This window comes from Scomber japonicus, chromosome 20, assembly GCF_027409825.1.
Source record: "Scomber japonicus isolate fScoJap1 chromosome 20, fScoJap1.pri, whole genome shotgun sequence".
Taxonomy (NCBI): Eukaryota; Metazoa; Chordata; class Actinopteri; order Scombriformes; family Scombridae; genus Scomber; species Scomber japonicus.
The window spans coordinates 27903930-28037877 of record NC_070597.1 but is presented as its reverse complement, the minus strand read 5'-3'; the positions used below and the strand labels follow the sequence as shown (position 1 = coordinate 28037877).

General features: G+C 39.4%; 1 protein-coding gene across 1 annotated transcript; it reads right to left on the bottom strand.

Moving 5' to 3' along the window:
- Nucleotides 1–45358: 45358 nt before the first annotated feature.
- Nucleotides 45359–122725, bottom strand: fasn (fatty acid synthase). Its single transcript, XM_053341250.1, has 42 exons — nucleotides 122505–122725; nucleotides 118296–118431; nucleotides 111145–111297; nucleotides 110751–110924; nucleotides 105859–106059; nucleotides 104942–105064; nucleotides 104379–104494; nucleotides 104027–104161; nucleotides 103192–103666; nucleotides 102602–102789; nucleotides 101003–101192; nucleotides 98210–98304; nucleotides 97700–97834; nucleotides 95904–96107; nucleotides 95565–95680; nucleotides 95282–95457; nucleotides 94210–94401; nucleotides 93221–93301; nucleotides 85373–85558; nucleotides 82767–82946; nucleotides 82309–82512; nucleotides 81898–82214; nucleotides 81402–81803; nucleotides 81057–81221; nucleotides 80727–80842; nucleotides 79858–80012; nucleotides 77709–77912; nucleotides 77369–77519; nucleotides 67737–67915; nucleotides 67520–67639; nucleotides 65188–65310; nucleotides 62539–62762; nucleotides 62252–62453; nucleotides 60427–60578; nucleotides 54811–54902; nucleotides 54308–54702; nucleotides 53365–53556; nucleotides 52996–53223; nucleotides 52453–52664; nucleotides 52126–52224; nucleotides 50680–50931; nucleotides 45359–47346 (listed from the first exon to the last, which is right to left on the bottom strand). Exons 2-42 carry the CDS (start codon nucleotides 118420–118422, stop codon nucleotides 47209–47211), a joined length of 7569 nt encoding a protein of 2522 aa, XP_053197225.1. The 5' UTR covers nucleotides 118423–118431; nucleotides 122505–122725; the 3' UTR covers nucleotides 45359–47208.
- Between the last annotated feature and the right edge of the window lie 11223 nt (nucleotides 122726–133948).

The window sequence follows — 133948 nt, the reverse complement described above, 5'->3', positions numbered from 1 at the left end:
CTCATAAATTTTTGTAAATTCACGAATTTGCGTGTAATCCTTGAACCTCCGTCGTGTACGTCTTCTCTGTTCCAATTCCTCACACTTTTGACCAATATCTATCTGCTGTCCGTGATCATGTCGAGCTCAGCCAATCAAGTTGCTGTATCTGCAAATCTGAAACTGAGATTTAGAGTACAGACAAACCCTCATGTTATGTTGTAATCCTTAAGATTTCAGTCCTGGTTAATTTGGCAAGTGCAATTTACTAATACAGCAAACACTTATTAGGCAGCTAAAACAGGCAACTGGGTATCTGTTTGCAGAACAACCAACAAAACTGACTGCATTTTAAGGAAACCGTCCCTGTACCTTTCCCTGAGATAACACGACCCATAAAGGAAACCACCTGTCTGCAGCACTGTCACAGCATCAGGTGGGGGAGCGTACGGATGCAACATGTGCAGCCAGGTTTTCCATTCGGTGTACAGGGAATGCACCCCACCCCCTTTTGACTCTTCAGGCTGCTATCTATCTATCTATCTATCTATCTATCTATCTATCTATCTATCTATCTATCTATCTATCTATCTATCTATCTATCTATCTATCTATCTATCTATCTATCACAGTACTGTAGTGATGCAACCATCATTTAGAAGATCTTTGATTCATTAATATGAACAAATTACTAGAAATTAGAAATGAAAATCATCCGTCTACTGAAACCCTTACATCTATATATTATTATGTTCTCAGGTCAAAGGTCATTATGTGAGTGATGGCACCCAGGTTAATTTTATAAGACTAAATGACTACTAATTCTCTAATTTGTACTTTGAAAGGCATCTGGCAGACACACACACACACACACACACACACACACACACACACACACACACACACACACACACACACACACACACACACACACACACACTCACACACACACACACACACACACACACACACACACACCTGATGAAGCAGGATTATGACTATGTTTCTGTTTGTATTGTGCACGAGTTCTGTTGACAGTAACATGTTCGATCAGTTAAAAAATCAGACATCATTTCAGAATCAATTTAAAATCACAGCAGTTTTATTCAGCAGTGCAAAATCACACTCAGCTCCATTACTCCAACAAGAGCATGTCATAGATGTTCCCGGGTCAAAATAAGAAAGAATAAAGAACAATAGATAAGTACAAATAGTAGAGCATATAATAAAAACCGATTACACAACATTTAACAGGCCAATTCTTCAAGAGATAGTATTTGCAATTCTAAAAGGCAGTTCCTTTTCAGAATGAAAGTCCTGAAAAAATCTCTGTCAGTGATATTTGTGACTCCATTGCACCATAGTTTTCCATTATGGAACAGTTTTTCATGCTTATGGTTTTGGATTGAAGTTCACAGTTTCAAGTTTTGATTTAAGTTTGGTTTAAGTTTGTTTTTGTTGTTGTTCACTTACACTAACCACAATTTCATTTGCAATTCTATAAAGTCAAGAATTAACAAGAGAGCAATCATTAGATAAATACATGGTCAGAATCTCAGCAGAAGATAGGATAAAGATTTCTCTCTTTCAGAGCAAAATCGATAAAAATGATTATTCCACCTTAACCATTATGACTATGGTGTCTGTCACTTTTACCCAAATCAGTGAGGATGACCCTGGAGATTGTCACAACAACTTCTTGAAGCTGTATGATGACCCAGATACCTCCTCACTGCCTTTTGGACAGTGACCTTACTGTATGTAACCCAAAAAGAATCACTACTCTAACTGTAATGTCACAGATATTCACTTAATCTGAAATTGTGTCACTCCAATTTTTTGCTTCAGTTTTCACAACTCAAGATTAATTTGCATGAAGTGTGGTCAGGCTGTTTTGCTACAGTAGATGTTGCACATATCTGAAAAGAAACATGACAATGTTTTCTGCTGTTAAACTAGGATTATTTGATAAAGAAAAATATGCAAGTGTTATTAATTTCACAAGTTTAACTATTGAACACATGTCTCCATTCCACTGAAAACTTTGTGCTCAATGCACTGACGACTTCACATTTTCACATCACACCTGTGTTTATTGCATAATGAACCACCACTCAGTACTAACTCATTTGTGATATCACAAATCTGAAACTGAGATTTAAGGTGGGTACAGACAAACTTTCACCCTTCAGCAAATTAATGTGAAAACAGCCATCTAACCCATACATCATTCTGCACATGAAGTAGCTGGTAGCCATGTGGCTAACGTTATCAATAAGCATTATAAAATAGTAACACAGGAAGGAATAATAATGCTTACGACTAGTGCTGTGTATTTTATGCCCGCATATTCCCGCATATTCTATAGCACAAAGGGAAAGAAGTGAGTATGAAAATATGTATGGCTTGCTTGTGTAATGTTAGTTGGCCAAACAGTAATGCTGTCAGGACAGTACACATAATAGTAACAATAGTGCTACTCCTAACCATGCTTTATTCCTTGCTATTTCAGAAACTTTTGAGTAAATGTATGATTTAGCTATTGGACTGGTGAGGAAATACTCTGACTGTTACTTTGATACATTTTGGTCTTTTCTATAACTAAAGAAGTTTATTGTAATTGACAGCTTAGCAATTCTGAAATGTTTAATGTGTGAATTGTTGGTCATGTTGGGTTTGTTTAGATTAAAGCTCTGAAATATTTTATACACAGGTTACATTTTTTGTCTTGCATCCCTCAGGTAATTATGCCCAATACTGCTGTTACTCCATCATGGCAGACTGGCAGATGCTGTGTGATGGAAGGAATAACACCAGGAGCTACTCTTCATCACGTCCTCATCAGCAGGCCACAAAAGCAGACAAACCATACTGAATTACACTTTGCATGTTGCTACTTTGTCACCACTGATGACATACCTTACATGGTGTCATTATTGTCATTGTTTCTGAATTTGATTTGCTTTTGATCGATTGTCTAATGTGTTTGTTCTAAACTGAAGGGGCAGTAAACCACATTTGAGATGTTAAAACAGAACTATAATACAATCAATCATCAATTGACAACAATCAATGTGTATGACAGTGGAGTTTTGTTTTCATTCCAACTGCCAAGTGTAGATTGCACAGATTTACAATTGATTTTCTTTGTCCAGATGGTTACAGCAAGAAGAGAAAGGTGATGTATACCTCTAAAAAATGTAGTATTTATGATTATTGTTTTCTGGAATTGGCTGTGCAATACTGCTCACCTGTAACTATATAATAAAATATGAACTTGCTGAGAATAGACGAATTAAGGCATAAAAGGTTCTCTTAACATAAGTGATAGAAAAGTTGTGTTCTAAACAGAAGCAGTTCAATGTGATGAATTCTGCAATATCTGGGTGTTTTTGCGTATTTCCAGAAAGAATAAGTGATTCAGTGAGCATTTGCATGAACTTGCTGCGAATAGACAAATTAAGCCATAACAGGTCAGTTGTAATCCATTCTCTTAAATCTCAGTTTCAGATTTGTGATATCACAAATTAGTTAGTACTGAGTGGTGGTCCAGTATGCAATAAACACAGGTGTGATGTGAAAATGTGAAGTCGTCAGTGCATTGAGCACAATGTTTTCAGTGAAATGGAGACATGTGAAATTAATAATACTTTAATAATATATTTATAGATTTAGAATTTTTTTAATCAGGGAGAATAAGTATTTCAGAATTTCTTACGGACAATTTTTGTATGTTTTGAAATATGTCTGGAAGGGACCTTTAACTACTATCTCCTCACATTCAGTCTTCTTCAAGGAGGATAAATGCATACTTGCATTTCCAAAAATGTATTTTCTTTATCAAATGATCCTAGTTTCACCGTAGAAAACAGTGTCTTTTCAATTCCATTTCTTTTCAGATCTTTAATAAACTAATGACAACAGCAAAAAAACAAAAACTACAATAAAACTTCCTAAAAACATGTTTCCTGTCTTTATTATTTCTGTGGATGAAAACACTTTCTGTTTGTGTCTGTATGTGTCAGTAGCAGTACAACAGCCAGTTGGAGGCATTTTAAGCATTTCACAGTCACTTTTCAAATAAAAAATTTCACCTTAACCATTGTGTCCGTTCACTGTTAAGCAGTTCGTGTACAGAGCTGCTTTATTTCAACAGTCTCCACAGACTGTCAAATAAAAACTCAACAATACATCTTTTAATGCGTTACTCTACTTCTCAGATGTTAAAAGACAGTCATTAAACTGAAATATACAACATTAATAACACACACTAACAAGCTCATCTTGCTGCGGACAGTTTAAAAGTTCATAAAAATCAGGAGTGAGCTGAGAACGGTGAAGCTCAGAAGTATAGAAACCAGCTGCAGTTGCTCCAATCCGCCACTGAGTGTCGCTGTCCGGCCACTCTATAGGAGGCATTCAGGGACGCTGCTGAAGCGCCGGAGACCAGAGGTTCTTCTTTCGTTTATTCATTTATTATTATATAAATAATATATAAAGCAGAATATATTGACAAGGACACATACATCTATCTATCTATCTATCACTCCCATCATTTTAGACTCAATTAAAATCACAGCAATTTCTTTTAGCAATGCAAAGTCACACTGAACAAAGATGTTCTCAGGTCAAAGGTCATTATGTGAGTGAGGCACCCAGGTTAATTTTATGAGACTAAATGATTATTAATTCTCAAATCTTTACTTTGAAAGGCACCTGGCAGACCTTGACACACACACAGACACACACAAACATACATGTGTGTCTGTCTATCTATCTATCTATCTATCTATCTATCTATCTATCTATCTATCTATCTATCTATCTATCTATCTATCTATCTATCTATCTATCTATCTATCTATCTATCTATATATCTATCTATCTATCACAGTACTGTAGTGATGGTTGATTTAGAAGATCTTTGACTCAATTAATATGAAAAAATTACTAGAAATTAGAAATGAAAATCATCCGTCTACTGAAACCCTTACATCTATATATTATTATGTTCTCAGGTCAAAGGTCATTATGTGAGTGACGGCACCCAGGTTAATTTTATAAGACTAAATGATTACTAATTCTCAAATCTGTACTTTGAAAGGCATCTGGCAGATACACACACACACACACACACACACACACACACACACACACACACACACACACACACACACACACACACACACACACACACACACACACACACACTCACACACACACACACACACACACACACACACACACACCTGATGAAGCAGGATTATGACTATGTTTCTGTTTGTATTGTGCACATGAGTTCTGTTGACAGTAACATGTTTGATCAGTTAAAAAATCAGACATCATTTTAGAATCAATTTAAAATCACAGCAGTTTTATTCAGCAGTGCAAAATCACACTCAGCTCCATTACTCCAACAAGAGCATGTCATAGATGTTCCCGGGTCAAAATAAGAAAGAATAAAGAACAATAGATAAGTACAAATAGTAGAGCATATAATAAAAACCTATTACACAACATTTAACAGGCCAATTCTTCAAGAGATAGTATTTGCAATTCTAAAAGGCAGTTCCTTTTCAGAATGAAAGTCCTGAAAAAATCTCTGTCAGTGATATTTGTGACTCCATTGCACCATAGTTTTCCATTATGGAACAGTTTTTCATGCTTATGGTTTTGGATTGAAGTTCACAGTTTCAAGTTTTGATTTAAGTTTGGTTTAAGTTTGTTTTTGTTGTTGTTCACTTACACTAACCACAATTTCATTTGCAATTCTATAAAGTCAAGAATTAACAAGAGAGCAATCATTAGATAAATACATGGTCAGAATCTCAGCAGAAGATAGGATAAAGATTTCTCTCTTTCAGAGCAAAATCGATAAAAATGATTATTCCACCTTAACCATTATGACTATGGTGTCTGTCACTTTTACCCAAATCAGTGAGGATGACCCTGGAGATTGTCACAACAACTTCTTGAAGCTGTATGATGACCCAGATACCTCCTCACTGCCTTTTGGACAGTGACCTTACTGTATGTAACCCAAAAAGAATCACTACTCTAACTGTAATGTCGCAGATATTCACTTAATCTGAAATTGTGTCACTCCAATTTTTTGCTTCAGTTTTCACAACTCAAGATTAATTTGCATGAAGTGTGGTCAGGCTGTTTTGCTACAGTAGATGTTGCACATATCTGAAAAGAAACATGACAATGTGTTCTGCTGTTAAACTAGGATTATTTGATAAAGAAAAATATGCAAGTGTTATTAATTTCACAAGTTTAACTATTGAACACATGTCTCCATTCCACTGAAAACTTTGTGCTCAATGCACTGACGACTTCACATTTTCACATCACACCTGTGTTTATTGCATAATGAACCACCACTCAGTACTAACTCATTTGTGATATCACAAATCTGAAACTGAGATTTAAGGTGGGTACAGACAAACTTTCACCCTTCAGCAAATTAATGTGAAAACAGCCATCTAACCCATACATCATTCTGCACATGAAGTAGCTGGTAGCCATGTGGCTAACGTTATCAATAAGCATTATAAAATAGTAACACAGGAAGGAATAATAATGCTTACGACTAGTGCTGTGTGTTTTATGCCCGCATATTCCCGCATATTCTATAGCACAAAGGGAAAGAAGTGAGTATGAAAATATGTATGGCTTGCTTGTGTAATGTTAGTTGGCCAAACAGTAATGCTGTCAGGACAGTACACATAATAGTAACAATAGTGCTACTCCTAACCATGCTTTATTCCTTGCTATTTCAGAAACTTTTGAGTAAATGTATGATTTAGCTATTGGACTGGTGAGGAAATACTCTGACTGTTACTTTGATACATTTTGGTCTTTTCTATAACTAAAGAAGTTTATTGTAATTGACAGCTTAGCAATTCTGAAATGTTTAATGTGTGAATTGTTGGTCATGTTGGGTTTGTTTAGATTAAAGCTCTGAAATATTTTATACACAGTTTACATTTTTTGTCTTGCATCCCTCAGGTAATTATGCCCAATACTGCTGTTACTCCATCATGGCAGACTGGCAGATGCTGTGTGATGGAAGGAATAACACCAGGAGCTACTCTTCATCACGTCCTCATCAGCAGGCCACAAAAGCAGACAAACCATACTGAATTACACTTTGCATGTTGCTACTTTGTCACCACTGATGACATACCTTACATGGTGTCATTATTGTCATTGTTTCTGAATTTGATTTGCTTTTGATCGATTGTCTAATGTGTTTGTTCTAAACTGAAGGGGCAGTAAACCACATTTGAGATGTTAAAACAGAACTATAATACAATCAATCATCAATTGACAACAATCAATGTGTATGACAGTGGAGTTTTGTTTTCATTCCAACTGCCAAGTGTAGATTGCACAGATTTACAATTGATTTTCTTTGTCCAGATGGTTACAGCAAGAAGAGAAAGGTGATGTATACCTCTAAAAATGTAGTATTTATGATTATTGTTTTCTGGAATTGGCTGTGCAATACTGCTCACCTGTAACTATATAATAAAATATGAACTTGCTGAGAATAGACGAATTAAGGCATAAAAGGTTCTCTTAACATAAGTGATAGAAAAGTTGTGTTCTAAACAGAAGCAGTTCAATGTGATGAATTCTGCAATATCTGGGTGTTTTTGCGTATTTCCAGAAAGAATAAGTGATTCAGTGAGCATTTGCATGAACTTGCTGCGAATAGACAAATTAAGCCATAACAGGTCAGTTGTAATCCATTCTCTTAAATCTCAGTTTCAGATTTGTGATATCACAAATTAGTTAGTACTGAGTGGTGGTCCAGTATGCAATAAACACAGGTGTGATGTGAAAATGTGAAGTCGTCAGTGCATTGAGCACAATGTTTTCAGTGAAATGGAGACATGTGAAATTAATAATACTTTAATAATATATTTATAGATTTAGAATTTTTTTAATCAGGGAGAATAAGTATTTCAGAATTTCTTACGGACAATTTTTGTATGTTTTGAAATATGTCTGGAAGGGACCTTTAACTACTATCTCCTCACATTCAGTCTTCTTCAAGGAGGATAAATGCATACTTGCATTTCCAAAAATGTATTTTCTTTATCAAATGATCCTAGTTTCACCGTAGAAAACAGTGTCTTTTCAATTCCATTTCTTTTCAGATCTTTAATAAACTAATGACAACAGCAAAAAAACAAAAACTACAATAAAACTTCCTAAAAACATGTTTCCTGTCTTTATTATTTCTGTGGATGAAAACACTTTCTGTTTGTGTCTGTATGTGTCAGTAGCAGTACAACAGCCAGTTGGAGGCATTTTAAGCATTTCACAGTCACTTTTCAAATAAAAAATTTCACCTTAACCATTGTGTCCGTTCACTGTTAAGCAGTTCGTGTACAGAGCTGCTTTATTTCAACAGTCTCCACAGACTGTCAAATAAAAACTCAACAATACATCTTTTAATGCGTTACTCTACTTCTCAGATGTTAAAAGACAGTCATTAAACTGAAATATACAACATTAATAACACACACTAACAAGCTCATCTTGCTGCGGACAGTTTAAAAGTTCATAAAAATCAGGAGTGAGCTGAGAACGGTGAAACTCAGAAGTATAGAAACCAGCTGCAGTTGCTCCAATCCGCCACTGAGTGTCGCTGTCCGGCCACTCTATAGGAGGCATTCAGGGACGCTGCTGAAGCGCCGGAGACCAGAGGTTCTTCTTTCGTTTATTCATTTATTATTATATAAATAATATATAAAGCAGAATATATTGACAAGGACACATACATCTATCTATCTATCTATCACTCCCATCATTTTAGACTCAATTAAAATCACAGCATTTTCTTTTAGCAATGCAAAGTCACACTGAACAAAGATGTTCTCAGGTCAAAGGTCATTATGTGAGTGAGGCACCCAGGTTAATTTTATGAGACTAAATGATTATTAATTCTCAAATCTTTACTTTGAAAGGCACCTGGCAGACCTTGACACACACACAGACACACACAAACATACATGTGTGTCTATCTATCTATCTATCTATCTATCTATCTATCTATCTATCTATCTATATATCTATCTATCTATCTATCTATCTATCACAGTACTGTAGTGATGGTTGATTTAGAAGATCTTTGACTCAATTAATATGAAAAAATTACTAGAAATTAGAAATGAAAATCATCCGTCTACTGAAACCCTTACATCTATATATTATTATGTTCTCAGGTCAAAGGTCATTATGTGAGTGACGGCACCCAGGTTAATTTTATAAGACTAAATGATTACTAATTCTCAAATCTGTACTTTGAAAGGCATCTGGCAGATACACACACACACACACACACACACACACACACACACACACACACACACACACACACACACACACACACACACACACACTCACACACACACACACACACACACACACCTGATGAAGCAGGATTATGACTATGTTTCTGTTTGTATTGTGCACATGAGTTCTGTTGACAGTAACATGTTTGATCAGTTAAAAAATCAGACATCATTTTAGAATCAATTTAAAATCACAGCAGTTTTATTCAGCAGTGCAAAATCACACTCAGCTCCATTACTCCAACAAGAGCATGTCATAGATGTTCCCGGGTCAAAATAAGAAAGAATAAAGAACAATAGATAAGTACAAATAGTAGAGCATATAATAAAAACCTATTACACAACATTTAACAGGCCAATTCTTCAAGAGATAGTATTTGCAATTCTAAAAGGCAGTTCCTTTTCAGAATGAAAGTCCTGAAAAAATCTCTGTCAGTGATATTTGTGACTCCATTGCACCATAGTTTTCCATTATGGAACAGTTTTTCATGCTTATGGTTTTGGATTGAAGTTCACAGTTTCAAGTTTTGATTTAAGTTTGGTTTAAGTTTGTTTTTGTTGTTGTTCACTTACACTAACCACAATTTCATTTGCAATTCTATAAAGTCAAGAATTAACAAGAGAGCAATCATTAGATAAATACATGGTCAGAATCTCAGCAGAAGATAGGATAAAGATTTCTCTCTTTCAGAGCAAAATCGATAAAAATGATTATTCCACCTTAACCATTATGACTATGGTGTCTGTCACTTTTACCCAAATCAGTGAGGATGACCCTGGAGATTGTCACAACAACTTCTTGAAGCTGTATGATGACCCAGATACCTCCTCACTGCCTTTTGGACAGTGACCTTACTGTATGTAACCCAAAAAGAATCACTACTCTAACTGTAATGTCGCAGATATTCACTTAATCTGAAATTGTGTCACTCCAATTTTTTGCTTCAGTTTTCACAACTCAAGATTAATTTGCATGAAGTGTGGTCAGGCTGTTTTGCTACAGTAGATGTTGCACATATCTGAAAAGAAACATGACAATGTTTTCTGCTGTTAAACTAGGATTATTTGATAAAGAAAAATATGCAAGTGTTATTAATTTCACAAGTTTAACTATTGAACACATGTCTCCATTCCACTGAAAACTTTGTGCTCAATGCACTGACGACTTCACATTTTCACATCACACCTGTGTTTATTGCATAATGAACCACCACTCAGTACTAAGTCATTTGTGATATCACAAATCTGAAACTGAGATTTAAAGACAAACTTTCACCCTTCAGCAAATTAATGTGAAAACAGCCATCTAACCCATACATCATTCTGCACATGAAGTAGCTGGTAGCCATGTGGCTAACGTTATCAATAAGCATTATAAAATAGTAACACAGGAAGGAATAATAATGCTTACGACTAGTGCTGTGTGTTTTATGCCCGCATATTCCCGCATATTCTATAGCACAAAGGGAAAGAAGTGAGTATGAAAATATGTATGGCTTGCTTGTGTAATGTTAGTTGGCCAAACAGTAATGCTGTCAGGACAGTACACATAATAGTAACAATAGTGCTACTCCTAACCATGCTTTATTCCTTGCTATTTCAGAAACTTTTGAGTAAATGTATGATTTAGCTATTGGACTGGTGAGGAAATACTCTGACTGTTACTTTGATACATTTTGGTCTTTTCTATAACTAAAGAAGTTTATTGTAATTGACAGCTTAGCAATTCTGAAATGTTTAATGTGTGAATTGTTGGTCATGTTGGGTTTGTTTAGATTAAAGCTCTGAAATATTTTATACACAGGTTACATTTTTTGTCTTGCATCCCTCAGGTAATTATGCCCAATACTGCTGTTACTCCATCATGGCAGACTGGCAGATGCTGTGTGATGGAAGGAATAACACCAGGAGCTACTCTTCATCACGTCCTCATCAGCAGGCCACAAAAGCAGACAAACCATACTGAATTACACTTTGCATGTTGCTACTTTGTCACCACTGATGACATACCTTACATGGTGTCATTATTGTCATTGTTTCTGAATTTGATTTGCTTTTGATCGATTGTCTAATGTGTTTGTTCTAAACTGAAGGGGCAGTAAACCACATTTGAGATGTTAAAACAGAACTATAATACAATCAATCATCAATTGACAACAATCAATGTGTATGACAGTGGAGTTTTGTTTTCATTCCAACTGCCAAGTGTAGATTGCACAGATTTACAATTGATTTTTTTTGTCCAGATGGTTACAGCAAGAAGAGAAAGGTGATGTATACCTCTAAAAAATGTAGTATTTATGATTATTGTTTTCTGGAATTGGCTGTGCAATACTGCTCACCTGTAACTATATAATAAAATATGAACTTGCTGAGAATAGACGAATTAAGGCATAAAAGGTTCTCTTAACATAAGTGATAGAAAAGTTGTGTTCTAAACAGAAGCAGTTCAATGTGATGAATTCTGCAATATCTGGGTGTTTTTGCGTATTTCCAGAAAGAATAAGTGATTCAGTGAGCATTTGCATGAACTTGCTGCGAATAGACAAATTAAGCCATAACAGGTCAGTTGTAATCCATTCTCTTAAATCTCAGTTTCAGATTTGTGATATCACAAATTAGTTAGTACTGAGTGGTGGTCCAGTATGCAATAAACACAGGTGTGATGTGAAAATGTGAAGTCGTCAGTGCATTGAGCACAATGTTTTCAGTGAAATGGAGACATGTGAAATTAATAATACTTTAATAATATATTTATAGATTTAGAATTTTTTTAATCAGGGAGAATAAGTATTTCAGAATTTCTTACGGACAATTTTTGTATGTTTTGAAATATGTCTGGAAGGGACCTTTAACTACTATCTCCTCACATTCAGTCTTCTTCAAGGAGGATAAATGCATACTTGCATTTCCAAAAATGTATTTTCTTTATCAAATGATCCTAGTTTCACCGTAGAAAACAGTGTCTTTTCAATTCCATTTCTTTTCAGATCTTTAATAAACTAATGACAACAGCAAAAAAACAAAAACTACAATAAAACTTCCTAAAAACATGTTTCCTGTCTTTATTATTTCTGTGGATGAAAACACTTTCTGTTTGTGTCTGTATGTGTCAGTAGCAGTACAACAGCCAGTTGGAGGCATTTTAAGCATTTCACAGTCACTTTTCAAATAAAAAATTTCACCTTAACCATTGTGTCCGTTCACTGTTAAGCAGTTCGTGTACAGAGCTGCTTTATTTCAACAGTCTCCACAGACTGTCAAATAAAAACTCAACAATACATCTTTTAATGCGTTACTCTACTTCTCACATGTTAAAAGACAGTCATTAAACTGAAATATACAACATTAATAACACACACTAACAAGCTCATCTTGCTGCGGACAGTTTAAAAGTTCATAAAAATCAGGAGTGAGCTGAGAACGGTGAAACTCAGAAGTATAGAAACCAGCTGCAGTTGCTCCAATCCGCCACTGAGTGTCGCTGTCCGGCCACTCTATAGGAGGCATTCAGGGACGCTGCTGAAGCGCCGGAGACCAGAGGTTCTTCTTTCGTTTATTCATTTATTATTATATAAATAATATATAAAGCAGAATATATTGACAAGGACACATACATCTATCTATCTATCTATCACTCCCATCATTTTAGACTCAATTAAAATCACAGCATTTTCTTTTAGCAATGCAAAGTCACACTGAACAAAGATGTTCTCAGGTCAAAGGTCATTATGTGAGTGAGGCACCCAGGTTAATTTTATGAGACTAAATGATTATTAATTCTCAAATCTTTACTTTGAAAGGCACCTGGCAGACCTTGACACACACACAGACACACACAAACATACATGTGTGTCTATCTATCTATCTATCTATCTATCTATCTATCTATCTATCTATCTATCTATATATATATATATCTATCTATCTATCTATCTATCACAGTACTGTAGTGATGGTTGATTTAGAAGATCTTTGACTCAATTAATATGAAAAAATGACTAGAAATTAGAAATGAAAATCATCCGTCTACTGAAACCCTTACATCTATATATTATTATGTTCTCAGGTCAAAGGTCATTATGTGAGTGACGGCACCCAGGTTAATTTTATAAGACTAAATGATTACTAATTCTCAAATCTGTACTTTGAAAGGCATCTGGCAGATACACACACACACACACACACACACACACACACACACACACACACACACACACACACACACACACACACACACACACACACACACACACACACACACACACCTGATGAAGCAGGATTATGACTATGTTTCTGTTTGTATTGTGCACATGAGTTCTGTTGACAGTAACATGTTTGATCAGTTAAAAAATCAGACATCATTTTAGAATCAATTTAAAATCACAGCAGTTTTATTCAGCAGTGCAAAATCACACTCAGCTCCATTACTCCAACAAGAGCATGTCATAGATGTTCCCGGGTCAAAATAAGAAAGAATAAAGAACAATAGATAAGTACAAATAGTAGAGCATATAATAAAAACCTATTACACAACATTTAACAGGCCAATTCTTCAAGAGATAGTATTTGCAATTCTAAAAGGCAGTTCCTTTTCAGAATGAAAGTCCTGAAAAAATCTCTGTCAGTGATATTTGTGACTCCATTGCACCATAGTTTTCCATTATGGAACAGTTTTTCATGCTTATGGTTTTGGATTGAAGTTCACAGTTTCAAGTTTTGATTTAAGTTTGGTTTAAGTTTGTTTTTGTTGTTGTTCACTTACACTAACCACAATTTCATTTGCAATTCTATAAAGTCAAGAATTAACAAGAGAGCAATCATTAGATAAATACATGGTCAGAATCTCAGCAGAAGATAGGATAAAGATTTCTCTCTTTCAGAGCAAAATCGATAAAAATGATTATTCCACCTTAACCATTATGACTATGGTGTCTGTCACTTTTACCCAAATCAGTGAGGATGACCCTGGAGATTGTCACAACAACTTCTTGAAGCTGTATGATGACCCAGATACCTCCTCACTGCCTTTTGGACAGTGACCTTACTGTATGTAACCCAAAAAGAATCACTACTCTAACTGTAATGTCGCAGATATTCACTTAATCTGAAATTGTGTCACTCCAATTTTTTGCTTCAGTTTTCACAACTCAAGATTAATTTGCATGAAGTGTGGTCAGGCTGTTTTGCTACAGTAGATGTTGCACATATCTGAAAAGAAACATGACAATGTGTTCTGCTGTTAAACTAGGATTATTTGATAAAGAAAAATATGCAAGTGTTATTAATTTCACAAGTTTAACTATTGAACACATGTCTCCATTCCACTGAAAACTTTGTGCTCAATGCACTGACGACTTCACATTTTCACATCACACCTGTGTTTATTGCATAATGAACCACCACTCAGTACTAACTCATTTGTGATATCACAAATCTGAAACTGAGATTTAAGGTGGGTACAGACAAACTTTCACCCTTCAGCAAATTAATGTGAAAACAGCCATCTAACCCATACATCATTCTGCACATGAAGTAGCTGGTAGCCATGTGGCTAACGTTATCAATAAGCATTATAAAATAGTAACACAGGAAGGAATAATAATGCTTACGACTAGTGCTGTGTGTTTTATGCCCGCATATTCCCGCATATTCTATAGCACAAAGGGAAAGAAGTGAGTATGAAAATATGTATGGCTTGCTTGTGTAATGTTAGTTGGCCAAACAGTAATGCTGTCAGGACAGTACACATAATAGTAACAATAGTGCTACTCCTAACCATGCTTTATTCCTTGCTATTTCAGAAACTTTTGAGTAAATGTATGATTTAGCTATTGGACTGGTGAGGAAATACTCTGACTGTTACTTTGATACATTTTGGTCTTTTCTATAACTAAAGAAGTTTATTGTAATTGACAGCTTAGCAATTCTGAAATGTTTAATGTGTGAATTGTTGGTCATGTTGGGTTTGTTTAGATTAAAGCTCTGAAATATTTTATACACAGTTTACATTTTTTGTCTTGCATCCCTCAGGTAATTATGCCCAATACTGCTGTTACTCCATCATGGCAGACTGGCAGATGCTGTGTGATGGAAGGAATAACACCAGGAGCTACTCTTCATCACGTCCTCATCAGCAGGCCACAAAAGCAGACAAACCATACTGAATTACACTTTGCATGTTGCTACTTTGTCACCACTGATGACATACCTTACATGGTGTCATTATTGTCATTGTTTCTGAATTTGATTTGCTTTTGATCGATTGTCTAATGTGTTTGTTCTAAACTGAAGGGGCAGTAAACCACATTTGAGATGTTAAAACAGAACTATAATACAATCAATCATCAATTGACAACAATCAATGTGTATGACAGTGGAGTTTTGTTTTCATTCCAACTGCCAAGTGTAGATTGCACAGATTTACAATTGATTTTCTTTGTCCAGATGGTTACAGCAAGAAGAGAAAGGTGATGTATACCTCTAAAAATGTAGTATTTATGATTATTGTTTTCTGGAATTGGCTGTGCAATACTGCTCACCTGTAACTATATAATAAAATATGAACTTGCTGAGAATAGACGAATTAAGGCATAAAAGGTTCTCTTAACATAAGTGATAGAAAAGTTGTGTTCTAAACAGAAGCAGTTCAATGTGATGAATTCTGCAATATCTGGGTGTTTTTGCGTATTTCCAGAAAGAATAAGTGATTCAGTGAGCATTTGCATGAACTTGCTGCGAATAGACAAATTAAGCCATAACAGGTCAGTTGTAATCCATTCTCTTAAATCTCAGTTTCAGATTTGTGATATCACAAATTAGTTAGTACTGAGTGGTGGTCCAGTATGCAATAAACACAGGTGTGATGTGAAAATGTGAAGTCGTCAGTGCATTGAGCACAATGTTTTCAGTGAAATGGAGACATGTGAAATTAATAATACTTTAATAATATATTTATAGATTTAGAATTTTTTTAATCAGGGAGAATAAGTATTTCAGAATTTCTTACGGACAATTTTTGTATGTTTTGAAATATGTCTGGAAGGGACCTTTAACTACTATCTCCTCACATTCAGTCTTCTTCAAGGAGGATAAATGCATACTTGCATTTCCAAAAATGTATTTTCTTTATCAAATGATCCTAGTTTCACCGTAGAAAACAGTGTCTTTTCAATTCCATTTCTTTTCAGATCTTTAATAAACTAATGACAACAGCAAAAAAACAAAAACTACAATAAAACTTCCTAAAAACATGTTTCCTGTCTTTATTATTTCTGTGGATGAAAACACTTTCTGTTTGTGTCTGTATGTGTCAGTAGCAGTACAACAGCCAGTTGGAGGCATTTTAAGCATTTCACAGTCACTTTTCAAATAAAAAATTTCACCTTAACCATTGTGTCCGTTCACTGTTAAGCAGTTCGTGTACAGAGCTGCTTTATTTCAACAGTCTCCACAGACTGTCAAATAAAAACTCAACAATACATCTTTTAATGCGTTACTCTACTTCTCACATGTTAAAAGACAGTCATTAAACTGAAATATACAACATTAATAACACACACTAACAAGCTCATCTTGCTGCGGACAGTTTAAAAGTTCATAAAAATCAGGAGTGAGCTGAGAACGGTGAAACTCAGAAGTATAGAAACCAGCTGCAGTTGCTCCAATCCGCCACTGAGTGTCGCTGTCCGGCCACTCTATAGGAGGCATTCAGGGACGCTGCTGAAGCGCCGGAGACCAGAGGTTCTTCTTTCGTTTATTCATTTATTATTATATAAATAATATATAAAGCAGAATATATTGACAAGGACACATACATCTATCTATCTATCTATCACTCCCATCATTTTAGACTCAATTAAAATCACAGCATTTTCTTTTAGCAATGCAAAGTCACACTGAACAAAGATGTTCTCAGGTCAAAGGTCATTATGTGAGTGAGGCACCCAGGTTAATTTTATGAGACTAAATGATTATTAATTCTCAAATCTTTACTTTGAAAGGCACCTGGCAGACCTTGACACACACACAGACACACACAAACATACATGTGTGTCTATCTATCTATCTATCTATCTATCTATCTATCTATCTATCTATCTATCTATATATATATATATCTATCTATCTATCTATCTATCACAGTACTGTAGTGATGGTTGATTTAGAAGATCTTTGACTCAATTAATATGAAAAAATGACTAGAAATTAGAAATGAAAATCATCCGTCTACTGAAACCCTTACATCTATATATTATTATGTTCTCAGGTCAAAGGTCATTATGTGAGTGACGGCACCCAGGTTAATTTTATAAGACTAAATGATTACTAATTCTCAAATCTGTACTTTGAAAGGCATCTGGCAGATACACACACACACACACACACACACACACACACACACACACACACACACACACACACACACACACACACACACACACACACACACACACCTGATGAAGCAGGATTATGACTATGTTTCTGTTTGTATTGTGCACATGAGTTCTGTTGACAGTAACATGTTTGATCAGTTAAAAAATCAGACATCATTTTAGAATCAATTTAAAATCACAGCAGTTTTATTCAGCAGTGCAAAATCACACTCAGCTCCATTACTCCAACAAGAGCATGTCATAGATGTTCCCGGGTCAAAATAAGAAAGAATAAAGAACAATAGATAAGTACAAATAGTAGAGCATATAATAAAAACCTATTACACAACATTTAACAGGCCAATTCTTCAAGAGATAGTATTTGCAATTCTAAAAGGCAGTTCCTTTTCAGAATGAAAGTCCTGAAAAAATCTCTGTCAGTGATATTTGTGACTCCATTGCACCATAGTTTTCCATTATGGAACAGTTTTTCATGCTTATGGTTTTGGATTGAAGTTCACAGTTTCAAGTTTTGATTTAAGTTTGGTTTAAGTTTGTTTTTGTTGTTGTTCACTTACACTAACCACAATTTCATTTGCAATTCTATAAAGTCAAGAATTAACAAGAGAGCAATCATTAGATAAATACATGGTCAGAATCTCAGCAGAAGATAGGATAAAGATTTCTCTCTTTCAGAGCAAAATCGATAAAAATGATTATTCCACCTTAACCATTATGACTATGGTGTCTGTCACTTTTACCCAAATCAGTGAGGATGACCCTGGAGATTGTCACAACAACTTCTTGAAGCTGTATGATGACCCAGATACCTCCTCACTGCCTTTTGGACAGTGACCTTACTGTATGTAACCCAAAAAGAATCACTACTCTAACTGTAATGTCGCAGATATTCACTTAATCTGAAATTGTGTCACTCCAATTTTTTGCTTCAGTTTTCACAACTCAAGATTAATTTGCATGAAGTGTGGTCAGGCTGTTTTGCTACAGTAGATGTTGCACATATCTGAAAAGAAACATGACAATGTTTTCTGCTGTTAAACTAGGATTATTTGATAAAGAAAAATATGCAAGTGTTATTAATTTCACAAGTTTAACTATTGAACACATGTCTCCATTCCACTGAAAACTTTGTGCTCAATGCACTGACGACTTCACATTTTCACATCACACCTGTGTTTATTGCATAATGAACCACCACTCAGTACTAACTCATTTGTGATATCACAAATCTGAAACTGAGATTTAAGGTGGGTACAGACAAACTTTCACCCTTCAGCAAATTAATGTGAAAACAGCCATCTAACCCATACATCATTCTGCACATGAAGTAGCTGGTAGCCATGTGGCTAACGTTATCAATAAGCATTATAAAATAGTAACACAGGAAGGAATAATAATGCTTACGACTAGTGCTGTGTGTTTTATGCCCGCATATTCCCGCATATTCTATAGCACAAAGGGAAAGAAGTGAGTATGAAAATATGTATGGCTTGCTTGTGTAATGTTAGTTGGCCAAACAGTAATGCTGTCAGGACAGTACACATAATAGTAACAATAGTGCTACTCCTAACCATGCTTTATTCCTTGCTATTTCAGAAACTTTTGAGTAAATGTATGATTTAGCTATTGGACTGGTGAGGAAATACTCTGACTGTTACTTTGATACATTTTGGTCTTTTCTATAACTAAAGAAGTTTATTGTAATTGACAGCTTAGCAATTCTGAAATGTTTAATGTGTGAATTGTTGGTCATGTTGGGTTTGTTTAGATTAAAGCTCTGAAATATTTTATACACAGTTTACATTTTTTGTCTTGCATCCCTCAGGTAATTATGCCCAATACTGCTGTTACTCCATCATGGCAGACTGGCAGATGCTGTGTGATGGAAGGAATAACACCAGGAGCTACTCTTCATCACGTCCTCATCAGCAGGCCACAAAAGCAGACAAACCATACTGAATTACACTTTGCATGTTGCTACTTTGTCACCACTGATGACATACCTTACATGGTGTCATTATTGTCATTGTTTCTGAATTTGATTTGCTTTTGATCGATTGTCTAATGTGTTTGTTCTAAACTGAAGGGGCAGTAAACCACATTTGAGATGTTAAAACAGAACTATAATACAATCAATCATCAATTGACAACAATCAATGTGTATGACAGTGGAGTTTTGTTTTCATTCCAACTGCCAAGTGTAGATTGCACAGATTTACAATTGATTTTCTTTGTCCAGATGGTTACAGCAAGAAGAGAAAGGTGATGTATACCTCTAAAAATGTAGTATTTATGATTATTGTTTTCTGGAATTGGCTGTGCAATACTGCTCACCTGTAACTATATAATAAAATATGAACTTGCTGAGAATAGACGAATTAAGGCATAAAAGGTTCTCTTAACATAAGTGATAGAAAAGTTGTGTTCTAAACAGAAGCAGTTCAATGTGATGAATTCTGCAATATCTGGGTGTTTTTGCGTATTTCCAGAAAGAATAAGTGATTCAGTGAGCATTTGCATGAACTTGCTGCGAATAGACAAATTAAGCCATAACAGGTCAGTTGTAATCCATTCTCTTAAATCTCAGTTTCAGATTTGTGATATCACAAATTAGTTAGTACTGAGTGGTGGTCCAGTATGCAATAAACACAGGTGTGATGTGAAAATGTGAAGTCGTCAGTGCATTGAGCACAATGTTTTCAGTGAAATGGAGACATGTGAAATTAATAATACTTTAATAATATATTTATAGATTTAGAATTTTTTTAATCAGGGAGAATAAGTATTTCAGAATTTCTTACGGACAATTTTTGTATGTTTTGAAATATGTCTGGAAGGGACCTTTAACTACTATCTCCTCACATTCAGTCTTCTTCAAGGAGGATAAATGCATACTTGCATTTCCAAAAATGTATTTTCTTTATCAAATGATCCTAGTTTCACCGTAGAAAACAGTGTCTTTTCAATTCCATTTCTTTTCAGATCTTTAATAAACTAATGACAACAGCAAAAAAACAAAAACTACAATAAAACTTCCTAAAAACATGTTTCCTGTCTTTATTATTTCTGTGGATGAAAACACTTTCTGTTTGTGTCTGTATGTGTCAGTAGCAGTACAACAGCCAGTTGGAGGCATTTTAAGCATTTCACAGTCACTTTTCAAATAAAAAATTTCACCTTAACCATTGTGTCCGTTCACTGTTAAGCAGTTCGTGTACAGAGCTGCTTTATTTCAACAGTCTCCACAGACTGTCAAATAAAAACTCAACAATACATCTTTTAATGCGTTACTCTACTTCTCACATGTTAAAAGACAGTCATTAAACTGAAATATACAACATTAATAACACACACTAACAAGCTCATCTTGCTGCGGACAGTTTAAAAGTTCATAAAAATCAGGAGTGAGCTGAGAACGGTGAAACTCAGAAGTATAGAAACCAGCTGCAGTTGCTCCAATCCGCCACTGAGTGTCGCTGTCCGGCCACTCTATAGGAGGCATTCAGGGACGCTGCTGAAGCGCCGGAGACCAGAGGTTCTTCTTTCGTTTATTCATTTATTATTATATAAATAATATATAAAGCAGAATATATTGACAAGGACACATACATCTATCTATCTATCTATCACTCCCATCATTTTAGACTCAATTAAAATCACAGCATTTTCTTTTAGCAATGCAAAGTCACACTGAACAAAGATGTTCTCAGGTCAAAGGTCATTATGTGAGTGAGGCACCCAGGTTAATTTTATGAGACTAAATGATTATTAATTCTCAAATCTTTACTTTGAAAGGCACCTGGCAGACCTTGACACACACACAGACACACACAAACATACATGTGTGTCTATCTATCTATCTATCTATCTATCTATCTATCTATCTATCTATCTATCTATATATATATATATCTATCTATCTATCTATCTATCACAGTACTGTAGTGATGGTTGATTTAGAAGATCTTTGACTCAATTAATATGAAAAAATGACTAGAAATTAGAAATGAAAATCATCCGTCTACTGAAACCCTTACATCTATATATTATTATGTTCTCAGGTCAAAGGTCATTATGTGAGTGACGGCACCCAGGTTAATTTTATAAGACTAAATGATTACTAATTCTCAAATCTGTACTTTGAAAGGCATCTGGCAGATACACACACACACACACACACACACACACACACACACACACACACACACACACACACACACACACACACACACACACACACACACACACACACACACACACACACACACACACACCTGATGAAGCAGGATTATGACTATGTTTCTGTTTGTATTGTGCACATGAGTTCTGTTGACAGTAACATGTTTGATCAGTTAAAAAATCAGACATCATTTTAGAATCAATTTAAAATCACAGCAGTTTTATTCAGCAGTGCAAAATCACACTCAGCTCCATTACTCCAACAAGAGCATGTCATAGATGTTCCCGGGTCAAAATAAGAAAGAATAAAGAACAATAGATAAGTACAAATAGTAGAGCATATAATAAAAACCTATTACACAACATTTAACAGGCCAATTCTTCAAGAGATAGTATTTGCAATTCTAAAAGGCAGTTCCTTTTCAGAATGAAAGTCCTGAAAAAATCTCTGTCAGTGATATTTGTGACTCCATTGCACCATAGTTTTCCATTATGGAACAGTTTTTCATGCTTATGGTTTTGGATTGAAGTTCACAGTTTCAAGTTTTGATTTAAGTTTGGTTTAAGTTTGTTTTTGTTGTTGTTCACTTACACTAACCACAATTTCATTTGCAATTCTATAAAGTCAAGAATTAACAAGAGAGCAATCATTAGATAAATACATGGTCAGAATCTCAGCAGAAGATAGGATAAAGATTTCTCTCTTTCAGAGCAAAATCGATAAAAATGATTATTCCACCTTAACCATTATGACTATGGTGTCTGTCACTTTTACCCAAATCAGTGAGGATGACCCTGGAGATTGTCACAACAACTTCTTGAAGCTGTATGATGACCCAGATACCTCCTCACTGCCTTTTGGACAGTGACCTTACTGTATGTAACCCAAAAAGAATCACTACTCTAACTGTAATGTCGCAGATATTCACTTAATCTGAAATTGTGTCACTCCAATTTTTTGCTTCAGTTTTCACAACTCAAGATTAATTTGCATGAAGTGTGGTCAGGCTGTTTTGCTACAGTAGATGTTGCACATATCTGAAAAGAAACATGACAATGTTTTCTGCTGTTAAACTAGGATTATTTGATAAAGAAAAATATGCAAGTGTTATTAATTTCACAAGTTTAACTATTGAACACATGTCTCCATTCCACTGAAAACTTTGTGCTCAATGCACTGACGACTTCACATTTTCACATCACACCTGTGTTTATTGCATAATGAACCACCACTCAGTACTAACTCATTTGTGATATCACAAATCTGAAACTGAGATTTAAGGTGGGTACAGACAAACTTTCACCCTTCAGCAAATTAATGTGAAAACAGCCATCTAACCCATACATCATTCTGCACATGAAGTAGCTGGTAGCCATGTGGCTAACGTTATCAATAAGCATTATAAAATAGTAACACAGGAAGGAATAATAATGCTTACGACTAGTGCTGTGTGTTTTATGCCCGCATATTCCCGCATATTCTATAGCACAAAGGGAAAGAAGTGAGTATGAAAATATGTATGGCTTGCTTGTGTAATGTTAGTTGGCCAAACAGTAATGCTGTCAGGACAGTACACATAATAGTAACAATAGTGCTACTCCTAACCATGCTTTATTCCTTGCTATTTCAGAAACTTTTGAGTAAATGTATGATTTAGCTATTGGACTGGTGAGGAAATACTCTGACTGTTACTTTGATACATTTTGGTCTTTTCTATAACTAAAGAAGTTTATTGTAATTGACAGCTTAGCAATTCTGAAATGTTTAATGTGTGAATTGTTGGTCATGTTGGGTTTGTTTAGATTAAAGCTCTGAAATATTTTATACACAGTTTACATTTTTTGTCTTGCATCCCTCAGGTAATTATGCCCAATACTGCTGTTACTCCATCATGGCAGACTGGCAGATGCTGTGTGATGGAAGGAATAACACCAGGAGCTACTCTTCATCACGTCCTCATCAGCAGGCCACAAAAGCAGACAAACCATACTGAATTACACTTTGCATGTTGCTACTTTGTCACCACTGATGACATACCTTACATGGTGTCATTATTGTCATTGTTTCTGAATTTGATTTGCTTTTGATCGATTGTCTAATGTGTTTGTTCTAAACTGAAGGGGCAGTAAACCACATTTGAGATGTTAAAACAGAACTATAATACAATCAATCATCAATTGACAACAATCAATGTGTATGACAGTGGAGTTTTGTTTTCATTCCAACTGCCAAGTGTAGATTGCACAGATTTACAATTGATTTTCTTTGTCCAGATGGTTACAGCAAGAAGAGAAAGGTGATGTATACCTCTAAAAATGTAGTATTTATGATTATTGTTTTCTGGAATTGGCTGTGCAATACTGCTCACCTGTAACTATATAATAAAATATGAACTTGCTGAGAATAGACGAATTAAGGCATAAAAGGTTCTCTTAACATAAGTGATAGAAAAGTTGTGTTCTAAACAGAAGCAGTTCAATGTGATGAATTCTGCAATATCTGGGTGTTTTTGCGTATTTCCAGAAAGAATAAGTGATTCAGTGAGCATTTGCATGAACTTGCTGCGAATAGACAAATTAAGCCATAACAGGTCAGTTGTAATCCATTCTCTTAAATCTCAGTTTCAGATTTGTGATATCACAAATTAGTTAGTACTGAGTGGTGGTCCAGTATGCAATAAACACAGGTGTGATGTGAAAATGTGAAGTCGTCAGTGCATTGAGCACAATGTTTTCAGTGAAATGGAGACATGTGAAATTAATAATACTTTAATAATATATTTATAGATTTAGAATTTTTTTAATCAGGGAGAATAAGTATTTCAGAATTTCTTACGGACAATTTTTGTATGTTTTGAAATATGTCTGGAAGGGACCTTTAACTACTATCTCCTCACATTCAGTCTTCTTCAAGGAGGATAAATGCATACTTGCATTTCCAAAAATGTATTTTCTTTATCAAATGATCCTAGTTTCACCGTAGAAAACAGTGTCTTTTCAATTCCATTTCTTTTCAGATCTTTAATAAACTAATGACAACAGCAAAAAAACAAAAACTACAATAAAACTTCCTAAAAACATGTTTCCTGTCTTTATTATTTCTGTGGATGAAAACACTTTCTGTTTGTGTCTGTATGTGTCAGTAGCAGTACAACAGCCAGTTGGAGGCATTTTAAGCATTTCACAGTCACTTTTCAAATAAAAAATTTCACCTTAACCATTGTGTCCGTTCACTGTTAAGCAGTTCGTGTACAGAGCTGCTTTATTTCAACAGTCTCCACAGACTGTCAAATAAAAACTCAACAATACATCTTTTAATGCGTTACTCTACTTCTCACATGTTAAAAGACAGTCATTAAACTGAAATATACAACATTAATAACACACACTAACAAGCTCATCTTGCTGCGGACAGTTTAAAAGTTCATAAAAATCAGGAGTGAGCTGAGAACGGTGAAACTCAGAAGTATAGAAACCAGCTGCAGTTGCTCCAATCCGCCACTGAGTGTCGCTGTCCGGCCACTCTATAGGAGGCATTCAGGGACGCTGCTGAAGCGCCGGAGACCAGAGGTTCTTCTTTCGTTTATTCATTTATTATTATATAAATAATATATAAAGCAGAATATATTGACAAGGACACATACATCTATCTATCTATCTATCACTCCCATCATTTTAGACTCAATTAAAATCACAGCATTTTCTTTTAGCAATGCAAAGTCACACTGAACAAAGATGTTCTCAGGTCAAAGGTCATTATGTGAGTGAGGCACCCAGGTTAATTTTATGAGACTAAATGATTATTAATTCTCAAATCTTTACTTTGAAAGGCACCTGGCAGACCTTGACACACACACAGACACACACAAACATACATGTGTGTCTATCTATCTATCTATCTATCTATCTATCTATCTATCTATCTATCTATCTATCTATCTATCTATCTATCTATCTATCTATCTATCTATCTATCTATCTATATATATATCTATCTATCTATCTATCTATCACAGTACTGTAGTGATGGTTGATTTAGAAGATCTTTGACTCAATTAATATGAAAAAATTACTAGAAATTAGAAATGAAAATCATCCGTCTACTGAAACCCTTACATCTATATATTATTATGTTCTCAGGTCAAAGGTCATTATGTGAGTGACGGCACCCAGGTTAATTTTATAAGACTAAATGATTACTAATTCTCAAATCTGTACTTTGAAAGGCATCTGGCAGATACACACACACACACACACACACACACACACACACACACACACACACACACACACACACACACACACACACACTCACACACACACACACACACACACACACACACACCTGATGAAGCAGGATTATGACTATGTTTCTGTTTGTATTGTGCACATGAGTTCTGTTGACAGTAACATGTTTGATCAGTTAAAAAATCAGACATCATTTTAGAATCAATTTAAAATCACAGCAGTTTTATTCAGCAGTGCAAAATCACACTCAGCTCCATTACTCCAACAAGAGCATGTCATAGATGTTCCCGGGTCAAAATAAGAAAGAATAAAGAACAATAGATAAGTACAAATAGTAGAGCATATAATAAAAACCTATTACACAACATTTAACAGGCCAATTCTTCAAGAGATAGTATTTGCAATTCTAAAAGGCAGTTCCTTTTCAGAATGAAAGTCCTGAAAAAATCTCTGTCAGTGATATTTGTGACTCCATTGCACCATAGTTTTCCATTATGGAACAGTTTTTCATGCTTATGGTTTTGGATTGAAGTTCACAGTTTCAAGTTTTGATTTAAGTTTGGTTTAAGTTTGTTTTTGTTGTTGTTCACTTACACTAACCACAATTTCATTTGCAATTCTATAAAGTCAAGAATTAACAAGAGAGCAATCATTAGATAAATACATGGTCAGAATCTCAGCAGAAGATAGGATAAAGATTTCTCTCTTTCAGAGCAAAATCGATAAAAATGATTATTCCACCTTAACCATTATGACTATGGTGTCTGTCACTTTTACCCAAATCAGTGAGGATGACCCTGGAGATTGTCACAACAACTTCTTGAAGCTGTATGATGACCCAGATACCTCCTCACTGCCTTTTGGACAGTGACCTTACTGTATGTAACCCAAAAAGAATCACTACTCTAACTGTAATGTCGCAGATATTCACTTAATCTGAAATTGTGTCACTCCAATTTTTTGCTTCAGTTTTCACAACTCAAGATTAATTTGCATGAAGTGTGGTCAGGCTGTTTTGCTACAGTAGATGTTGCACATATCTGAAAAGAAACATGACAATGTTTTCTGCTGTTAAACTAGGATTATTTGATAAAGAAAAATATGCAAGTGTTATTAATTTCACAAGTTTAACTATTGAACACATGTCTCCATTCCACTGAAAACTTTGTGCTCAATGCACTGACGACTTCACATTTTCACATCACACCTGTGTTTATTGCATAATGAACCACCACTCAGTACTAACTCATTTGTGATATCACAAATCTGAAACTGAGATTTAAGGTGGGTACAGACAAACTTTCACCCTTCAGCAAATTAATGTGAAAACAGCCATCTAACCCATACATCATTCTGCACATGAAGTAGCTGGTAGCCATGTGGCTAACGTTATCAATAAGCATTATAAAATAGTAACACAGGAAGGAATAATAATGCTTACGACTAGTGCTGTGTGTTTTATGCCCGCATATTCCCGCATATTCTATAGCACAAAGGGAAAGAAGTGAGTATGAAAATATGTATGGCTTGCTTGTGTAATGTTAGTTGGCCAAACAGTAATGCTGTCAGGACAGTACACATAATAGTAACAATAGTGCTACTCCTAACCATGCTTTATTCCTTGCTATTTCAGAAACTTTTGAGTAAATGTATGATTTAGCTATTGGACTGGTGAGGAAATACTCTGACTGTTACTTTGATACATTTTGGTCTTTTCTATAACTAAAGAAGTTTATTGTAATTGACAGCTTAGCAATTCTGAAATGTTTAATGTGTGAATTGTTGGTCATGTTGGGTTTGTTTAGATTAAAGCTCTGAAATATTTTATACACAGGTTACATTTTTTGTCTTGCATCCCTCAGGTAATTATGCCCAATACTGCTGTTACTCCATCATGGCAGACTGGCAGATGCTGTGTGATGGAAGGAATAACACCAGGAGCTACTCTTCATCACGTCCTCATCAGCAGGCCACAAAAGCAGACAAACCATACTGAATTACACTTTGCATGTTGCTACTTTGTCACCACTGATGACATACCTTACATGGTGTCATTATTGTCATTGTTTCTGAATTTGATTTGCTTTTGATCGATTGTCTAATGTGTTTGTTCTAAACTGAAGGGGCAGTAAACCACATTTGAGATGTTAAAACAGAACTATAATACAATCAATCATCAATTGACAACAATCAATGTGTATGACAGTGGAGTTTTGTTTTCATTCCAACTGCCAAGTGTAGATTGCACAGATTTACAATTGATTTTCTTTGTCCAGATGGTTACAGCAAGAAGAGAAAGGTGATGTATACCTCTAAAAAATGTAGTATTTATGATTATTGTTTTCTGGAATTGGCTGTGCAATACTGCTCACCTGTAACTATATAATAAAATATGAACTTGCTGAGAATAGACGAATTAAGGCATAAAAGGTTCTCTTAACATAAGTGATAGAAAAGTTGTGTTCTAAACAGAAGCAGTTCAATGTGATGAATTCTGCAATATCTGGGTGTTTTTGCGTATTTCCAGAAAGAATAAGTGATTCAGTGAGCATTTGCATGAACTTGCTGCGAATAGACAAATTAAGCCATAACAGGTCAGTTGTAATCCATTCTCTTAAATCTCAGTTTCAGATTTGTGATATCACAAATTAGTTAGTACTGAGTGGTGGTCCAGTATGCAATAAACACAGGTGTGATGTGAAAATGTGAAGTCGTCAGTGCATTGAGCACAATGTTTTCAGTGAAATGGAGACATGTGAAATTAATAATACTTTAATAATATATTTATAGATTTAGAATTTTTTTAATCAGGGAGAATAAGTATTTCAGAATTTCTTACGGACAATTTTTGTATGTTTTGAAATATGTCTGGAAGGGACCTTTAACTACTATCTCCTCACATTCAGTCTTCTTCAAGGAGGATAAATGCATACTTGCATTTCCAAAAATGTATTTTCTTTATCAAATGATCCTAGTTTCACCGTAGAAAACAGTGTCTTTTCAATTCCATTTCTTTTCAGATCTTTAATAAACTAATGACAACAGCAAAAAAACAAAAACTACAATAAAACTTCCTAAAAACATGTTTCCTGTCTTTATTATTTCTGTGGATGAAAACACTTTCTGTTTGTGTCTGTATGTGTCAGTAGCAGTACAACAGCCAGTTGGAGGCATTTTAAGCATTTCACAGTCACTTTTCAAATAAAAAATTTCACCTTAACCATTGTGTCCGTTCACTGTTAAGCAGTTCGTGTACAGAGCTGCTTTATTTCAACAGTCTCCACAGACTGTCAAATAAAAACTCAACAATACATCTTTTAATGCGTTGCTCTACTTCTCACATGTTAAAAGACAGTCATTAAACTGAAATATACAACATTAATAACACACACTAACAAGCTCATCTTGCTGCGGACAGTTTAAAAGTTCATAAAAATCAGGAGTGAGCTGAGAACGGTGAAACTCAGAAGTATAGAAACCAGCTGCAGTTGCTCCAATCCGCCACTGAGTGTCGCTGTCCGGCCACTCTATAGGAGGCATTCAGGGACGCTGCTGAAGCGCCGGAGACCAGAGGTTCTTCTTTCGTTTATTCATTTATTATTATATAAATAATATATAAAGCAGAATATATTGACAAGGACACATACATCTATCTATCTATCTATCTATCACTCCCATCATTTTAGACTCAATTAAAATCACAGCATTTTCTTTTAGCAATGCAAAGTCACACTGAACAAAGATGTTCTCAGGTCAAAGGTCATTATGTGAGTGAGGCACCCAGGTTAATTTTATGAGACTAAATGATTATTAATTCTCAAATCTTTACTTTGAAAGGCACCTGGCAGAACACACACACACACACACACATGCACATGATCTATCTATCTATCTAGCAGAGATGTAGTGGGGCGCATGCGCACGCAGCGACCGCCAGTGAGTTTGTTTGTGTTTTGACTGAGAAGTTGACGTCCCTGTGTCAGTGTTTTTATGTTTTTATACTTTTAAGTCGTCGTTTTTACTCATTATTTTTATGCTGCGACTATATTAGAGTGCCCTTGGTGCTGGAAATGGATACCCTCTACCCTGTCGTTTGGTGGATATTCTTTCACCTGTTGCTACTGCTCGCCAAGGCTACCGATCAGAGCAGGTTGCAGTACACCAGAGGGGTATTGCACGAAACCAGGATAAGGGATTAAGCCGGGATATGTTAGTTATCCTGGCTGAATTTAGTCTCAAGTCAGTTGCATGAAAGCAGGTTAAATTTAACCCGGCCCAGTTACTATGGTGATTTATTCTCTGCAGCTCGCCTGCTCCAGACCAGGCTAACAACCAGGCTAAGATTATTCTCAGGGACTTATCTGGCAGTTCTGTCAATCTTGTGACAAATTAATGGGTTTTACAGCATTTCCATGGTCTTTCTAAATATGTTGATATAATAGACTATATTGTCGTTTCATTAAAGTCTGTTGACTGTTTAATTGCAACAGTCATTTTATAGTCATTCATGTGGTATCATTATTGTGTATAATGTACAGTAGATTTACTTTGTACTATTTACTAGCCGATACTCACAATGTTACTTGGCTACTTCTGAGGCTGAGCAGCATCTGGGTCCTGTTACACATTATTTTCTATAAGCACCAAATCACTGACTCCATATCCATTATGGGCTAAATGAGCAAGACATTTCCACAAAATTGACATGATACCTCAAGCCTGGAGTCCAGCAACACTGTCTCCTCATCTGCAGAAGTGCATCCTGCAGCTGCAGATGTGCCTTCCCCCTGCCCTACACCTAATTATAATAATAGTTTGCACTTAATTATATTTCCTAAGTAGCATGTACTTTTACTTGCCACATTTAAATCAAAGTGTTTATTTTAATTTAAATCAAAACTGTTGATTAGTGGGCTTGGACAGTAACCTCTTTAGTCCTTTAATTGTAAGTTTTGACAGTTCTAGTGGAGCACTGTTGTATTAATTGTACTTTTTTTTTAAGTATATTTTTTGGGCTTTTTACCTTTGATGTACAGGTTAGTAGAGAGAGACAGGAAAACTGGAGGCAGAGAGGGGGAATGACATGCAGGATAGGAGTGCTTGGTGCGGGATTTGAACCAGGGTCGCCTGCAGTGAGGACGGTAGCCTCAACACATGGGGCGAGTGCTCTACCCACTGAGCTATGCTTAACCCAATAATTGTATATTAATTGCACTACTTACGCATTGAGCCGGTCCGCGATTGTCTGCCAGGCTTTCTCCTTTGCCTTGATTACAGTGCTTTGTGCTTGTGTTGCTTTTTTTTCTTATAATTTCTTTAACCTCATCATGAAATTCCATCAGGAGCTGTTGTTCAGCGGCCGTGAAGAATGACGCGCAACACCTTTCCATTTTCCAATCTGTGATTCTGTGATCGATGCCATGGGTCTATTTGAGAATGCCGTGAACACGCACTTATCCCAACTATCTACACCTGGCTTGACATAGCCGCGCCTTTTCATCCTGGCTCAGCAAACGTGCAACCGAATAAGCCAAGATGCGCCGGTTAGACTAGATCAAGCTGCGCTTGCTCAGTTATCCTGGATTTCTTTATTCTACTTTTGTGCAATACCCCTCAGGGATGAGCTAATGCAGCTAAACTTGCCACTTGCAGCTTGCATGACAGGTATCACAGAGCTACCAGACTTTATCCGGCAGGACGTTTTTAAGTGTACCCGCGGATCGACGGCTGTGAAGGTGAGGAAGCGGGGTAAACGAGCGGGTGTCAGGCTGCGACTGAAGAAACAACAACTCGACCGGATTCCCCTGCCCTCCATGATGCTGGCGAACATTCAGTCTCTGAAGGGAAAACTGGACGAACTCCAGGGAAACGTACGGTATCAGAAAGACTTCAAAGACTGCGGGGTCCTGGCATTTTCTGAATCGTGGCTTACTGAGAGCGACCGGGACAGTGACCTGGCCCTGGATGGCTTTGGAGCACCATTACGGATGTACAGAGATGCTGAGGTGACGGGGAAATGTCAGGGGGGAGGTGTATGTCTTTATGGTAACAAACGATACTGCAGCAGCAGCTCTGTGACTGTCAGAGAGCGTATTTGCACTAAGGACGTTGATATCCTTTCTGTATCCTTACGTCCTTTTCACCTCCCCCGAGAGTTTCCACAACTTTTCATCACAGTGGTGTACACCCTAAAGCAAACGCTGATTCTGCCTGTGGTTCTATTTTCGAGGTGGTGCAAAAACTGCTGTCAATTTCGCCCGACGCTCCCAATTTTATTTTGGGTGATTTTAACCATGTTTCTCTTAAAAAGACACTTAGGAACTTTTATCAATATGTGTCCTGCCCAACCAGGCAGGACAGGACACTTGACCTTTGCTATGGGTCTGTGAAGGACGCCTACAAATCTCTTCCTTTGGCCCCGCTGGGCAGAGCGGACCATAACTGTGTGCACTTGCTGCCCATATACAAAACTCTCTTAAAGAGAGAGAAGGTCCAGACAAAAGACATAGGGTCTGGACACAGGAAGCTGAAGAACGCCTGCAAGCGTGCTTCGACTGTACAGACTGGGACATGTTTAAACAGTCGAGTGGCGATAACCTGGACATCTTGGTTCATGTTGTTTGCTCTTACATTGTTTTCTGTAGAGATATGATTATTCCTTGTAAGCGGGTGAAAATTTATCCAAATAATAAACCATGGGTAAATAAATCTGTGATGGCCAGTCTACAGAAAAAAGAGCTGCTTTTAAAGAGGGAGCATCCTCCTCTGACTTCCACATAAGTAACAGAGAACTGAAGACAGAAATCTCAAAGGCCAAACAGAAATACAAATCTGTGCTAGAGAATAAGATGGTTACAAATAACCTTGGCTCTGCTTGGTCAAGTATGAAAACCATAGCAGGCCTCCAGAGCTCAAAGAGTAGCCAGATTACTATGGATGGCTTCAACTCAGACACTGAGCTTGCAAATGCTCTTAATGGGTTTTACAATCGTTTTGACGATAAGCATGATTTTAATACAGAGGTCCAGGAGCTGAGGCATGAACTGATGGATGACCAGCATTTTAATATAGACCTCAGTGATGTGGAAAAGACCTTTCTCTCGGTTAAAGTAAACAAGAGCCACGGTCCAGACAACATATGTGGACGCGTACTTAAATCTTGTGCCAGAGAACTGAGCCCTATCTTTCACTTCATTTTTAACAAATCCTTACAGTCACAACATGTCCCTGCAATCTGGAAGGATACAATAGTAGTCCCTGTCCCAAAGGTCAGTTGCCCCAAGGTCCTAAACGATTTAAGACCGGTGGCTGTCTCATCAGTAGTCATGAAATCCTTTGAGAGGCTTGTCAAGACCAAGATCCTGGAAGTAGCAGGACAGGCATTAGATCCAATGCAGTTTGCATACAGACCAAACAGAGGGGTAGAGGATGCTACAGTTACCCTGATCAACCAGATTGTCAAACATGTTGAGCAAGTCGGGTCACACGCCAGACTTTTATTTATTGATTTTTCATCGGCTTTTAACACAATGCAGCCCCTAATCTTAGCAAAGAGGCTCCTAGAACAGTTTGGCCTGAGTAAAAATATTGTGGGTTGGTCCATTGACTTCCTGACTAATAGAACACAGAAAGTGAGGGTTAATGGATCCTTATCTGACCAGGTCTGCTCCTCCACAGGTTCCCCACAGGGTTGTGTTTTGTCCCCTGTATTTTTTTTTGTACACTAACATGTGTCAGAGTGGGTTTGATAGGAGAACCATTATGAAATATGCAGACGACACAGTCATCATCAACCTGTTACAGGCAGGAGAGACAGGTCATGGTCCGGTTGTCAACCATTTTATAGAGTGGTGTGAGGAGTCCTATTTAGAGATTAACACCAAAAAGACCAAGGATATGAAAATCGATTTTAGGAAGCAAGCCCCTCCACATGAAGTCACATACATCAAGGGTCAGAAAGTAGAACTTGTACAATCTTACAAGTATTTGGGTACAATCATAGACACTAAACTTACCTTTGATGAAAATTGTGAAGCTGTGTGTAAGAAGGGACACCAGCGTCTCTTCTGTTTAAGGAAACTGTCTCACTTTCATGTTGACAGATCACTGATGAAACTGTTCTACCGTGCTTTTATTGAATCTGTTGTTTCCTTTTGTATGGTGGCATGGTTTGGCAACCTGTCTTTAAAGAGCAGGAACTCACTGAGCCAGGTCGTCAAATGGGCTAGCAGGACGATCGGCGAGACACAGCTTAGCCCAGAAGCCCTGTATGTAAGACAGCTGCAGCGGCTCACTGGTTCCATCTTAGGGGACAGGTCTCACCCCTTGTACAGTGACTTCCTGCTCCTCCCATCTGGCCGTAGGTACACCGTACCTAGGACCAAAACTAAAAGGCATAGGTCTAGCTTCGTCCCTGCAGCCATCATACACCTTAATAAGAACTTGTGATCCCTTGATGATGGTTGGGGATTTGATGATGATGATGTTGATTTTGACAATGATTGTGTTGTTGATGATGAGTGCACTTATGCACTTATGCACTTTATGCCATGCACTTTTAGGGTAGCCACTTTATGTCGCAGCATGGTATGATGATGGGGATGATGATGAATTGTGTTGCTGTTTTACTGTTTTCATGTTCTTGTATTGTTTTTGTATGAATGTCTCTCACTGCGAGCCAAATTTACCTGCGGGTACAAATAAAGAAATCTAATCTATCTATCTATCTATTTATCTATCTATCCATATCAGACTTCTGTCTGCCAACATATTACTGCCAACAGGACTCACATGCACAATACAGACTTCTCTTTATTGTGCACGTGAGTCCTGTTGGCCTGTATGTTCTTTCAGTTAAAAAAAATCACACTTCACAAAAATCACAGCAGTTTTATCAAATATCACACTCAGCTCCATTACTACAATAAGAGCATGTCATAGATGTTCGTGGTCAAAATAAGATAAGATATTTCGTTATTAGTCCCACAATGGGGAAATTTGCAGTGTTACAGCAGCAAGTGGACAGTAATGGAAGAGCACACATGCATGGGCAACGCATGGGTAACACCCATGCATGTGTGTGCGAGAGAGAGAGAGAAAGATTGACACATAAAGCTGCAAATGCAGACCTGAAAGACGATATGAATTCTCTATCTGTTGCACAAATACATAAATACCACACTCTGACATCCATACCAAACAAACAGGTAATTTTGGACACACTCATATACATTGTATTCACCCTTAGGCAAAATACATGAAAATGACACCATTAGGCAAACAATTGGATAAAACTACAATTTGATGCCACTGCATGAGACACATTTTGCCAAAAAATGCAGTTTTAACACTAACTTGGATGTTAAAAATGTATTCATATGCACAAACACAAAATTATCAAAAATGTCCTTACTTCACATTTGATGCATTTCATCAAGCGCAGGAGTAATGTGCAGCTCAACAGAACAGAAAGGTCTTGTAAAGATAAAGATAAAGAAGATAAAGAAGCTTTATTGTCATTACACATAAGATACAATGAAATTTCGTTCGGCAGCAATCCTTGTAGCAGCTACAATCAGTATAGAAATAAATGTGTATTAAATAAATAACAACGTATCTAAAAATATGTACAAAAATCAAGTAACAACAAGAACAAGAACAAGTGAAAGTGCAGGTAAAATTGCAGTATGTTCATGCAGTTCATTATTATTATTATTATTATTATTATTATTATTATTATTTCAACACACACAGCTGCTCACCTCCTTCCTCATGTGGGGGCACTGGGGCTGGTTCAGGGGCAGGGGAAGTTGGGGGCTGACAGACAGCTGCTGGTGCACTTGACTCTGTTCAGAATGAGGCATCATTTTGACAGAGGGGAGATCAACTATTATTGAATAAGAACAGCTTGATAAATGTTTGACTGGATTGCTTATTTAACTAATATAGCAGTAAAATGTAAAAATCCAGTTTTCTTGTGCTAACATGGTGAGAAAAGTGAGCTAGCTTATAGACCACAGACAGGGACAAAGTAAATATTCCATAACTTTCCGCCACAACTAACAAACCTACCTTTTTTTTGAAATACTGGCTGACATATTGTCGACCCTTCAACTCCTTCTCCTCTCTTAATTTCTTTTCTTTTCTTCTTTGGCTGCCTGATTTCTGAGGTATACTGCCGTCTCCTCCTCCTTGCCCGCTGTGGCTGTGTGACAAACCGCAGGTGTGCTACCTGCAGCTGATCCAGTCGGACTGAACCATTTTACATAAATAGAGGGGGGGGGGGGGGGGCTGCAGGTGTTGATGTTTCCAAAACAAATAAAGTTATTGTTACCAGGACATTGAAAATAAAACATGTGTGATTATATGTTAGTTAATAACTTAGTGTCATTAGGGGCCTCTCTGGGCCCCCTCAATCATGGGCCCCTAGAATCCGTCTCCTTTACCCCCCCTTTTCGGCGCCCCAGTACATGGGGCTTGATGTAGATATGGGGGGGGGGGGGGGGGTGTTTCTCGGAGCCAAAGGTATCTGTGTCACTCTCATCCCTTGATGAAACTGCATTGTAAAAAGAAGCCATAAATTAATACCACGCACAAAATCATCTATTGTTACAAGCTGAATTGAAATTCAAAATAATGCTTAATCTGTCAAAATATCCATTGTTACAATGTCATGTAATTTACTGCCCCTGTGTGCTCTGACCTGGTGGTGATAGAGAAGCTCCTTGTGTCTGACCACACTGGCCAGCTGCTGGTCATCAGGACTGATTCATTTATGTGTAATCTATGCTTCTTTAAAAAAAAGTCTGAAATATCTCCTGTTCTCTTCATTTTTCATCTGTCCCTATACAATAAAAGTTTTTTCTCATTGAGGTAGGTTACTTTAAAATCATCTATGAGCCTGCCTATAAAGGAGAAAGAGGGAAACACTGCCTGATGCTGAGAGAGAAAGAGGGAGAGAAAGAAATATCTGAATAAGATCATGCCAGTTTTTCCATCCCCAAAAGCTTAATGCTTTTTGGAGGATTTTCTCAACAGCGAGCGGTTGAAGATGTTAGTGAATACTGCAGCAAGCTGATAAGCACATGATTTTAGCACCCTCCCTGGTACTCCATCCGGTCCTGGCGCTTTGCTGATGTCGATGCCACGCTGATGTTGTTGGAGAGGGATTTGTGGCGTTGTTTGTAGTCTGTGATGTTCTAGATGCCTTGCCACATGGAGCGGGGGCTGTTTTCTCTGAAGTTGGCCTCTATCTGCTCTTTATACTTTGTTTTAGCAGCCTTGATGCCTCTGTTAAGGCCCACCCTAGCCTTCCTGTAGGCCTCCCTGTCTCAATGCTGAATCCCTGGCCTGGAGCAGTGCTCTGACAGTGGCATTGAACCAGGGTTTTTGGTTGGGGAATGTTTTGACCTGTTTCCTTATTGTTACATTGTCCATGCAGAAGCTGATGTACGACAGTACAGAGGAAGTGTGGAGCTCAATGTCTGGTTGTTCAAAGAACTCCCACATGGTGTCCTCAAAACAGTCCTGTAAGGATAGTGTTGCCTCTTCAGTCCAGCACTGCACTGATTTGTCCTGTGGCTTAGATCTGCAGATGAGAGGCCTGTAAGCTGGTGTCAGGAACAGGGAAAGATGGTCTGAGTGTCCGAGGTGGGGAGAGGGATGGGCTTTATAGAAGTTAAGTTCATTTGTATATTTGGGTTAATTTATAAAACATATGTATTTACAATGTTTACACAGTTATCTATTTACATATTTACACACATTCACACATTTACATATTTGAAATTTTTAAAAGTAAACTCAAAACCTACCTGTTCAGCCTGGCTTTTGATTAAGAATGGTTTATAGACTTCCGGTTAGCGAGCAAATGGAGTAGACGTGTGGTGCGAGTGCTCCCGTGAACATTGAACTTTTTAAACCACTCAGCCCTCCAACTTTCATGCCAAACGGAATCCCCTTTTCTTTTTTACTTTTTCTCTTTTTGTTTCGCCTAAACAAGTCCTGTTATCTCTGAAATGACTGCGAAAGGCGGCAAGTCAAGCAAAAAAGAAGACGCTAGTGCTAGCTCTAAAGTTTTAGCCAAGGTTCTAGCCCATAGATTGGAGAATACCCTCCCCACAATCATATCCAAAGACCAAACAGGCTTTGTTAAAGGCAGGCAGTCCTACTTTAACATAAGACGACTGTTCAACATTGTCTACTCTGCCTCTGAAGATGTCCCTGAATGTGTTGTTTCTCTCGATGCAGAGAAAGCTCGTGTTGAATGGGTCTACTTATTTACTGTGCTGAACAAATTTGGTTTTGGTCCAAACTTTACTTCATGGATTAAATTATTGTATTTGCATCCCACAGCCTCAATTCGTACTAACTCCCAACGGTCAAGACCTTTTAGCTTGCATCGTGGAACCCGTCAGGGGTGTCCCCTCAGTCCCATGCTTTTCGACATGGCTATTGAACCGCTTGCCACAGCACTTCGTTCTTGTGTGTCTAGAGAGGTCACACGGAGCATAAAGTCTCACTTTATGCTGGTGACCTGTTGCTCTTCATCTCTTATCCAACAGCCTCATTGCCCCCTGTTCTGTCTCTGCTTAGTGAGTTCGGTAAACTTTCAGGCTATAAATTAAATCTCAATAAAAGTGAGCTCTTCCCCATCAATACTGAAGCACGTGCAATAGACCCTAGCAGTTTTCCTTTCAAAATTGAGAACAACACATTTTCCTATTTAGGCATATCCGTGACAAGGAATCATAAAGATCTTATCCAGGAGAATCTTATTACATTGTTAAATCAAACTAAACAAATCCTAACACAATGGTCGCCCTTGTCGATGTTGCTTGTGGGTCGCATCAACTCAATCAAAATAACCATACTACCTAAATTTCTGTACCTTTTCCAGGCCTTACCACTCGTTATCCCCGGATCCTTTTTCCAACTTCTCGACTCAGTTATTTCTTCATATTTATGGCGGGGTAAACGACCACGTTTGATCAAGATCCATCTTCAAAAAACCAAGCCGACAGGGGGTCTGGCCCTTCCAAACTTTCGTTTTTATTATTGGGCTGCAAACTTGCGCTGCCTTGCATTTTGGTCCTCCTGTTATGGCCAGCCTGACTGCCCTGACTGGGTGGCTATGGAGTTACAGTCAAACGACAATTTGTCAATTCTTGCACTCCTTGGATCCTCACTCCCACTTCCCTCACTTAGATCAATCAGAAACCCAGTGGTTAAACATTCTCTAAAAATTTGGCCCAACTTAGGAAACATTTTGGTTTTCATAGCTTTTCTCTGCTAAGCCCTATTGCATCAAACTACCTTTTCAAACCATCCTGTCAGGACTCTGCCTTTCAAGAGTGGCACAGGAAAGGGATTGTACGTTTCAAAGATTTGTTCATAGACAACAGTTTGGCATCATTTGAGCAGCTTAGTAGAAAATTCGGCCTCCCTAAGTCAAATTTTTTCAGGTACTTCTTCAGGCAAGACATTTTGTTCTCGCTCAGTCGACCAGATCTGCAACAGCAGCAGATTTGACTATTGTTGACACCGTCCTTTCTATAGATCCACTTAAAAAGAGGCTAATTTCGGTTCTTTATGGCAAGCTGTTGAAGCTTAGGAGTGCCCCCACAGATAAGCTCAAAACTGCATGGGAGGAGGACTTGGGTTTCCATACTAATTCAACCTCCCTCTGTGCACGTCACTGTTTAATTCAGTTTAAAGTGGTACACAGGGCTCATATTTCAAAAGCAAAACTGTCCTCCATATACCCGGATATTAGTCCATACTGTGTAAAATGCAAACATACGGAAGCTTCTCTCATTCACATGTACTGGTCCTGCTCAGGCCTTGGGAAATATTGGAGGGAGGTTTTTCATACACTTTCTCGGGTGTTACAGGTCAAATTAGAACCAAACCCTTTGACTGCTCTGTTCGGGGTCATGGGAGGGGAGAAACAGTTAACCACAGCAAAGCAACGCACTTTATCCTTTGCCTCCCTTCTGGCTCGACGAGCAATTCTGCTCAGGTGGAAAGATACTTTCCCTCCCACTCATGTGCAATGGCTAGAAGATATCACGTCCTGCCTAAAATTGGAGAAAATTAGACACTCTCTTCAGCATTCAAATAAGAAGTTTCAGAAGGTGTGGGGCCCCTTCCTAAAAGAATTCTAGACCCTTTAAAGGCTTGGCCCTTGAGTACAGCTCAGCTATGCTGCTCACTTGTCACATACTCCGCGCTTTTGGTTGAACAGTGATCTTATGCTATGACTAGTAATCTGGCAATGACATGGGAGGGATTATTTTATACATCGTTCAATTTCATTATTTTATTTTTTTTATTATTCTTTGTGTATTTTTTCTACATTTCATTTGTGCATGGTGTGATTGATGTGTACCCACACCCACCTCATGTCTCTGTAATGGCTATCCAGCACTGCACATTTGTTATAAGGAGAAAATGTTAATAAAGAGATCTTGAATTAAAAAATAATGGTTTATAGTCTTTTTTAAATTTCATTATATTTGTTATATTTGTTTTTGTTTAAAATGTATGTATCTACTTTATTTTAATTTTACTATTATCATTCTATGATCTTATTCTAGCTTATTCATGTTTTTATGAATCTCTTTAGCCTAGTTTTAGTCTTAGTTTAGTTTTTATTAAACTTAATCACTTATGTTTCATCTTCATTTTGTTTTGCAAACATTGATGTATGTGGGTGAGTCAAAACCACACAAAATGCAGTTTAAGAATTGCTGTTTTGGTGTATTTTGGTCTGCATTCAGTGAAAAAATGCTATATTAGCCATTATTGAGAAGTATATGTAAACTTATTGTCAAAACTTCACAAAAAGCTATTTTAAGCGTAGAGACAGTGAAAACAGAACAGATATTAATGTTACTGGGTATTATGTTTCTCTCTTTTCAGAATTCCTGTTGTGAATTTTGACATCTGACAGGTAACATTTACCTGGAAGGAAGGAAGGGGGGCCTGGGCATCTCCTCCAAGTCCACTGCAGCAGGTGGTGGTGCCGATGGTGCTGGTATGGAGGGAGCTGGTGACTCTGCGGGCTGGTCCAAGATGAGGGCTGTAAGAGCTTCCGTGGGGTAGTGGTGGTGCTGCTCCTGGGTTGCCTCCAGCAGTTCCTCATCTGTCGGTTCCAGCAGGGCGGAGACACCAGCCCCCTCATGTGGTGCTGCTGTGGTGGTGGTGGTGGCGATGGCAGGAGGTGGATGCGGCCGGAGAGAGAAGGGCCTACTTCCCTAAAGATTCCAAGAACCCTGTGCTAACTACTCCTAATCTAGTGAGGGGTTTAAGGCCACGCCTCGATGGTATGGAGGAAACAAGACCTATGTGTTTACCCTATCTCATTCCATTAGGAAACCTCACACTTTAAAATGTGGTACATACACATACATGTGATTACAGCAATACAGCAAAATACTCATTTCATCCCTGAAAAGGAAAAAGTTAAATCACAATAACAAATTTAATCATTTCACACATTAATTTATCAATTGACGAGTCTTCAACCCATGTACTTAACGTACAGTCAAGGTCACCACCATGGAGAGGTTACAAGCACTTTCGATGCATGGTGGCCTTGAATCCTTAATCAGTTTCATCCTCATAAATCCTCTTCATCAGTTGCAGTTTTTTCATTGCATTCAAATACACATTTATGAAATCCAAATCACAACATTCTCTATAAACCAAAATTCTGGTTACTCAAACTAGAGAAATGTTTAACTGTACCACATTAAACAAAAATGATTAAAGTGATTAATATTTTGAAATTCGGAACACACAATAAAATCTGGAATTATTAAAACAATGAGACCATAAAAGGAAAATAAAACAAGGAGTACATGAACACACAGAAGCTGAGTTTCATCTGCAGACAGCAGGTAATACGCATCTGCCCCTGTCCCACTGTCTGACTCCCTGATTCATTAAACCTCAAAGCCTCGAAAATCATAATATCTCATTGTCACATTATTGTTATTGCGTCAACAGTTGTACACACCTGGTGCAGAGGAGGAGCCAGCAGTGTAATCAAAAACTTGATCAGGCTGGACCCCCATGGCCTGAAGATACCTGAAAAATCTCCAAAATGAACCCATGGTTAACATGTAATTCCTTTATGCTTAAAGCAGTTTCATGTACCATATCCATCACTCAAACTCAGATCATTCCAATTAGACTTTTCATAGTCAGCTTTGGTGAATGGAATTGGGCTAAGCATAGGAGAATGGATTGACGCTGGCATATTTTGACACAGCCAGTAATTACTGAAATTACGATCACATGCATAATCAATCATAAGACTAAGCTGAATTTACTTTTGGCTCAACAGGCTGTTGAGCTTTGCCTTTAGTCAAGTGTTGCACAATCGGTTCAGTTTTAGCATCAGCTTGATTTTTGGCTGACGTGAAAAAAAACATAGGTAGAAGTGGCTACATCTTCATACCATGCATTAGCTTTACAAGATTTAGGTTGTCCTTTTTTCCCTCTGGATAGCTAATATCCCATAGTTTAGAAATCAGGGGAGGAAACCAGTTGTTGTTTAGTGAAACACCATAACTCTAGAGGTATAAATTGAGGAAGTCGGTGTGAATTTTACCTTCATCCTATGGCTTAATTAACTCCATCTCCACCAACCTCTTATCATAGGTTATAACCATATAATCACAACCACCCTTTCTTACATATCTGCAACATGTATTAGTTACTATTCATCATTTTTAATTTAGTGACAATAACATAATCTGACATCAGCTTATGTTATGTTAGTGTTTGGTTTAATGTATATTAAAACTAATGGATCTTGGAGTTTGAAATCAGTAGAATGAAGTCAATATAACCCTTTTTATTATACTAAATGTTGTGTGTTTTGGTAGTGACAATTTTTGGGAAAGGAAAAACATTCTAAAACTTTCTGAAAATACAATATGAGAATTAACTGTGCAATTACAAGAAATGTAAACCTGTGATATTATATAATTTGCATACATCCTACTACTAAAATTGGAGAGCAGGGTGTTTGTCCGTCTGTGAGTTCACCTTTCGCCAACCCCCTCCAAGGTTCAGGGAGACAGCCATTGCATGTCTTTTTTTTTAGCATGTCATTTCACATTTCCCTCTATCATAGCCATCCTTACCAAGATAAAGAAATGATTACATAGATTTTTATTTTTAACATTAGATTGTTTTCATTAGCAACTACATCATATTTCACAATGTGGCTATGCATGTAAAGCCTAACCTAACCTTTTCATATACAGTCAGGTCCATAAATATTTGGACATTGACACAATTTTCAGTATTTCAGCTCTGTACCACACCACAATGAATTTGAAATGAAACAATCAAGTTGTACTTTAAGTGCAGACTTTGAGCTTTAATTTGAGGCTATTTACATCCAAATCAGGTGAACGGTGTAGGAATTACAGCACATTTTATATGTGCCTTCCACCTTTTGAGGGACCAAAAGTAATTGGACAATTGGCTACTCAGCTGTTCCATGGCCAGGTGTGTGTGATCCCCTCGTTATTTCATTTACAAGGAGCAGATAAAAGGCCTAGAGTTCATTTCAAGTGTGGTATATTCATTTGGAATCTGCGGAGGTCATCTCTCAATATGAAGTCCAAAGAGCTGTCACTATCAGTGAAGCGAGCCATCATTAGGCTGAAAAATCAAAACAAACCTATCAGAGAGATAGCAAAAACATTAGGTGTGGCTAAATCAACTGTTTGGTACATAATTAAGAAGAGAGAACGCACTGGTGAGCTCAGCAACACCAAAAGACCTGGAAGACCACGGAAAACAAGTGTGGTGGATGACAGACGAATCCTTTCCCTGGTCAAGAAAGATCCCTTCATAACAGTTGGCCAGATCAAGGAAACTCTCCAGGAGGTAGGTGTGTCGGTGTCCAAGTCAACAATTAAGAGAAGGCTTCACCAGAAGAAATACAGAGGTTTCATCACAAGGTGTAAACCACTAATGAGCCTCAAAAACAGGAAGGCCAGATTAGAGTTTGCCAAGAACCATCTAAAAGAGCCTGTGCAGTTCTGGAACAAGATCTTATGGACAGACGAGACAAAGATCAACTTGTACCAGAGTGATGGAAAGAGAAGAGTATGGAGAAGGGAAGGAACTGCTCAAGATCCAAAGCATACCACCTCATCAATGAAGCATGGTGGTGGTAGTGTGATGGCGTGGGCATGCATGGCTGCTAGTGGAACTGGATCTCTTATATTTATCGATGATGTGACAGCTGACAAAAGCAGCAAGATGAATTCTGAAGTGTTTCGGGCAATATTATCTGCTCATATTCAGCCAAATGCTTCAAAACTCATTGGACGGCACTTCACAGTGCAGATGGACAATGACCCGAAGCATACTGCGAAAGCAACCAAAGAGTTTTTAAAGGCAAAGAAGTGGAATGTTCTGCAATGGCCAAGTCAATCACCTGACCTGAATCCAATTGAGCATGCATTTCACTTGCTGAAGACAAAACTGAAGGGAAAATGCCCAAAGAACAAGCAGGAACTGAAGACCGCTGTAGCAGAGGCCTGGCAGAGCATCACCAGGGATGAAACCCAGCGTCTGGTGATGTCAATGGGTTCCAAACTTCAGGCTGTCATTGACTGCAAATGATTTTCAACAAAGTATTGAAAAGTGGGCAATTTGATTTATGATTATGTTAGTTTGTCCAATTACTTTTGGTCCCTTAAAAAGTGGAAGGCACATATAAAATGTGCTGTAATTCCTACACCGTTCACCTGATTTGGATGTAAATAGCCTCAAATTAAAGCTCAAAGTCTGCACTTAAAGTACAACTTGATTGTTTCATTTCAAATTCATTGTGGTGTGGTACAGAGCTGAAATACTGAAAATTGTGTCAATGTCCAAATATTTATGGACCTGACTGTATGAGCGTGTCTTTTGGCACGTAAACATGCTGCAGTATGGTTCTAGTATATAGAGTTCAAGATTTTTCCAACACCGACTTTCCAACCCTGCACCAATTCAGTATAATGGCCCATATATTTTGCCCTCTTATTAAGCTGTCTTGTACATTATACATAGGGTTTGCCCTATGTATAATGTCCCAGACATTAAATCAAGACATACATATGTTTATTGCTATTTTCATGTTGGATTTTGAGAGAAAAAACACTCATAAAATAATTTGGAGAGGCCTTTATTAGTTGAAACAATGTATACCAGAAATAATACAATATAAGACAGAAACATATACCATCATGCCTCTGCTTTTTCACTGCAATTAATTACCATAACTTGCCTCTAGTCACCTGACCCTTCATAGACCAGATAAGAGGTCTCAGAGGTCAGGCTAGCTGTTGCATTAGGGGACTGGATTGCTTTCAGGAGGGTCATGAAACCTGGTAAGGTTATGTGTGTCAGAGCCTGCCTTTCATCAAGATCTCCTGAGGGGTCTGCTGATCAGGTAAGTTAGTTGATTTAGGACACAATGCAACTTTTAGTGAGACATTTACATAACAGACCAATTCAATACAACACTTCATATATCAAAATAACCTGACAAATGCCCTCAAAACCTTGTGTTTACACAAAAGTCACTAGTCACTGAGCAGACTAAACTATAAACACACCACCATGTTGCCATCAAGAAGTTTTTCAGCTGGAAAAGTTGGCCTGGATTGATCTTTCCACCAAATCAGATATCTAAATTTCCTTCGTATGATCCTATTTCATGAACAGTTGAGTCTGGAGGCAGCCTGTAAAAAAAGGGATCTGTCTAGCAAATGCAACATCTTCATTCCAACACATTTTGTTTTATGTACTGTAGGATCAACCTGTCAATTTTCTGTGAAGACAACAAGTGGGCCTACAGAGGGTTTCAGTGTCAACACAACTTTATCTCAACATTGCATGTTCATGAATCTATGAAACATAACTTGTAGATAAAATAGAAGGTCTGCAACCAAAAGTTAACTGCATTAATTAATCAATTAAATTATTCATTTAAAAGTAATTAATTTGAAAGCATCATATATGCTGTTTGTACAAGAATATCAAAATGAACAAGGGGAGTGCTCATCTCTGTTATTAACATCAGGTCTCCAGCAGTGGAGAGCAGCCTTTCTGCTGCATCATTAGTTCAGAAAGCCACCATTGTCCTAGATGCTGAATGGGCACATGATTTCTGTAGTGAAACAGGCTGAGCACTACACTTTTTTCTTTTCATTTTCTATTCTTTACCTTTTCTCAACTTAGAGTTGGTTTAAAATGTTTGAATTGAAGCTGCAGTACATTACAACCATACGACTGATGTGCACATTCACTGAGTTGCAATGTATGTCAGTGTGCTTGTTCAGTATTACAGCTACCAGAAATAAATCAATTACAATATGACGATATTACATTCTGAAAACACATTTTTTTAATCACACACTGCAGCTGCATTTCCACACCTTAAAAATACGAATATTAATTTTCTGAAACTTTCCTTAATTTGAGTGAGTTTTGGTTTGGAATAGAAAGAATAACAATACAAACAGTATTTTCAACAGAAAGGACATACACATGTGGAAGCATTAAATGTAGAGACATGAAGACATGAGACCTCCTTCATACATTTAAACAAACATTTGTGTACAATGAATTGGCCTTGAGCAGCCAGGCAGGGCTCAGTAGCATAATGAGACATGACAGTGGCATAATGGAAAACAATCATACTATACCAACAGCACATTTTATTTAGCCAATAGGAAAATACCAACTAAGAGCTCTGATAGTTTGGGGAAAGTGGTCATTTGCTTCAATTGTCCAATGAGATTTGAACAGGTATGATGAGAAGGAAAAGCATATGGAATATTAAAGCAAAATGGCACAAAATGTAAACATGCAGTGTTGAAAGACTTACTATATGATTCTCACTCTATAAAACAAAGCTAAACCTACATATCCATAACTAACTTAAGAAAGAGACCCATTCTAGGAATAATGTGGATTTAGTATGAAGGTGGAAGTTGTGGTTGGAATGGGAATGTCTAGCCTTCCCTTGCCGTGACTCTTGGCTCAGCCAGTGAGCTGTGGATGATGCTGCTGATGGACTCCACCCCCTCTCCTTCCAAGAAAGTGTGGTGGTCGCCCTCAATGATGTGGACTGACACCTTGCCATCACATACCTGAAGAAAGACACAGCAGTCAGACCAGGCTTAATTATTTAAATATGTATGTGTGTTGGTTGGGTCAAGCCAACGGCTCAAGTTGGTTCAATCAAGTTTTCATTCCAAGAAAGAGCAACATAGATGCAGTAATGATGAGAAAACAAACCTTGGACTGGATAAAAGCAGGAAATACCCAGAAAACTTGGAAGTCAAATTACCTCAACTCTGTAGGTAAAAGTTCAAATTCTGTGCAGATCAGGAGGCGTAATGACATGTGATACATTAATATGTAGGTTTATTCTTACTATCTGTAAATGGTTTGGTTATTAATTATATAGTGATAGAAGAGGGTGTGTCCAGCATGTGGAAATGCATCTATGTGCACAATAATGCCACACTGGAGTCCAATGCTATGCTTGATTCCAAACAATTTTACTGAATAAACTTAAAATTTCTGTTACAGATTATCTGTGAAAGTCTAAGGCCCTATTTTGGTGGAGGTGCCATGACACTAGCAAAGATGTATGTGATGCCCTCAAGAAGGTCTTCCAAAAGGAAATTCCACGAGATCCCAGAGTGGCATTACTGGGATTGCCTGAAGGCAAAGGCCCTATTGTTATTGTATTGTTTTTATTATTATTCTACCGCCTCTTTGAGCCTCAATTTGACCCCCTAAACCTGCTCCAAAACTCACCAAATTTGGCAGGCACATCAGGTCTGGCGAAAAATTCGATAAAATGGAAAAACAAACATCATACTCTCTAGCACCACCTAGAAACACTAAAACGGCCACTACGCCTGATAGGAATGTTGTAGAAAGATTAAACCAAAACTCATTTTTTTGTCTTATCAAGACCTACAAATCACACCCGACCTAAATCCAACAGGAAGTGCACAATTTGTCGTTACATGTGGGATTTTCAACCTCCTACAAACATTATCTTGTCTGAGGTTGTTCATCGTGGCGGCTTCAAACTTACAGAAGCCCTCCTACTGCTTGCCAAAGGCTTGTCCTCCAGAATGTTAACCAGCCTGCATGCAGTAGCCACTAATTTAAGGATAAGGATAAGGATATATATACACACACACACACATACATATATACATACATACACACATATACACATACATACATACATACATACATACACACACATACATACATACAGTGGGCGATTTGGTTTTTTTTTTAACAAGGGGTCCACCACCACCAATCGCGGTCAGTCACTCATTAAAAACGCTTTGCCTAGATCTTTCTGGCCATGGTGTTTTTGAACTGCCTCCTCTCTCTCCTCCATCTCGTTGCCCTGCTGCTGCTATCTGACTTTGTTCATTCTCTACAAAAGTAATGACGTGAAATTCCGACAAATAGCTTGTTTTCTACACTTGTCTGATCTAAGGATCGACCAATAATCGGCATGGCCGATAATATCGGCCGATATTCGGCATTTTTATGATAATCGGCATCGGCCATTTTTTCCACCGATAACCGATAAAATAAGTTCATTTTAAAACGCGCTCCTTTGGCTCTTATGCAGCCGTCTCTCTCTGCCTGAAGTCACCACTCTTGGCTGTGTAACAATGTCCCGCCTACAGCGCCCACTGATTGGCTGCACGGCACAAGTGACAGCCAATCAACACTACAGCTTCTAGATTTAGCGCCACAGAGAAGAGAGGAGAAGACTGCTCCTAGAAGTAGCAGCGTGGTGTTTGAAGGCAAGGCAACAGAAAATGTCGAAGTTGCAATAAAAATACTCTTTGGTGAAGTTTTAAAGACACAACAACCTTATTATGTTTACCTTATGTTTACCTTATCAGTTTGAATGAAAACATTTGGACCTACCTGCCTGCCTATATTCACATCAAGTGCGACACGATTTTGCAAATAGCTTAAATGATTCCGCTTCTAAAAATAAATAGCACCACGGCAAAAAAAAAAAAAGATCAAGTGAACATGACATGGAGCTTCTTTATTTAATAAAAAGAAGACATAGCACCATATGGGTACAGCAAGTTGCCTACAGATTAAGAGAGCTGAACCTGTTGAACTTTAAAAGATCTCTGCACTTTTTGTTTTTGTATAATAAAACAATTGCTTGAACCATTTCAACCAAGATCAGAGTTTGTGTTATTCTACAAAAGTTTAACGTCTTTTTATCACAGATTTTCAGTGTACAAAAACAAACAAAGAGTATGATGTATTCAGTCTAATCCCAAGTGTGTTATTCTAAGTTTTGACACCAAAATTTAAATTTTTACTGCAAATTAATATTGGTTCTAAATATCGGTTATCGGTTTCCTTGATTACTAATAATCGGTATCGGCCCTTAAAAAACCATATCGGTCGATCCCTAGTCTGAACAATACCAGTGGATTTTGTGCCCACATGCTTAGTTGAACTCAACTCAATGATTAACTTAAAAATGTGTGTACTCTCTGACTGATCCTACTATGTAACTGCTTGCTCTCTCTCCTCCTCCTTCACCTCTTCCTCCTGGCCCTACTCTCTGACTTCGTCCATTCTATACGAAAGTAATGGTATGAACTTCAAGCTTTGTTTCCCACAGGGCTACAGTGTAAATAGTACTGCTAGTGGACTGTATAAAATTATTTGTTTACTCAAGTTTTCCTCTAGATATGTTTAAGATGTAGGCCTATATTAAATCACTCTACTTTGAATCTATGTTTGATATGATTTTTCCACAAAAAATAAATAAATCCACAGTGTCAAACTCTGAGCTTCACTGTACGGAATGTAATGTTATGTGCAAACATTTAAGTGAATGAACAAGAAGAAAGACATATTTTTAGTTGTGGAGACTTTACAGATATTTACTTCATGTAAAACAGTCACCTAAGAAAAGGTATCTGTGTAACACAGGAGTCAAGTCCAATTCACAAAAGTAGACAACATATTTCTGGCGATTTTCAAGGCGCAGTTCACATCTACTGCAGCAAATATTTTTTCTGGAAGTGAGCACTATATAACTGTGACTTTAAAATCTCCAGTAATATGCTGTATATTTGTGAATTTGTGACGAAACTGCTGATGGAAGCGCAACACAGCTGGAGTGAAAACCGCTTCAGTGAGGTCTGAAGAAGTAACGCCACATTTTTGGCAGTAACGGTAACAGCGTTGTAACGCGGGAAACAGTAATTAATTTGATTAACATTTAATAAATTTGCATGACGCAAGCATATGTGCCCACTGCCATGTTGGCAAGAGTATTAAAAACTTTAAAAATATGCCTGAAGGAGATTTTTTTGTCCAACCACCATTTCCATAGTTTTATGCTTCACTTTTGGAAAAACCTTGAAACTTATGCAAATGTGTGCAAGTATATATTTTACCTCACTGAGCTTGTAGTCAGCTCCCAGATTTTGTCCGTATTCGCTGCTGGTTTTGGCACGCAGAAGTGTTACATTGCCATGGTATTTTGTTGCAGGGACATAGCCATCAGCGGCCTTCAGCTTGTAGTAAAAGGTGGTGGCTGCAAAGTGCAGCGATTCTCGGCTGATGTTCTTGTGGCTGGAGGTAATAAGGTCCACTGCCACATTGACACGGGCCTCCAGATCCGACAGCGGGAGAAGAGTCTCCAGAAGCTAGAGAGGTCACAGAGGAGCAATCAGAAAAGAGATTTGGATGGGGACCACTGAAGGAATTTACTTGATAAAGCAATACATAGCTGTCAAAGTCAAATATCATTATCTTTGTTTTGCCATCATAGTGATGTGCTATTGTACACTTAAACACAACGCTGCTGTTACAACTTATCTTCCTTGAAGAAGAGGAACAAGATACAGCACATACAGTATTGAATATCACACCCCTATATGGCTTGACTGAAGACCCCTGTAATCACACTTTGAAGGGTAACTATACATGAATTGTACACATAATCACATATGCTTATGTTGGCATATGACATTAATGCAAGAAACTTTTCCAACAATACTCATTATATAAAAACTACTCTTTCTGCTCAAAATTAGCTTGTATCTGCTTGGATTAAAAAAGACAGTTCAGCAAAATGCTTAGGCTTCACCTTAATCGTGACACAATGGGTAAGGTCAACTTCATATATCACACCATGCCACACCACATATAAATAGTAGAACACTCGCTAAGATGACCTCAGTGTGTGCCTATCACACATACCTGCCCCAGTCATCTGTTGCATTTTTAAAATATTCTGGGAGGGAGCTATCAGAATTTTGAGTATGTTGGTGCCCTTTAAAGGGCTCCATTCTCTAATAGATAGTGTATAAACTTGAGAGAACAATATGTCCATGTTTCAGTGGATGGGAACTAAGGAATTTGAAATTCAACAGATAGAACTCAATGCATCCTCACTGTGGCTGTCTAAATTCAAAACTGTGTAAAACACTGAAAACTGCAGATATCAATCGAGGGGTACTGAAATGCTGAACCATTCAGAGTCGTGTCCAACAAAAAGTAACCAAATTAGGACCCGAGATCATGCAGCTCAGCAAAGAAAAGCAGGGACAGGGGCCATACTAAAGCCTAAGATTGTGTATGTGCAGAGCACAGATCTTTTGGCATGTCGATTCTAAATGGGGAGACAAGCAGCAGTAGATAAATACATTGATAAATGTTCATTATGAATTAACCAGCACTCAGGTCTGTGATTTATTTAAAACATTGTCAAGAGGCACAGTACATCCAAAGTTTTGGTCATCCCTCGTCTACACTATATATACACACGTCTGTCACGACAGTCATCTCAAAGTTTAATAACCCCTCCTAACCGAGCCCAGCTGTGACTGTGGATTTACCTTATTGTATTCGATGCCAGTGAACTGCTGGATGAAGGCACATAGGGCTTCAGTTTCAGCCTCAGATTCTTTGCCTGGTGTAAGCTTGGCCCTGTAGCTCTGGAAACCAAACACTAAGTTAATTTGACATCCAACCCACATTTGCTTTAAACCTTTATATTTCATTTCTTTAAATTGTATTGAAACATTAACTCACATTCATACTCATATTATAGTGTTAGTGACACTATAGATAGTGGATTCACTGGTGTGGCATGTAATGTACACAGTTGGTGGAATCACTAACTATAGTGTGCATGTATGAGTGTATTAGCTCTTTTCTCTAACCTGTGTATATGCTGCCACATAGGAGTGTGATCCATCAAACAGAAACAGGTACTCCACAGGTTGGTTCTGGGTCTGCAGCTGAGAGCACATTTCAAATGCCACACAAGCACCAAAGGAGTAGCCAGCAATTCGATACAGACCATCTGGCTGAACGTGTCTGATACAATCCACATAGTAGGCGGCCAGGGACTGGATGCTATCCAGAGGAGCAGCTGAGGGAGAGGGGATAAACTAATATGAGCCTGATTGTAGGGATCCATCATAAATGTAAAAATCATGGAACTGTAGGTCTGATTAACAAACAAAGCAACAATTCTGATAATTAAAGACTTGGCTGCTTTTTTTGCAAAGCAAGTGCATGACTTGGTGGTCAGAACACACTACTACAATACTTAGGACTTCACATCAGTAATCCAGGGAAGAAGCTGCTCTGAAGGCAAAGGGTAGCTTTGTTTGTTATCAATTGATGAAATACTGACTGTACTTTTGGCTTTACTTTTGGCTGTGTGTGTGCTGGCATGTACATTTGTGAACCCAGAATACCTTTAGTGCACTGCAAGCCATAGCAAGGCACATTAAGCTTGGAGGCAAGTGTCTTAAAGGCAGCGATGGAGCCCTCAATGGGATGAACCAGGAACAGTGGCCTCTCTTGGCTCTGCACCTTGTTGAGTGGTGTCACTGTCGGGCCATTGGGGTTGACTAGCAGCTGGGTCAGATTAGACTCCAACAATGCGCGGACGACATCCCTCTTAACTGTGGCATGATGAGATTCTGAGTAGTTGAAGGTAGCAATGACAAAAAAATATTTATGTTTTGACTGCATATGAAGGTTTTAAAGAGCTACAAGGATTTAAGTTCACTGTAAATCAAATTTCTCAATAGCTATTACATTTTAACAAGTCCTAATAATACCATTTGATCCCCCTGGATTGCCATTGGCAAGGTCTCGCAGCTTGTTGATGGTAAGCTGCCGGATCTCCCTCATGGCCATAATGATGTCATAGTCACGCTCCAAAGTCTGGCGAACCTCCACACCCATCAAGGAATCGAGGCCCAGATCGGCCAGTGAGGCATTGGCATTGAGGCTGTTCACATCCCGCACACCTGAGGATTAAGGGTACAGTGAAAGTTCTGTTAGAACAGCCGGACCAAATTTAGGTCCAAACTGTCTTTGGTATGACGTGTGTCGATGTAAAATGAATTCATGATCTAACTATAATCAGGCAGTGTTCAGAAAAGTTTGCCATTTATTTATGAAAAAATTCCACTTTTGCTTTTTACAATGAAGGTCATAATAAGCAGCTAAAGCTGCTTTGTTTGAGACTGTGATTTTAAAATAGAGTATTAAAAGAATTTATATATTTTGATTGTAATGTTCTTCACTGTCTTTTAGTCAGGTCAGCTGCAGTACAAGCATCAAACTGCATAGTTCTTCTTAAGACTGTGTCATGCGGTTTGTTTTTGATACAATTAATTGGTTTATCATGGAGCCCAGAAATATAATATATATTGTATATATTATTTGTACTACAAGTAATGCAATGGTACAAAGATATTTAACCCGATACCTTCCAGGCTAAAAAGTAAACCACTCATCCACCATCTACAGATTTTTTTGGGAGCAGGCCAAGTTTTACACACATGATATTATACTGGTGCCGTTTGCTAACTGTACTTGCAGCACTTGCAGTGCAAAATAATGTTGTGCAACTTGCCATCACTTTTCCATGAAACATACAACTCCCCCTATGCTTTACATTTTCCATTTCAGACATGTCAACATTCACAATAGATAACAGATGACATTCATAGCTTCTTTATAGGTAGGAGTGGTTTCGCATAGCTCAGCTCTTACCCAGAATATGAGCTACAGCATCCACCAAGTCTCTCTTGCTTCCTGCCTCACTCTTCATCAGCATCCTCTCTGCCAGCACAAAACTGGACATCACTGGCTGCTTTTGGCACAGGAAGAAGTCGAGCACCTCCAGGCAAGAAGCGATGCGCTGTGGTAGGGTGCCACCAATCACTGTGTCATTGCCACCCATGGTCTCCAACACCACACCCACATCACCAATGGCGCCCCACTGGACTGCCAGTCCAGGTAGACCATCATGGCGGCGCTTCTCGCACACACGCTCCATGGCTGAGTTGGCAAAACCATAGTTACTTTGGCCGGCATTGCCACGGCCACAGCTGACTGAGGAGAAAGCTACAAAGTAGCTGAGGTCCGGACACAATTTTCTTGTTATTCTGGAAAAGTAATAAAGTGAATGCATCAAGATCCAGAGAGAAGCAAATAGCATACCTTAATTAATGTTCCCTAATCTAAACAGAAGGATGACTTCTGATGTGTCTTACTTGTCCAGGTTTATGGTGCCATCATATTTAGGTTTGTTAACATCAAGGAAGAGCTGAGGAGTCAGATTCTCCAACATGCCATCTTTCAACACCTGAAAAAGATTAACATGGAATTGCTGTGACTGTAACCAGTAGCACCAGAGAGGTCAGTGTGTGAGTAGGGATACAACAGCAGTGCAACCTTGAAAACAATCACAGTAAACAATGTGGTCAAATTAGTGGTACACAAACAAACAAACAAAAACATAACATGATAAATTATTTTGTTTTAATATTAATTTAATATTATTAATATATATTTTTTTAAATCAAGAATGTGAACAGCAAACTGCAGGCAGAAAATATTATAGCATTAAAATGGCAAACAGCTATAAATGGGCATGGGTTAGAGGGAATGGCAGCCGTGATATAGCTGCTTGAGGTTGGTTGACATTGCTCTGAATTTTAAGGTTTATCCAGTCTAAGATTTCAGTTTTATTGTGATTGCTGCCATAAAAAAATGCTTGCTACATCTGAACAACATTATTTTTAGATTCAGATTTTAATCTGACATGTTTCAGACCTGCCTTAGTTACATTAATAGCTGTATTTTGACATTTTTATATTATAGTAAAAGAGACTGAGCTGTGTGTGTGCGCACATTGAAGACACACAATTTGAGGCTTTTTTGCTCCCTGCACTTTTCATTCAAGAACCAATCTGTGTTCTGAAATTTGGAGAAAAACCTGGAAAACGTTTTACTTACAAAAAAAAGCCAGATGCAAAACAAGGTCAATTCTGAGTCTGAAGTCCTATTTGTCTCTCACTCATTCAGTATTGAACATGTTTTGTGACCAGCGACACACTGTCAGCTCTGTACATGTTATGTCACACAGTCTTAGTAGAGAGCCATTATGTGCTCTACCTGTCATATACTCAAGCTGTTATATACTAAACTTTCTTTTAACTTAAGAGTCTTTGGGACTGCCACAGTGCATACCGACTGTATCTTCCTATTTTTTATTCTAAATTTGGACATTATGACGGGATTATCGCAGTAATTGTGCCATGTTGTGAACCCCTGCAAATTTCAGGGACTGCATTAATTCTTGCAAGCACCAGATTGCAATTTCAGGGAGGGACTGTTTATCAGGCACTGTTTGAATTGGCAAAATATTATTTCCTGTGTGTAGTGCATGGCACAGATGAAATACAGTATGTGCCATTTAGGCTTCACTTATATACTGTATGTACTATATATTATATTACATAATTTGACATTACATGTAGGAGGAACTATCACTTCCTGTATTCACTGTGTGGAACTAGAGAATACCCACTCATTATATGTCATGTTGTTGTTTAACATAAACCTCACCATGTAAATATCACGTAAATCGATAATGTTAATGTGAGCTATGACTATAACTCAATATTGATATGTAGATGTGTTCAGGCCTGGACTCAATCTAGCATGTGAAATTTTGGGCAGATTTGACAAAGTCCAGTTGAGATACAAAAACTTCCTGTTTCATCGTGAAACATACAAATTTACTGGCACACTATGTAAAGGGCATTTCATGAAAACAAATTATGCATTACAAATGTCTTTAGATGTCACCGATCAAATTTGAAATTGCTATGGTTCATTCTCTACAAGGAGTTAAAGTATTAGTTTAGTCTAGATGGCTGATTTTCTGTTGGGCCTATAGCTCCAGGAGGCTTTTTTTAAGTCTGGAGATGTTCTGATCTGCCTTCCAAATTGTGTTAATCTATGTGAAAAATACCACAAGGTCTCCAGTGAAATTTTTACAGGATGCTATCGAGTCCCCTTGCCACACCCTAAGCCCTATATCAGAGAACAAAATACTGTACACCCCTTCTGATGCAAGATGGTGCAAAAAAAGGCACAGTAAATTCAAATGACTCCATGGGCCCCATTCTTGCGGTCGGCGCACAGCGGATGGACGGGCGTGGTGCATGTGTCTTTGTTAGTTTCCCAAGGCGCAGTTGTTATTTTCTCGCCCTGCACCCACGTTGTCTAAATAGCAAATGCACTTGCGTCTCTACCAGAGGTCATGGGTCTTCTAGCAGGACATGACCCAAAACACACACCAAAATGCACTCAGAAATGGTTAAAGACAAAGTGTTGGAGAGTTCTGAAATGGCCAACATTGAGTCCAGGTCTGAACCCAAGAGAACACCTGTGCAAAGATCTCAGAACAGCAGCTAGGAAAAGACATGCTTCAAATCTGAAAGACCTGGAGCAGTTTGCAAAAAAGGAGTGGTCCAAAATTCCAGTAGAGAGGTGTAAGAAACTCATTCATGGTTACAGGTAGAGCTTGATTTCAGCTATTTTCCACAGGGTGTACTACCAAATATTAAACTGAGGGTGCTAATATTTTTTGCCAGTGCATTTTTATTTTTTGTTCTGTGTGGAATTGTATCAGGTTTGACTTTTTCCTGAATGAGAAAGTTCAGATAGGCGGGGGTTTGTTGTAGGCGAGATACTCACTAGGATTTCCAATTGGATGTAGGCAGCAACTGGGAGCCAGTGAAGGGATATCAACTGTGCTCTTTTGGGATTGTGAGATTATTAACTGAATAAAGAAGTAGTCAGACTGATGTAGGGGGGCTTGAGAATCCAGTTTGCTTTGGAGCAGCTGTACCAGAAACGGTCCCCACAAGGTAACAAAAATGCACACACAGACTCACCTAAAGCAGAAATTTTGTTTTTTTATTTCTGTTATTTTGTTCTTCTTGTTTTGTTTGGGTTGATTCTATTGCTTCTCCTGCTTGCACTATCCAATGTCATATGTGTTTCCATGTTAATTACTTATTTTACAATCAAAAAAAGCAAAAAACGAATAAATAAAAAGTAGGTGACCAGAGACCTGTACTACAAAACTGGATTAACATACCCGGGATATATTTCCGTTACCTGGATGACTTACCCAGACATTCGCAATCCTGATTAACGGTACTATGAAGCTGGTAATTGAGCCCAGGGTTTTCCAAACTTGATCACTGCGCGCTCACATAAAGGGGTGGTGTTTGCAGTGTCTGACCAATCGCAAACATGGAGAAACCCTGCACAGCAGCCTACTTTACCATGGAGTAGCAGACAATTATTCTTCAAAAATATGAAGAATTCAAACACATCATCCAGGCCAAAAGCAACACTGTTGCCGCAGCAAACACCAGGAAGGAATGCTGGCAGAAAATTGCCGACATTAAGTAAGTTTAATATTCAACATTCATTTGACATTCAAAATACAAACCTATTATGCGCTTCAACTATTTGAGTGAATGATGTCAAACCAACTGTACCACAATGATTATTTTTTAAATATGAATAAAATTCTGCTTTTCTGCACTTTTGCTGCGATTACTCTCACGATATTCTTATTGAGACTTTGTGTCAGGTTTCCTGACACAAGTTCTGAAACTGGAGTGTTGGTAATGTAATTTATTTATTGTATAGTGGTGGAAAAAAGTTTTTGGACACCCTTAAAAGTTAACACAATCTCAAATATTATCATGAAATGTTTGTGGAAAAATCTTTTTTGTCTTTCAAAAGGTGTGGCTGCATTAGACAGACACAAACAAATACAAATTATATTTTTTTTGTTTATTGTATTGAAAAACTAACAAAACTAAATTCTTGACAGTTTCAATATGTCAGTTCTCAACATTGTCGGTATCAAAATCAACAAATAACAGATAATGTGTTCAAAACTGAACCAAAAATTAAGAAAAACCCATCACATCATCATATTAATATTTAGTAGCCCTGCCATTAGCACGCAGTAGAGCTCTAATCCTGGCTGGCATGTTCCCCACGAGCTTTCACACTGTTGAGGGGTAATCTTGTCCAATTCTTCTTGAATTACTGCTTTTAATTCTCCTAGATTCTTTGGCTTACGCTTTGAAACAGACCTTTTGATAATCCACCACAGATTTTCAATGGGGTTCATGTCCGGGGATTGAGCTGGCCACTGTAAGACCTGGATACTGTGCTCCTGCAGCCAAGTTCTACTGGACCTGGATGTGTGGCAAGGGGCATTATCTTGTTGAAACATCCAGTTTTGACCTCGACGGAACAGTGCAGAGTTCAATGTGCCATCACAGACAGTGAGATGACCAACACCAGCAGTACTCATGCATCCCCAAACCATGATACTGTCTCCACCATGCTTGACAGTAGGTACTGTACATGCTGGAGATAATGCTTCGCCTGGCCTTCTGTGTACCCTCACATTAGCAGGGGGAAGATAAAGCTGGAAACTGGAGTCATCTGATCACAGAATCTTTTTCCAATTCCTGGCTGTCCAGTTCTTGTGTGCTTGGGCCCAACGATGCCAGGCTAACCTCTGTCTCTGGCTTCTTGACAGCCTTGTAGGACCTTAAGCCATGGTCTAAAAGTCGGCCACATACAGTGCGGGTGGAACACTGGACAACAGTTTGGTTTGACCACTGCTGCTGAAGCTCCTGTCATTCAGTGGTCATTCAGTGGTTTTCCCTACACATGCGGATCAGGATGCGGTCATTTCTTGCTGAAGAAACCCTTAGACGCCCAGATCTTGGTTTGTCTTCCAAGCTGTTGGTTCGTCTATATTTCTGCAGAGTATATCCAACTGCTGAAGGACTGCATCTGCACTTCCTGGCTAACTGGCGGCAGCTGTATCCTTCCTGCCTGAGAATTTGTGTTAGGTTCCTTGTTTTAGGCTTTATATAGACACGGAGCACGGCAACAAAAATCTTTTAATAAAAAGCATGACCTTCATTGGTGGATCACTGGTACGAAAATGACCCAATATTCAAAATGTATTTTTATGGAACCAATCAATTTTAAGTTTTTAATGGATTTTTAAAGATTTGTTTAGTATTTTGGCTGTGACTGTACTAAAATAAATTGCACTTGAAGACCTAAAAGTGATTCTTAATGCAATATTTCACAAATGCATGGGATGTCCGAAAACTTTTTTCCACCACTGTATATGTAAAAAATTGACAAAAAGATATATTTGAAAAATAAGCCTGTTGCACATGAGTGCATAGTCTGTATGTTATACAGTTGGTTTGACATCATTCACTCAAATGGCTGAAGGTTTGTATTTTGAATGTCAAATGAATGTTGAATATTAAACAAACTTAATGTCGCTTCAAAATCTGTACCTTTCATATAGGATGTCATCGAGGACATCTAAAGGATTGCATCTCCCTAAAAACTCTTTTTCTCCTAAGCGCTCCTCTCACGATACGCGTACCAGTGTTGACAGGATCTTCAAAGAATGGACAGGCAATTTTCCAAGAGAACTGATTGGTCAGGAGGCGGTGCTTTTATATTCATTGATCTCTTATCCAGAACATAACCTGCTCCGGAGCAGGTTAGCCATTCAGCATAAGTGACCATGGTGATTTACCCCGGTAAGAAGTGAAGTAGTGTCGTAGGATGGAAAACCCAGGGTTAACCCTGAAGTTACCTCGATAAGAGAAAATTCAGCTTTGTAGTACAGGAAGAGAAAATTCAGCTTTGTAGTACAGGTCTCTGATGATTGATTGAAATGTCAGAGTCAGAAAAGTCAGAGGACCAAAGGTATTACAATGAATGTCTGCACCAAATGTAATAGTTACCATGGCAAGGTGGAAGATACCGCCCACTGGACCAAGCCTGCAGGCTTCAGTGATGAGTCGCTCTGTTCCCTCCAGTGTGCTGACATCACTGGTCGACACCAGCACCTCCACATCCTGACTCTGCCATTCACGCACTCGCTTTGTCTGGTAACCTAGTGACAGTTACAAAGTAAAACCCACAGCCATAGTAGAAGCTTTGATTATTAAAAACAGCAAAGTGATCCACCTTAAATATTCTAAAGGTTAAGGTCATTGCTGCAGGGGAAAGACACCATTGCCTCTGTAGTTTCAACGTGGTCTGGCACAATGTATGTGCTAAGCTCATGATAACAAGACTGAGAAGCCGGAATTTATTAAAACTAATATCTCATCCCATAATATCATAAACTTAGTAATACTTTAAAATATATGCTCACAATGTTTCAAGCCTGTCGTAAAACAATAGTCAAGCGCTCATCACAGGAAGACATTTTTCTCCTGCATCAGTTTATCCACTCAGCACAGTGTTAATATTTCATTATCTAATCCATTCCACTTGGTTACTGACAGAATGCCCAAATGAATGAAACCCCATTCCATGTTTTCTCTGCTACCTTACAGATTATCACATAGTATACACACACACACACACACACACACACACACACACACACACACACACACACACCCGTTAGCTAAGTGCTATAAAAAAAGCTGAGAGATGCAGCACCCTTGTAGGCGAGTGGTTAGTGCGCATGCCTTATAGTCAAAAGATTGTTGTTTGAGTCCATCATCAGAACTTTGTTGCTGTTTTATGTGGGCAACTGTCAACCCCCACCCCTTACATTGTCCCACCCACATTTTCAGTGCTTCCTAAACCTATGTGTTAACCTATTCTTTAAAACAACTTAAATACTGTATAAAGTGAATTCAGACATTTTTTTCTAAACACGTTACATAGGTCATAAAATGTATTTCTAAAAAAGGTGTAAAATGCATTTCAACCATTTAGATTTGAATTGTGGAGCTAGGCTTCACAAACTGTGTTTTAAGCTTTCTGTGTCCAGGATTTAGTGGGTGGGTCTGAAAATCACTGCTGTGTTAGGTAACACGGCAGTGATTGGCATAAACCCGCCCCTGCTGCTGTAGAGGTATAAATACATTCAGCACACACTACTACTACTACTACAGGCTACAGTTAGCCACTTAGCTGCGAGTTAGCTGTCTAGCTAGCAGCCGAGTTAGCAGCAGAAAGCTCTCAGAAGTAGCACCCATGTTTCTGGTAGATGTGGTGACTTTGATTGACAGGTGACACTTGGTAGGGGGCGGGGTTTCAGCGAACTCGGTGGACACTCCCACAGCGTTTGGGAGCAGAAAAAGTCATAAAAAAAACTCAGAAAAAAGCAATACATCTGGAACCCTAGTTCACTTACTATAATGGGGCCCTACATAACATTCCTACAGGGACATATTTTGAATGTACAATGAGCTTAACATAGTATACAATTTTTTTTGCATAATGTCTAATGTCAGAAAAACATCCTAATATATGGTATCGCAAGTCAGTTGTGTTTCCAGATATAATGAGGGAGACTAGTTGGAATATTGGTAAAATACCCACACCCAGCTAGCAACAAACAGGACTGCAGTGTTGCACCCTGTTAACTGCTGTGAAACTGGAGGCTTGTTAGTCACAGTGGTAGTACTTGGCTGTCAACATTTTATATTTCTGAGATTTTATGACTGTAGTCAGATTTATATGATACTTAACATCACTTAAGCTGTCTCAATGAATCTGAATGTAACAAACAACAACTTTGCAGCAGCCTTGTGCCATTGTACCTACCATTCCTGATGCCTGATCTGGAAGTCAGCACCAGCTTGCGGGCTCCTCTTTCTGTTAGCCACTGAGCAAGCTCTAGACCGAAGCCCCCCAGTCCACCAGTGATGATATAGGAGTGGGAGGCAAGGCAGAAAGTGCGACAAATAGCTGAAAGAGACAAAGGGGATGCAGGCTGGACTGTGGCACCTTTCTCTTCATAACAGACCTGTGTAAAAAAACATATCAGTAAGAGGCTCCAAACTGCATTAGTGTATTTTCCTGTCATAGTTATATAATCATGTGAAACTGACCCGCAGGACGACTTTGCCAATGTGTTTGCCCTGAGCCATGTATCTGAATGCCTCCTCCACTTGGTCCCTCTCAAACATTGTAGTCCTTAGAGGCTGAACTACGCCTTCTTCAATTCCCTCCTTTAGCAGCAGTGACACTTCCTTCCACTCCTGGTTGCCTTCTTCAAAGAGAGCATCCAGCAGGATGCCATGGAATGCTACATTCTTCAGGAACAGAGCCATGCCTGGAGAGATCACAACAAGAGAATGACACTGACACCGACACTGAACATGAACCCAGCATTGGACAGCCTGCAGTCATTTGCAACATAAAATGTGTCACAATGAAAGTTTTTTGTTTAAAAAAAATAAGATTATGCCAAGCACAATGAACAACATGTCAAGCACACACTAGTCTTTTGGAACTGATTTTTCTTGACTGACTTCTTGTTACAGAGAATCAGATGGACAATCCAGATTCCATTGCTTACACTGTCAAGAATTTGGAAGGAGAACTCAGAAAAGCTACAGGTTAACATTAATCCAACTATAAAGAGTGGGGCAACTTCTTTTCTGAGAGGACAAAGAGAGAAACAAGATTGACCAGGCACTTTAAGATGTTAGGGATACATTTTAAAACAATCACAAGAGAGTTCAGCAAACGGCGCACTGTGTTGCCAAATTAGGGGAATGCAACCTTGAACTTAAAGAGGTGCTCCAACAAATGATACAAGTAGAAGAAAACATGCAACCAAAACTGTCAGCCCTGGAATCATGATCTCAGTTAGATAACCAAGCTTCAGAACTATTAGACCCAACAGGATTTGTGCGAGAGAGACAAACACAGAATAATACCTAGTGAATACTGTAGGTGATGGATTATATGTAGGGAAAAAAACAAGATTTACAGTTGCAATCAGAAATATTCAATGCAACAAAGATTTTAAGGATTTATCTAAGTTTTTTCAAAGAGCAAGATTCTGCTTTGCATGACTTCTTTATGAGTTGAGTGGTACAACACAGAAAATGAATGATGTAGTATTTGTGTGTAACAATATATTTTGTTAAGAAAGCCTTCACAACTATTCAACCCCTATATAATAATGTTGTTTTTAAAGCCTTCTGCCAGTTTGTATGGCCTAAATTGGAGTTGAAACATAATGAAGCCTTTGGGAACTCTATAATGATCCTTCATTTGCTTCAGCTGTGATGCATATATAAACCCCACCCATGAAGATATTCAAGGTGAGTTGCAATCATGGGAAAGACAAAGGAGCTTCCATAAAAGCTGAGAGAGGAGATTATTTCATCACCTGAAGGGCCTTGGGTATAAGAAGATTTCCAAAACATTTAACATTCCGAGAGACACCATTGGGAGCATTATAAGGAAGTTTAAAACATATAGAACAGCTACACACCTGCATGCCCATGGAAGAAAGCCCAAAATTTAATCAAGGGCCCTTAGCAACTTAGTCAGGACAACTAAGAAACAACTTCAGGATGACCTGATGAAGGCTGGTGCTTCAGTGGCAACTATAAGACATGCACTGAATAAACAAGGACTTCATGGCTGGACTCCAAGACGCACTCCACGCTTAACCACAAGAAACATCAAAAGTCGACTAGAATATGCCAGGAGGAATTTGGATAAGACTACAGAATTTTGGGAGATAGTTCTATGGACTGATGAAACCAAACAGGAACTGTTTGGACCTATGGACCAGCGGTATGTTTGGCGTGCGAAAGGCCAGGCTTTGACCACAAGAATACCATCCCCACTGTCAAGCATAGAGGTGGGTCATTGATGATGTGTTGATGACTGTTTTCTGTGGCAGGAACTGGCAATCTTGACCATGTACCTGGCATCATGGATTCCCAGAAATACCAGGCCATTTTAAAGAGGAACGTGATGCCTTCTGTTGACAAATTAAACCTTGGTGATCATTGGACTTTCAAGCAAGACAATGATCCAAGCACACCTCCAAGTCGACCAAAGCTTGGCCGAGAAATAGATCCTGGAACATCCTGGAGTGGCCTTCTCAGTCACCAGATTTAAATCGGATTGAAAATCTTTGGTGGGTTTTTAAAGAAGGCAGTTGCAGCACAGAAGACATCAAACATCACTGAGCTAGAGGCTTTGCACGTGAAGAATGGGCAAAGATTCCGATAAAGAGTGTAAGAAGCTTGTCAGCACTTACCGAAAACGTTTGTTAGAAGTTATAAAAGCTAAAGGATGCTCCACAAAGTACTGAAGCTGGGAGTTGAATAATACTGCACATGCACATTTGTTAATAGAGTTACATTTTTCATTTGAACTTCAAAGTTAAATCAACTTGTGTTGTCAAAATAACTCAAATATGTATCAATACATAAATTGTTGTCGTTTAATGAGGTTTTTTATCACTTGTTGTTATCCTTCATACACATGACTAAAATGTCTTTTGAGGTGAGGGGGTTGAATATTTCTGATTTCAACTGTAGATGGATGAGCACTAAAGCAATTTGGCTTTAATGAGAAATCAACAAAATCCATATAATCACTTTATTCATTCTTTATAACTAGAATAAGAGTCAGTGGGCAGCTCCAAATCTGTCAAGCTTGAAAGAGTTTGTCACTCTTACTGTACACGGTTACTTCAAGCCTAACTTGCTGTTTGGCTTCCTACTGACCCAGTGGGGAGTTGTTGGACAAGTCGTATTTGCCTATCTCCAGGAACCGTCCATGTCTGGCTAGGCAGCGAATACTAGCCTGCAGTTTCTCCTCAGCCAGGGAGTTCAGCACAACATCTACACCTGAAACCCACATACACAAACATACACACACAAAATATGATGTCACAAAAACTGTATTTGTGCAGAGGTAATTTGATTAATAGAATGGTTCAACAAGTTCAACAAGCCTAACTGTTTCTTAAAAGACTCAAAAACACAACATAATTGTCTTGCATGCAAAGGTCTCAATTTGTACATTGTAAATATCGATCTTAAAGAAAAATTCCGGTTTATTTGCTTTTTTTTTGCCATAAATGTGGCCATTCTAGTTCTTTGTTCCTGTTTATACCTGGCATTAACATGCGTCTCGGTGGTCTGATGCTTGTCTTGAATAGCTGAGACAAATTGCCGTTCACACCTGTCTCAAATGCCTCTCAAGCGTCTCTCAAGCTGATCACTTGTGTCCAAATTTAATTACTACCTGCATCACACAGTACCCTGCGCACAGTTATCACATCCGACAATCGTCAGATTTGTTTTTAGGTCAGGCTAAAGAGCTAATAAATATGTTTCAATAACTATTTTACATGTGGGGGCTATTCTAATTGTTCAGATTACTCCAACCAAGTACATCTGTACCCATTTTTACATTTATCACACAAAATGACAATAATCGGGGCAAACAGCTGACTCCCACATCTGTCCAAATAAACATAACCATGATTTGCTTCTGAGTCTAAATGAAAGTAAAAACAGAAACTAGTTGCTTGTTGCATTATGGTTAACTGCATCCATAGACACTTCAACATTTTCTGGCAGTAAAGACCCCCACAGGACACAGGAACAGGTAACTCTGCACAGCGTACTATCCCATCGTGAGCATTTCAGAAGCAGAGCATAGTGTACTTTGGGCAAGCAATCTACCTCTTAAATTAAGTTGTACTGTTAATACAGTAATTATGGCAGCTCAATCAAATGTGAACAAGTGCCTTTAGTTACTGTAGTTGCAGCACAAATAAACGGCCTGATTTTATTAACATGCTTAAAATGTGTTGATATGGTCATTTTCCTTGATTTTTGTGCTTCTGCTGTGGGCCAGTAGACTACATAGTTAAATGGTCTCGGATTTGTTGCTGAAATATGATGTGGAGTCTGCATTGGCTGTTCTATTTTGAAAATTGACTGGGAGATTTATGCCAATTCTGTGTCTGACTAACCCTGTCTGGTGTGATCTGCTCTGTGAAGCTTGATACAACTTGAAGACGCATCCGTCAAAAATAGACCTGGTGCGTGTTTATAGTGCAGCGAAGTGGAGAGCTACTTCCAGGATGCATCTGAAATGTGCTGCTGCGCCAATGTGTTTACCCTGAGCCATATCTGAATGCCTCCTCCACTTGGCCCCTCTCAAACATTGTGGTCTTTAGAGGATCACAATCATTGACTAGAATGGCAGGGATCAGGTCCGCAGGCTGTGGCACAGCCTGGCACATCTGCGTCTGGTGGAATCAAAGGGCTACTGTATATTGATGATGCCTTTCTGCCTCCATTTTTCATTTTCTTCTCTCAGTTGTTTTAGTTCCATTTTGTGTATTCAAATAAATATCGTCAGCTGGTCAAAGTGGCTCATGATTGTCAGATTAATCAGATTTTGCAAATAGGTTTTTAATTTCCTTACGGTCCAACCATGGTCAACCCATAAATGTTAACCAGTAGGTGTGCAGATGAATATGTAAGTAGTCTGGTTAGCTGGCAAGCTAACCTGGATATAGTTCCCTTTGCAGTTAGCCATCATGCTACAGGCAGTCGGCAGGCCTGGTTTCTGCGTTTGCTTTTGCTCAGAAGTGAGTCATATAAAAATCTTGTTGGAAAGATATCATGCTCAGCATTTCTCCTGATGATAATCGTATTTTGTGATAAACATCTTTTTGTAAATCACTGGAATCTTTGTAACAAATAGTGAGGGCAAAGTGAGCGTGACACATTGAGCCACAAGGGCCACATTTATAGGAAATTTGGTTCAAATAAACCGGAACTCATGCCTGCTATTTCAATGGTTTCTAAAAAGTGTAAATTTCAGAAGCGCCTTCATTTTTTAATTTCAAAGGAAATTTTGGCTCACTAGAAATTATACCACACTACACTGATAATAGTGCATTTTTCTGTATTAACTTTATAGTGTTTTTCTAAAGGTGGCCCTTATCTTAGAAATCTAATAGAGAGAATATCTTGAAATTGTGTGAAGCTCAGTATGACAAAAGCAACTTGTTACTGCATTAAGTAGGTGTCTGACCTTTGCCCTTTGTGTGGTGCAGGATGTGCTGTTCAAAAGAAGTGTCTCTGGAGTTAGCGAATGACTCGACTGAGAGCTGAGGGAACCTATCCTGCAGGTAGGTCCGCTTCTCCTCTGAGCCTAGTGATAACACACAAAGAGATTAGTGTAAAAATTCAACTCATCACAGAGAATTAAAAAAATACATTTCATTATTATGACAGTATTAAATACTAACCAACTGTAGTGAAGACTTTGCATTTCTTGCTGAGGGCTATGGCAATGGCAGCCTGGCCAACCCCACCTGACCCTGAGTGGATAAGAACACTCTCTCCACAGCGGAGCCTGCCACGCACCACCAGAGAGTAGTAGGCTGTAGCATAGACCACCGGCACGGACGCTGCCTGCTCCAGTGTCCTACACACACACACACACACACACACACACACACACACACACACACACACACACACACACACACACACACACACACACACACACACACACACACACAAGAATATCTATTAAAAGCTATATATATTTTTTTTTAAATAATACAGCCACGGGGCGTTTTGAGGGGTTCAGAATGAAAGTATTGCTTTTCCGTAAAAAAAAAATTTAGTCTGAATGAATATTTTTAAATTTTTTTGAAGGGTTCGACAATGTCTTTCTGACACGTTCTGTTTACATTGTACCAGCCAATTAGCGGCCGGAATTGCGGGTTGCCAGGGTTGTCTGTTCCGGCACAGCTACTGTAGGCTGGCACTGGGTGAAATGGAGTTGTAAACAAGCAGAGCCATGCTGGACTCACTAAAACCAGTGTGCTCTCAAATACAACTTTTCATCACAAAACTTCGAAGGTAAGACAGAATATCTGTTAGTCGCTGTAAATAAGTGGTTGTTTACCTTTGTATTCTTTGGCTGCTGGTTCACTGAATTTTTAGCACAATAATAGTGGTACTGTTGAACTCGGCAGGGTCTTAGCTTTCATATGAGATGCTATTTGTTTGTGTACGATGAAGTATCAAAACGGTAGCAATGGAAATGTGGAGAGTGGGTTGACTTTCTGACGCTATTCGGATTTTGATATTTGATCATTAATATGCTTGGTGTTTGATGTGTGTAAAAATGACATGCTTGTAGATGAGTTTCTCCTATTTAATTTGATGTGCAGTATGACTGTATTGCTACATAATTAGGGGATCATATGTTCCCCGGGTCCTATGTTTCCCGCTTTGTATGTGACCGGGGAACATAGGGATGATCCCGTCTACAGTTAGCCAGTTAGCTGAGTTAGCCGCTGAGTTAGCAGCCGAGTTAGCAGATTAATTAGCCACCGAGCTAGCAGCTGAATTAGCAGCCGAGTTAGCCGCCAAGCTAGCAACCGAGTTAGCCGCGATCGGGGAACATAGGACTCGGGGAACATAGGTACGCTCCCCAGGTTTAACCAGAGACATTATAATAAGAGCCTTAGAAGGACTTTGGTTTAACTGCTACTCCCACTGGCGTTACAATGTAATGCACCTCGGTGGTTTCAAGTCAGTTACAGCGAGGGTATGTTCGCTTCCTGTTTTCAAAATAAAAGCACCAACTCTATCGTTATGGTTTTCATAATAATAAAAGGCAACGGGTGTTTTATTTTGTGTAAATGACCGGAAGTGCGTTACTCGCTACAGCTAACTTGAGTGGCTCCGAATTTGCAGGAACAAAACTTTAAGCAGATGTTATTTGAACAAATTAACGTCACATTGTGGATCTAAAGGGCTACTTTCTCGCCTAAAAAGGTTAGACATGTGGATAAAGTGGTATATTTACAGAGTTAGAGCTAAAATAAAATCCGCTTCAGCCTGCTGATTTCAGCTTGGGTAGGAACGAAATGCATTATGGGTTATCGTGTAGTTTACTGACTGGTCTGCTCACGCCGATCAGGCTACAGAAAAAAAACAATCATTTTGAGTTGGGAGCTAGCTAGCTAATCGATTACACACCACTCAAAGAAAGACTTCCAGTTGAAGACTGGCTAACGTTAAATACTCTTGTAAAATTAATTGGTCGAAATTAGTCGTTACCCTGTATGATTCATCACTTGACATGACGCTGGCTAATCGACTGACGCACTCGGCACCGGACCTGGCAACCCGACTGCTGGAATTACTTTTTGTTTGTTGCGACTACGATCTCGAGACATTAGATGCCGTTGTTCTGCTCATTCTACATATTCTACCTTTAAGTGCCAACATATATCCTGTTTTGTCCAGCAAAATATCTGATCCTGCTATACACCACAGAATTATGACACTTTTTTTCTTTTAATTGTAGGCACTGGCAGAACTTGGTCAAGGTTAGAGAAAGATCATCATCTTGGTTTACTACAGAAAGAAGTCAGCAGTGACTGGTTCAATTACCATGATCTTTCACTAACTGTTTCTGCTGACCCCAGTTTCCAGTGGCAACATCCCCACATTTGTAGGCATACCAGGGGTCGACAATATAAATGGCCCGGTGGCCCGACATACTTTTAAAACCGTCAGGGCCACCAGAACGCTCCAACCACTGGCCCGATGGGGCCAGTAAAAATAATGCCCTTGATTAAAAAAAACAAACAAAAGAAAAACAAGTAAAAATAATCTAACTTCACATTAATTCCCTGTGGTTCCAATGTTTTGCGATGATTTCTGTTAAATTGTCTCGGTAACTATACCGCTAATACTTTACGTGATCCCGATCAAAGACAGCCGTTAATGCAACCAGACTGTGCTCTCCGTGGGACGTAAACACACCTCGCTCGCTCCCGCAGAACGCGCGCGGCCGCTCAGTGCAGCTGCTGATACCGTGTATTTCGTGCCTATTAAGCTAGCTATTATGTTTCTAAAAACCCCAGTACCCGGCCAAACACCGGGGAAAAAAGAGAAAACCATAAAGAGAAAGTCGCCTGAGGAGTTGAGGGAAAACGAAAGAGAGTACGAAAGGAAAAGGGAGAGAAAGTTTCAGCCCCAGTGGCGAGACCGCTGGAACTGGCTGGGGTACGATGCCAAAAAAATGAGGTCTACTGTGAGCTGTGCAGATCAATGCCCTCATATGCAGACAAGTAAGTTAGAGAAAAGGTACCCTACGGTTTGAACATAACGTGATAATGCATACGCATTGCTGTGTAAGTACGGAGAAAATAACGTCCTCATAACGACGGACTTGCTTGAAAACGCAGACGTGCAAGCACACGTGTCCCATTTGTTTACATCAGTGTTTCAAATAAAAAATGTATTTTTGTATCATGGATTATTGTGATGCAATTATTTTAACAGGCAATTAACGATAGACACTTGCTTTATAGAAATGTAGAGTGGCTAGTTTTATATATTTACAAAGGATGAGCAGTAAAAATTATTTTTTTATTTCTTGCTTGTTTATTTGAGGAGTTCTCCACTCTACAAGGGCCATGTAGCAGAGCGGGCTACTGGCTTTGACCCTCATGAAAAGAGCATCGCACACCAAAACTGCTTTAAAAAGAAGAAGGCGGAGAATGTAACATCTACTGTGTTAGCTTGTGTGCATGTCAATAGTGAAATGGCAGCAGGGTTCAAAAAACAAATGGAAAACATGTTCCACACAGCCTATTATGTGCTGAAGAAAGAAAAGCCATTTACTGACTTTCCTGACCTTGTGGAGCTTAACAGCAGGACTGGCTCAAACATGCCACACTACTACAAGTCGGACAAGGCATGTGCAAGGTGAGAACTACAACTAAATTCACAAACTTAATCACTTTTTTTTTTTTTAATTTCCCCATTATTTACTGGTACTAAAATGCACATATTTCCCTCCAGATTTGCAATTGACATCTACGACATGGAGAGGGAGCAACTCCTTACTGACCTAAAGAATGCCCACTACATTAGTGTCATGATTGATGGGGCAACTGATAGTGGGATCCTAGAGAATGAGGTAGTGTGTGTAAAATTCTTCAGTAGGGGAGTGGTCCAGTCCTTCCTTGGCATCGAGGATGTCAAACATGCAAATGCAGCTGGTGTGCTTTCTGCAGTACATTTGGGTAAGCCAATAAGAATAGGTTTTATAGCAAAGTTATCAAGTTAAGCTGTTCCTGGCCAATGAATAATTGCTTTTGATTTTTTTTCCGTAAGTGTTTGAGAAAGCAGGTCTGGAAAAGTGGAAGGAGAAAGTGGTCTTCTTCTGTGCTGATGGTGCTGCTGTCAATATGGGGAAGAAGACTGGTGTGGCCGCAAAGCTCAAGGAAGAGATTGGACACCTGCTTTCCATCCACTGTGTGGCACGCAGGCTGGAGCTGGGGATGGTAGACTCCATTAAAGAACAGCCAGGGCTTAAAAAGCTGCAGGAGGTGCTGCATTATTTGTATATGCAGTACCACTACTCTCCCAAGGCACTGAGGGAGCTGAGGGTACTGGCTGATGCAATGGGGAACAAGGCCCTCATGCCTACAAACCTAAAGGGGGCCAGGTGGTTGCCCTATAGCTACAAGGCAACACAGGTAGTTGTTTGATTGATACTTTTCCAAAGTTTTATGTAATTAAGAACGATTTTAGGTATGAAATAAATAAATGTATTTCTCCTCCAGATCCTGTGTGAGGGGTATGCTGTCTTTGTGGCACACTTTGAGGACCTGGTCAGCCCAGAGCGGACACCCCAACCATCACCTGCAGTAGTGGGAAGAGCAAAAAGCATTCTCCAATACATTAAAAACTATGAGAATGTCCAGTTCATGCACTTCCTGCTAGATTTGCTGGAGTTTCTGAAGACACTGAGCCTCCAGTTTCAGCAGGATAATCTGACACCTGGTAAATACTGTGTGTGTTTAATTTTCTATTTGATATGTGCTGAATGTGGTCTTATGAGGTAAATGACAATCTGTAAATATGTTCTTTCAGGGGAGGCAGTGCAGTACACTGAGGCCTGCATCAATGGCCTTACAGAGCTGTCTCTGGAGCCAGGAGAGCAGCACAGGAGGATGTTGGCTGCTGCACTGACTGGCACGTACAGAGGGGTGGAGCTCACCAACACCTCAACAGACAACACACTTGCTCCTGGGAGGAAGAGAATTACAGGTTAATAGATAATGACAACCCTTGACAGTTTTTAAAGCCAGCCTTGACAACACTTGAAATATGGATGCTGACCTGAATTGTATTTTCAGAAATTCTAACCAAACGTATTGAGAGCCGTCTGGGGGACCTGCTCTCTACTGACAGTATTGTGGGAAAATTCTCTGCCCTGGATCACCACATGTGGCCAAAGGAAGGCAGCACAGATGACTCAAAGGAAGCCATGGACGAGCAGACATGGAGTCCCTCTGGCACCATTGTAACAGCATCCTTGTGCACAAGGGAACCACAGCCAGTGAGGTACAAAGGACCCCAATCGAAACAAGCCATAAGTGATTTCTTGGGTTTTAATCCTCTTAGTTGACTGTATATTGAACTGTATTTTCCTGTACTTTTTTCCTGCAAACTGCTAATAAAGTGTTTAATCAATCAGGTATTGAGAGAGTACAGGCTGTACAAGATCTGGGCAAGAAGCCGCGCTGGGCCCCTCAGAGAGACACTCCTGTTAATGCTCCAGAGAGGTATGTAGGACTAAATTGTTGGTTATATTTCTTTAAAGTAAGTTTACTCCGTTCTTTGTCATTAACAGCTGTTCTATTTTACAGCTGATCTGCAGGAAAAGTTTAGGAACCTCGGCATCTTTGCCCAGATTTATCTCACCATGGCTATCAGCACAGCTGTATGCGAGAGGGGCTTCTCTTGTATGAAGAGGGTGAAAAACGACTGCGGTCAAAGCTCTCAACACTAAGTCTCAATCGTCTCATGTACCTGACCATTGAGGGGCCAAATGTGGAAAGCTTTAATGCAGAGAGGGCTGTTTTGAGATGGTGGCAGTCACAGCCCAGAAGCAGACGCCCCGGATATACTGCCTGGGCATCAGGAGAGGGACGCATAAATCAGCCAACAGAGGAGGAGATGGGTGAAGAACTTACTTTACTTGAGTAACGCACCTTCGGAATAAGTGTATTTGCACTGTTAATGCATGTTTTTGCACCTTTTTGCTGCACTTTTACTACCTCGAAAAATAAATGCCGTTAAAGCAAATTGTTCTTTTTCGTGATTATTGGGATCTATACCTGACGTTGACCTGGGCCAGTGGTTACAATAGTCGGGCCAGTGGCAAATTTTCCTTATTGTCTACCCCTGCATACCATCTACCCTTACCACTTTTCTCTGACATCAGTGCAGTTATACTGTAAATGTTTAAAGAACAGATGACTGGTAGCTCTAGTTGTAATGGTAATCGGGTGCTCTTGGATAAGGGGGATCAGGCCATGACAAGAAAGAGATATATCCAGGCACTCCAAAAAAAACAAAAGAATGTATATAAAAGGCCATTATTGTAACTGGCTACTACATATTAAAAAGCCAACATGTTTCGACCTAACGCAGAGGTGAGCTGAGGCCATAGGCCTTACCTATTTAATATCATCAGGTTATATGACCAAATCGCATGACTCTAAAAAGGTGCAAATCACACCATGGTGCCCTCCCTAATCAACAGATCCCGTGACAAAAGGAAATAAATAAAACATATAAAAGACATCCTTCCCATCCAAAACATTTCTAAGAAGCAATATCTTCATTTAGACCTGGATACTCCATTGCATTTAGGCAATGTATCCAAAAAGACTCCTTTTGATTTAATTTCTGTACCCTATTACCACCCCTCACCACAGGTCCAACATGCTCAATGCGCTGTATCCTTAACAGAGAATCATTTTTATTATGGCACTCGCTAAAATGTCTTGCCATGGGGTAGTCCGGGTTCGCCACTCTGATAGCATACCCTTAGTCGTCTTTTTGTGCCGCCGACATAGAAAAAGCCCCCCTTGCAAGGATATGACAAGAGGTACACGACAAACATGGTGTTACAGTAAATAAAATCTTTCTGTTTATATGTTTTATTGGTTCTGGTATCCATAAAGGATTTAGACTGGGTCACATTGGCACAGTGGGGGCAGTGCATACACTTAAAGTCTGAGTAAAGTCAATTCATTGATTTACTTCTAAACACATGCTGGAAAATGGTTACTACTGAATTGTGGAGATAGAGCCTTAAACAGTTTCTCACCCTCTCATTTTTCCTGACTTTCTGAGCCTGCAAAAAACAGCTACACCGTCATGGTGCGGCCTCTCCCTATATAAGCTGGAGAGGCCGCTCTCCTCAGTGGTTAAACTGCCTAGTGGCGAGTTATTGTTACCACATCAAACACTACTACTTCTACAGTCTACAGTTTGCCAGTTAGCTGAGTTAGCAGCCTGGGTTTACGTTAGCCGGTATTTGTCGGCCCTGACAGCAGCTGGTTGTACGGAGCTCTGACCGATCACAGCACACACAGAACTTAATTGATCAAATCTGCGGAAACGCTGACAGGACTCAACAACAGCACAGTTATTTGTTTTAGTCTATGCTCAGTTCAAAAAGTTAGTTTAGAGTTCATTCTTATAACTTTTTAATAAAATTAATTTGTTGAATCAAAGCTAAATCAACACAGGTCACTGCAGTCATGCAGGTAATCTGTACGCACAGTTTAGATGCGCATTGAGGGGTTTTTTTTGTTCTTTTTTAAAACCATGTGACCCCAGGGGGCTCTGTACTGTATTAACATATGTATATGTCCGGTAGTTGTTCTGTATGGCCAGAATTCTGGAATATTACCGGCCAAAAAAAAGTCTAGCGTAAACTGTCTTAGCAGTTGAGTTAGAAGCAGAACGCTAGCGTCCATGTTTCAGGTAGTGATGGTGATTTTGATTGACAGGTGACACTTGGTAGGGGGCGGGGTTTCAGCGAATTCGGCGGACATGCCCACAGCCTTTGGGAGCAGAGACAGGCTGATTTTTACCCATCTTGGAATCCTAATTTCATATATTAGGCGATTTTTTTAATCATTCAAATTTGGCAGGGTGGTTAACAACACATTTTTCTGTGACATGTCAAACTCATAACACACATTTTTATTCTTACATTATGCAGACTTTAAAAGTGCCCACAGGCTTACACAGCCAGGTGTCTTTTTGCTTGCTTGAAGAATAACTTCTGGTTTATATGCCCTATCCGAAAATCTATATATATATATATCTCGTCCATAAATACAAACACATTGTTGTGAGTAACCCAGTCCGTCAGTTTCAATAAAAAACAGTGTGCTCCTTCTTGGAGTGCAAAAGAGGGTCAGTGTTCACCAAACGGTTAACCTCAAAGTCCACTTTCTTCCAGTTAGTGGGCAGGTCAGTAGTGTAATAGATAGATTATAGATAGAACTGCGTTAGGTCGAGACATGTTGGCTTTTTAATATGTAGTAGCCCGTTACAATAAAATATTTTTAATTTATCCTTTCCTCGCTATCACCGTTTTTTGGAGGGCCTGGATACATCTCTTTCTTGTCATACTGTAAATGTTTATTCAAGAAAAATGTTGCAATGTTCTTTATCCTCATCAGGTGTAGGCCTGGAAGAGATTGGGCTTTGTCATATGGTCTGTGTTTGTCCCCGTATGTGGACATATGGCATCGACAGAGCAACACATAAAGAAGAAGTGTTTTGTTACAACTAAGTTTAACATGCTAGAAGTCTGGTTTCTGTTTTTTGTTGCGGTCACTTTAAGAAGCACAGGATGTCAGTAACAGGAAGTTATGTCATATGACCAGTAATCAGGAAGTAAGCGAGCATGGCACAGAGAGCTGTTTTATTGTATCTGAGCTAGTCCAGCATCATCTGCATACATCTTATGCCTTTGGTAGCATTGTGGTTATGTATTGATTCTTTTATTTACATTGTGTATATCTGTACATGTTAAAAACAAGCATAGTGTTGATTATGCTTTCTTGTATGTCTTAGTATGTATGTCCCTTCCTTGCAACACCAATAAACCTGTGGACAAGGGAACAACTGTCTTCAGAGTCTTGATGTTAGGAAGGCGTTTATCTGACTGTCAAGTTATATACAGCACATATGCCAAGGGCAGCACAAGAAGAGAGGGGTGTCAACAGCCACTGACCAAAGCATCAGCAACATAATTTGAAATTAAATATATTCAAAATATTTAAAAACATGAGACTGTCGCCAAAAAGAAAATATATCAATTGCTAGGCTGACACCAAACAATCTTTTGACACCAATTACAGTCTTCAAACAGTCTAGACATAAATTGATAGAGCGCAAGATACCAAATGCATATAGAATTTAAAAAATGCAATGAACGGTTTGTACGGGTTGTAACCCAAACTGCGTTTGCATTTATTATAGCACCACCTTATTGTGTGACACACCCTTACAGTCTATCTTGGATATTATCTTTGCATCTTGAACAGTCTAGGATGTAGAATCACTTTCACATGAAGTCTGACAGAATAATATCAGCAATAAAGTACTGCTTATATATATTAATACATCAATAATAATGATTCAGTAGTATAATAACAAAACATTGACAAATTACACACAGTTTACTCGAACAGTTAACTTTTACTTTTGATACCTTAAGTTCATTTTGTTGCTAATATTCATATACTTGTAATGGAGTATTATTCTAGCATGGTATTGCTACTTTTGCTATGGTAAATGATTTGAATAGTTATTCTGGCACTGCTTTAATTGGAAGAGAGCACTTATTGTAGACAGGCACTGGACAACAATTCCAAATGCGTTATTTGACTCATACCACTACATGTGGTCTATAGTACTGCTATAGTGACTCTACACACAACACTTTCCTAAAACTGCTGATTCAAAACACACACACATTTACACCACACACAAAGACACACACCATATTAAAAAATAAGAGACTGACCAGCTGGAGGGCACATCCCAGAGGAACCGTTTGTCAGCATCCACACATGTTGCCAGGCCTTTAGCGGGCAATAGTCCCATCACACGCCGACCGTTAGGGTCACGACCAGAAAACTCCATACCCAACATGCACTGCTGTAGAGCAAGGTCACCTACATCATGATACATGAACAGAGGAAGTTAGATTTCCAGTGGGTACTTGGTGTACACTGACTGCTGTTATCTGTTTTTGTTTTGTATATCAGCTGTACCAATAGTATACCACTGTATATTGTGGGTTATTTTTGTTATACAAATGAGATGCAAGATTCCTTTTTGTGTGTCTTCTACTCAGTCTCTACCTGGAATAGCATCTGGTGGGAGTTTGCCAGTGGCTAGCATTATATCTCTGAAGTTGAGCGAACTGTAATAGACGCGACACAGCTGCACATTGGGGTTGCTGGCGACAAAGTGGCGGAGTGGGGAGGCTATCCAGCGCAGAGAAGATAGGTCACCTCGAGTCAACACATTGACGTAGGCCTGTTCCGTCAACTCTTCATTTAGATCTGTCAACCACAAAACAAAAGTGTGAGTCATGAGCACATCATACATTCTGAAAAGAAAAGTCATAAACATAAATAATCTGGATAAATTCATTTGTCAGATTTTAAATCTGTGCAATAACAACTCATAACGAACTAATATATTATCACTCAATCACCAGTATTACTCTTGTAAATAATGTTACTATTATTTTGCTATATTTTTTACTGCTATTGTTTTTTTTGCTTTTGCACCGACCTATTATTTATTGTTTATAGAAGTTTTCTCTTAGTTAATTATGGTTTAAGTAACATAGTTGCCAACACACATAATTTCTAATATCTTCACAAAATCTTCAGTGGAAAACGTTACATAATTACATAACATAGTGTTATGTTAACATGCATTTAAGGGAAAATATATCACAAAATACAAAATACACTGCCTGGCCAAAAAAAAAAAGTGGGCACCAAAAGAAAAAAAAAGGTCACACACTCTTTTTTCATGCTCCCTGAACCACTCTTTCACTATTTGAGCCTGATGAATCCTGGCATTGTCATCTTGGAATATGCCCGTGCATGCCCATATTAAACATAGCCCTGAGTTCTACTGTTGTTTTTCCATAATTTGATTTCACCAAACGTTTAATAGTGAAAGTAAGTGCATTTCCACGTGCACAATGCGAAGGGAGCTCGAGGGATTGGGACTGAACAGCTGTGTAGCCTTAAGAAAACCACTAATCAGTGAGGCTAATCAGAAAAAAAGGCTTCAATTTGCTAGGGAGCATAAAGATTGGACTCTGGAGCAATGGAAGAAGGTCATGTGGTCTGATGAGTCCAGATTGACCCTGTTCCAGAGTGATGGGTGCATCAGGGTAAGAAGAGAGGCAGATGAAGTGATGCACCCATCATGCCTAGTGTCTGTACAAGCCTGTGGGGGCAGTGCTATGATCTGGGGTTGCTGCAGTTGGTCAGGTCTAGGTTCAGCAACATTATGTGCCCAAAGAATGAGGTCAGCTGACTACCTGAATATACTGAATGACCAGGTTATTCCATCAATGGATTTTTTCTTCCCTGATGGCATGGGCATATTCCAAGATGACAATGCCAGGATTCATGGGGCTCAAATAGTGATAGAGTGGTTCAGGGAGCATGAGACATAATTTTCGAACATGGATTGGCCACCACAGAGTCCAGACCTTAAACCCGTTGAGAATCTTTGGGATGTGCTTGTGAAGGCTTTGCGCAGTGGTCCGACTCTCCCATCATCAATACAAGATCTTGGTGAAAAATTAATGCAACGGAAATAAATCTTGTGACATTGCAGAAGCTTATCTAAACAATGCCACAGCGAATGCGTGCTGTAATCAAAACTAAAGGTGGTCCAACAAAATATTAGAGTGTGTGAGCTTTTTTTTGGTGGTGACTTTTTTTTGGCCAGGCAGAGTATATTGATGCATCTCTGTCGAGATTTTTTTTTAAACAGCATTAAAACCAAGCAGCCCATTTTGGTTGTCAATGTTCTGACAAGTGCAACTCTTTTTTTTTTTGCACTGCATTAGGCTACACATAATTTACCAGTACTATTGAAACAATGATAGACCATGTAGCTTTACAATTGAGAGAACTGCCTGCTGCTAACACTCCTGCTTCCAATCAATATTTTTATTTCCAACACAATAAAACGGGTTGGCAGGCATGACATCCTGATCAGTTGTTTATTATAGTTTGACAGGTGAAACATGTTGCAACCTCTTGACTGAATTATTTTCAGCTTTTTCATGTCTTGGCTTCCAACTCAGAAAAAAATGTTGTTGAGACACAACACTGTAAAATGTTCCTTCAGAAACAATGCAGGTAAAAGGTTTCCAATAGGTAACTACCTCAAATATAGTGGTTGTGGTGGACAAAGTATCACAAACACATCCGTCTAACTGGAATCTGAATAAGTGCATTGATATTTTGGTACCAAGAGTGATGAGCTGGTGTCTGAAGAAGCCCCAGTGTCCATCTCTGAACACATTCATTACAAGATCCCCCTCCAGCACCGACTGCATGGACTTGTGGTCTGGCAGCAGGCTTGGTGATGCTGAGGACTCATTTAGATTGGAAACAAACGCACAGCTAGGGACAAGGAAGGACAAACCAGAAAAAAGGACATAAGGAACGACACATAATGCACACTTTAAATCTGAGTATAATTACTCAATTATGTTCTTTTGAGATATTTACCATCAGATGTTTGTCTGCTATACATAGAGTTTGTATATCTGCAACATCAGTTACTATTCATCATTTTCAATAAAATAACAGCAGTCACGACCATTTCATTAGTGACAAATTTTGGGAAAGGAAAAATATTCTAAAAATACAATATGAGAATTAACTGTACCATTATTAGAAATGTATACCTTAGACATTATATAATGTGCATACATAAAAAGATTTGGGGAAAAGAAACATTTTTTTCAAGATGTTGCCAACCCTGACTTGTAGTAGAATGGCCCATAGAGGTTACAAAAACCATTAGAATAACTTTTCATACTGTTGAACTGATTAACATTTACATTAACCTTTTTATTTATTTTTTTTACTCTTGGTCAATAATATATCAGCCACTGTATATTGTACATTCCTAAAGAAAATTACAAAGTTAAAAAAAGGATAAAGAATATATAAACTATGATCAATATAAACAAATAGATTCACATTTCAAGTTTTAAGCACATTATGGCACAATATTAGCCATTTTGAATGTAAATTTTACATGCTACACTTGCATGCCAGAATTCATGTACTGTGACAATACTTGTACTAGAGTATGTGTCGTGGTCCTACCGTATTCGGTTGCCACCTGGCTCCTGTCGTAGACAGTTCACCATTCCTACAATGCCACAGTGGGCCTGAGAGGCGGTCAACCACACTGGACAGTCTGATGACTCAGCAAGCATTGCCTGTAGCACAGATCCACACAGTAGCATACAGTTCTGACTAATGTCACATTTGAAAAATAAACTTGTACTGATATACTTTGATGGTATCAATGTATATGTTGCAATGCAACAATTATCCAATTCCTTTTGCCTGTCATTTTAATTTGAAAAATGGTATTTCACAACATTGATTGACACTTCAAAATACAAAAACACAGAAGGCTACAGAACCCACCTTGAGTGTTTCAACCCACTTGTAGTCAGTGCTGTCCACAGGAAGGAAAATGGGCTGTTCGACCCGAGACTGACAGCGACATAAAAAGAGAGCTGAGCCATAAAAAGACTTTCTGATAGCCACAAGGCTGAGAGAGGCATCAGAGAACACCTTCTCCCACTCAGCCTGATGAGAAGAGGGAGATAATATCAGTAAAAAATATCACCTACCACTAATACAGTCAATGCAATGTTCGAAGAGCATATTACTTGGCTAAAAGTAATAAATGATTTCTTTGAGCTTCCGGTAGTTTTAAGAAGGAATCTGGGGCTTACAACAGTGAAAAATACAAATGCCTCTACTCACCTGTGTGAACAGACCTCGCTTGCTGCTGCCCTGAGAGGTGCTGGAGAGGAAGGCAATTGTTTCTCCAAGAGTCTCTCCCTTCAGGAGGGTGTGGAGAAGAATAAATCCCCCTTGTCTGGCTCCAGAAGCCAGATTTGCCACCAGCACTCCAGCATCCGTCCTTAAAGGGCCCCAAGTGTGGTTACACAGCACCAGGTCTGCCCCTCCAATCATGCCTCCGGAAGCAGGGCCCATCAAGGGATCCCATTGAGCTGAAGTAGCTGCCAGCTCCTCCAGAGAGGCCTGGTGGGGGGTCAGAAGATCCAAGCTGGTTGCCGTGGCAATGTAGTCCACACGCAGCATGGGCTGGATGTTGAGGAGTTTTACCACGCGAGAGAAAAGCTGGCCATCATTTGAAAGAGCCTGGCAGGAGTTATAGAAGAAAAAATTAAAAACTATACACATTCGACATCTGGGTCAAATTTTCTCCTTTTTTGCAATTTGTTTATTATCTTACTTCCACGACTTTGATCTTGCCAGGCATACTGTTTTCCATGGCGGTGTCAAGGCAGTGTCTGAGGGCTGCATCGTCTAGCAGGCCCTGCAGCAGGCTGTCCTGCAGCAGGCACACTCTCTCCTTCTCCACAGTCTGCTCCAGCTCAGAACAGAGGTTCCCATTCAGCTCCAGGCCACAGAGGAGTGCAAGCAGCCGCACCAGGCTGGGTTCAGAGGGCTCGGGACTAGGCAGTGGGCCATCTGGCACCCCCTGCAGCCCAGGGATGGAGAGCTGGACACCGTGAAGGGCCAGTTTTCTCTGGAGTCTGTGGATTAAGCCTGAATGGGGTTGGAGTTAATAGTTGGTTTTAAGCACATGCTTTATTTTCATAAAATACTGGTTATTACTTTGTGGGGGGTTTAGCTGTTGTACCTTTGCAGAGCCTTAGCTGCTCTGCAAGTTTCCCGCTGGCATTCAGACACTCTGTTTCCAAATATGGAACAAACACAAACTCCTCCAGGGTAGGGGGGCTGTGCTGCTGCTGCCGACGGGGTGCCACAGTAGCGTGCAGACCACAGATCAGTACTCCACCAGCAGCAATTTTGTCAAGGCAACGGTTAACATGGACATCAACGGCTACAGGAGTGAGAAAGAAAAGTTTGATGTTGAATTTAGGACTCAAATTTATGTTTTATGTGTCCACGTGGGAGGAAGGACCCCTGTGCTAATGTCTTTGGAACCAAACTGGATCCTTGTTTTATGTATCCTATGTATGTACCGTATTGCATGCTGCGGCATGAGAATGCACTTTTTAAGAAGGTTAACATGTTTCTAATAAGACCCAACGTAATATATAAAGGATATAATGATATAAAAAGGATAGCACACACCTTGCTTTCCATCAGTGTACTTGCAGACCATCTCCGTGTGAACAGCGGGATCAACACATACAGAGCGGATCCTGGTTGGCAGACGCAGACTACGACCCGACAGCCCAACAACAATCATCTGCAGCATGGTGTCCAGAAAGGTCACCCAATTTCCTGTCCACTGCAACTTCCCGCTGTCACCTGGTAACAGCAAGTCACATGATGATTGAAATTATGCTAAAGAGGTGTTTCTTAAACCTCAGATCTTCACAAGTAACCCAGGTGATAGTTGCATAGGGCAAACAGGAACGACTAGGAGCTGAGCAAAAGGTGTACATCCCCACCCCACCCCCCTCATTTTCTCATTTTTAAAAATCATAGTCCAACTTCACATTAACCAGGGCCTGTTCAGATTATATATCTTGATATAGTCTTTTGCAGGGGAGTGTTTGCAAAAGTCTATGTCCTGGGTGGGAGCTGATCACACTGGATGGTCATATCCTTGTCCTTGGCAGTTGCAGCAATATACCAGATGGTGATGAAGGAAGTGAGGATTGAAACAATGATGGACTATGGCAGGTTGAACTTCTTCAGCTAAGGGAGGAAGTACATCCTTTGCTGTGCCTTCTCGTGCTCAAACTGGAAGACAGTTCCTCAGGAGAGGAGCCTGAAAGTTGAAGGCTATGCCTCTCATACTATTTTTGGAGACTCTAGGAACCACAACTAAGCCTGCATTTTGGGAGCACAGTACTCCAGTGGGGTAAAAAGGTCTCTCAACTCAACTCAACTTTATTTATATAGCACTTTAAAACAACCACAGCTGCAACAAAGTGCCGTACATAAATAGATAAAACAACACAGGAACATAAAACAATTAACAGGAAATAAATAATAAAATAATTGTTTATTGTTTTTAAAGCAAATTAAAAACAGTAAAACAATAAATAAAAAACAAACCATAAAACACTAAAACAGGAGCTGAGTCTCATGAACGGTTGAAAACCAAGGAATAAAAATGGGTTTTAAGACAAGTTTTAAAAATGGACAGTGAGGACGCTTGTCAAATATTTAAAAGGAAGCTTGTTCCATAATTTAGGAGCAGCTACAGAAAAGGCTCTATCCCCTCTGAGCTTCCACTTTGACCTCGGTACCTCCAGGAGCAGCAGATCAGCTGACCTGAGGAACCGAGCAGGAGCGTGGGGGTGAAGGAGCTCAGAGAGGTAGAGCGGGGCCAGACCATTTAAAGATTTAAAAACAAATAAAAAGAATCTTAAAATGGACTCTAAAGTGTTCAGGTAGCCAGTGGAGGGAGGCCAGGATGGGTGTCATGTGCTCCCTCTTACAGACTCCAGTTAAGAGGCGAGCGGCTGCATTTTGCACCAACTGGAGACATGCGAGGGAGGACTGACTGACTCCGAAATAAAGTGCATTGCAGTAATCCAGCCGGGATGTGATGAAGGCATGGATTACTGTTTCAAAGTGCTGTAGTGTGAGGAAGGGCTTTACTTTTGCCAGCTGTCTAATGTGAAAAAAGCTGGACTTCACCACAGCACTAATTTGCCGATCCAATTTAAAATCACTGTCCATTTTAAAACCCAAGTTTGAGACTGTTGGCTTAAAATAATCTGCCAAAGGACCCAAGTCAAATAGAGGGGGGTCACAAAGGCCACTGGGACCAAACACCATCACTTCTGTTTTTTTCTTGTTTAAGTTAAGGAAGTTCAAGGTTAGGGAGAAAGCGTTTTTCTTTTTCAGCGGCATATATATATCTGACTGGATGGAGCCCAGTGGCAGTAAATACAGCGAGAAGAGCAGGGGCCCTAAAATCGACCCCTGTGGAATCCCATACGGCAGTGGAGCAGAGCTGGATTTTGAAGTTCCAAGGCTCACACTCATGCTTCTGTCAGCCAGATAAGATCTGAGCCACTCCAGTGCAGTACCACAGATGCCCACTAGATGGCGTAGCCGAGCCACTAGGGTGTTGTGGTCCATGGTATCAAAAGCTGCAGTTAGTTCCAACAGGACAAGAATGACATGATCACGAGAGTCATTTGTTAATAAGATATCATTAAAAACCTGTAGTAAGGCTGACTCGGTGCTGTGCAGGGTTTTGAAGCCTAATTGAAAGACTTCCAGGACATCATGCTCATCCAGAAATGGCTTTAGCTGGGCATGAACAACTTTCTCAAATATTTTTGAGATAAAAGGCAGCTTGGAGATGGGCCTAAAATTGGCCTGCACGCTGCGGTCAAGGCCAGGTTTTTTAAGTAGCGGCTGCACCATTGCATGTTTAAAACTTAGGGGAACGACACCAGAAGACAGGCTGCTGTTTATGATAGCCAGAACTGACTGCCCTATACTAGGTGAGAAAATATATTGTATTGGTTTTCAAAGTGTTTCTACACAAAGGAGAAGTGTACACAACATATATGTATGACTTCCATTCGCCCAACCATCCCCCGAATACAAAAGTGTTTTATCATCAAAAACATGTTTGTACAACATTCAACGATATGTGTGAATTCATATGTAGCTGATTGACAAATACATTTGAACGTACATGCAAACTTTGAATTAGAATGGTACTTAAGTTGTGACTGATGTTTCACAAATCCTTTTACTTTTACCTTCATTGTTGGACTCCAGGATGCCTTGGAAGGTCTTCCCATAATCATAGCCGCGCAGCCGCAGCTCCTTGTAAATATCATGAGCTGTTAGTTTCATTTTTGGTTCACCATCATTGTTGGCAGCTTGCTGACGAATCTGACCATGAAATGAATCGAGAGCTGCATCCTCCAGAAGGCTTATCTTACCTAAAAGTGACAAGAGAAGGCAGATATTTTTACAAAGACTGCACTTTCACATATTCACTGTAAAGTAAATAGTAAAGTGGACTATTCTTGACAAAAGAATTATAGACAATTTCGTTTATATATATAAATACTATTGGCTAAACAGCATGCCATTATACAGACTTGTGCTGTGGGTATTAATGGTTTTAATGTTGTACTTTATGTACCAAGAAGTAGGCCACATGTAAAATATGTAACCAATTATAGAAAAATGGTAACCAAAATCAATTGGTGTTACGCCGGCTGTCTAGACAACAGTATTGATTATTATCTACAAACTGACTGAAACACTTAATATGTTTACAAAGTTTTATCCTTTAGAGGGTTGCAGGCAGCCTGTAGCACTCTACTGCTCCTGTTAATGGCCCTTAATTCAAAATCCTGAAAAAACTGTTCCATGGTTAAACCTGATTGCTGACTCCTCCTTTTATGGGACACTGTTGTGAACTGACACTCACTGTCATAACATTCTTTATCCGCTCTTCATTGCTAAGTTTGTTTAGTACAGCTTATGTCTGAACAACGCAGTTACTAGAGTTCCACATAGGGCTGTCAGCATTAACATGTTAATGGCAATGTGATTAAGAGCCGAGCATAATGCCTTAATTTTTTTAAATTGCATTAATCGCTCCTCACTGATCTCACAGTCAGTAATAGGATATGGGGAGAGGATCAGGGGTAGGTTAACCTCAGGTCTCTCACTGAAAGCCTGGTGTAGGAGGAGCAGGGGAATCTAGAGCCTAATGATGCAAAAAGTTAAAATGAGTCACACTACCAAATAAACCACAATTCGTAAGTATGTTGTTCTATTGAAATAAATCCAAATGTCAAATTCATAAAAGTAACTTTCTTTGCATTCATTTGATTCCCAATCAAGATACATAGGTAAGAATTGCTGACATTGTTAATATGGACTTAAAAACTGTTGTAAAATGCAAAATAATACAAATTTAAACATGTGATAAAGATGTGATTAATTGTGATTAACTATTAAAATTCAGCAATTAATCACAATTAAAGAAACATGAATAATTTGACAGCCCTATTTCCATGCAAACATTATAGTATATGATAAATAAATTTGCCACATAATTGCTCCTGGAATTACACTGAAAATGCCTGACTACTCTCTATTAAACAACCAACACAGCATTGTGAGAAACTGACCTGTAAGACCATAAAATAATATTTAATAATTTATGCATTTAAGTGAGAAGAAATTAACAAGCAGAGCAGTCATTTCGTGTCTATTTCAGAGATATAGACCTCTCAAGAGACCTCTGCTGGTTGAAAACAGAGGTGTCTAAGGTTGAAGATAGTTTCTAAATCGTGAACAGATCTACAGATCTTCCTGCAACAGACAATCCTATTGCTTGCTTTATGCAAATATATGTTCATTATTATTGAAACACACACACACACACACACACACACACACACACACACACACACACACACACACACACACCTTTGTTGAGCAGGAGGAGGTCTATCTGTATCAGATGCTTGGCCAGTGACTCATATTTGAGACTCGACATACCTTGTAATGTAAATAACTTTGGTCTTATGGATAAAACATCTGGCAGGGCTTTTGATCTGAATTTGTTGACTAAGACTCTTTTCTTTATCCATGTCTGCTTGTTATCCAAAACGTTACTGCTGCGTTGCTTCCTTATTTCCAGACTACAGGCTGGGACAAGTTGCCTATCAGTTGTTTGACTGTCTACATAACAATAGTTTGAGGATTTTCAGTCTAGATTTAGAGCCCATCATAGCACAAAGACCACACTGGTGAGAGACAGTTATTACAAATTTCCTCTTAATTGCATCAGACAATGGACATCTCTCTGTACTTGACCTGTTAGATTTTAGTGCTGCATTTGATACCACTGACCATAACATCCTATCACAGGAACATATCATTGGCATTAAAAGGAACTGCATTAAGCTGGTTTAAGTCCTATTTATCAGATTGATTTCAGTTTGTACATGATGAATCTGCCACACACAAAAGTTAGACAAGTTTTTTGTAAAATGGTAAAATTAATTTGTTGCCATATGGCAACTATATGCGAATATAGAAGTGATTTGTGTGCATTCAACCTATTAGAGTAGCCTTGTCCTATGTAAGTCAGTTACACTCTGAGACTTTTGATTACATTAAAAAAGGAAAAAAAAAAAACATTTTCCTGTATAGTTTGTAATTTCAGACATTTTGTAACTGTAATGTATTATCTTTCTTATAAATGACACAACTGGAAACCATATTATATGTTGGTCTACTTTTGTGTACATTTGTAATAAAAGGGCCTAAAATGTTTTTCTTTTTAAAAGATAAGTGGTCATTGCACTGTGACATATACAGATAGTATGTAGTCAGCAAAAACTCTGGGCGGAAAACATCAGATATGGTCTACTGTTCCCGGCTCGGCTGCGGATCACGTTCAACGGTGGGAGGTACAGCTTCACGGCGCCGGAGGACGCAGAGAAATTCTACACACCACTGTGTCTAAAGAGGCTCAGAAATCTTTGTGGTTGGCAAAACATTGGATGCATGAATTTGGTAACAAGTCAAGCAAATATCTAGCAAATCTAGTGAAGGCAAAGTCTTGTTCTCAGGCTATCCCAGCTAAAAAGATAGATTCGGCAATAGAATATAATAAAGACATTAATAGGTTATTTGTGGAATTCTATGAAGGGCTATATAATTCCAAATCAGACTGCAGTTCTGACTCTCTGATGCATACTTTTTTTTCGACCATTAATCTTCCCCAAGCTCGCTCTCTATTACACATGAGGAAATCAAATTGATACCTTACAAAACAATAAAGCCCCTGGGCCAGATGGCCTGACATCAGAATTCTATAAGACATTCTGTGACCTGTTGATTGGTCTGTTGTTTAATATGTTGTCATACTCTTTTAACTCTGGGGCCCTTCCTAATACTATGATGGATGCAAATATTTCTTATCTTAATTCTTAAGAAAGGCAAGCCTGAGGACGACTGTGCCTCTTACAGGCTCTGTTGGACATAGCTAATATTTTTGCTAGCAATTTCCTGTCTAAGAGACTGGAAGGTATCCTACCTGATATTATCGCAGTAGATCAGACTGGCTTTATACTGGGCCATACCTCTAGTAACAATATAAGGAGACTGCTAAATCTTGTACAGTTTAGTTCAGAGTCAAAGGCCAAATCTCTTGTGATCTCCTTGGATGCAGAGAAGGCCTTGGACAGAATTCAGTGGCCTTATTTACGGAGCGCTCTCTAAATTTAACCTAGGTGACAACTTTATTGAATGGATCTCTCTTCTTTATGCTGCTCCATATGCATCAATTATCACTAATAGTATGAGGTCCCCTTCTTTCATAGTGCGGCGGGGTTGTACACAGGGCTGTCCTGTCTCACCTTTGCTGTTTGCCCTTGCGATCAAGCCTTTGGCTGAGGCCTTGAGAAACGACTCATTAGTGTCAGGCATAAAGATAGGTCCCATACATCATAATATTGTGATGATGTTTTATTGTATCTCAGCAATCCTGAGATTTCTGTGGTCAGATTAGTTGAGATAATTAACTCCTTTAGTCAGTTATAAGATTAAGTACTCTAAATCTGAGGCAATGCCCTTGGCCCCTGAACTATCCAGATCTTGTTCTGCCCCTTTTCACTTGTCACTGTCTGGATTCGTCTACTTAGGCATTCATAGCAACTCTATCAATTTCTGGCCTGTATAAAGCAAATTTTGTACCCTTGATTCGCAAGATTAAAGAAGACCTGGCTCGGTGGACAGCACTGCCGTTATCCCTTCTGGGAAGAGTTAACCTTTTCAGGATGAATATACACTCACCGGCCACTTTATTAGGTACACCTTGCTAGTACCGGGTTGGACCCCCTTTTGCCTTCAGAACTGCCTTAATCCTTCGTGGCATAGATTCAACAAGGTACTGGAAACATTCCTCAGAGAGTTTGGTCCATATTGACATAATAGCATCACGCAGTTGTTGCAGATTTTTGTCGACTGCACATCCATGATGCGAATCTCCCGTTCCACCACATCCCAAAGGTGCTCTATTGGATTGAGATCTGGTGACTCTGGAGGCCATTTGAGTACAGTGAACTCATCGTCATGTTCTAGAAACCAGTCTGAGATGATTCGCACTTTATGACATGGCGCGTTATCCTGCTGGAAGTAGCCATCAGAAGATGGGTACACTGTGGTCATAAAGGGATGGACATGGTCAGCAATAATACTCAGGTAGGCTGTGGTGTTGACACGATGCTCAATTGGTACTAAGGGGGCCAAAGTGTGCCAAGAAAATATCCCCCACACCATTGCACCACCACCACCAGCCTGAACCGTTGATACAAGGCAGGATGGATCCACGCTTTCATGTTGTTTACGCCAAATTCTGACCCTACCATCCGAATGTCGCAGCAGAAATCAAGACCCATCAGACCAGGCAACCTTTTTCCAATCTTCTATTGTCCAATTTTGGTGAGCCTGTGCGAATTGTAGCCTCAGTTTCCTGTTCTTAGCTGACAGGAGTGGCACCCAGTGTGGTCTTCTGCTGCTGTAGCCCATCCGCCTCAAAGGTCGACGTGTTGTGCGTTCAGAGATGCTCTTCTGCATACCTTGGTTGTAACGAGTGGTTATTTGAGTTACTGTTGCCTTTCTATCAGCTCGAACCAGTCTGGCCATTCTCCTCTGACCTCTGGCATCAACAAGGCATTTGCGCCCACAGAACTGCCGCTCACTAGATATTTTCTTTTTTTCGGACCATTCTCTGTAAACCTTAGAGATGGTTGTGCATGAAAATCCCAGTAGATCAGCAGTTTCTGAAATACTCAGACCAGCCCGTCTGGCACCAACAACCATGCCACGTTCAAAGTCACTTAAATCAACTTTCTTCCCCATTCTGATGCTCGGTTTGAACTGCAGCAGATCGTCTTGACCAAGTGTACATGCCTAAATGCATTGAGTTGCTGCCATGTGATTGGCTGATTAGAAATTTGCGTTAACGAGCAATTGGACAGGTGTACCTAATAAAGTGGCCGGTGAGTGTACTTCCGCGTTTGCTGTATCCATTTCAAATGATTCCTGCTCTTTTAACGCGGAAATCACTTTCTATCCTTAACAGTGCGCTTTGTCAGCCTTTCTCTGGAAAAATAAAAAGGTCTAGGCTAAAACTTACAGTGCTACAACTTCCATTTGAGAAGGACAGTCTCGGGGTACCAGATATTATCTGATATTATCTCTGGCATTGGCTTAAAGATGATCCTGAATCCACACCAATGGTTATTGGTATGTTTTTTTTTTGGTGTCTAGATGTTTGTGAAGCAAAACGAATAGGAAGGCCAGGCTGCAAAAAAGTACAGAGTCAGGCATCAAAAATTATGGGACAAAGTTTTATGGACGGATGAGACAAAGATTAATCTTTACCAAAGTGATAGAAATGCTAGAGTTTGGAGAAAGAAAAGATCTGCTCATGATCCCAAACATACAAGCTCATTTGTGAAACACATGGAGGTAATGTCATGGCTCATTAATCTTCATTGATGATGGCAGCAGCAAAATGAACTTAGAAGTCTACAGAAACATTTTGTTTGCCAGTTTAAAGACAGATGCAACCAAACTGATTGAAAGATCCTTCATCATGCAGGAAGATAATGGCCCAAAACACACAGCAAAAACAACAAAGGAGCTCATCAGGGGCAAAAAGTGGAAGGTTTTAGATTGGCCAAGTCAATCTCCACACTTAAACCCTATAGAACATGCATTTTACCTGCTAAAGAGGAGACTGAAGGGAGTAACCCCCCAAAACAAACAAAAATTGAAAGAGGCTGCGGTGAAAGCCTGGAAAAGCATCACAAAAGAAGAATGCAAAAGTTTGGTGGGTCAATAGGTCACAGGCTTGATGCAATTATTGCAAGCAAAGGATTTGCAACTAAATATTAAGTCTTATTCATTTTAATCTATTTTAAGTCTATCTGTTCCAATACTTTTGCTCACCTAAAAATGTGGTGTTCCATTACAAATAATAATGCTATCTTCTAAGTTGAATCCAGATGTAAATACCTGGAAATAAAGCTGAAATGTTGATCTCTTGTCTCATACTCATTTTTGATGTCAAACCCAAATGTTTTCAGTCTACAGCAAAAATAAAGGAATTGGCCTCAGTTGCAATGCTTTTGGAGGGGACTGTGTATAGCTCTTTTCCAGTCTTTTCGACCACTAAAAGTGCTTTTACATTCACCCATTCACACACATTCAAATGCTGGTGACAGGGGCTACCACGCAGGGCACCGTTGGCACAGCCATCTTGAGTAAGTCGGGGTTAAGTGTCTTGCCCAAGGATGCATCAATATGTGGACTGGAGGAGCTGGGAATCGATCTGCCGATCTTCCAAATGGTTGACAACCACCCTACCTCCTGAACCACATCTGCAGCGATGGCACACCTGAGCTGATGTGTTCATTGACAACAGTTCAGAATTTAACACCATAGTTCCCTTCAGGCTCATCACAAAGCTCATGGACTTGGAATTAAACACCTCACTGTGCATGTGGACCTATGACTTACTGATGGGCAGACCCCCATGGGTGATGATAGGTGGATACTCCTCTTCTACCCTCATACCGGAGCATCCCAGGGCTGTGTAGTGAGCTCCCTGCTGCCCCTCTACATATACTGTATACTGTGTAGGCACAGTACAGTTTAAACTGTGTGGGGCCTGATCACAGATAACAATGAAAAAGTCTAACTGAAGGAAATAGATGACCTGAAGAGGTCAAAACTACAGCAACACTTGTAGTATAAATACATATATAGAACAATATTGAACAACTTTATTGTTAGACCAATTCATTTCAGCTTGTGGCCGTCATCAGGGTCAGTATAGGGGAGGACCAGTAGATTTGGATAGTAGATTTGTGAAAGAGGTAGGGAAGGAACTAAACCCCCTTTTTATCAACAGGTCCTCGCAGGACAGGGTGGACAGCTTCAAGTGTCCACAGGATGCAGGGTGCTGCATATTGGTGATAAAGGAAAGGCAGAGACTGTTTCACCTCAAACACTTCTGGCTATACTCTCAAATAGTGAGGAATTTCTACTCCTGCACGCTCAACATGGTGGGGAACACCACTGTGTGGTACAGAAAAAAGCACTAACAGCAAAAGAGTGGTTAATTCAGCAATATACAATCGGTGGTGTTCTTCTCTCCCTAAAGGGTATTTATACACAAACGTGCTGTAAGAATAAGGCTAGGAGAATCATTAAGAATCCCAACCAACAAGATAAGAGACTTTTCTTCCAGCTATGGTCGGGAAGGAAGTACCAGATACACCAGATCAGTACTGAAAGGCTCCTCAGCTCACTAGGATCATACATGACCACATTTGCACATAATCATTGCCCAAAACTGCTGTCAAATGAGGCTGCTAAATGAGGTTGCAGCCGAAAACTGCCATGTGCTACTAACCTCTGGGCCCCAAGGTAAACTATACGCCTTTTAAAAACACAAAATTAAGGAACTGATGGGATTACATTTTACTGTGATTGTACCTCATACATGGGACAAATAAACTTGAAATGGTTTCAGTATCACTCTATGAACAAAAATTACCTACCACTGACAGCCAGGTTTCCATTCTCTGAAACCTCAAACTTATTGGTGGCCGGCATGAGATGCACCTCCAACTGGACAGAGCCTGAAATGAACAGAAAAGCAAAGAGAAAAGACAAAAACTGTGAAACCAAAGGAACTATGCTCAGAAACATAATGAAACTTAAATAGAAATATCCCTTCCATGCATTCATGTTCGCATTTTTACCTCATCTGAAGAACCATTAAGACAAACCCTCGACAGATTTTAAAAATGAGAGCAGTATTTTTGCAAAAGGGACAGACAGCTCACTGCAACCTGATCCATGCTCTCAATTTGTCTTTGTTGATGAAGAATCATATCATAACAGTTTTCCAATTCTACCTTCTTCAGCTTGTCTAGCTAATCCTAGGTAGTAGCAATCTGCAGATACTGGCCAGATGTCTTACAAGGAAACACACAGCAAATCATCTGGTGAACAGACTTTTGTGCTCTGTCTGTGCTGAAGCTGAAATTTATCAATCTGGATCCTTATGCTGTATCTCGTTGAATCATATCATCTTGTAGGACAGCCTGTGTTTTATGCAAAATGTTGAAAGCCTTGCAAGTGGTTTATTCTTTCACCACCATCCAAAACATTTTTTAACAAAATGAAATAACCTCAGGCTGGGAAAAAAATTTAAATAAATTCCAGCCCTACAACAAGTACCTTCTTGTTTTTCTTAAACTGGTGCACACTTTGAAGCAGCCACAGTGTCTGTGTACCAAATCAGAGACCGTCAGCTCTGCAAACTTTGCCACTAAACTTTGCCACTTGAACCTTTGGAAACACACTATTCTTGGAGCAGGAACTTTTTAGCACCTGATACCTGGATCATAAATGAACTAAAGTTGGTCCTGAGGTGTAGTTCCTTAATTTCTCAAAAGGTTCCTGGTGCCCTAGGAAAGTTGGGAAACACCCTAAATTATCTCCAACCCCCCACCCCAAGTCCTCACATCCCCACTGCTCTCACCAGTCTTTGGCAGGATGGTGGCCCTGTGGATGGTGACGTCCTCAAAGGTTACAGGAGTGGTTTCCATGACAACCCCCAGACTTCTCACCAAAGTACGCCAGGCCAGCACCAGATAACCCGTGGCCGGATAGAGCACACGCCCATCAATGCAGTGTCCAATCAGGTAGTAGTCCGTAGACTCTGGATTTATGTCTTTTGTTGGTTAAAGAAGAGTTGGACACAAGTACACAAAGTGGTCAATGAAATGAGAAACCACTGTTAAACATTCTAAATATAACAGAAGAGACTAAGGCTACTCAATCGACAACTTTGTATAGAAACAGTCTGCAAAAAGCTGCGCATATTTCCGTCCGTCCCTCCCCCACATCATGCACTGTACACCAGAGCTGCCAACACTCCCATTCTCCCCGGGTTTCTCCCGTATTTTAAACCCATCTCCCGCCGCCCTCCCGTTTTGTCTTTTGTCCCGGTGATCTCCCGTAATATTACAAGCCCCAACTTTGTTTGTTAATAACAATAATAATAATAATAATAATGATAATAATAATAATAATAATAATAATAATAATAATGAGAAGCACACAATAACAAAGGTTTTATTTTGAAAGCTTAGACCGGAAGTTACCGGAAGCCGCCACAACACAACTTAGTTTGACAGAAGCTGAAACACATAGCGAAATATTTTAATTGTAAATAAAATTGCAGTTTCCAGCCTGCGTCAGACAATGCTGAGTTTACTGACTAATTATTAAAAAACAGGATGTATTGTGTTAACTCGTCATCTTAACTCGCTTGGCCAGCACTAATATCCCTGCACATTTTCTGCTGTGTGTTGCGTTTAGCGGCAGATAAAAGGCTGCTGCTGGGAGAGAAAATTTATTAAACCAAATGGACAAGAAATGTCCAAGACATGCAGCATGTTACTAAAGCCAAAAAAAAATTGTTTTAATAATCATGGTCTCAATTTTGACCCAAATAATTGTGATTATGATTTTTTCCATAATCAAGCAGCCCTAGAAGAGACCATGCAGAACTTTTAAAAGAAATTTTAATCGAGATGAGCCTTTCATACCAATGTTATAAATGGTAGCAGAATTGGATCCTGCAGAGCCAGAAGAAAAATCCTCCACCTTGGGGACATCCCAGGTCTGGACATGGTCCCACTGTACCAGAGGGGAAATCAGAGGGGTACCAACCGGTACAGGGAACTTCACCACTGAATAGAGGCTGTTACCATCCAAGTTGATGCTAAGAAGGTGCATAAGAAATAATTCAAATATTCAGGATCGACTTCCAAGAGTATAAGCCCCCCCCCCAAGAATTCAAGCACACCAAGAGTTTGTGAATGCATTTACCCATTCATATAGATTTTGCCAATGTTTGAGAGAAAGAACTCAAGGTTGTTGGTGTGGCCTCTCTTCATCAGGGGTAGGATGGAACACGTGTGTTTCAGGCTACGCTTCAGGATGGCCTGTGTGTGCAGGAATGAAGACAGAGGGTAGAAAATATATATGGATAATCTGTAGTTTAACAGTCACCGCCAAAATGTTTTTAAACCATGGCACTTCTTGACAGAAATAGTCTTTCATGGTACCACCAATAAACACACATAGTAAGTTGCAAATAGAGGAAGTTGTCAAAGACAAATAGCTAGAGTGTGATAATGTGGGGAGGATGGTTCATGTTGAGTGTACCTGCAGTAGAGCATGAGGCGCTATCTCTACCACCACAGCATTGTCAGGCACCTGGCTGAGAGCCTCCTGGAACAGCACTGGGCTCACCAGGTTGTTGACATGGTAGTCAGCCGAGCTATAGAGAGCGAGAGGAGAGTCCCACTCTGACTGAGGGATGCTGGTGCTCACCCAGCGGGATGAGCGCTGCCTTGGCTCCTTGATCACCTACACACAAGATTATGTTAAAAAAAAAATATATATATATATATATATATATATATAAAATCCAAATTCAACACTAAATCCTACAGTCTCAAAAATATTCAACCCCCTGAATAGAATTCCTCATAAGAGCACACATTTGCAAATCAGGTATTGTCTAAAGCACACATGATGCTACATATCAAGGGCTTCATTAGTTGCATCAGGTGTGCTTGAGATAAAACCCCTGAAATACCTGGACTGTTGACAGTGACGTTTCATTGCATGTTAGAAATATGGCTGAGTGAAGACAATTGTCCAAAACATTCAGCAAAAAGGTCATTGCCTTGCACAAACAAGTAAAAGGATACAAAAAGATAGGAAAGGCACTGAATATTCCTAGAGATACAGTTAGAAGTATAGTTCGCAAATTTAAAGTTAAAAAGGAATAGTGGCTACACTACCTGGATGTGGCAGAAAAAGGAAGCTATCAATGGCTGCCACCAGATTCCTGTGGAGGCAGGTGGTCAAAAACCCTCGACTGACTGCAAAATACCTGCAGCAGATCCGGTGGTGGCAGGCACTGAGGTTTCAGTTTCCACAGTAAGGCACATACTAAACACTGAAAGGCTCTATGCCTGTACTCCACTACCGACCCAAAAGCACAAGAATTTGCTCAAAACTATAAAAATAAGTCAAAGAGGTTTTGGGATTCTGTTCTGTGGAGCGATGAAACAAAACTGGAACTTTTCAGGAAGAATGAAGCATATGCTGAAAAGAACACCCTGCCTACAGTGAAGCATGGCAGTAGCTCAGTGATGATCTGGGGCTGCTTTGCTTCCTCTGGCACTGTGAGGAAGCTGAAGCTTGGACATCATTGGTCCTTCCAACAGGACAATGTCCCAAGCATACCCTCAAAGTCCATTAAGGCTTGGTTTCAGAAGAAGTCCTCGAAGATACTAGAGTGGCCATCACAGTCATCTGACTTGAACCCCATTGAAAATCTCTGGTGGGATTTGAAAAAGGCAAATGTAGCACGCAAACCCATGAATATTAGTGAACCGAAGACCTTTGCCCATGAGAAAGGGGCCAAGATCCCTCAGGAACGCTGCCAGAGACTGGTGTGTGGCTGTGCATCACGTTTGCAGCAGGTCATAACAGTAAAAGGGTGCTCTACTAAGTACTAAAGATGCTTGTCCTGAAGGGGTTGAATAATTTTGAGACTCCAGTAGTCATTAAAAGTGACATTTTGTGTTGAATTTGGAGAAACTACACTTGTAATATTAGTTAAAATGGTTTGATTTGTTTATTGCAAACAGCTGCTAGTTTGTACATGTTGCCAATAAACCTAACTTGCACTGGGGGTTGAATTATTTTGATTGCACACACACACACACACACACACACACACACACACACACACACACACACACACACACACACACACACACACACACACACACACACACACACACACAGAGATTCTAATAATCTGCCATGCCTAGTAATCTGGTAGAACATTAAAGGAGGACAAAAAGGAGCTACAGCAATAGAGGTTCCATATATTCACTGTAACAGCAGGTTACATACTGTTGAAACATTGCATAGCTGCATACCTTTTTTAGAGCAGCCAAGAGGGTTGGAGCGATGGAAGCCATGTAGTAGGAGTGGAAAGCAACGCCAGCGCTACGCACCTCTTTTGCAAAGACTCCCTGCTCTTTCAGCTCAGTCACAAACTTACTGATTGCTTCCTGATGAAACATACACCACATCTGTTAATAACCGTCACCCTGGCACTTTTTTTAGTGCCAATACAAGTGTTTCAATGCCAATGTTTCCCTTTTTATTTTATTTTTTATTTTTATTTCAGGTTTTCTTTGTTTTCATTGCTACATTTTATTTTTGAGCAAAAATTTAACTGTCACTGTTCTAGCCCCATACCTCTCTTCCTGTCGTCCCCATCAGAGTAATTTATGTAATTTCATTAATCTATTGTAGTATAATATTCAGCAAATACTTATGAAATAATACACATTTTTGTTAAAGCAAGATCTGAGTTTTTACAGTGTGTAAAATTCAGTCCATTACTAGGGCTACAGAACAGGAAGTCTGATATAATGATTGACCTGAGGGCCAGAGATGGTGACTGTGTCCTCAGCGTTGTGGCAGGCTGGGACTACACCCTGAGGACACTGAGCCATACACTCCTTCCAGGTTAACCCTGGAACACAGACAACAAGCACAGAAAGTAAGAGACGTACCAAAAATAAACAGTAAAAAAGAAAAACTAAACACACTTACAAAACAAACAGTAAAATCAAAGTTGTCATTATTTTGTACATCTGTATATTGATGTGTGCATATCCTATTGTATAGAAATAAACAGTAGGAATAAATAAATAAAATTAAAGCTGCAAGCAGCGATGAACGGGCCCTCGCGCCACCACGCATGTAGGGCTGTGTCTCAGTCGGAGAATGTAGCATCACCAAGGTCTTAATTTCAGGTGTAAATACTTACGATTATGGGAGTAATTAGTGAAAGAATGAAGCAAGTGACTTCCTGTTGCCAGTAGGTGGCGCTATGACTGTCACTAAATATGAGCCTGTACATGTGTTCAGACCAGGACGCTGAACAAGCATCTGAAATTTGGAAAAGCTCAGACCATGTGGAGTCATGTTATGAGGGTTTGAAATTTCATGGCGAGACATCGAAATTCGCTGTGTCACCACGGCAACCAGGAATGACGGACAAAAAAGCTTTTGATAACTTTTCATCTCCAATGTCTCGAGATGATTGTGTGTGAATTTGAAGTGGATGGGATGAAATCTCTAGGACTAGTTTGTTAAAATATGTGGCCTGGAAATGACCAAAAAACTCAACACAATTGAGCATTTTTCCCAAGATGGCCAACTTCCTGTTGGACTTAGGGTATGGGTCCAAATGGCGTTTTTGTGCGTCTGGAGATGATACATAAACCTACCGAATTTCATTCTTCTATGTCAAACAAAAAGGCTGAGGTTCAATTTTGAAATATTCAAGGGGGCGCTATTGAGCCGTTTAGTCACGCCCATCCCATTGAAGTATATAGGATGTTAAATGAACCCACTCCAGACGTGTGTGTTGAGTTTCATTACCGTGGAGGCATCCTTTGAGTTATGAGGGTTTGAAATTTCATGGCGAGGCATCGAAATTCGGCGCGTCACCACGGCAACCAGAAATGAAGGGCAAAAAAGCTTTCGATAACTTTTCATCTCCAATGTCTCAAGATGACTCTGTGTGAATTTGAAGTGGATGGGATGAAATCTCTAGGACTAGTTCGTTCAAATATGATGCCACAATCTGCATTAAAATCAATAATTTGATTCAAAATGGCTGACTTCCTGTTGGTGTTAGGGTATGTGTTCAAGAGACTCTTTGGTGCGTCTTGACATGATGAACATGTGTACCGAGTTTCGTTTCTCTATGTCAATCGGTGGCGAGGGGCTTGATTTTATTGATTTTGTAGGGGGCACTAGAGAGCCCTTTTGCCACGCCCATTTATTCAAATCGCCGGGTCTGGCTTGCATGCAAGCTTTGGTGACTTTTGGGGCACGTTTAGGGGGGCAAAAAGGCCGTTACTTTGTCACAAGAAAAAAAAAGTGAATAATAATCTTGACAGATACAATAGGGCTTCGCGCTGATCAGCGCTCGGGCCCTAATAATAAGACAATAACACAATAAAGTTTCAAACTATCAAAATTTACATAGACTCTTTAATTGTTTTATGAAAACCAAAAGTAATGAGCCTCATCAATAGAAGAACTACAGCCTGGTTGAGAATGTTAGCCAGATCATCAAACTAATTGAAATGTCAATGACCTTTCTCCTCCTGACAGACATACTTGACTCTAGGGCTCTGACTACCATATTACCTAATCCCTAACAACACGTCACTGATGCTTTTCACATGTTAGGTATGTTAGCAGCTATAGTTTGTCAGTACAGTCAGTAATGTAGCAGACTGAAAGGAACAGCTTTCTCTAGCTCAGTGTGGTGATGGACTGAATCTGTTCACTGTTGATTTCAGGCTACGTTATGACCGAGCTGATGAGACACAATGCTGGAAAGTATATAAACAACGTCCCTGACAAGAATGATTCATACTCGTTAGCCACATTGGCTAGCCAGCTACTGTAACCATGTAGCTACTTTCATACATTGTCAGCTAAGTGGAAGCTAATGTGTGAACATGTATTCACACCAACTGATTTTGTTCAGCACTCACAGTTCAGTTTGTCTCCACCTGAATAATTACAGTAGTTACATTTACAAAAATTTCAACATCTGTTTTTCCAGTTTTGAATTTCTGATTGGAGTTCAATCAACTAAAATAATGACTGATACAGTACAGTACTGATGTTTATTTTGCTATTTTATTTCTATTCTCTATTTTGTTAGTGTTCATTTCTGGAAATGCTAAACAATGTTAAATATACTTCATTTAGTTACTTGTTTAATAAGCAGCCTCATATCAGTGCAAAACCTGTTAACAATCCACAAAGAGAATGTCTATTTTCATTCCGATGCAAAAATTCATTATATTGGCCACCATGGTTATCTGTGAATTTTTCCACTCTGAAACTGGTACTGGTTTCAAAAATCCCATATAGGTTGGCCTCTAGTTTCTATACCCAAATCTGCTATCCATCTAGCATGGTTAACCGTTCTCCAGTCGGACAGAATTACTTTCCTTGTTGGGGAAGGTCCTTAAACCACCAGATCATATGGTTGCTTTTTCACTGCTGTATGAAAAAAATCAATACCATCATAGCCCTATTGGACTCTAACAGTTTTTATTCTAAATAACTACATTTTACAAATTAATTATTTCTCCCTAGACAGTGTGCTTATTGAGACATTGAAACATGTTCATGCTTACCAACTGCAGCCATGCCTCCAAGTGGAAGGTTGGCCTCTTTGATGCAGCGCCCCCTCCAGTAGGCAGCCAGGATTGCCTCACTATGACTGAGGGAGCCATCAGCGTAGCCACAAGCCAGCTCTCCCACTGAGTGTCCTACGATGCCATCAGGCTGCAGACCCATCTTAGTGAACAGGTCAATTTGAGCTATCTGTAACAAGATCAGCCACAAAACACACATGGTTTAATTTCCATAATTTGTGTTCAATATTCTTCAAAAACAAACAATAAAAAATAATTAACATTTTTAATTATTAAATCTAATAAGAACAACAAATAGCTCCAACAAAGAGAACTTTGAAGACAATGACAAAAAATAATACAAACAGCACTATAATACACTAAACTAAATAGTAGACTGTTGAATGTTCTTCAGCTACTAAATATAAGTGTTTATGTTCTTGTTTGCGCTCATGCTCTCAGTCGTTTTCAAAATCCCTCACTTGCCTCTTGAGGAAGCCGCCTGATTGTATACAAACTGTATCCTCCCCTCACAGTCTGTGATTTGCTGGTTTTGTGGTTCATTTACATACACTATGCCAATTCAAGCAAGCGTGTAGACAGAGTTGAGCGCACAAGAGATGTTGAGTCAGCAGAGATGCTGTGAGTGAGCACGTGGGTGTCTGTCATGCACAGAGCAGAGACTGAGCAAGTGTGCAGACAGAGTTGAGCACGCATCAGACAAATGTTTGCATGCTCAGATTAATACTTTCTGTTCAAAATACCCTATGCACACTCAGATAAGTCTCACTGCATGCTCACTAATGTGGCACAAAAATAACACCATAGTGTGTGGACTCCTGTTTTGAAGCACGGTGTATGGCATTTTGACTGTTGCCATCATGCTTTTTTGGAGCCAGAAGTGACCATATTTATATGAGAGGATGGAGGTAACCCTAACACTAACTGCTAGCTTGGTTAGTTCACTGCATTTACAGTCTTGTGCAGACACAACCTAAAGCACATGCTGTTTTTTGTCTATTTTACTCTAAAAGGGACCTTAATTTGCTAAATGAACATCATGCTGCATTGTTAAGTGTATTTTAGATTTGGACCACAGTATATAGATCTATATCATGCCATTATGTGTGCAATTGCCCGGTTTGAATAAATACTGCTTTATTAAATTTAACTTGGTTGTGATTTCCCCTTTTTTGCATGCAAGTCTTAAAATTCACTAGTGAATATATAGTAAACGTTTATTTTTCAGGGAATACAAGAATCATCATACTGGTGCGATTGTATGCAACAAAGCCCTAAAAGACCTTCTGCTTCTAAACATGTGAATTGCCCATTGGCTATGTTGTTATAATATCTCTGATTTGAGAATGATTATCAGAAGATTCATTATCGTTAATATTCATTTTAAGATTTAATCATTTCCTCTTATTATATACATCAGCCTAATTTCTCCAGTCTCAGCTACACACATACTTCTGTGGTTTAATTTGATCTTTATCTGTTGTGATCACTTTTCAATTTTCATATTCAACTACACGTAACAGTTGAGCAAATTTGCCCCCAGCATATCCTGCATCTAATATGACATCTACACTGTACCTGTATGGCAGCGAGACCAACAAAGGCATGAACAGTGTCTTCAAAAGTAGCGTCGTCTGCCTCTATGAGTAGGTGAGACACAACCAGGCCAGTGTCCTTCAGGGCTGTATCTGACCGCAGAATGGATTCTCTGAACTCTGGCAGCTGCATGAGGCTGCGGCCCATACCTGCCCACTGTGTTCCCATACCTGTTAAGATAATATACAGTCACTGCAAAAGGTAAGAGGTAAAAAGATAGAAATTTCTCAACAGTTCAGCCCCGAAGTGGTGATGTAGTGTTCAACCAATGTAAAGTTTTTAATAGCCATTTTCTTTTTTTGAAGCACCAAATTAATAATCAGTATTTAGTATTAGACTGAATACCTTTAAACTTTGGCTTGCCAAACATTCTAATGTTGACAAATATTGGAAAGCAAATGTTGGTTTGCTCAGTACTACACAAATCATCTCTTTACCCTGAATAATTCACAAACAACAGTAAACTGTATTAACACTGCAAACAACTTGTTCTGTAGATAATATAATAGGCAATTAATGGCAATTATTTGTTTGATGGCTGCTGGACAACATTTGCTTATTCAGAGACTCACCTGAGCAGATGTACCAAAGCGGTCTACGAGTGGCCTGTACCTGCTGCACCTCCATAATGTCAGTCTGAGAGCCAATCAGAGTGTAGCCTCGGTAGGGCATGCTAGCAGTGGGAGATCCCGAGACCTCATTCAGCAAAGACAGGAAATTGTCATCTGCACTGAGTTCCATCCCTTTTTGGAGCATGGTGTTCACTGCAGTCTCTGTTCGGCCACAGGCCTGAAGTACCCTGGGAAGCACCCTAGGCATCGCAGTCATGTCAGCTGGTTTTTGACCATTCCTCTCAGCTGGACGGAGGATCACATGCACATTGGAACCTCCAAATCCAAAAGAGTTGATACCTACGATACCACCTCGGACGGGAATAGGCCTGTCAACAACTTGAACCCGACCATCAGTGAGGGCGGGAATGTCAGGGTTAGGACTGTTGAAGTGCAGGTTGGGAGCCCAGACTCCCCGCTCCAGAGAAAGCAACACCTGCATGCCAGATAAATAAGAAACATTAGTTAAGAGGCAGTTTTTTCTTGCCACAAGTGCTTGCTCATGTGGGAATGTTGGGTCTCTTTAAATTTAAAACCTGAAGAGTTTAGTTTAGAACCTGCTCTATGTGTAAAGTGCCTTGAGATAACTACAAATAAAGATTGATTGATTGATTGATTAAATCTCTTTAAAAGCATCAAACATTGTTGCAGGCAAACCAGTGAAATGAACTGTATAGAGAATCTGAGCTTTACGTAAAGACTAAGATGTGACTAAAATGTAACTACATATGTATGATGCATAAAGAGAGAAAGATGTTATCCTCAGTGCAGCCAGTAACAGTTCTGCCCCTCTTACCTTTGCAACAGCAGCCAGACCAGAGGCAGGTTCTGGATGGCCCATATTAGACTTGGTGGAGCCAATAAGCAGTGGTTCTCGCTTTGCCTGACAGAACACACCGACAATACCATTCACCTCCTGCGGGTCACCGACCTGCATGTAGAGAGCAGAGATGCAAGTGAAGTAAGACACTACTGATGCGTGACATTAGATGTGTGTATGAAGTTGACATTATCATTCTTTTTAGATTTGAAATATGCTGCATGTTTTTTGTCTTTTCTGTGTGAACTTGGTGTCTTCTGATGCAAACACTTGCAGTAAAAATACATTTTCAATGTGTTTAAAAAAATAGGCTGATGTGTGCACTCACCTTTGTTCCAGTGCCGTGGGCTTCAACATACTCAACCTGCTCAGGAGTGATGTTCACCTCCTGGTAGAGAGAATGAACCAGCTTCTGCTGCATCTCACCAGAAGGAAACGTTACACCTGTTTATGACATTTGGGTGATAATTTCACCTTTCAAAAAATGTAATTTGAAAGTTTTTCAAAAAGCAATGTCATCTGTATACCTTCCACCTGCTCTTGGTCTTATTTGATTATAAATTGTACCTTGAGATTTAGGACTGCTGGTCTGATGAAACGAGCAGACACTTTGGGGCTTTAGGAAGTTGTGATGATCATTTGTCAACATTTATAGACCAAACAATAAACTGATTACATAAACAGACTGAATGGGAGCCATTTAAAATCTAGTTTTTAGACCATGTAAACTGCAAGGACCAGATATTTCTCACATTTTAACTATTGATTTCCATATTACTATAATATTCAATATTATAGTAATATGTTATAATTCAATAAAAATCTTTCTACTGGACTGCTTGTGTCACAGCATGTGTTTAGAGCTTATAGGCTATCAGTGTCCCTCCTCACCCTGCTCTTTGTATCCATCCGTGTTGTTGCCAGCATTCACCACTGTGGCATAGACCCTTTTAGCCACTGACCGCTTCATTAGCAGCACTGCCACTGCTGCCTCAGAACGACAGTATCCATTTCCTGTATCACAGAATGATAGAAATAGACTATACATTAGTAAGCACAGTACACACTGTGTGTAAAATGTAAATAATAAGTAATACAACATTAGATCAACATGATTGTGAGATTCTAAGCTAATAGTGATGATAAAGAAACAAGGTTTAAGATTATAGAGGAGCAGATGAGAACACAAAAAAAAACAAACATTGACGCATGTTACAGATTTGATAAAACTGGGGCGGCTGTGGCTCAGGAAGTAGAGTGGTACCTAAATTGCTCCCATTGCTGTGCCAACGGTGTATGAATATGATTGGTATGAGCAGGTTGGTGCCCTGTGTGGTAGCTCCTGTATATAACTACAGTCCATTTACCATTTACTATACAAGTACTGTACAATATTTAAAACAGAAACTAAAGCAGTTTTTAAAAAAAATAATAATTTCCTAGTTCGTCTGTTAATTTAAACAGTCCTGTTTTTTTTCAAGTGAATGGGAGTGTGTTCACACTTTTGACTGATTCTATGCAAGGTCTAGGACTCCAACTACTGCAGGACCTGGTATTCAAATTATGATTTTATTATATTCAAATTAATTATATTGTGCAAAAATGCAAAAACAAACTTACACCTATTCTGAGCCCAACATTTGAAAACACAATCCTGAAAACTAAACAGTATGAGAGAAGAGCTTTTATAAATATATTTAAATAATTGTTTGGGTATTTACTAGATACTGAAAATAGAGAGCCTTACAGAGAACAAGGGGGAGAGATTATCCCCAGAGCCATGGAAACACCCTGCAACTTTCTTTTACCTGAGGAGTCAAAGGACTTGCAGGTACCCTCAGGACTGAGCATGCCCAGTTTCATGAATTGCACTGAGGTGTTTGGCTTGAGCAGGAGGTTGACTCCTCCAACAAGGGCAGCATCACAATGGCCCTGGCGAATGGCGTGGAAGGCGTTTTCTAAAGCCAGCAAACTGGAAGAACAGGCTGTGTCGATAGCAGTGCTGGGACCTAAGGAAGGAGAGGAGAGGAAAAGAGAGGAAAGATTATGGATTTGGAGTTAGAGACCACATCTACAGTGAAAGACACCTATGAATGTTTGAAACCAGATTTGGGGGTATCTAAGGGCGCACTCACACTAGACAATCGTACCGTGCCCAAGCATGGTTGCCCCCTAAAGTCCGTGCTTGTACCGTGTTTGAGTACGGTACACTTCCCTGGCACGGTACGGTTGGAAGAGGTGTGCTCGAGCACGGTACAGTTGGTCACGCATGCGCACTAGGGATTAATAATTTTCCCGAAAATAAGATCTGGGGAAAAGAAGCCAATTTTCCAGGGAATCCCGGGAATTCGGTGATTTTAAAAAAAAAGGCAATATTAGCTGAGCCCTGGTCATTTCAAGCAACACTAAATGCAACGCGGAGACATTATGCGCATATGGGTTCCCAATCCGACCATTTTTTGTGTATTATTTTATCATTATTAAGGCAAAAGAACTCAATTTATTTTTGCACCCAGCGTGCTGCATGGACTTCATTACATCTGCTGCACGGCTACTACCACAATTATGAAATGTTTATTGTCTTATGAGAGTGCAGGCCAGCGGGGGACAGGGGAGGGGGACATTTGTGCTTCAGCACGGTACAGAACAACTGGCCCTAGTGTGAGTGCACCCTAAGAGTACTTGGATTACCTTTTTTATGATAGAGTAATCGAACGTGTTAGGGCCGCATTACATTTTCAAAAAGGTAATCGGTTATTTCATAACCAACCACTCATAACTTTTGCCACAAGAAAAGACTTACTACTTTTTTGGCAGGCAGGCACCTGGCTACATGCTCCAGTTATATCACTGCGCGTGTTTACAGCAGCTCGGCAAGAAGGATGAGACAGCATTCATGTCAACATTATTTTGATCTTGCACAAATAGAGGATGAGTGAACATTATTTAACATCTCCTCCCATTGTTCATCAGATAAAAGAACCCCAAGTTCCTGACCCCAAGCAGCTCTTAGTGAATTCAGACTTTTTTTATTTTTTTATTTTTTTTAGCCCACACAGTAGCATAGTAGCAAAGTCACAATAAACTTTATATCTAAACCTCGGACCTGTACTTCAGACCTGTAGTGAGGGAAATATGATCCACCGTAAACACGGTGCATTTTATTTTGAAAATTAACCCGGTGTTTTATTTTGTATTTTGTACACAATTTCCTGTCCCACACGATCTGCTCTGTGCTAATTGATGCGCCGTGCTCTGATGTCCGGCAAAAATAGAAGCTGGGGCACCCCTAGGGCCTTATGTGTGCACGTGCCTGCCGTCCGGCATGCAGAGTAATACAAACAAACTAGTGCGAGCGGAGTAAAACAAACAAACTAGTGCGGACATTAAGAACCGAAAAAAAGGATCGAAATTCAAACAACTTCGTAACGATTTTGGAACCGGTTCCTATTTAGAACCGCTTTTTGGTGCCCAACCCTAATCATCAGCATTACAGTGGAATTGTATGTCAAATTTCCTGAGAATATGACCAAGAGGCAGGAGATAAATAATGAAGAGGAGGGGGCCAAGGACAGAGCCCTGGGGAACACCACTATAGTCAATCCCACCTCAAGATGCTGATTAGACAGCATGAACATTGCACAGGTGTGCCTTAGGCTGGCTATAAGAAAAGGCCATTGCTTTATTGTGGGTGTGTGGGGGGGGGGGGGGGCAGAAAACCAGTCAGTATCTGGTGTGAACACCATTTGCACACTCAAGTTGGTTACAACGACAGACCGAAGTCAGGTCGAGACCCCGATGAGGATGACGAGCATGCATATGAGCTTCCCTGAGCCAATATCAGTTTGTGCAGAAATTCTTTGGTTATGTAAACCGATTGTTGCAGCAGCTGTCCGGGTGGCTGGTCTCAGATGATCATGGAGGTGAACATGCTGGATGTGGAGGCCCTGGGCTGGTGTAGTTACACATGGTCTGCTGTTGTGAGGCCGGTTGGATGTACTGCCAAATTCTCTGAAATGCCTGACGGCCTATGGTAGAGAAATGAACATCCAATTCACGGGCAACAGTTCTGGTGGACATTCCTGCAGTCAGCATGCCAATTGCATGCTCCCTCAAAAGTTGCGACATCTGTGGCATTATGCTGTGTGATAAAACTGAACATTTTAGAATGGCCTTTTATTGTGGCCAGCCTAAGGCACACCTGTGCAATAATCATGCTGTCTATGGATGGATGGATGGATGGATTATCTCAGCAAAGGAGAGGTTTAGACAGATTTGTGGACAATATTTTAGAGAAATAGGTCTTTGTGTATATAGACAATGTTTTAGATCTTTGAGTTCAACTCTTGAAAAATGTTTATATTTTTGTTCAGTGTATGTGTTTGAAAAGCCTGTATGTAGTTTATGGACTGGTAAACGGACTGTACTTATATAGCGTATGTGTTTGAAAAGCCTGTATGTAGTTTATGGACTGGTAAACGGACTGTACTTATATAGCGCCTTTCTAGTCTTTGCGACCACTCAAAGCGCTTTACATGACAAGTCATTCACCCTTTCACACACATTCATACACTGATGGCAGGAGCTACCACGCAGGGTGCTCATCAGGGGAATCTAACCATTCATTCACATTCATACACCGTTTGCACAGCAACGGGAGCAATTTGGGGTTAAGTGTCTTGCCCAAGGACACATCGACATGTGGACTGGAGGAGCCGGGAATCGAACCACCAATCTTCCAATTGGAGGACGACGGCTCTACCTCCTGAGCCACAGCCGCCCTACATACAAGTTTATAACTTGTATGTGAGCATATGTTTGAAAAGCCACTTTAGTACAATAAAGAGCTGTAAATGGGACATTGTGTCTGTCATTCCTGTTATTAGTGTAAAGTCACATAGCCCAATTAAAGACAGTGACAACTAGGGATGCACATGGTTAACTGTTTAACCGACAACAGGAACTTTGACCGATTAATACTAACGGTTAATTTTTTTATATTTCTATATTTTTTTACTGATCCTCTTGAATCCAACAGACACGCTTTCCGAGACTGGCCATACTGGCCAGGCGTTACCTCTGCATTCCCGGGACATCGGTGGCATCTGAGCACGTATTGTCCGCTGCGGGTCTCACAGTAAACAGACTGCGCACCAGGCTGACCCCAGAGCATGTTGACATGCTGCTTTTTCTTAATAAAAACCAGTAAAAAATAAAAAATAATCCGCTATGGCGAGAAAGGACTGAGGTTGGCTTGGCCATTTAATTTTGAGGGCTGAGAATTTCTTTAAAAAAGGATTTTTTTCCGGCTATAGCACCAAGCGGATTCACGTAAGTTATGTTTATCTGGTGGCTATTGCTATTTATTTATCTATTTGTTTATCTGGTGGCTATTATTTATTTTATTTAGAATATTTTGATACACGGCTCAGACTTATTTTCTTGGTTACACGGGAGGACTTCGTGCCAGTATACAGATATATTGTTATATGTATATATTTATATTATATTGTTATATACTGTTTGATTAAAAGGGTGTTTTCATTTTGTAAAGCTGTTCTTGTTCATTAGAAAGTCTGGTAACTATTTGATATTTGAGTGTCGTTGATACGTTACAGCTTTGCTGTCTTTTTTCTCTCTCCTTGTTTAATTCTGTTCAGCAGCGCTGTAGGTGTTTGAGATGTGAAAAATCCTAATATTTTGTTGTTATTGTTTATTTGGTTGGTGTTTATTTGGCTGGTATTTGCACATTTAAAATAAAGCCCATAAGAAAAACAAAAAACATTTTAATCGGTTAACAGTTAATAATCGGTTAATGAGGGTCAGTTATCAGTCATAAAAAAAATAAAAATCTAAATGTGCATCCCTAGTGACAACACCACAGAGACAATCATTCACAGTTGGCCAATATCATAGCACAAATCGCATATGATAATGTCTGCTACACAGAAAGATGAGCAATTGCAGAGTGTCAATGGATGACAATAACGATCCCCCCTCCCCCCACCCCCCCACAGTGCAAAAGACTATTACAACATGAAAGACTCATCACACTAAGTTGTTGCATTGCAATTCCACAGTAAATGAGACAGGATTTGGTGTCCATCATGTATGCGCTCCAATATTTCCTGTCAAAATGCAGAGAACGCACACAGGAAACGGTGGTGGCCTAAGATATTAAGCGTAGGGTTGAGACGTGCCACTTTTGCCAGGAAAGCAAGCGCACGCAGCACAAGGAACCACTACTACCTACACCTCTTCCTGAAATAAGCTGCTCAACTAAACTGTCAGTTAAATTGGGAATAATAAGCTATAAGGCTTCAAGTGTGAGTCAGAAAGTAATACACTCTTGCTTTTTATGTTAAAGGAATTGTTGTTGGTTGTAACTGTATGACCTAAAAGGATGATAAGAACGGAGGTGTAATTAACAAACCAGCGAGTTGAGCTAAGATGTTCGGCTATGTTGCTCATGATGTTATAGTTGATTTAAAATAAAAGCAAACGTTGAGCACAAATAAGTGTATTGATCAGCACTTATTTGACAGTGCTTAGGCGTTAACAAGGCAGTGCTGCATTCATTACATCATTATGTAAGTACAAAGCAAGAACCCAGTTGGGATCAGTCACAGAATGGATCTGTCTGAGCTGCCTGGGCCAGCTGGTAATTTAAGATGGGTGTATGCTGGCTCTGTGCACATACCGTTGAAGTCAAAGAAGTAGGAGAGTCGGTTGGCCAACATGGCGCGCTGGCAGCCAGTCATGCTGTAGCCTAGCAGCTCCTCTGGATCCCTGCTGAACGCCTCACCAGCTTCTGAGCCACTCACCCCAATGAAGACACCTGTCTTACTGCCACGCAGTGTGGCCGGGTTCAGTCCTGCATCACAACAAAATTAAATTGTAAACCACTCATTATTTCATTAGGCAGCCTTATTAAGATCATGAGCTCTTTTAAACTTAACAGTTAAAAATGGCGACAGAGAAAATAAAAATAAACAATTCATTCACACTTTTTTCCTGAGAAAACATATACTGTATTAATTTGTATCTGTATCTCTATTGCTCTGAAGCTTTGAATTTCTGAGGCTTTCCATCACCTCCATCGAGGATGGCCTCATAGGCAATCTCCAGCATGAGACGCAGCTGGGGGTCCATGGTGTTGGCCTGTTTGGGATGGACTCCAAAGAAAGCTGCATCAAAGTGGCTTATGTCCTTCAGTTTACCATTCCTCTTTGGAAGACCATAAAGACCTGGAAAAGAGCAAAAGTGGGAAAATGTAATTTTCAAAATAATTCCTCTCAAAGGAGGTGCTAGTAAATGTAGAATTGTCATTTCAATATATCAGAATGAGAGGGAGTGGAGGGATATTGGCTGGACTTGTGAAAGAGAAATACTTTTTTGTTTCAGTACCAAAAGAAGACTGGTCATGCCTAAAAATGTAGAAACAAAAGTAACAGGGTTTCTTCTGCTGATATTTTAATACATGCATGAATAATATCTATATTATCTACATTGTCAGTGGTGAGTTCAATGTGCTTTCAGTTTAGCAAAAGATAATATTGCAGGGAGGGATGGTAAAAAACAAAACAAAGCAGTAGACACAGTAAAATGATGAGGTGAAGAGGTGAATGGAACGGAGCAAGGTTATCGATTTCCCCCTGCTTTCAGTCTTTATGCTAATCCATCTGAATCTAGCTCAAAAAACAAACTTGAAGCATAATCACTAACAGTGCTTGTCACTCTTCTGTGATACCATAAAATGACAAGAAACCTGAAGAGATTTTTGTTTTTAAACAATAAAAGGCTTGCTTTACCTTATTCCTCATAAAGAAGGCCATCTGTCCTCACCCTCATCATCTTTGTAATTTCTCATTTTATTTTCCCTCTATAACTATGACTCCCTCAGGCAATGGACCTCAGATTGTGTTCTTGGTTTCCCTTTCCCTAATCCTACTCCTAAACCCTAACCCTGTTTTCAGTACTTTAATGTGAACTTGAGATGGCTGCCAGGCACTGTGAGGAAAAGAGGGGAGGATTGGAAAGATAACAGTAATGATGAGAGAAAAAATATAAGTTAAAATTGGGCAAAAAAGTACATTTCGATAATAATTTTGAATGAGACCTTGCAACACATGTGGGTCAGAGGAGGCAGCAGCAGTGGTCTGTATCACTACTGGAAGTCGGTTGATGTGCAGCAACACATTTACCAGAAGGCAAGTGACATGAATATACATTTTCCTGAACATGAGATATTATATGTGGGAGATAACCATCACTTCCCCTGTTCACTACGTGGTGCTAAAAAATACACAGTAATGTTGCTGCATATCAAATGTGGACCACATATGATATCACTTTACATTTTAATACCTGCAGCAAAGGTCCCTAGGGACGCTGCCTTTTTATGTGGCATATATCTTAACCACTCAGCTACCAAGGCGCTCCGAGGACGGGACAGGCTCGGGCAGGTTCACTTTACATTTTAATACCATAAAAAAATTATATAAAGTCACTCAAACATGTCATGATAAAGAAAAATAGAAATAATAGCATACATGCCCTTAAAGAACTGAACATGTTGATGTTTGAATGGCTTTGAAAGACTGCTGCTGAAGCACATAAGAGCCTCTCTTCCACCCAGCCTGGACCAGCACTAGTTAGCTTACAAAGCAAATAGATGTACTGCGGCCATCAACTCACTTCAGCTCAGCTTTCAACTGCATCATCCTCACCAGACCGGTGTCCAAACTACACAGCCTGGGTATTAGTCATAACACCTGCAGAGTGATCTGAGATTTCCTAATGGACCGTTCCCAGTCAGTTTGGCTGGGTTCCCACCACTCCTCGGCCCTGACTCTCAGCACAGGGCCCCCCCCCAGGACTGCTCGCTGAGCCTGCTGCTTTACACCCTGTATACCCATGACTGTACACCAGCTCACAACAGCAACGCCTTCATTAAGTTTGTGGACGACACCACCATGGTGGGTCTGATACATAACAATAATGAATCCGCTTATAGGGATGAAGTTCAGAAACTCACCACCTGGTGCTCCACCAACAACTTCACTCAACCAAGGAGACTTTTGCAGGAAGGACAGAGTCTGTCCCTGTTCACATCAACGGGGATGCTGTGGAAAGGGTCGGAGACTTCAAATTCCTGGGGACATATATCTCACAGGACCTCACCTGGGCTATCAACACCACTTTCCTTGTGAAAACAAGCACAGCAAAAACTGTACTTTTTGAGGTCCTTGTGCAAAGTCAACCTGCCCAAGAAACTGCAAGGAAGACTTGGAATCCTGACGACAGTTGGGGAGCGTGCTACGGCTGTGAAAAACATCCTATGTGGTACCTGTGCCCAAGACTCTGCACCTCAAGGATCTCAGCAGCTACAGGCTGGTGACACTAACATCCCACCTGATGAAGACCCTGGAGAGGCCTTGTCCTTGTCCAAACTGTAGTGGGCCCATCAATGGACCCAGTACAGTTTGCCTACAAATTAGGGCTGCAACAACGAATCGATAAAATCAATAAAAATCAAATTATTAAAAGTGTTGCTAACGAATTTCATTATCGATTGTTGTGTTGCACGATTACCGCATTACTCGCCAAGTGGTGGAGCAGTTCAGACGCAGCTGAGCAGAGCTGGTATGGGCAGAAGCGGAGAAAACGGTCCGCCGTCTTCTAAAGTGTAGGAGCAGTTCACACTACATAAAACTAGAAAGTGCGTGCTGCATCCTGCCGAGGTCGGCACGAAGCGCGTGTGCGCACAACAAGCGATCGGTTATCTATTGTTTTTGCGCGTCATATCAATGATATAATGTCACTGTGTGGATCATTAACCTTGTTGCAGTGTGCTCCCTGGTTATAGTTAGTGAACTATCAGCTTGTACTTGCTCAGATCTCACAGTCAGCAGTAGGAGATGAGGAGAACAGCAGGGGAATCTAGCGCACATAGTTTGTATGGTAGCCTAATGATGGAAAAAGTAACTGGTAACTGGTAAAAAAAAAACCCACAATTTATTACTGTAAATATATAGTTTCACAGACAAATTGTTGTATTTTTTTCTGGGTTGTGTATGAAATCATTAAGAATATAATATAAAACCAGTCTGTACACCACCAAGATGAACTGGTTTAGTCTTTATTCTTGGTTGACACTGCTGGAGGGTAATATTGATTTATAAGTGTGCTCTATTTGTGTGACATAGGTTTTCTATTACCAATATGTTATAGTTTGCGATAAATAATATAACTGAACCATCACTGAATGTTGAAACAAGTTTTATAATTTAGATTTTTCTTTATTATTTATCTTTTATTTGTTGTTTCAACAGCTCAGGTCGATTGAACAACAGAACATACCTATTTTTGTGTACCATACATGTGTATGTAATTTTGTTAAAGCTATCCGACATTAACATTTAGTTGTTTTGTTTAAATTATTATTTATAATTTAATATTACTCCAAGCAGCAACATGTTGTTTGAGCACTTTGTTGTATTGTCAATTTAAAAAATGTTTTTATCCGATTCATCGATTAATCGATTATCAAAATAATCGTTAGTTGCAGCCCTACTACAAATGTGGCAGTGGGGTGGATGATGCCGTCATCTTCCTCCGACACAGAGCTCTTTCACACCTGGAAACAGCTTAGGGGTGCCACGAGATCTCGTGAGACTAAAATGTGACGATATATCTCGTTCAAGTGACTGTGGTCTCACAAAGCTATAATTAAAGGGGCGCACCAAAAAAACCCAAAAAAAGACGATTGGTTTTCTATCACTCATTTGCACGTCATGTCTTCTTTTTATAATATCACGTGTGGATCATTAACCTCGTTACAGTGGGTGCCCTCATTTTAGTTGGTGAACTAACAGCTTCTACCTGCTGAGAAGATCTCAGTCAGTAGTAGGAGAGGAGGAGAGAGGGGCAGGGGCTGAAAGCCTGAAGTAGGAGGAGCAGAGAATCTAGCGCAGCTATGGTAGCCTAAAGGCTGATTTATATTTCTGCGTCGGAGCGACGCCATTGCTACGCCGTCGGTGCGACGCCGTCGTTGTCCTTTCGAAGTTCTGCGTCGAGGGAACGTGTTGTGCTACGTGCTCTAATAACAGAAAACACATACCTTTTGTTCATTATTAATAAATAAAGCAACTGCCGAAGGAACTGACGCTTTGACCGGACCAATCGCAGTACGTGACGCGTAGTTAGGATTTTTTGGAGGTGCACATCAGGCTACGGCGTAGGGGTCCGCGTCGACGCAGAGAGCTCTGCGTAGGTACCATAGACTGTATATAAGAAATGGACGTAACATCCGTGACGTCACTCATTGGTTTGTGGACTGCTGCTCGGAAGCCAATAGTATCGAATCTAGGCAGCGCCATCTTGAAAATTTCAGGTGCATGCCGGGGAAAAAAGAACACGGATTCTACTTATATGGGTATGAGGCGGAGTCATGGACGGATGTATGGGCAGGACCAACGGCGGAGTGGGGAGGCTGTGATTGGTTGCGAGGGCTGGATCTCAAGGACATTGGTCAATCAACCTGTCAATCACAACGTAGTCACGTAGCCTGCTTTATCGTCAAATATAAAATCAGGGAGGCCAAAATTTCACAAATGAACACCAGACTGCATTGAAGAAGGCTTTAAACTAGCGATTGAGACCATAAACACATTTTGAAAACGTTTACTGAGGTAATCAAGTGAGAAGTTGGTGAATTCTCCATTGACTTGTATAGAGCTGGGAGTCTTTTTGAACACAAAACGGTCGCCCCTTGGTGGCCTTTTGATAGAATGCAGCTCTAAGTTACTTCCACATTGGCTTCTTTTCAGAGGACAGGAACTCCCCGCCTGGTAGGTACGCCGTCGTTCCAACGCAGAAGTATAAATCAGGCTTAATGATGCAAAAAGTAAAATGAGTCACACTACGAAATTATAACACAATTTATAAGTATGCTTGTGTATTTATGTCATACAGGATTTGGGCAATTCACTTTTATTTGTGTGTGTTTTTTATTAGCAATATGTTATAATTTGTGATAATTGGATTCTTTATTTAATTTATATTTATATATTAGAATTGTTTCTACTCTTTATAATTTACTTTTTGGTATTTGTGATTGTATCTAACTTTTGTATTTATGGTTGTTATTTCCATAAATACCAAAAATATCTATATACTATAAAATGTCTATCTATATGGGGAAACCTTTTACAGTGCTGCATACTGCATATGATAATTATATATTTAGAAAGCAGAACTGAAGTGATTCATTACAAGATGATTAGTTAAAACATTTCAAAATGCACTTGCCATTTTGTGAATATCAAATAAAAGAACAGTCATATATTTCCTCATTGAGGCTTAAAAAATATAGTTAAAATCTTGTCTTGATTTCGTGAACCCAATGTGTCTCGTCTTGTCTCGTGAGCTGAGTGTATCGTCACACCCCTACTTTGCATTAATACCATGCAGATGAATAGTACTTCACTTAATAACAAAAAAGTCATGGGCCTGAAGAACTGAGAGTTGCAAAGCTTTAATGAAAATGCAGAACTATGAAATGAATTGCTAGGACTGGAATCAGATCTGCATTATCTAAGGAATCTGTGAGCTGAATTGTGTTGATTAAAAAAGCTGAGACCAAAACTGTATCATTGTCAAAAGGTTTTCAGTTCTTATTGTTGAAAAAAAAGCATAATGCATAATATAATGAAGACGATGAGAAAGGTGACAAAGATGAACCAAGAGGTGATGAAGAACAGGAGAGAGGCGATGAAGACAGAGAGGTGATGATAATTAGATGCACCTTTGTTTGACGATGTTCAATATCTGCTGAGAAAAAACTATACAACGATCAATTATTGATTAATCATTATTCTTTCATCTTAAAAATGCTATGAATATACAAAATAAAGTGTGTTTCTCCTCAATGAAATATTTATTCCAATAACTTATAGTCCAACAACAATCCTCTTAGACAAGTCAGTTGAAGATCAACTGTTTAACTTAAACAAAAAAGATAAGCTTGTAAAAGTGGCTGAGTCCGAGGCGCTGAGTCAATCCTCTTCTCATATCAATTCAATCGCTACAGCGCTTTCAGAAACACTTCCAAAAAACAATCAAATTTGATAACTTAATCAAAAAACTGAATATTACTCAGGACTGAAAGTTTTGCCAAAATATTACATTAAACAACACCCAGCTGAGCTGAGAGAGAAAGAGGGAGAGTGATTGACAGAGATAGTGTTACTTCACAATTATTTAACTAGAGCCTCATAAAACAACAAGAGTAACTCACCTAAAGGCTACACTGGTGACTGTCCACTACTAACAAAGTAAAGTAACTCCAGCCAAACTTACCCTTGACCTCTTCACTTTTACGTTTGATATGTATGGCAGCTCGTGGGTAGCTGAGTCGTTTTCTCTGTCAAATATCGCCCCCCGTTGGTAAGATGTATCATTGCTGCCACATAGTGAAATTCACTGCATTGCTTCAAGACTCCCAACACAACCAATTTGATACCAGCATTTGATTGATAAAATGTTCATGTGATTGACAACATCTTTAACTTAATTCAGTGATTAGTCATGCCCATCCCTATAAACAATATACTAATAAAAAGAAAATTCTTAACGGTGCTTGTAAAACCAAAAATTATATTATCAATGAACTTTGATTGTCAGTGAGTTTCAATATGATTCACTCTGGGTCTAAAGATTCCATGCAATATACACTAATGTAATGTGTCTCGTAAATGACCCCACTAATAATGCCTGGATTGTTATCAAACTTCTACAGTAGTACAAATAGACACATCTATTGCTGTAAGAGACTAGTAGTAGTAGTGAAGATGGAGCAAGAAGCAGAGTACAGCAGATTATTTATGGAGATACACTTTTGGGTCCATTAGCGCCTGTACTAAGCAATTCAGCTGATAGCGCTAACTCCACCAATTTGCAACCAAATTTTTAAAAAGGGCTGAGGCGGTGTTTAGATAGATGTCATGGTGCATATGACGCTAGGTCAAAATTACGCCGAACCATCGTTTTAAGGATGCATCATCATTCACAATAAAGAATGACAAAGATCAGAGGAACAAAATTTTGACACAAATAAATAAAGCTTTAAAGAATAAGACAATTGGTGGATGAAACAAACCAAGCATTCTCTATTCCAAGCAGCTCAGTAATGCATTTCTGACCCTGAACAATCAGTCAAATTCAGCTTTATGAGAGGACTCACCTGGTTTCCACCGCCGGTCGTCCTCCATTACCATGTCCACTCCATTGATGAGGTTTTCCCAGAATTCATCCAGGTTGTTGGACTCAGGCAAACGGCCTGATATCCCTGCAATGACTATCTCATCCATGCTGAATTACTGTGAACACACAAAAAAGGGATATATCTCACATTAAGAAGGGTAGACATTTTTATACACACTGATGAATGTGATCAATACTTTAGCTGATGCAATCACGTTCTATATTCAACTAGGTATGCCGTTTGTATTAACGATGTACACTGTGCCTTGAGGGCTTCCACACACACATACACACACACACACACCTAAATTTAAGTACCGAGTCTTGTCTTATTACTTAATAAAACTGTAATGGGAACAGAATGTTCTGCATGTGCTTAATGTTAGCAAAGTTTGCTAAGCTACAGCTACAAACTCATCAACTGTTCTGTGTTCAGATGACAGCGCTGTCAGCAGCTGAACATGCTTGGATTTTACAACTTAATAAATACAAGGATGCACACTTCATAAGCTGAAAATAAGTATGTAAATTTTATTTGTATTGCACTCATCAGACAAAAGTCACAAAGTGGCAAGGCATAAATACATAAGTAGATGAACTGACCACCCAAGATATTTAAGATAGCTAGCTCAGTAAATGTTTTGACTTTTTTAAATTTTATTTTATTTATTAAAAGAAAAAAAGGTCCCCCTGGCAGTAATTCTCAAATGTATGAATTCACATTAAACATATTTTCAGGATACAATTGTGTTGGCACTGACTGCCAGGTTTGGATATGTATGTGTGAAAGAGCAATTACAGCAGACAATGTAGTCTATGTACATGAGTGCACAAATTCATGCTGTTATGTGTCTGTCTTGGGTCTTTGTTCCTTGTTTCTAGGCCAAGCCTTTTTGTGTCAACAAGGCCAGACGCTTCCGTCAACCAATGAGCTAGCAGCCTGGGACAGAGCAAGCATGTCACATTGTCAAAGCAGTCGTCCTTCCATCATCCTCAGACTCCTCCCCTCATAGCACACTTTACACACTTCAGATATGTTCAGCACACTGCTTGAACCCACATTGTCTGGGAAGCACATATATAAATTGGAACTTATTGTTGATATTCCCCTCATATATTGCCTTTTTTATATCAAACATTTCTTCAAAATCCTATGATTCTATTGTAATGTAAATAGATACAAAACAGTACAGGGGAAACAGAAGCCTAAAATTAATCTCAACTATGAAAGAGCTGGTGCAAGTGTTTACATATTCAAACAGTGCTAGGAAATCATAAGAATAGTTTGTGCTAAGGCCCACAATTTTATACCACATGCGTAAATAATGCATAATACAGAGGGGTCAAAGAAAAATTAGAAATTTAAACTTAATTATTTATCAAATTATGCTTTGTGTCCTGGTAGCTGCATGGGTCTCCATGATGTTACCTTCATATCCACAACAGTCTGCATGCATGTCTTTGCAAAACATGCATGCAGACAATACACACCAACTGCATGTGTTACTTTAGCAAATAAATATTTTGAAACATGACGTATGAACATCAACATTCTTGTTATGGGACTACTTAGCACATCCAGCTGTCCTGAACTTTTCTGTGGATCAGTAGCTGAAGGGATTTGGGCTCGAGGATGCACGGGCCTGGGATTAGACCTGATGATGCACCTTCAGGACAATATCTAGCCTTACCTGACCCAGATCACATATTAATCCCTTGCACATGACTGCAAGCTGTAAATTGGGCTGGTCAACATACATACCTATACAGTAGAGTTACTCACTATTCGATATACTGGTGTGTCTCCCCACCTCTGCTTCATGCTGTAATGATTATTAAAAATTATATTCAACAAAGATAAGGATCTGTATTATCTTCTGTGGTTATCCCTTACCAAATTCCCACCAGCCCTAACATTCTGGATATTAGACTATTTAACTTATACAACACGCCACAACAGGATATGACTTGTCACAACCTGATGGACAGAACACAATACAGACAAAAACCTAAATTGCAGAATTCATGCCAAATCAGTCTCTCTTTCACACACACTCAAGTCTCCTTAAAAGGCACAAAACTCAATGAAAACACATTTCATATCCTCCACCTGACATGAGTTAAAATTGACTGATTCACAATAGTTGCTTCTATGTGATTAACTGTTTTTATTATTATTATTATTATTATTATTATTATTATTATTATTATATTTATCATCAAATAGGCTTTCATTTTTGTGATTTGAATAAAAAGATTTAAGCAGATTACCATACTTACCAATAATGTGTTAATCCAAAATACTTCTGTTAATTATTATGTTTTGATATTAAATTGGTTACCAGTACAATTCAATTAGTTTTTATTTAATTTAAGCCTCATAAGCCCCCTTCACACATGCAGTGAATCCCTGAAATGTTGAGGGAAATTTCCTGCAGCTGATTGAAAGCAGGGATCAGTACTCAGGAAAATGTGCACCAACAATTTCCCACCTCAACTACATGACAGACCTATTTGGTTAGGTATAGGCATGAGCAGTCAGATGGTTCGAGTTAGGGGTCAGCGGGTTACAGTGACAACATCCATGGGGGCTGGGGGATTGTGTAGTAAAGTGGACATGTTGTGTAGGTCTGCAAGAATGCATAGACCCTTCTTGTTGCCTGGTTAATGCTTTGGTGATTTATCTTGCACACTCCTTGAATATTAAATACATTACAAGAACATTGACACTAAACAACTCTTCATCCACCATGTTCCTGGAAGAGACATATTCCACATGTACATCCAGCCCTGCCCCATCTTCTTCTCTTGAGTTTTATAATGGTTGGCATCCATAAGTATTGCATTTCAGCCATCTGCTGGACTGTCCCTTGCCCCATCTATTTCAGCATTGCCACTGCATGTAGGTGGCAATGCTGCAAAGGTGCAAGACATCCATTGTTTATTTTTAGTAACCTCTGCTTGTCACTTGTAAAATCAAACACTCTGTGCAGTTTAATGAATCCCAATCTCAAGAGCTGCAGTATTAAGTAAATGGTCTTGCGTTATGTTTGAATCATTATCATTTAGGGAATATGGAGCTTGACAGTTCATTCCAAATTTAGTATAGTTCTGATAAGGATGTCAGCCTTAAAAAAGGGCCAATGTGGAAAATGTAATGGCATCGAGTGCACATGGCAGAAATGGAATATAACATTCATAAGTATATTTTCTTTTGTGTATAATCACCTGAACATAATAATTGTTGTATCATTGTTTCATTACATTGAAAGGAGCCCTTATATCTATACAGGGAACAGATTCCCTTCAATTGAGTCCACCATGTTGCACCGCATCCAAGACTGATGTTGTTGAATCATTGCAGCTAAATGTTAGCATCATTATTATTCAATTGTATTTGCTGTCTTGAACACACTCCATGCCTCAAATGCATGCATGCAAATGAATGACTTGAATAACTCATTCATGAATTCATGATTATATTATTAAAGTCAAGTCTGATGTTGCCTTATGCACAAATTAATTTACCCAGCCTATACCACACAGTGAGGGATGCTTCATTAATTAAGTGGTATCAGTATTGGGACTGAAAAAGTCAGATTGGTGCATTCCTAAATATTACACACTGGACCATTAAAACTGCAGCTACCAGTAAAAATGTGTGTGTGTGTGTGTGTGTGTGTGTGTGTGTGTGTGTGTGTGTGTGTGTGTGTGTGTGTGTGTGTGTCTGTGTCTGTGTCTGTGTGTTGGTGTTCAATGAAAAGGAAGGGGAAAAGAGGCGTTATTAGCTCATTTAGCAAAGCATGATGCTGACAGGGCAGGAAGAAGAAATAAAGGAGAGCAGAGTGAGAGTCTGGAAGGAGGCAAGCATCAAACGAACCGAAGAAAGAGATAAGGAAATGAGATATGGCCAACAACTCAAGAAAGATGACGAGACAATAAAAATGATGGAGGAACACATAGAGGAACTGATTTAAATAAATAATTAGAGACACAGTCCCATTTCTGCGATAGTTTCAGCTGTTTGACCTTACCTGTTAAAAGTAATGTTATATTATGAAGCCAAATTTGTACATCCTTATATTTAGCTTTGTCTGCTTTTGTTTTGTCTCGATACAAGAGAAGTCACGCATAATGGCATTGACGAAGTTATCCGAAAACCACAGATAATAGCTGTCAGTGATCTTACCTGTTTTGTCTGCACCGGTTTGCTCCCCAAAAATCACGAATTGTAACCACTTGGTGAGATGTTAACACCTGTTTGGCATGTATTCTCTTCGTTAGTTCCGTTATAAGACTACGGAGGAATTGCTGTCTCTGTCGGTTCCCTGTCGATACAACGTTAGAATCCGTTCTTCTTTGAATCTTTTTCCTCTGATGAATTTAAATGTCTCACATTCTTCCTGGCCACGCCACATGGGCTGACGGCTTGGCTTGGCTGCATAGTCCAATGAGAAAAGAGGCAGAGCTCTCGGATCCAGCCAGTGATGAAGTAATTCGTTAAACGCCCCCGTAGTCACAGAGAGAAAAAAACAGAAAATGTTGAAACGGGGTTACTAGAGTTCAAACGAATTCTGGGCTAGGCCGGACCGGCACCGTCACTCTCGCCAGACTGTAGGCAGCAGCTGCGTCAGCCTATAAATGTTCAAAGTTGTAATATGCCTTAAAAATAAAGTGCGACTAAACGCATTTCCTGAATGCCGCATTTGGCAATAAATTATATCTTTATTACATAGTTGCACTGGATCTAAAACAGCAACTTAAGAAATTGGGCAGCTCTCTATATTACTGTCTATAAAATTCGATTCATTTTTTTCATGAAGGCTGCGTTAGACTACAGTGTTACCCTTGATTCTGCATGAGTGAATGTTTGGTGTAAAATGCTGATGACCTGTTGTCATTTTTATTGTACTCTAAACTTAAAGAGGCTTCTATTAGAAAACTCTCAAGTGACACTTGTGCAAGTGGTATATGGAGAACTGTACCTGAACATTAGGCTACTCAAGCCGAAACTTTCGAAAAACTGTGCAGGAAACAGCAAAATTATTTCTCATATTTTTGGTAGCAGCTGATGGAGGGTACTTGTACTGTGTGGACACAGATTTGGGCAAATCTAAGTATGTCAACAACCATGCAAACAGCTGCACAATGCGTGATGTAAGATTACGAAATGCTCACATAAACATGCTATTATGCTGACAATGATATGTCGACGTTTAGCAGGTGTGTCTCAAATACATATTTCACTTAATTAGGGAAAACGTTGACCTGTTGGTGATGCGAAAGGAAAGAAGAATCATGAAAGTCACCAGCATTCATTATGATGGCACCATCAATGTCAGTACAAAATATCATGAGAATCCGATATTTGTTAAGACATTTCAGTTTGAACCAATGTCGTGGACCATAAGCAACCGACCAACGTTGCTACCCCTACAAGAGTTAGGTTTAAATATACAGTAAAACATTTGCACAAATATAAATTCAAATATTCTGTCTTATTTTAATAAATAAAACACTTTCTGGACCACCCAGTATAATTGCAATGTGTATTATAATCTAAATATTATTAGTGTGCTTTTATACTTTGACCAATGTAGGCAACAACACAGATACAACCTAAATAATCTCGTAAACATTGCCTTTCCTTTTAGCCCTTAAACAAGCAGCCTGTAAACCTGTAGCATGTTCACGTTCAGACCTGTTACTTTGCATACTAGCATTTAGAATTGCATAACTTTACATCAAACGTGCATGTACACACTAACGTCTACACTAACGTTGCTCTCTCTCTCTCTCTCTCTCTCTCTCTCACACACACACACACACACACAATGAATGACATATCAGTCGGCCAAAGCCGTAGCGGGGGTGTGAGGCTTCATCCAATCATAACATAAGGGAGGGTTTTTTAGGAGATAGCGTGATTAAAGGGCGGGGCCCAAGTGATGACGAAGCCAGAAAAGCTGGTCTGACTTCCAGGGTTTACTGGAGTTCAGTATTTCAGGCAGCATGATGTTCTGAGGACATTTTTTTCCCCTACTGACCGACCGTGGCAGCACAGTGATAACAGGCTTTAGAAGTACACAGTGACGCTGTGATAAACAGTGGCACAGACAGATCAGTTTCTCTAGTTGAAATTAAGTTGCGTTTCCTAATTCATAGGCTGCCTTGACAATCACATCACATAAATGCCAATATAAATATTTTAACAGCTTTATGAAAATTAATTTCATAGTCCATGTTGTTTAACAGGGTATTTTAATTGATTTTTCATGAGTTTGATTATACAAGAATCTGATTTATGAGACATCAGATAGCATTAACAAGTTTGTCATAAATTGGTGCAAAAGATGGAATTTTAATCAGCGTGACTTAATGTCTTTTTTCTGAAAATATAGTAGACTTCTGTTTATAGTAGTGATACCTAAAGCAATGATGTTCGCCAACTAGGCTGTGGTGATTTTTAAACAATTAAGGGGTATTTTGTTTTAATAGATGACAGCAAAGGTTCATTTGGGATATGAACCGCATTCGTTTTTGCACGGACATTAGCTTATTTTCCTTGATGAGTCATCAGATTTGCAGTTTAGTTCAATGAATGAAACCAGACAATTTGACAAATTTTGGAACAGGCTGTTTTTATTTTGAGAAAAAGAAAATATGAAAGGTAAGTAAATTATACAACAGCAGATACAGAACAGCCTTAAACAACACACACATTAAAAATAAAATCACAAAAAGCTTTAAGGTGCATTTTTTAGTGTGGTTGTCGCTGATTAACTACTGGGTGAGCTCAGATGTTGGAAGTGAAGAAGGAGTTGAACATAAAAACATATTCTTACGATAGTTAAACACTTGATACTAAAGTGTAACATTTAGTAACATTAGTAACATTTTTGTGATTTTATATATATTTCTAGATTTGGAGAGCATTTCTGTTGTTGGTGCTTTTACTCTTGTGTCATGCCATCAGGATAAGTTGAATTAAATTATAATCCTATAGAAATTCTACAGATATTAGCTTTCAAACAATACCCTGCTTCCATATAATGAGCAACCCAGATTAAAAATATATGTTCCAAATCAAAGCAGCAGAGGAACTATCCTGACTTTTAGTATGGGTCAAGCATCAATAAAACCTGGATCCTACTCCCACAGTGCAACTTGATACTATGGCATTGTAAGAGATTTTGTCAGACTTTTTTACAGGCTGTTTGACACCCCATGATAGCATATTGACAGCTTATCCTCTGTGTGTCAGTCTTTAACATTGTAGTTTCTGATCTTGGTCATCCTGCTGGGGGCTCCCGCTCTGCTGGTCTTGGTAGGAACTGATGGTGTTTTAGAGGGATTTCTCCACTGCTGGATCTCAGCTTGGAGATGGCTGTGAATGGGAGTACCGATACTGTACACTGCCACCTGTACTTCAGCACCACATGGATCATCCACTAGTCTACTGCTCCATTCACCTTCACCTTTAGGTGAAGACAAGAAAGGTGCATTACTATGCCATTTTCATTTGTCATCTTTCAATCAACCAACTTATCATTACATATCCTCATCCTCCATCCTCCAGATGCTTTCATTCAAAAGCAGCTAGATTTTTTCCAACTCACACACATCTGGAGCAATATTGGGTTCAGTGTCATCCTCTATAAAATCTGCCCAGCTATGAGGCTGTGAATGAGAGGAGGGGATTCTGCCCTTCCTACTTCTCACCCGCAGTAGTGACAATAGTCATAGGGAGGAAAAGGTACTCAACACCTTCACCATACTGGACAGTAAGAGTACAGTTCTCGAAGTTCTTTAAGGCACTCAAGAAAGATTTAACATCTCCTTAACAATTATGGGCAACAGCATGGGCCTAATGTTTACTGTTGTCCCAGGGATGATGAGAGTGGCTCAGACTGAAGCATACAGTGAATTCTAATGAAGATGCGACACATTAGGGGGAATTTTGGGTTACTATATGTCTTAAAGAAATAATGTGAATGTGGAATATTTACATTTGTTGTAATAGTGGATCAATAAAGATGAAAATAAAGATGAATATGTACCAGAATAGATACAAGCGACTGCAATTGTCTATTACAGCAAATTTCAATGTAAATTCAAGGTGAATTATGGCACAAATAATTCGCTTTTGGTGCAGATGTGGATTCAGTTGCTTTGAAAACTTTATTAACATAATGTGTTTTTTCATTAATTGCTACACCTACAGTAACCCGTGGTTTACTATCCTTATGTATATTTGAATGCACATAAAGATCGAGACAAAGACTGAACACGTTTTTCTTTCTTTCAATGCTGTTTCCACACTGGAACTGCACAGTATCTCCTTGTTCACAATGAAAGAAGATGGACTTTATGTAATTTTTACTCATACAGTTAAATATCTGTAACCAACTTGAGTGTACCAGGTTTGTCTGGTCATTCAGTCTGATCTGGCAGCCAGTCTGGTTGAGCAACTGTTCCCTGAATAGCTAACAGAGATGATAACCTCTAAAATTTCACCAACAATGCCACACATTGGGTAACATCCCTCACTCCATCTGTCCTTCACTGATCCAGTGACTGCAACTCTGTTCATGTTGCATGAAGGGATTGTGTATTTTTTGATGAGGTGATATTCTGTGGATTTACCATCAAGTCAAATAAGGTCAGTTTTTGTTTACATAACCCAATATCACAAATATTACAATATTACAACTTTGCCTCAGGGGACTTTAACAATTTATCCAGCATACAACATCCTTTATCTGTAGACCCTTGATTCTAATAAGGAAGAACTCCCCTCCAAAAAAACCCGTTAATGGTTAATAATGGGAGAAACCTCAAGAATAGTGAAGTAGAACAGTGAACAGATGCCTCTTCAAGGATGGGCAGACAGAAAAAAGATATTGCACAGACCTGCACAGAAAAGTCTCCTGAGGTGCAGTAGTGAGTGTAGAGGGAGAAGAGCAGTGGGAAGAGCATGAGGGGCACCAGTGCTGACTGTCATGGTGTTGGTATGATTTTTCCCTGGCTCACCTGCTGCCTCCTGTCTGCTAGAGGGTTTGTGATCCACTGTCAGGTGGAGACAGGCACAGTGACTTGTGAGTTTTGAGATGAGGGCTTTTGGGATAGTGTTGAATGCCAAGCTGAAGTCCAGGAACAGGATCCTAGTGTACGTTCCTTGGGAGTTGAGGTGTTGAAGGACTAGTTCAGTCCCATGTTAACTGCATCATCCACTGACCTGCTCCCTGGCAGGCAAAATGCTGGCAGTCCAGCATGTGGCCTATGATGTATTTTATGTAGGTCAACACCAGTCTCTCAAAGGACTTCATGACTACAAATGTAAGGGCAACAGGCCTGGATTTCTTGGGGACTGGGATGGTAGTTGAGAGTTTGAACCAGGAGTGGACTTCACACAGCTTTTGTGATCTGTTAAAGGTCTGAGTGAAGACAGGAGCCAGCAAAATGTTTATGTAGAATTATAATAGAAGACACAATGTATTCTGTCAGATAAGTAAGACTCAAAGAGAGGACAATGCTGGGGGAGTTTCAGCCTGTCTATGAGTATATAGTGACCAATGGTGTCAAGGCTTCACTGAGCTCCAGTAGTAGAAACACAGAATCCAATCCATAGCATGTAGAACATTGTTCATTGTTCTGGTAAGAGCATTTTCAGAGGAGTGACAAGACCTGAGAACTGTGACCTTATAGCACCACATCAAAATTCTGAGTTGATCATAGTAAGTAATCTCAGATTAACTTCACTTTAACAAATAGTTAATTTTGGATTATATGTTTTTTATTATTATTGGTCTCAGTTTCATTGTCCAATAACTTCTGTTAGAACAAAAAATATGTACGCGTATGGTGATTAGACATAATTTCAAAACATTCTGATGAGCAGGCCTTTTTGAATGGTCATTTTAAACATGATTTTAATGATGCTGCAGCAATCCCAGATACTGAGTCAGTTCTTGACTATTGGCAAGAAACCTTCTTTTAGTGACTTCCTGGTAATCTCGCAGTTGTTAGTTAATCTAGCCACTTAGTTAGTTTAACAGCTAATTTAGCTTTGCCGTTGGCAATGGCTTCTCTCTCCCTCTTTATCTCCTTTCTCTTGCTCTGTCCCATTGACAGCTACATAGCGAGAAACATGGAGTTAGTGACACCAGCTGCCAAAGTCAAATTCCTCGGGCCAGAGCAGGCAATGTAAAATCAAACCTACTGTAAAAATGCAGGATAAGGAGTGTCAATATGGTAAAACTGTTTTTCATGTGGGCATGAATGACGATGACTGATTACGGCAGTCAGATATCACTAAAATTAATATAGAGTCGGTGTGTATACATGCAAGATAATATATTCCTTTATTTGTCCCACGGTGGGGAAATTTACAAGTAACAGGGCTTTTATAGATTGTTAACGTTTGTATTTCTGTATTCATCCAGTATAGTTTGCAAGTTATCTATCTTGTTTTTCGTCTTCATTATTTTCTTGGTAAACAGGTTAGTTTTTTTTTTAAAACTCTTATGCTAGGCTCCTATTATTTGTGTAATAGGGTAGGATTTATGTAATGGTGCGCCCTCCTGTGGCCAGTGCTGGTAAATATGCTGACCAGAAAACATCAGCTCATCCCCTGTACTGTTGATAATCTCCGATGGGGTATGTACTGAAAACAGCCCAGTGATTTTCTCAAATATTAAGCTATGAAACTGTCTTCACTTAAATCAAAGTGTATACTAAGTTAAGTGACTTGTCTTGTCACGTTTTGTGACTATGAGTGAGTTGCCATTTTATTGTAATTTCTGTTTTTGTTGAGTGAAGCTGCAGTAGCTCACTAAGTCTGTTGTATTAGCTGCTGTGCCTTATGTAGTATTGTTTTGAGAAGTAATGTACAACTAATATAATATGGCGACTGCTTGAGTGTGTTGATTGTATTCCTATTTTGTAGGGCAAGATGTAGGGGCAAGGAGGTATAATGTATATCACCACCAGCCACATTGCATTTATATCTGACCATCACTACCAGCCACATTGCATGTATATCTGACCATCACCACCAGCCACACTGCTTGTATATCTAACCATGTATCTTCTGAAAGGACAAATGTTTTGGTTGATTATTTTTAATGAGCACATGTCATCATTCAACTGCTGACTGTCAAGGTGATGTCTGTTTTCTGAATTTTTATCTGAGTTTCATCAAACTTAGTCTTTAGCACTGATTTTGTTTTAATTATAGTCAGTGACATTAATATTTATATTGACGTCGATAATTATAGCCTTAGCGCTGCGTTCGTTTAATTATTAAACTCAGTTGGTTTGTCTCAGAGTTTAAATAAACCCACTCATTGTCTTAACCACACCTGTGACATTGTTCTGGCATATGACATCGAAATTGAACATTTTTCCATGAAATTCTATTTGATCAGACCATTCCTTTTGAATTCCTATTATTGGACTACTGTATATGCCAACAGATAAAATGTCTTCAGTATATTTAATACCACGACTATACCTAAAATATACCAAAACCAGTTTGGAGGGATATTTCTAGAAAACTCAGTGCTAGCCCTACAATGTAGTGGCAGTGAGATACTTTTTTACGGTGTTGAAGGTTTGTCAAATATTTTTCTATTCAATTTGCCCATTAGTTTCCACAAAATGCACCAGAAATCATCATTTAACATTGCTGGTATGAGAATAGTGGCTTTAAAAGAAGGACACCCCCTACATATTTGTTAATTCAGTTTAATATGTACAGCTTATGTTAATTGTTTGATTTGTTTATATGTTTTATTTATTTACAAGTAGTTATTGTTGTTATTGTGGCTGCAATTAAATTATATAGGCATTGTACATTATGGAAGTAGTAACTGAGTTTTACCACAAGGGGGAGTTCATGGGTTGTGGTTACCATCTGTCGGGATAAACCAGTACATTGTTGTGCACTGCAGTACTAATGAAACGACTACAGAAGCGTGTTACTCACAATGTGCTGCTATATGTCTGTGTATATTTTCAGATAATACAGTAAGTAAGTCAACATACAAGTCTAAAGTGCACTGAGTGTTTCATTCAAGTGTACTACACTTGGTTGCACCCCACCCCCACCACTCAATGTTTCCCCTTCAAAAAAGGGTGATCCCCTAGTTCATTTCCCCAGACTGGCAGGATGAATCTGGGTGGGGAAAGTGAAGAAGCAACACTTGCCCCTCCCTCATTAATACCACTGAGGTGCCCTCGAGCAAGGCCCTTAACCCTGCCTACTCTAGTAGTGGAGCTGCTCAGTGACAGATCAGACTGTGGTTGTACTGGGCAACTTACAGGTGTGAATGTGTGTAACTGTATGAACGTGATCAGGGCATTCCTGGAAAAGAGAGCAATGCTCTTAGTGAATTTCCTGAATAAATAAAAAAAACAACCCTCTGTCATTTCATTACTTGCTGTTCAACTCAGATGTTAAGTTGTACGCAAAGGTACTTGCCCATCATTTGGAGACTCATGACTTCTCTAGTGCAGACAGCATTTATCAGAATACATCTGGCTGCTGATAACATCCGTTGATTATTTAATATCTTTGGGGCATAGCCACTCCAGCTGCTGTTCTGTCTTTTGATGCTGAGAAAGCATTTGATTGTTTGTGTGGTCCTAACACATGGGCTTCGGGTAACAGATTATTTCAATTATTCAAATTGTCAACTCAAACCCCACAGCTATGGTTCTAACTGGCAAAACCTCATTGCAGTTTTAAGGTCAGTAGGGGTAGTCGACAGGGTTATGTTCTGTCACCCTTTTTGTTTGAGTTATCTTTAGAACCCCTGGCACAGGCTATTCATCATATAAACATTGGCAGTTTATCTGGATATAAAATGAACAAGTCTAAAAATGTTTTACTACTCCTTAATGAAACTATGTGTAACTCTGAATAGATTTCAGAAATCCCACTAGTAGAACATTTGTGTTATTTAGGTATCCAGAAATATCATTCAGTTATTCAAATCACTATAAATAATTTCAATTGTATTTTGAGAACTGCTGAATTGGACTTGGAGAGAAGGGTTAAAATCCCAATTCTGTACAATCACAATTCCCCAGCCACTTCGTCCAGCTCTTCCCGGGGGATCCCGAGGCGTTCCTAGGCCAGCCGAGAGACATAGTCTCCCCAGCGTGTCCTGGGTCTCCCCGGGGTCTCCTACCAGTGGGACATGCCCTGAACACCTTACCAGGGAGGCGTCCGGGAGGCATCCTAATTAGATGCCCGAGTCAACTCATCTGGCTCCTCTCGACGCGGAGGAGCAGTGGGTCTACTCCAAGCTCCCTCCGGATAACTGAGCTTCTCACCCTATCTCTAAAGGAGAGCCCAGCCACCCTATGGAGGAAGCTCATTTCGGCCGCTTGTACCCGCTATCTTGTTTTTTCGGTCACTACCCAAAGCTCATGACCATAGGTGAGGGTAGGAACGAAGATTGACTGGTAAATCGTGAGCTTCGCCTTTCGGCTCAGCTCTTTCTTCACTACGACGGATCTGTGCAGAATCCGTATTACTGCAAACGCCGCACCGATCCGCCTGTCGATCTCACGCTCCATCCTTCCCTCACTCGTGAACAAGACCCCGAGGTACTTGAACTCCTCCACCAGGATCTCATCCCCGACCCGTAGAGTGCACTCGGATTTGCAGGTGCTGATTCTCATCCCGGCCCCTTCACACTCTGCTGCGAACCAATCCAGTGAGAGTTGGAGGTCACGGTCTGATGAAGCCAACAGGACCACATCATCCGCAAAAAGCAGTGACCCAATCCTGAGGTCACCAAACCGGACCCCCTCCACACCCTGGCTGCGCCTAGAAATCCTGTCCATAAAAATTATGAACAGGATCGGTGACAAAGGGCAGCCCTGGCGGAGTCCAACCCTCGCTGGAAACAAGTCCGGCTTATTACCGGCAATGCGAACCAAGCTCTGACACCAGTCATACAGGGAACGGACAGCCCTTATCCGGGGGTCTGGTGGCCCGTATTCCCTGAGAACCCCCCACAGGACTCCCTGAAGGACACGGTCGAATGCCTTCTCCAAGTCCATAAAACACATGTGGACTGGTTGGGCAAAGTCCCATGCACCCTCAAGGATCCTGCAGAGGGTGTAGAGCTGGTCCACAGTTCCACGGCCTGAACGAAAACCACACTGCTCCTCCTGAATCCGAGGTTCGACTATCCGGCGGACCCTCCTCTCCAGCACCCCCGAATAGACCTTACCAGGGAGGCTGAGGAGTGTGATTCTCCTGTAGTTGGAACACACCCCCCGGTCCCCCTTCTTAAAAAGAGGGACCACCACCCCAGTCTGCCAATCCAGGGGCACTGCCCCCGATGTCCACGCGATGTTGCAGAGTCGTGTCAACCATGACAGCCCCACAACATCCAGGGCCTTGAGGAACTCGGGGCGGATCTCATCCACCCCCGGGGCCCTCCCACCGAGGAGCTTTTTGACCACCTCGGCGACCTCCACCCCAGAGATAGGAGAGCCCACACCCGAGCCGCCAGGCCCTGCTTCCTTAATGGAAGGCGTGTCAAAATCAAAGTTCTTCCTCATGTAAATATTTATAGCTCTATGATTCACCTGTCACCATCAGTGGGGTGCTGGGATAAGCTGCATTCTTACCCTCTAGATTTATTTAGAAAGGTAAATGCCCATGTATTAATTTCTGCTTCACAGAAGAGAAAAATGTGCTGGTGGCCAGAATCTGCCAAATCTAAAGTTCTTCTTTGGGCTTTTATTCTTCGACCCATACATTCTTGGCGTGGGTCTAAATCCAAACTTCCTGGCATCCTATTGAGGAGAAATTAGTGTCACCTCATAGACTGCAAGATTTAGTTCCTGCAAATGAACATTGTAACCTTAATTTTAATCCAATCATGTCCCTTCTAATAGCAGTTTTCAGCGTTTGGTGAGCAAACACACCAAAAGTCGCCTAAAATATCATATGCACTTACCATTATTACATAATTATGATTTACCACTGGGAGGATGGCCTATCTTATTCCCTCATTGGTCTGACTGAGAGATACAATAATTGGCTATATTACAAAAGATGGCAGGTTCTGTACGTTCCAGGATATAAAGCAGCAACATTGGTATGCCAACCATGTCATTTCTCCTTTATTTGCAGATATGTTCTGCTTTATGTGCTCATGAACTATTGTTGCATCCACTACATGGTATTTATACATTGACAGGTACCAGAGGTCTGGTCCCCAAATTATTTTCACTGTTGATAAAAGACTGAACTGACAATCTTCTGATTAGTGGACAACCTGTTCTACCTACTGACTCACAGCTGGCAAATCATATTTGCCACTACTACCAAGATCTACACCCACACCAGCTAAGCTCAGACATGCACCCTAGACCATGCTCACCACAGCGGCCCTCCTACCCATTGTGGCATAGCTCTTGTGCTCAACAGCCATCAAATGGATGCTCTGGCATCACCCATTTGATTTAGGAGGTGAGTTGTTACACACTCCTTAACATAGTCTTCTGTACACCACATTTCTGTGTCAACTCATAGGACTCTAGGATTCTGCACTGGGCTTGTCACTCTTTGCTTGCTGCCTCTGGTTAGTAATATGCTTAATTTCT

What these genes read in the sequence shown, in the direction of transcription:
- fasn (XM_053341250.1), bottom strand. Translation starts at nt 118,422, where the DNA reads ATGGATGAGATAGTCATTGCAGGGATATCAGGCCGTTTGCCTGAGTCC. An exon ending in CCCACCAGATGCTATTCCAG is followed by an intron (nt 77,520 to 77,708) that starts GTAGAGACTGAG and finishes ATCATGATGTAG; the next exon opens with GTGACCTTGCTCTACAGCAG. An exon ending in TGGGATGTGCCCTCCAGCTG is followed by an intron (nt 67,916 to 77,368) that starts GTCAGTCTCTTA and finishes GTGTGTGTGTAG; the next exon opens with GACACTGGAGCAGGCAGCGT.